A 144,179-nucleotide genomic window follows, 5' to 3' on the forward strand; every position below is an offset into this window, starting at 1 on the left:
AAGCATGCTGTTAATATCGCTAAGAAATTTTGCCTGGCCTTACCGGCCTTGTCCGTTACCAAATTTGGATATATAGCCCGAAGGCAGTCCATTGTCTGTTAGTAAAATTTCTAGCATGCTTGTCATTAGTTTTAAAATTTATACCCCATAGGGTTCGTCTACTCGCTTAAAACCAAGTAAATAAATAAATAAATAAATAACTTAAAATGACTACCTTGTGTAGTAGTAGTCAAGGAATTGATTCGCCACTTCTATCGACGGCCGGAAGGCTATCAGTGAGGCTGTTAAGATGTCTTTAGGCCTAAGCCCCAGGAATTTCATACTCGCCACCGTTTAATTACCATTGGGACCACTTAAACTGTGAGTCCGTTTAACTTCATTTTAATATATTCGGCGGTGTCTTTGTATTTTCTTAGTTTTTCCTGGTACGCGTTGTGGAGATTTTCTTCATCTTCGTAACGTACAGTTACGTCTACTACAATGATCCTATCCTGGTCTTTGATAAACAGATCCGGTCTCCTCCACAATATTTACCTCAGGCTCTGCGCACATCGCACATCTACTTGAAACCTTATTTGCGATCATTTTGCATATATCGTTATATCTGTTAATCCTCACTGGTTTAGTATGGAAGCAGTTGCTCAATATGTGTCCCAGGGTCTCGGTCTGGATGTCACATCTTCTGCACAAATAATCTCTTTCATTATCGGCTCCTCGCATTGATACTCCCGTGCAAAATGTGTGGGTTTTTAATTTTATGGTGTTCAGTTACCTGGACGGTCTCAGTAAGTTAGGATTATACAATCACTTATTGCCAATCTTACCACCAAAGAATTCTAGTATCCGCTGACCATGAGAGACGAGTTGTCTCCATTTCTTCGTATCCTACTTCCGAAGGGCCTTCCTCGCCTCTTCGATGTCTTCTAATCGCGGCGGCCATTGAAGCCCTACAGACTCAGCACATGTTTTTACTGTTACCTTCTGCTCTATGTACGCTGAGCATACTGCTTCGTCAACGGAACAGCTCATCTGTAGACATTATCAAATTTTTTTTCTGCTAAAAAATGTTGCATTGACCGAAATAGATGGTAATCAGATAGAGCGATATCCAAAGAATATAATTGGTGTAATAAAATTTGCCAACCGAATTTATGTATTTTTTTGCACGTTCTGTGCGTGCGACATGTGATATTGTATTATCGCGATGAAAAAACATCCTTTTTGGATTTGCCACTTTAAGTGTCTGAATTAAGCATCTGGTTGACTGGAAGACGCTCAAAGTACAAAATTCCTTGATAATTCCATCATACAGAGAGGAGAACTTTGCGAGTGTGCAGAATGGGTTGTATTGGGCCTCCTCTTCTGACTCAAGTTCGTTTTCTTTGGAGATCGTCGTACGAAATTCACTTTTCATCACCAGTAACTAAATGTTTTAAAAACGGATCTTTATCATTGCGTGCAAGCAAAGATACGCACGCTGGCACGTGTCTATGGACAGATGATTTGGGAATACTTACCCTGTAGGTACTTTGAAACGACTCTCGCTCTGAAAAGAACTTTCAGCATCTTTGGTAGAGTGCTATTGAGAGAGATCGTGATAGAGCGTTTCCCATGCTGGACGGAATTCCAGCGTGTGTTGGAGCCTTCTCCATCATTGCAATGATGATATTTAGCTGTGGCTTCTTTTCTGATCTTGTACAGGTATTGACAGAAGCAACCGTGTGGAATTGCTCGTTTGTTTTCTACTCATTTATATAAAATGGATAGAATTGCTCCAAGGATTGTATGGTTCGTCATAGGTGCGAGCTTGTCCTTCCATTTTGCAAAGGTAGATCTTCTGGCTTCCCTTCTGATTTCCTCCCGCTGGATGGAGCAGGGCCGCCTATTTCTTCTATAATACAGGTATTCTAACTGTAAAAAAGGTCCACCAGCAATGTTACCGCGTCGTAAGATATTGTACGGTATCCTCTTAGGACACGGATTGCTGTACTTCTCCACCTACTCCGCAGAAGTTGCATCTTCCTGCCTCCAATATTGAGTACGTCGCTCCATATCGGGGCTTCGTGAAGCGCGATTATTCTTATTCGCGTGATGTGGCTTAAATAATTCGTTGTAGCATCCAACTGATCTTGTACAGTGTCGTTCCATTTGTCGTCGAGGAACAGTTCGAAGTAATTCATCTCGCTCTGCACTGTAATTTTGGCTGGTTCGATGTTAACCACTTCGTTTTCTCCTCTCAGATTTCTTCTTCTTTCCTCAAAACAGAAGATTTCCTCGGTGCCATTTGGAGGCCCATTTTCTCGATGGCGTTTGCCATGGTCACGATTATAATCTCCGTCCGGCAGATAGCTCTTTGGTAGACCGTGTTCATCGCTAATATTAGTGTGTCATCTTTTTTTTTTTTTTAACCGCGGCGAAGGTGGCGAAGTCCCGCTCCCCGAAGGGTTCTTAGGAGTGAATTCCACCCGAAGGTGGAAACCCTCCCCCCCGTGAGGCGGAACGGGGCAAACGTCCACGACGCCGACCCCGCAGGCGGCGTCGAGCTGGCAGGGATTGCTCCCTAATCCGCTCGGCGCCCTCCTTCGCGACCATAACCTCCTCGCAAATGAGATCATGGCCTGCCAGACGCTCCCGCGACCAAGCATCCCCGAAAGGATGCTCGGCAACGAGAGCTCCGGGATCACCTCCGCCGCTATCACCCGACGCGGCACTTTCCAGGCTGGACACTCCTGAAGAGTGTGCCGCGCCGAGTCCTCCGCGGCGCCACAATGGTGGCACCGCGCGGTCGCCTTGCACCCGATTCGGCACAGGTACTGACCGAAACAACCATGAGACAAATCGTCTCGCCACTTTAACATGATGGACCACCGGGCCTGGAGCCTAAGCTCGTCCCGACTTAACGTCTCTCCTGGCGGGCTGGAGACCTGACGCTCGATGCGAAGACGACCGTAAACATAGGCGTTTTCGAGCGCCAGGTACTCCAAGGGTAGTCAATCCGCCAGGGTGGTGGCCGCCTCATAGGACACCGTACGGTACCCCCTTACGACGCGTATGGCCGCGCGTCTCCACTCCCGTCGGAGGAGAGTGCGACTCCTCCGTCTCGCTAACAATGCATCACCCCATACAGGGGCACCGTACAGTGCCACGCTCTTCAAAACACCACAATAGAGGCGGCGCACCCGCTCCTCCGGAGCGCCAAGGTTGGTCATGATGCGACTCAAATGAGTTATGAATTTGCCCAACCTGACAGCCAGACGAGCGAAGTGCGGTACGAAACTCCAGGAGCCGTCTAGGTAGACACCAAGATATTTAATATTCTGGGCCGCCTGGACGTCGGACGACCCGATCCTCACCAGACATGGAGCCGGAGTGCCCCTCTTACGACGATGGAAACAGCCTATTTCCGTCTTCTGAGGGGACAAGTCCAACCCCATGCCCCGAATCCGCGAGGCGACTTCCGCAGGGACTTGGGGAGGACCATCCGTCGAGCGGAGGTCGCTGTTGCGGCCAAAGTCCCTGCCGGTGGCTAAGACCATGGTGTCGTCGACGTAGCACGTTAGGTGCACGCCGGCCGGCAGGGAGACGCGCAGAGCTGCGTCGTACCCCAGATTCCACAACAAGGGGCTCAATACGGACCCCTGGGGTACGCCACGGCTTATATCTCGCCGTACAAACCCATCGCGGCCACCGTAAACGATGGCCCTGCCCCGGAGGTAATCTCCGACCACCATCCGCAGGTAAAGGGGCACCTCGTGACGTTCGAGGGCCCCGCGGATGGTCGCCCAGGAGAGGGAGTTAAATGCGTTCTGAATATCCAAAGATATAGCAAGAGCAACCCCTCCCCTAGACGTGACCGAGTCCGAGAGGGACTTGACGCGCGAAATCGCGTCGATGGTCGATCGTCCCTCCCGGAAGCCGAACTGGCACTCGGCCAGGTCGGGTCCTACGCGAGACAGGTGCCGGACGAGGCGACGTTGAACGATGCGTTCGAAGAGTTTGCCAACCTCGTCCAGCAACACGATGGGCCTGTAGGCGGAGGGCGACTCCGCGGGCCTGTTGTCCTTCTTGAGGAGAACCATCCGTCCGCTCTTCCACCGAAGTGGAATCGACCCCGTCTGGAGGCAGGCGTTAAATAGCCTGCACAGACGGGGACCGAGGACGCTTAGTGCCATGACCCAGGCGCGGCCAGGTATGCCGTCAAGACCGGGGGCGGTGTTACGCTCCCCCATGCGTCTGACGGCATAGGCCAGCTCCTCCCCGGACACCTCCAGCTCCTGTGACCATAAGACATGGTCGATGGTGTAAGCGGGGGCCGACACCTCCCCAGAAGGGAACAGGGTGCCGACCACCCGCTCCAGGAGCGGAGGGTCCATCGTCTCCGTGAGTGGAGGCGCCCATGGACGTAACTTGTCCACCACAAGTTTATACGGGCGCACCCATGGATTTTCATTTAACTTCGAGAGGAGTCCGTCCCAGGCCTGAGCCTTGGCACTCCTGATGGCCAGCTGCAGCTGTTTCGTAAGCGTACGATAGTCAGCGTACAGTTGTGGCGTTCTCACCGCGTCGGTTGTGCGTCGACGCCTCGCCCGGGTGTACTGGCGGCGAGCGACTCCACAATCAATGCGGAGATGCTGTATTGCGTCACTCCACCAGTACACCCGGCGGCGGGGCGAATTGGCGCGGACACGTGGCATCGCCACGTCGCAAACAGATGACATGATGTCCGCGAACCAATGCGCCTCCGCGATCACATCCACTGGCCCCGCCGGAACGCCCGACCAGGCCACTGGGAGAACGACCGCCATCAGGGTGTCCTCATCCATGCCCCTCAGGGCCCACCTCTTCTGGTGATGGGCTGACGGGAGGGTCGGGGGAGGCGTGGAGACCTCTATGCGTATGTACTTGTGATCAGACAGAGTCTCCACGTCGTCGACCCTCCACCACGAAACACGACGCTCGGCCAGGGCATTGGCGAAAGAAAGATCGACGATGATTTCGCCCTGGAACCACACGCACGTACTGACCGAGCCCCGGTTTAATAACCGGAGACCCAGGCCAGCCGCCCAGTCCAACACCGAGTGACCCCTCTGGTCCGTCCTCGGGGAGTGTCATGCAGTTGCGTGAGCATAAAAGTCCCCGAGGACGAACACTGGACGAGCTGCGTGGGAAGAGACTAAGCTCTGCATGTCGTCCAGAAAGATGTCGAAACGACTGAGGGGCCATCTCGATGGCGCGTACACGCCCACCATCAGACAATCGGCCCAGTCGACCGCCACGAACCCGTGGCCGCGCGCAACGAGCGCTATCGGCCGGATCCGTGATGGGACCGACTAGGCGACCACCACGGAGTCGTCCAGATCCCCAGCCCAGGACGGGCGCTGGAGAACCCGGTACGGCTCCGCGGCGACGACCAACTCAACCATGTCACCGCAGAGACCCTGAACCATTAGGTCCTGTGCTGCGATGGCATGGTTGAGATTGGTCTGGATGATGTGACCGTGAGGAGGCGTGAACGTTAGGCCGTGTCCATGGCCTCCCCCCAGGCCAACATCATCCGTGTGAGCGGGATTATGGTCCCGCTCAAACTCATCCCCAGTGTCCATATTGCTGGAATATCCCACGTTGGAGGATGATGCGGCCGCACCACGCCCGCTGGATCTTCCCACGTTGGAGGGTGATGCGGTCGCACCACCCCCGCCGGAACATCCCGCGATGGAAGGTGATGCTGATGCACCAACCCCGCTGGAACGTCCCACGTTGGAGGGTGTTGCAACTACACCACCCCCTTTATGGACACTGGGGATCTTCTTTTTCTTCTCCGTAGTCCTCTCTCCCTTCTGCGCAGCCGACGACGGCTGTGCCCCCTTGCCGCTTCGGCGGGCCTTAGGTCTTAGGGACGCAAACCTTGCTCCTCGTTCTGTGGTCCGCGGACCGCCCTGCCTCCTTGCACACGAGGCAAACAGGGGCGTGAGACCGATCCACCTTCGCAATGCACCGCTGCTGGACCCCACCCGGATATGGCCGGCAGCGACCACCTCTCTGGCCGCTGCCAGGGGGCACTGCACCCAAAGGGTGTCGAGCCCTCTTGGTGAAGACCGTATAAGGCCTGTCCTCACCTCCTCTATCCGGCACTCTCCGGTGCCGGCTATTGCTTCGGCCACCTCAACTGAGGTGACCGACTCGTCCAGGCCGAGCACGCGGAGATCAGCTCGCTTACTCGGCCTGGACACCATAACGCCGTCGCCGGCAAGCCTCTGCCTCAGCATGTCAGCCAAGGCCGTAGCCTTGGCATCCTTCTCCGGACCGACGATTTCTAAAATTAATCCGCCGGTCCTAGACTTTTTGGGGCGGACACTGTCCACCCCTACATCCGCCAACTTCACCCTCTGCCTGGCAGCTACCATGACGTCTCTGTACGTCGACTTGCTGCCAGGCAGGAGGGTTAATGCAACGGCCGCTGTTCGCGGCAGCCGCCCCAACTTCGGCCTCTCTTCCACCTTTTTCAGCTTCTGGGCCTTTGGTGGTGGGACTGGGGCCGACTGGGCCTTTTTGGTCGCTCTTGCGGCCTTTCTGCCCACCACCTGGGCCCAGGTACTTTCCTTTGCGGCACCCGATGCTGAAGTGGATGGCGCGGGTGCCGCTACTGCCAGACTCTTGACTGCCTGACGCGCCATTTCCAGCCTTCTAGGTGCCCCGGTTGAGGCACTTTTGGCTGATGAAGTACTTTTTTGGGGCTGAACTCGGGAAGTCGCAGCCCCCTTGTCTTCCTCCATCTTCTTCTGCTTTTTCTTCTTCCCGCCCTCGGTAGCCTGTGTAGAAGAGGCAATCGAGTGTCCAGGATCCTTCCTCATGGCCGGAAGGAGCTCCCTGCGGAGCTCTTCCATTTTCCTGTTGATGAGCTCCGCCACCTGATTAATTATGGCGGGCTCGTTATTCGTCTCCAGTGCCGAGGCACCATTGTGTGGGTGTTTATTCACCCCTTTCTTCACTGGCGAGGCAGGTGCTTGCCCCGCGCGGCTCTCGATCTCCAGTTCCGCCGTTAATGTTGCTGGCGGACCAGGAGATCGTCTCTCCAGCGCACTTAGTCTGCCTTGCAGGCGATCGTTCTCCGCCTGCAAAGCCTCCACTTGCGCTTTAAGCGCCATAATTTCATGACCCGGCGGTTGAGATGCCGGGTTTCCCACCCTGTGCGCGAGCTCCATGGCTGTCGCCCTCAAGACTCTCGCGCCTATCCTGAGATCGCGCTGGATCATGCCCTTTAAGTTCTTTGCTTTGGCAGCGGCCAGTTCGATCCGGTCTGCCTCTTCGAGGGTCCACGCTCCAAGGTCTGCCAGGGGCTTATTTTTAGCCTCCTGGAGGAAATCCTCCATCTTTCTGGCAGAGGCTTCGCCGACTTACTGGGAGGTGGTGGCATGCTGGTGCCGGCGTGGATCTCTTGCTCGAGATCCACGAGCTCTGCCTGACGTTTGGCCTCCACATAGGCCCGCTTCGCCTCCGCGAGGCCCACGTATTCCCCTGTGGTAGGGGGTCTCCCCCTCTTTTTTGATCATGGGCATGGCCTATCAATGTCAAAAATAGACCTAACCGATCCTATCGAGGTGTCGGAGTCATAGGATGCGTCCCCCTTCTAGTTAAATTCTATTCTCATTCTTAAATTTATTTACGATATCTGCCATTGTGCTTTTTTTTAAATTAAGCATAGCAGCGATTCGTCGGTACAATTATCCTTTTTCATGATTAAAATATACTAATTGATAAAGATATCATAAGATAAGATGACGTATCTATTAAGATTTTCCACGATTGGAAGCCAGACAAAAAGCCAAAATGGCTTTCCACACGCAGGTCAACGTTATTTTCAGGGAAAAAGCTTCCACCTAAAATTCCAGCCATTTGAAGGACAAAAAGTTTTCTATCGGGAAGGAAACTCACTTGCTTCAACAAATTACAATATATAAAATTGAGAAATTCGTGCAAAAATTCTTTGCTCGTTCAATATCTTTTTTAAATAGGCGAACAGTTTCATTTTGAAACGCTTGTCAATGTCTTCGACATTGACAATCATTCTCCATATAATACGAATAGGCTCTTGGCCTTGAGTAATAGCGTGAATTTATGACACGGACACCCGATACCACTTTTCAAGATTTTCAACATTTCTATAGTTCACTGTTCTTTAGTATCCTTCTTTGCAAGCCAGAAGTCACATGTACACTCTAACCTTCGCTTCTGAACTCAATGGTAAGTGACGTGTCATAAATCCGACCCTGCAGTGAGCGAGTGCAGTATCACTTTTGGCCTTGAACTCCCAACCCGTCAAACCTTATGAGGATTTTGGGTGGACATTTCGTCTTTGGGCCGGTCAGTTATACATGGGGGATAAAACATTCCTCATTCGCCAGCTTGGTTACTTTAGTTTTAAAATAGTCTATTTAATGCATATGCTCACTAGTTTTAACATATTCGCTTAGAAGTCTCTTAGGCACCTAGACACATAGAATAAAAAATTGTTATCGTATAGAATAAACTGTTGCTGAGCAAAAACTGAAAGTAAATAGTTTCGTCTGAAATACACTAGTTTCTCATTTCTAAGGTGGTCCGTCAAACGAATTACTAAAGCCATCAATAGCTTAACATGCGGCAAATATTTGTCCGATCGGCTCATTTTCTATTGTGGAAATAGAAACTTACTGATCGTTACATATGTACAAGCGCTATTGTTCCGATAGGGCATTAACATCTTTCGAAAAATCAGTTTTATAAAAATCTTTGAACAGTCCTTCCGAGACGACTATCACAAACAGGTGCTGTAGGGCATAATATATATACGGAAGGATATTGTCAGTTGAGTCGGTTGGGTTCAGACATTCGGGGAAAGGCACTACAAAGATAGTGTTACATAGTCTTCTATTAATGATAAATGCTATATTCCTAACTCTACTCTAGAGTTCTACTCTACTCTCTTCAATACCTTTTCTGAATCTAACCAATAAGCGTTGTCTTCCTGAGCAATTATGTACTTCCAAAAATTTCGACGTCTAGTCACTTCTCCCCGTCCGAGGTGCTCTCATCCCTCGACGGAAATTTCCCGGCTCTTTGACGATGATCAGGTTTCATGGTACACTCGAACGGTACGGCTTCACTCGAACCCCGTTTTGGTCCCTTTCCGGCAGGTTGTGTAGTGTAGCGGTTAGCAGCAGTAATAATAAAGCAATATTCGCTGTAGGAATAACTAGCGCGGTTTATGGTATGCAGGAAAATTTTAGCCTATCTTTGACGAGGCGTTTTAGCCTTTAATATTTTTAAGAAGTGTAGGCAAATTTCGCGATCCCAGAAGGGTTCTCAAAATTTATAAGAAAATCTTCATTGCTGTTAATAAATAAGTGTGTACGTTATTAACTAACGATCCTAGTCACTAAACGTTCTGTACTTCGTAACGCTAAGCTTGCTCTTTACTCAGTAGCTGTTCACTATTCTCCTCCATCTTTACTCTGTCGCTGCTCGCTAAGCACTGACTGTTTCGCTCCTCGGATTCACACTATTCCCCATTTTTCAGAAGCTCGCGGTCAGGTCCACACCACCACCCAGGGCACCCAGTCCGTCCAGGTCACGCCTGGCCCGAGGCGTCGACGACGCCCGTGCGGGGAGGACCACTTCGGTGGTCGTGCCCCACGTCTTTGCACGGGTGTCGTGCGGGGGGCGCGGTCAGTGCGATTAGGGAATCGTACCGACCATTGCACGGGTCCCCTCGGCACGGTAGCGGTGGCTGCGTGACCCAGCCATCTCTCATTCCTCGGATAGGGGAATGTATCTCGTCGACCACACTCCCCCTCGGGAAGGCGGTCCGCCCAGTCACCATGATGGACCCTGCCGCGAGGAGGGGTGGGGGGGTCTGACATGTTCGTCTAGAGTTCCCGGTCCCCTCCCAACAGCGCCGAGGACGGTCACCGTGGGGTTTTAGCCGCTAAGAGTCCGGCATACCCCCGGAATTTCCCAGCTCCGGGGAATCCATGAGGATTTCTCCACGTTAAAAAAAAAAAACAAAAAGGTCCACACCATCCTTATTATTCTCAGCACTTTTCTCTCGCACCTCGGCCTCTCAAACCTAGTCGCACGCAGTCACTTTATTTATTGCATTCGCACACACTCAGAATCAGTCACACTCTATAGAAGCAATAGCCCAGACAACCAGCGATTGTAGCGCCAATAGCACCGGATGGAACCACAGTATACAGTAGCGCAACTTGCCCGATTTTATGTGTTACAAAATTTAATGCGCAGGCGCGAAACAGCGCACCGAATCGCAGTGCCATCTGAACTTCTACCTCACTTGCTCTTTAGTTTTTCTTTCTCTCTCTTTCTTAGCAAACAAAAAGACGATTGAATATCTAACCAAACCTGAAGCTGAATTTGGAGGGAATTCAATATCTGTTGAAAGCTGCTTGAAAGCGTTGAAGCACGTTCAAGCTATTTCGAAGATTTTAAAAATATGATATCTTCGTTTTTTTCATTAATGAAACCTTTACTTTTAAGATATTATATGTTTGTTACCGATATATTTGTATACATAGGTATTAAGTATATATAAAATAACTTTAAAATAAATTTTAAAATAAAATATACAATATATAATATATTTTTTGTATTTTTCATTATATTTTTTCTTGTTTATCTTGTATAATATTTATGTTCTTACATTTTTATAGTTATAGTAACATGTGTATTTTATATTTTTTCGATTTTTGCTTTCTTTCTTTGTTTTTCAGTGTATTAGAAATAATACATTTATTATTTTTATTAAATTTTGATTAACTAAACGTAAAAATAAGTTGGGCAGATAGAGTGAGATTGAAATCCAGGTGGCACTACGATTAGGTTGCTTCTGTCGCGCATGCGCACTCAATTTTATGGTACACCGACATCAAAGATGCCGACAGAGAGTTTCGCTACTGTATACTGTGGTGCCGGTATGGTGTCGCCACCATCTTATCTTGTGTTGTCTGGGTATACATAGACGAAGCGATAACAAGAATTCATGAATAATTTATAAAAATTATTCAATGTTTATTATTCTAATCATCCTCAAATATGGATGACTGGCATTAATGGGTTAATATTCAGACATTTTATGAAAAGTAAATATTTTGTAAATAAAGTTTATGAAAGATTGTGATTTTAATATTTTATTGTGTATCTATAGTGTTTAACCCCATGACATCATATTTTTTCTTTTAGTTTCTTGTAAAATCTGATTTAAATCTTTTAGTAAGAGGGATAGTAGCATAGCAATATTAAAGCAATATTAAAAAAAATATTTTTATCTAAAATTTTGCATATGTAGTAATGAAAGCATGAAATCTTGATCACTGACGGTCTCTAACACAATTGTAATGCATGGCAATGCTAAACTTCGCTCAGAACCATTTCATTGGTTCCTTACAGTATAAAGGAATGAAATTATTTTTCTGTGAAAAAACCTTGTCACAGACAAAGAAAAAATGATTTTGAATAGACTTTACATTCTGAGACTTTACATTATGAGTAGACTCTACATTGTTGCAGGATACATTTAAAAGCCATTTGTATACAATGCATACAGCAATGTATACAGCTACATGCATTTGTATATATTGCATATGATTTACATGCTGTAGGAACAGTTGCGAGTACAGCTAATTATATGACGCGAATGGATTAATAATCTCATATCGTTTAGGCGTATTAAGAATAGTTTGTATTAATATTTTGAACAAATATTGCTGAAGTCATACTCTTCTTTTGATTTGAAGTTGTGAAAATGAAGCAGTAGTATTCTTTTAGTTTTGTTTGTAATTCAATTTTGGAATTTATTTGCATTTGTCTAATTTATCCTACAAGTTTTTTATGGGATTTAAAAACAGAGATTATGAAAATGGATGTAAAACTTTTAAACAATTATAGAACAAATATTCCTATACAATTCTTGTCTTTTGCTTAGGATCGTTATGTTGAACAAATTTGAATACATTTTGGATTCCTATCTTATTTACATATTATTAGCATTTATACTTATATTATTTTTAGTAAATTATTGTTGGTTATTTTGAGTCTTTTAATTATATATTTATGATAACATGTTGTAATAAATAAAAAAACGACTACACTTATGCATGGTAGAGACAAAACAACACTTATTTCAGTGAGAACAAAGACGTATACATTCAGCAAAGATACATAGATAGTTGTTAGATAGAGATTACAAGATGATGGAAGATATGACAACTTATACGCTGACATCGCAAACTAAACATTTCCATCAATTATTTTCTAGAAGGTTCAGATACCTAGTCTCTTCTGAAATGTCTGATAACTACAAATACCCTGACTGTGTTGTTCATTTTGTATCAGCTAATTTATAATTATATAATTGTATATCACATATTTAAAACTCCTTTTTATGAATCTGACAGATTTGAATATTACAGAGGCTAAGGAGCCTGAAATGTGCCTGGTGACGATCCGTACAAGGAAATTGTTAGATGATAGTCTCAGAAAAAAAAATTATGCGAACAAGTTAAAAAATTAACATCGCAAAATAGAGCATTGCATGAACAAATTCGGCGATTGCACGTGAAGGAAAAGAAGGTAAAACCAGTCATCACGAGTAGACAAGATGAATATAACAATTTGAGGGAACCAAGTTATAAGTTATTAGCAGAAGATTTCAATAACTAGACAAATAGGCGCACAATGTAGAAGTAAACGTGGCAAAAGATATTTTTTACAGTCTAAAAAATTTGCCTTGTCATTATTTTTTTCAAGCCCACGAACTTACAAGGAATTACAAAAATCAATGGCATTACTTACATCGGGTAGCTGAAATATGGAATGAGTTGGAAAAAATAAAAAATAGGTTGCAATATACATATATATATATATATATATATATATATATATATATATATATATATATATATTAATTTATGCAATATTTGTATATATATAAATATTAATTTATGCAAGTATATTTTTATTAAAAATATGATATCTTCGTTTATTCATTAACGAGACTTTTACTTTTAAGATATTATGTTTGTTACCGATATATTTGTATATGTAGGTATTAGTATATATAAAATAACTTTAAAATAAATTTTAAAATAAAATATACAATGTATAATATATTTTTTGTATTTTTCATTATGTTTTCTCTTGTTTACCTTGTATAATATTTATGTTCTTACATTTTTATAGTCATAGTAACATGTTTATTTTATATTTTTTCGATTTTTGCTTTCTTTCCTTATTTTACAGTGTATTAGAAATAATACATTTATTATTTTTATTAAATTTTGATTAACTAAACGTAAAAATAAGTTGGGCAGATAGAGAGTAAAAAAATGCAAGTGAGATTGAAATCCAGATGGATCTGCAAACAGGATTTTTATGACGCGCATGCGCACTCAATTTTTTAGAACACCGACATCAAAGTCGCCGACAGGAGGTTTCGCTACTGTATACTGTGATAGAGCTCTCTACAAGCTTCGTAGAAGAAAGGACACCAGAATAGGAGACACCGTCATCCAGAGTGGACTGGAAGACGGCGTAACTTGTGTAAAGGAGCAAGCGATAAGTGTGTGGCAAACCTTCTGGAAAAATTCCCGCAAACGGAATCTACCATTTACCTCCCAGTTATACCCACCTCACTTAAACGGACGATGGAGAAATCCAGATGTGCCGCGGCGCCTTTCCCGCGGGTGAGTCCTTCAGTTACTGCGTCGAATACAATTTCCTGTTGCAACTACAGAAACCCACAGTAGTACATCCCACGTGTGCCGGGTGTTCTCTGGGGCATGTTTTGATGGAAGACCCTGTCCACCTGATGTACCGTGCCGCCTTCCCTCGCGTTGGTGAAGCAATACTGGAAAGGCTTAAGAACTGGGAGCTAGGGAAGGAGCTGGGAGCTAGGAGAGGAGGAATGAAGGCTTAGGCTGACCACCTCCAATTAGGGCCGTGTCACGGGTAGTACGACTTTGTGTCTGGTGAGTAGTGCCACCACACGTACAGCTGTCGCCAAACGGCACGTCGGAAAATCCCCTGACAGAAAACAAGAAATATCGGGGAACTCTGTAGGGGCGCTGCAAAGGAGGTAAAGGGGAGTCTCGTTGGGGCAGCCATAACGTGCGGATGTGTTCTTAAGCGCTCCGTGTGTAGTGATTGTGCGACGTGGCTTTTTTGGAGAATAGGGTTAAAACTGGTTTAAGAGACAAGTGCAGGAGTTCATTAATCCAGGCACGAGACGAAAGGCTGTAAGGGTTCGAAAGAGTTCCCGGCTTTCTGCTGTCTGTTTCTGAAAATGGCAGCGGCGGCTCCAGTCGCAATATTTCTTGAAAGGATTAGGATAATAGGGGAATTACCAATAACAATAACATCGACACCCCTAAATAAGAAGAGAAGTGGCCACACCTCGGATGTGATGCTGGATATTATATGTGGAGATGCGGCAAAACTTATGGCGTATTCCAAAACACTAATAGGAAACATTAGACATATAAGAAAGACCGATATTGAACATTTGATCGAATTAGTAGCGACCGTGCTAAGGAAAACGAAACAATTAAAAGAGCAAAGGGCATTTGAGGAAGAGCAAAGAGAAGAGGAAAAACAAGAAGACCCGCAAAAACAAGAAAAGATGACGCGAACGTCCATAAAAATTCATGAAGAAGAACCCAATAATAACAGGAAAACCATAACACCGATCAAAGAAAATAAGTATAAGAAGAAAAAACAGCAGGAAGGATACAAGTGGAAAGAAGAAGGAAACCATCGAAATATAGAGAAGACTTGGAAAAAGAGAAGGAAATACCTATGCGCTGGGTAGTGAAAAAGAAACCCACGAACAACAAAAAGATAAAGGAAATTGTAAGAAGAAATAGAACGGGACGTAGTTAGAAGAGCGAAAAAGGACCTAGAGGATGTAAATAAAATGAGAAAATCAAGAACAGGAGATATAATCTTGGAATTTAATAAAAAGGCAGGAATCGAAAATAAAATCAAAGAAATAAAAGGAACACTGGAAAAGAAATTCCAAATAAAACATATGAGTACAAGTGTAACGTTCAAAATAAGAGAGATAGACCCGCTAATGACAAGAGAAGAAATGAAAGAGGATATAAAAAGAACGCTAAATAAAACCGAGGGTAATGATAGTGGTATTAACATCAAACTAATAAAATAAACGCGGAGAGGGAATCAAATCGCGATTGTCGAATTTGGACAAGAATACATGAAGGAACTAGAAAAAGTTAATCGACTAAGAATAGGACTGACGTCTTGTCCCTATAAAATACTACCAAAAATAGAGAGATGTTATAAATGCCACAGATTGGGACACATAGGAAGAAATTGTAAAGAAATTAAAGACGGCAAGGAAATCTGCAGAAGATGCGGTTCCTACAACCACACAATGATTGAGTGCATTGCAGATAAACCAAGGTGCATTATTTGCAGCGATGCAGGAAGGAAAGACCCACAAACGAAACACGTCATTGGAACCTATAATTGCCCAATTTATAGGAATGCTTTGATGGAGAAAAGTGACAAACAAATATCGAACTAAAAATTCTACAAATTAACCTAAGTAGATGCCGAATTGCACAGGAAATTATGCAACAAACGGCAATAATGTAAGCGATAGACGCGGTAATTATATCAGAACCGCATAAAATAGAAGAATACTGGCTGCAGGACGAAGTGGGGGATGCCGCAATATGGATAACCGGCTTTAACGGGTAATGTTTTGAGTATGGTACTGTATATTCAGCGTCTGGAATCGGGCAAGGAACAGTAGAAGGTATAAAAATTATTAGTCGCTATCTCTTACCGAGTAAAAGCGAAAAGGAATTCGAAGAATATATGAACGAGTTAGAAGAGAGTATAGAAAACAAGAGTAGAGAAAAACGAATAAAATAATAATCGCGGGTGACTTGAATTTAAAGTCAGTGATATGGGGAAGCAAGAAGAATGATAGCAGAGGTGAAATGATCATGAAAATGGCTATAAGAAATAACTTAATTGCGACAAATCCAAAAGGGGACTACGCATATTTTAAAACCAGAAAAAATCTAAAATAGATATAATGTTAGTTGGAGGCTGCATATACGATCTTTTATGCAAAGCAGAGGTACTGGAAATATTTTCAGCATCGGATCACCAATATGGGTTACACACCTTCCAAAGGGAGAGATATAGACATAACAAAGGATACACGAGCCTCGACGGCAAGAAAGCGAACTGGGAAAATGCATCCAAATGGTATGAAGAAGAAGTAAGAGAACTTAATTTAAGAACAGCAAACGAAGACGTATGGATTGACAATATGATCAAGTTGTAAATAAGGTAGCTCTAAAGGTATTTCCGATAAAAAAGCAATACAAAGGTAATAAAGTAGTAAAATACTGGTGGAACAAAGATATCACGAACAAGATTAAAGAATCTAATGGGATCAGAAGAAAGTTGGTTAGAAGTAGAAAAGGAGACAAGCAAGGAGAAATTAAGACATTGCACGAATCGTTGAAAGAGAAGAAAAGAGAACTCAAAAACTGATAAAAGTCCGTAAGACAAAGTGTTTCAAGAGTTACATCCAAACGTTGGATAAAGATCCGTGGGGAAAACCGTACAAAACGGTAATGAATAAAATAAAAGGAAATAACATAAACAAAGGAGAAATAAAGAATGAGGAAGTTAAAGAAATGATAGATACACTATTTATAACAAAAGAATCCGGAACAACACCCAAGAGTAGAGATAATAAATGCGAATGAGATAGAAGACAAAATAGAAGAATTTAGTGAGGAAGAAATCAAAGAAACGGCGAGAGGAATGGATTTTAATAAGGCCCCAGGTACAGATGGCGTTCCACAGGTGTTTACTAAGTGGCTAGTGGATAACAAGATCGAAGACTTGTTAAAGATATTCAATGCGACGTAAAAACAAGAAAGATACCACGGAACTGAAAGATTGCAAAACTAGTACTCCCAAAGAAACCCGGGAAAGAAGGAAATAAAGCCAATGATTATAGACCGCTTTGCATAATCGGAGGAATTGGTAAAATCTGGAAAGCTATGGTGAAAAACCGAATTAAGAGACAGTTAGGAGCAACGGGAATACACCCCAATCAATATGGGTTCAGAAAATACTACTCAACAATCGATGCAGTTAAAAGAATCCAAGAAGAAACGGAGCTCGCAAGGAAAAGAGGACAATGGTGTGCATTAATGACTATTGATATTAAAAACGCATTTAATACCATCAGATGGAAGAATATACTGACAGCATTAACACGTTCAGTGCTACGTGGTTTTATAGCGACTTCCCCGTCAGACCGCACGCACAGGTATCTTGGTACAGCAATGCGAAGACAATACTGGCAAATTAAAATTTACTCGGTGGAAATTATAAAACGTATTAGGGCCATCATTTTTTATCATAGTGGATGGTATTTCTGTTCGAAATGGAATGTTTATATAGGCATTCATTCAACACGTTAAGCCCCTCGCCTGTTTTGTTTTATTTATAGTTTGGCCCGCTAGAGATAAGATTACATTGAACTCCACTTCGGGCCAGGGCTCTGCTCAGGCTACAGCAAAGTAACATAAATACGTTAGAAATGTCCTACGTCATACATTTTAGAAATGTTGTACTATTTCATTCAGTCCTTTATGGTTCTTGGTCCAGTGCACACAAAAGTTTTTCCTTAGCCCTCAGAATGTCAGTTCAAGATTCAGAAAGTGACAATAGCGAAGTTATTTTTGCAAGAAGGTGGCATAGAGTGTCCATTGTTTCTTCATCAGAGGAAGAAGAAGAAAGGGTTGAAGAGTGGAGTGATCCGAAGGGAAATCAACCAAATATTTTACCTTCTGTCTCTCCTTCTGGATTTGTGATGGATGACATAAGTCTAAGTTCGGATGTAGGAGTAGAAAATTGCTACGAACTATTTGTGCCGGATGCATTAGTCGGAGAAATTGTGGAGCAAACGAACCAATATGCGTCACAACAATTGGAAAATGCCTGCTCGAAACGCTTGCAAAAGTGGACACCAACAAATAAGTGTGAAATAAAGCGATTTTTGGGGCTAATTTTATGGATGAAATTGTGAGATTACCGGCCATACATTTGTATTGATCCCATGATCCTGTTTATATGCAAACATTCCCAAAAACTGTCATGTCCAGAAACAGGTTCGAACTATTACTAAGAGTGTTGCACTTTGCCGACGATACAAATGATAATGGATCCAACCGTTTGTTCAAAATCAAACCACTTGTAGACTCACTGGAAACAAATTTAAAAAAATATTATAACCCGACGAAGGACATATGCATCGATGAATCGTTGATTCCGTTCCGTGGCCGTATTATATTTAGGCAATACTTAAAACAGAAGCGCCATAAATACGGAGTAAAAATATATAAATTATGCTGCGAATCCGGCTACACATGCCTTTCGTGTGTACACGGGAAAATCTTTTGAAGAAGAAAATACGCCCACTAAAATAGTGATGTTCCTTTGAAGGGACTTATTCCATAAGGGATACACGTTATACACCGATAACTGGTATACAAGTTTGGAATTGGCAGAAAAACTAATTGACAAAAACATGCATTTAGTAGGAACGTTACGTTCGAACCGGCGAGGGAATCCGCCGCAGGTGATTTCGAAAAAGTTAAAACGAGGAGAGGCAATTGCGAAAGAAAACAAAAAAGGAATAACCATTTTAAAATGGAAGGACAAACGAGATATATTAGTTCTGTCAACGAAACATTCGTCGGAAATGGTGAATGTTCAGAGCCGATCAGGGAACAAGTTGAAACCCAAAATTATGGTGGACTACAATACAGGAAAGGCAGCTGTTGACTTATCTGATCAGATGACTGGTTATAATAGTCCACTAAGAAGATCTCTGAAGTGGTATAGGAAACTGGCTATTGAACTTTTACTAAATTCTGCAGTCCTAAATAGTTTTATTTTATACAAAAATATAACGAAGAAGAAAATCAGCATTACAGAATTCCGGAAGAAATTGGCGGTTTACTTAACAAATTGCAAAGGAAGCCGATGTTCCATCCAGCAGCATTCCACCCAGCAAAAAACGACACAATCTGCAGACAAAACCTGGCCGAATTTCAGCAGTGCGAAAATATTGCAAATCGTGCTACGAAGAAAATGCGGCACAGAATGGCACAAAAATAGCACGAAATTTGACCAAACATGGCATGGTTAATGCCAAACTTAAGAGGACCGGGACAACTTCCCAGGAAATTGTATTTACAAAATATGGGAATCTATCGTATTATATGCAGTGCCAATATGGGTTAAAGCATGCGGAATACAAGGGAATAAGAAACAAACTAAGAAGATCTCAGCGTACCGTATTACTCCGCACAATATGCGCGTATAAAACAATCTCCGCGGAAGCTGCTAATGTAATCTCGAGACAACCACCTATTGAATATGCAATACAAGGAAGAGAAAGAATTTATGAGATAAGAAGAAAATTGAGGGACAAACTGATAGCAAAAGAAATAACTGCAAAAGAAACGAAGAAAGAAATAGAAGATAAAAAAAAGATAATAAAGGAGGAAATAATTGAAAAATGGCAGAAGGAATGGGCGGACACGAGGAAGGCTGAATGGACGAGAGCGCTGATTCCATCGATAAGAATATGGCTCGAAAGAGGTAATATAGCAACGGTAAATCACTGCACAACACAATTACTAACAGGCCATGGATGTTATAACTCATACAGGAAAAGAATAAAAAAAATAAACCATAAAAATTGCGGACATTGCGAGAGGGAAATAGATGATCCGGAACACAATATTTGATTGTGCGGCATGGAATAAGGAAAGAGTAAAATTGAAAAGATCGATAATGCCTAATAGGGTAGTGAGAGAAGGGTAGAAAATAAGGAAGCATGGGAAGCATTTAGCAGATTCGCGAAACTAGTAATAGAAGAGAAAATGAAGAAAGAAAGAGAAGAGGAGAGACACAGGGATGAAGAAAATAGGATAAGAAGAACCGAATGAAGAGGAAAACGAATCGATAATGGAAAAACAATAATAAATGGATTTTAAAGTACTAAACTATAGTACGCACTCGAACAAGCGGCGGATTTAACGAATGTATGCAGAAGATGCACCTGAAACAGGAGAATATAATATAACTAACTGAACGCAATAGAATAATAAAACGACAAAGGGAATAAACATAGATTAAATAAATAATACATACTAAGCACCAAATGCGATCTCATGATCCGGACAATATGCAACCATAATATAACTAATCTAAGAACTATATTCATAAATAAACGAACTTAACTAATGATAAAAGATTAAAATATATAATAATATTAACAGTCAGGAAACAAGTGCAATACATACCTGGATAATCATAGGAATAAAATGAAGCCATATGTATAGCAAGTAATAGCAAAACCGTTCTGTTCGTGCGCGTAGTCTAAAATAAGCATGGTAGAATGATAAATCCACAGTCGAGAGATGAATATCCAACCTATTGAAAAACTTAAAATACCTGTAAAACGAAATAATAGTAGCAATTAACATTAAAACTCATAAATAATACAAAGTAAAATGATAGGTTAAGATACACAGGAGGAAAGCATGAACTAAAACACTGAAATTACTCGCTAAATTAAAGCTATACCATTCTCACCTGGATGAGTAGCTTAAAATATATTATCTGAAAGAAATTATGATAAATAAGAAGTCAGGACTAACTAAGAATAGGAAACTAACAATTAATATTAATCTTAAACACCAATTGGCGTAAATAAAAATAGTAATAGGAAATAAAAATAAAGAACGTTATACTCACGAGAAATAACGATAAACCCACACTTGAGAGATGGTATCCAATATAACGAAGAGCCTGAATACCTGTAAATAAAATAGCATCTGTTGATATTAAAACTTATAAATAGTATAAAACGAAATGATAGGTTAGGATACACATGTAAGAAGAAATCACAAACCAAAACACTGAAATCGCACGTCAAATCTAAAGTAAAACCGCTTAACACTAATAGTATGATTTACAAAAGTGCGAAACGTATAAACAAAACTATGGATATTATACGATAATTAAACTATAAGCAAATTATACGAACGTCACAGGTAACATTATACGCAGCGACGCCTACCGCTGCGTCGAGAAACTACGAAGGTAAGTGCGATAGAAGGACGACAGGTCAAAGGAGTAGCAGAGAGAGGACATTATAGCCTGAGCATATGGCAATGGGTGGGAAAGCGACACCAGTAGGCAGTGGGAACGTGAGGAAGGAGGACACGATATAACAGCGAAAAGAAGGAAGCGAGATATACGACCTAGGAGTGTGAATCGAAAAGAAAGACACATACATGTTTTGCATGCTTAATGTAGCTAAAAACGCGAATGCGTATAACTTAAACTACAACGCTTCGGAAACAATTGTATAAATAATGATTAACGTAATATAAAATAAGAAATACCGATACAATGCAGTAAAATTAAATATTGAATAACTAATAGGATCATAAAACGGCAAGCGTAATAGAAATATAATAAGAGAGTAACGCTATGCGAATATGCAATAAAGCAAGGGTCAAGGGGAAAGACACCGTTGCAAATTATAGTTTCGAATATAGATAGGCGGTTCAAACAAAATATGAAGTTATTAAAAAGAGACGTATATATAAGCGCAAATGGAAATAGATATAGATATATAGAGTGTCTGGAAAACAAGTAATAGAATTTTAACTCGTATAATAAACCGGCGTAACCCAGAAAACAACTGGTAAAAGGAAAACCAGGAATTAAGAGAATCGAATTCCACAGATAGGGTATTGAGAAAGTATTCAGGATATAACGGTAGAATTTTGAAACTCGATACGAGTCGTTAAATGAAGCAATTAGGAGGGAAACTAGTGGAAATTCTATAGGGGGCACGGAAAATAGACATTTTGAACCAAATTAAATACAGTTTACTTCTAATTTCGGATAGTAGAACCTGGTATTCCGTTATGAGATAAAGGGTACCGTAGAAATACGTAGTAATGATAATATATAAGAAGGAAATCATGATAGAGATAAAGTAAATGACTAACAAGAATAGAGATCATGTACTCCTCCACATATTCGGATCTATATGCCATGATACAATCGAAAACACCAGTATAAACACGCCTTCGTGACTTCTCATGGGGGATGCTATCCTATAAGCATCCTCCTGTTACGGAGGCGAAAAAATCTGCCCCAATTGAATCAAAGTAACGTGTATACGCGTTACTCAACGAAATGCTCGGCGGTTTCAATCGGGGCGAATCACCACTAAATACAGGAACGCGTTGTGGCAATGTGGATTAGAGTGAGGGGAGAGTGCATTAATAATTAATAGAATATAATAAAAAAAAAATAATAGAATTAATTAAATTAATAGTATATATTATGAGTTAAAAATACATATCAAAACTAAATCTGGCATACCGACGCATAACAGAAATACTCACAACTTATACGGTATCTACCATACAACTAGATCGGCAATATAAAATAGTTGGCATTAAAAACTAATAGAATGTATTAAAACTATTAGAATTAATCAAAACTAATAGAATATATTATAAGCTAATAGGAGCCATACGGAAACCTGGCATATCAACACTTATATGATAACTGATGCACAATCGAATCGGTAGCATAAATTAGTTTGTATTAAAATTGATAGAATCCCAGACAACACAAGATAAGATGGTGGCGACACCATATCGGCACTGTAGCGACACTTCCGAGGAGTGTCAGCAGATCCGTAGTCATCTACGTCCGCACTTGTTAGTTCAAATGCCGGCACGCAGTGGCAGCACGTTCTAGTCACCAGCGTAGCACGCGTGCGAATGACACTGCGCCAGCACCAGCGTGACACGTGTGTCATCGTTCCATTCAAAAATTTTTTCTGCATTGGCGTAGGCGTCACATTTGTTAATGGGGAACCACCTGTTATTCCGTACAAATTAAATACGTCAGAGTTTAGATATCCGCATACGAGTACTGACAGACGTTTTGGTAGTTCTTTGCCAACATTTATAGTTACTGAGAGAGCCATATATATTTTTTCAATTCGTCAGGAAAATTCATGCCAATAGAGAGTATTAAATACGATGGCAGCATATTGTTTAAGGAAATGTAACAAATGATACATTTACTTATAAAATGTTGAACTAATTAAGTTACGTTTACTTTACTAGCGTATCACAATTTTCAGGTGAAAATATTGAACGTAATTATTTGTTTTCCTTTGGTACATATATATTCTTGTGGTAAATGGTTTTATCGTTTGTAAGGATTATTAAATATAAAATATACCTTTGTTACATGAATTTTTAACGATGAGTTGAAAAAAATATTTATAAAATAAGTGTATGTATTTTTACGATAAAGTAATTAACGACTTTTCTGAAAAAATCGCTGTATTAAGTTATAGTTTATAGAAAATAATAAAAAGAAGTTTTTCTATCTTTCTTTCGTGTCACTGTATCTATTTTCGAATCGAAATAAATAAATTGCTTAGTTTAGTCATTTTTAATATTCGTTTATAATTTTTATGCAAACAGCTTCTTCATTGGTATATATTAGCCCACGCCACTGGCACGCGTGTCACTATGGTGAGCTGATAGTGTCATTGGCACGCTGTGTCGCCCCTGTGCTATATCGCCGTGCCTTGATAGTGCCATGACACGCAGTGTCACTCCAGTACTAGCCTTGTGCTGTTACGAGAACTGAGAGGCAGCACCGTGCTAGTACAGTGCTTAGAGTTCCATCCGGTGCTATTGGCGCTACAATCGTTGGTTGTCTGGGAATATAGTAAAACTAATAGAATTAATTAGAAACAAATAGAATACACCATCAAGCAACAGAATATATTATATATTAAAAACTAGTGGAATATAGATAATATAAATCATAATTATTGATGATTAAATATAAATAAAATTTTAATAAATTATATTTTATTATTATTATTATCTTATAGTTTTATAATAATAAATTTATTATATTTTTATTTATTATTTGAAATTGGTGTAATTATAATATTTTATATAATTATTTTATGAGGTAGAATTCCAAATCGAATTTTAGCAAAATTTTATTTATTATTTTATACTATAATTTTTTCTTTACCAATATTATTTATTATATTTACATTACTTAATGATATAGGTAGATTATCTTTTATTATATTAGATTTAATTAATTTGAAAATAAATTATTTTATTATTATATATATAATATTAACATTTTTAGTTAAAGTTCCTATATATATATATATATTTCATCAATGATTATGAAAAGCTCATATTGAAGCACCATATTTTGTTTCAATAATTTTAACATCTATTATATTAAAATTAGGAACTTATGGTTTATTACGAATTATACAATTTTGTTTTTTTAGGTTGGTAGAATTTATCATTTATTATATTATATTAAGAATTATAGGAATATTTATATTAAGATTATTATGTCTGATTTCACTTGATATAAAAGTTTTAATTGCTATTTCATCAGTTGTTCATATGGGTTTATTATTAATAGGAATATTTATAAATGTAAAATTGAATTATATTGATAGTTATTTATTAATAATTTCTCATAGATTTAGGTCGTTAGGATTATTTTATATAGTAAATATTGTTTATAAAGAAACTAATAGTCGTTTATTTTTAATTAATAAACGATTATTTATATTTATACCTTCGATATGTTTAATATGATTTATATTATATATATTTAATGATAATCAGAATATATTATATATTAAAAACTAGTGGAAAATATAAATACTAATAAAAATCACGCGGAATTTTGACATATCGACACTCATATGATAAGTAATATACAATTAAATCGGAAACATAAAGTAGTTAGTATTAAAAAGAATATAGAATTAAATAATAGAATATATTAAAAACTAATGGGATATATTAAAACCAATAAAAATCATATGGAATCCTGACATACCGACACTCATATGATAACAAATATACAACTGAATTGGTAATATAAATTAGTTAGAATTCAAGACTAATGGAATATATGAAAAACTAATTGAATTATGTAAAATTAATAGAATGTAGTAATAATTAATAGAATTTGTTAAAACTAATGGTAATCACCCGGAATTCCGACATACCGACACGCAACTTAAATATTACAACATATGGTAACTAATAAACGACCAACCGGTAATATGAAGTAGTTAGTGCTAATAATTAATACATTAAAAACTAATAGAATTAATCTAAACAGATAAAATATATTAAAGACTAACAGTACAGGTTAAAACCAATAAAAGTCATGCAGAAACTGGATATATTAACATGTAACCGAAATACTCGATATTCACAATTCATATGATGACCCATATACAATCAAATCGATAATAGAAATACAAAGACAAGAGGGTATTTCCCCTAATATATAATACGGGAAATAATAAATGCAAAAAGTTCACTGGACTCCCGGGGAAGCGTGTCCGGGGCGTCACCTCGAAGTAATGGCACACCGCCGGTTCCGTGATGACGAAGAGGGGTAAGGTAGGGTAAGGTAACCCGCTCCCAGGACAATACGGTGGACAGACAATTAGATTGCTGTCCTCCAATCCTGTGTGCGGAGAGTTGCCCCGCGCTCATGGCGTTCGCCCGCCGGCCTATTGCTGCCCTGCTGCGCCCACGCCCAACGGCTAATGACCAATCGGCGAGGACGGCGCGTGCGGCGTAATGGCGTGCGGTGGCGTGAGCGCGGGACAACACAATGCTAAATGAGAAGAAAAGAAAAAAAAAGAGTATAAAGTATAAGTTAAATACTAGGAGCAATTGTGGAATTGTTAGGCCATACTGCTGCAATATCGGAGAAATAGAAAAAATAATAAAAATATGAATAGACAATAGAGTTGCCATGGAGAGTAATTTGATGAGCAAATTACCGCACCTTTATTACAAAATGTACTATTTTTGCATATCTATTGGTTTTATTTTATTGATCACAACAATTAATATTTAGAGCCAGATCCCCCCTGAATACAATATTGAAAAAAAAAAGAAAAATCGTTTATACAGTTAAAGATCGCAATAGAAAACTTCGTAACTTATATATCGCGTGTACGCTAAATTGGCGGCCGTTTCCTTGGACTATCATATTATTTATATCCCAAAATGTCGGAATTAGACTTATTAATAAAGAATTATTGCTCGTGTAAAAATAGAAACAGTAGGACTATTCAATAAGTTAAAATAAAATAGACAATGTCTAGAAACTAAAGCTGTCAACTAACTTTCGACAATTATAATAACGGCCATAACTTTTAAACAACTGAATTAAAAAATAAAAAAATAATACCGATATGGAGTGTCATTCCTCTACAATGCAATACTATGTGAAAAATATGGCTAAAAAAATCGATCTAGCCCCTGTAGGGCTTACGTTAAGTGTACATGTCGGCAATTTTTCCGTTGTCCCGCTCAATCAAAACCCGATTCCTGGCGGTTTTATAATAATAATATGATAGTACGATAACAAAACCAATTGGTAGAGCACTATTGATTGGAAAATGAAAAATAAAGAATAATTAGAAAAGGGGAAAATGATAATAAGCCAGCAAGAACAGATTTAGATAAGACACCGCTTACGTAACGCAGCGATCTTCACCTCGTTTGATATCTATTTTATTCTATTATACCACTTTATATATATTTCACTAGATCATAATCGTTTATATGTTATTCTTATATAACTATACCACTATTTATTGCTGTTTTTTAATAATACATTAAATTAAATTGAATTAAACTAAATAAATTTTCTGATTGGGACGCATAATTTTATTATATTTATACCATTATCCATTACTGATATAAGCAGTTCTGATAATAAAAGACACGCATAACAATTGAAAATAGCTGGATGGATATAGAATAGGATTGTTTTGTTTTTGCTAGCCACGCTGCGTTATACAACGCTCACATAACGTAGCGATTTCTTCGCGTTTTATCATATTAACTGTAATTTACTATATTATTCTACACATACATATAGTTTAACTTATTACACCATAGCATACTTTATCCCATTGTTCTTATTCTGTTAAGCTATTGCTGGCTTAATAATAAAACAAACTAAGTTGCTTGTGTGGTAAAGGTACGAAAGTTATTATTATATCTGCTCGATTATCTATTGCTGATAAGTCAAGCTAACTAACCTTAGTAATTAAAAACACGCATGATAACTTATCATCCGAACGTGAACGCATTGATAATAATGCGGGTAAATACGAAGTAGATGGTGCAGTTCTAGCCGTCCATTTTACACTAACAATGCTCACGTATGACTTCGTGGCGTTTTATCGTATCTAGTACGTTTTATTACATTATTCTGCATAAGTTTACGTTATATATTGCATCTCATTATATTTTATCTTAGTACATGAACACTATATGATTTTATCTTTTTACTCGTGACTCAATTTTATTAAATTATACACAGAGTACATTTAATGACAAGGTGGTACACAATTACCACTGTCAATAAAGTATTACAAACACATGGACGCGTGAATATAACAAGATAATAGTAAATACTTATCGATGGAGCTTGCTCAGTTGAACACTAGCTGGTTTTTTCTCTTAAATCGGCCTGTCTTAATGTGTAATATGTTTTCTTTTAGTTGCCTAAACTAGTTATATATTTTATTTTATATACGTTATTTATTTATTTATTTCGAACTAAAATTTGTAATGGAGCGCTCGCGTTAATCCTAAGGTTGAGTGGCCAGGACGAATAAATTACGACCATGGACGCCCCCGTTGACGGAAATTATGAAGACTTCGTTCCTGGAAGGAGTCGTCGACACGCTCTTCCCGTCGGAAGATCCAACGTCGGCGACGAATATCCAAGATTCATCCAATATTTTAAACATTTCGAAAATAAACGACCCAAACACCTGGTCACAGGAATACGAAGTTTCCGCCCGGACCAGATGGAATCCCAGGACGTGCGTGGTCCATGACATGCAGTATTCTCGGTTCTAGACTGAGAAAATTATTTTCAACGTGCTTGAAGACCGGGATGCTACCCACAAGATGGAAAACCGACAGATTAGTTCTCCTCAAGAAGCCGGGAAAACCTGAAGATTCTCCGTCCACATACAGACCGATAGTCTTGCTCGACGAGGTCGGAAAATTATTCGAAAGAATAGTTCACGATCGTCTCGTCGAGCATCTATCGCGGGTCGGACCGGATCTCGATGACAACCAATTTGGCTTCAGATAGGGAAGATCGACGATCGACGCGATACGGAAAGTTAAATCCCTCGCGGAGAACACGATCGAAGAAGGGGGAGTTGCAGTTGCGCTTTCTTTAGATATAAAGAGGCCATTCAACTCTCTCGAGTGGAAAGCGATCCGAAGAGCACTGGAAGAACACAGGTTTTCACGATACCTGCGAAGGGTCGTGGAAAACTACCTGAGCGATCGAGGGATTATCTTCGAGAATTGCGACGGCAGCGTTAAGAAGAATATAAACCGCGGGGTTCTACAGGGATCAGTCCTCGGGCCTCTTCTGTGGAATCTGGGTTATAACACGGTATTAAAATCACCAATGCCATTACGAGTTCATCTCACGTGTTACGCGGATGATACTCTGATGTTGGCGAGCAAGACGAGCCGTCAACGAGGCAACGAAATGGTCAGCATTGGTCCAGCGAAAGTCAAAGTCGGAAGCGGAGATGTGTTATCTCGGCGTACTCCTCGACGACAAATGGAACATTGATCGCCATTTCGCACGCCCTCGTTCGTCTGGATGCTGCGGCAAATTATTTAAGCTGCATCATGCCGAATATGAACGGTCCTGACGAGAAAGTCAGAAGACTTTAAGCCGGCGTCGTTAAAAGTATCGCACTTTACGGAGCCCCAGTGTGGACCGACGCATTTAGCAGGGGGAGATGAAGCCTGCAACTCATGCGAAGTGCGTGAAGAAGAATTGCGATCCGCGTCGTGAGAGGATATCACACGATATTCTACGAGACGCGGCAACGCTGCTGGCGGGCTTTGTGCCCCTGGAATACCTGGCACAAAAAGACAGGGTGGTGTACGATTCCCTTCGTACAATGCGCCAGGTAGGAGAAGAAGGAGAGTCTGCACCTGCTCGAGAAGAATTGAGAAAGGAAGCGAGACGCTTCACTTTTTCAAAATGGAGAGAAAAGCTCGCCCCAGCGTCCGTGCACAGGACCGTAGGGGCCATTTTACCCATTCTAGAAAAATGGGTAGAAGAAAGGAGAGGGTAACTCACCTTCAGAGCCACACAGGTATTGATGGGGCATGGATGCTTCGCTCAATATCTGCAGAAGATTGGAAAGGAGGCCATGGCCACGTATTTCCACTGTGGTGAGCAAGAAGATACGGCGCAACATACGCTGAAATTTTGTCCCGCGTGGGAAACGTCGCGTCATGCCTTTGTGCCACAGATCGGATCGGATCTATCGTTGAACGGTATTTTGCCAAAAATACTGGAAAACGAGAGATATTGGCAGGTCGTAATTCTGTTTTGCGACAGAGTTATGGCCGCGAAGGAAGCTGCCGAGCGCGAAAGGAAGCGTACGCTCGCTGCTCGACGAGTCTTGCGTGGTCGGCGTCGTGGACGTTTGCCACGTTTCGCTCCAAGGTAGGGGACTCTCATTTCTTCGGAGGTAAGAGTCGCTTCAAAGTACCCACCGAGGAGCGAAACATCGCCGCTGCCGTCCATCTCCGCACCACAGGCGAGAAGATGACTGAGGACGGCGAAGTAAGAAAAGAAGACAACGCACGCGAATTCGAAACGATTACGAATTAACACGTTCACGCCGGGGCGAATATCTACGTTTTTTCGCGTGAGGCGGGACTTCTTATCTCGTGACGTTTCGTCGGGCGGGGGGTGACATTATTGCTCGTTCAAGGCTTCGAACGCGCTAAATGCGACAGCGCAACAGTTCTGACGTAGAGTTTTCTGAGCGCACATGTCTTGCATCAAGTGTAAAGGTAGATAAAATTATCTTTTCTTCTACAAAGGCGGTTAGCACTTTTCCTTTTTGAATTTTTGCCTTTATAAATAATGGATGGAATGGATATAGAAGAAAGTGGTTCGTCTGAAAAATCTACCATTGGAGTCAGTGTAAATATGCGAAGATTTAGAATAGTTTCAAGCTCTTCAGATGAGGCAAGCAATGATAGTTATCCATTAGCTAACGAATTGAATGACGATTCCTTGAAGGAAAAAGATTCCGAATCCAATTCCGAGGGTGACGATGGTGATAATGAATGGAAGAAAATAACAGAAAGACATCTAGAAATGAATGAGTATGTGGAAGAAGAAGAGTTTTTAATTCACAACACGAACCGCAGCAATCCTGTTTCGTTATATAAATTATTCGTCACGGATCACATACTACAAATAATCGTTGAAGAAACAAATAAATACGCGACACAGTGCATCAATAATTCTGCATGTAGCAGCAAACGTCACCAACGGACCTGGGAGCCTATTACAAAAGCTGAAATAAATACTTTTATTGGTATCTTGCTAATTGTGGGTATAGTACAGATACCAGAAATTAGATTATATTGGTCTCAAAATGACATATATGCAAACTCTGGTATAAAAAATGCGATGAAGCGTGATCGATTTATATCTATTCTCAAATATTTACACTTTTCCGGCAATACCACGGCTAAAGCAGAAGATCGGTTACATAAAATAAGAAATATAGTTGAAGTAATTGTGCATACATTTAAAAGCACTATTAAATCTGCAAGAAACATTGTTATTGACGAAAGTATGATTCCGTGGAGGGGACGCCTTAGTTTTCGCTAATAGATTCCAGGCAAGCGTCATAAGTATGGCATAAAGGCATACAAACAGTGCCTCCCTGAAGGTTACACATATAATATCGATATTTATGCAGGCATAAATGCAGAACCAATCGTCAAGACACATTCTCCTGATGTAGTTATGAAATTGATAAGAGATTTATTATTTGGGGGCCGCATACTATTCACCAATAGTTTTTATACTAGTATCCCTTTGACCGAGGAACTGATGCAAAAAAAAAACATTTATTTATGGAACAATAAAAAAGAATAAAAAATTTCTACCACTACAAACAAAACAAAAGCAACAACGGGGTAGCATTATAAGTTTTGAAAATCGCAATGGAGTAAAATTTATGAAATGGACCGACAAAAAGCCCGTATGTATGATAACTACTTCTCAGAACCATAAATGTGTACTTATTCAGGGGCCAAATAATAAATCTAAACCGGATGCTGTTTTTTCTTATAATAATGCGAAAAAGGGTGTCGATCTGTCTGATCAGATGTCATGTTATTACAGTTGTCTGCGGAGAACGCTAAACTGGTATAGGAAAATTATGATAGAAATAATATGCGGAATTTTCCTGGTAAATGCAGACTCGAGACGAGTGCATCGACCGTGGTGGTTGCGGCCGGTGCCTGTTAAAGGGACGAGCTCGAAAAAGAGTTATTTCGAGTATGAAGATCTTCGATCTGAGTACAGGTGGATAGCTGGAAGTGTTCTATTTGGACAACCATTTTGGACAAAGGACCCTATTCAAAAACCATATGTTTTCGCCCCCAATCGATTTTGTTTAAACTTTGCATATTTGTAGATCTATATGTGTCTCATCAATTGCCAGAGTCTCTATCTGTCGGGTCTTTTAATAAGGGAGGGGGAGGGGGTCAAAGTACGCATTTGGCGAAAGCTTTCGGAGGCTATAACTTTTGATTAAAAAAAGATATCGACTTGAGTTTGGCGTCAAAAAATCACAAAAAAATTAAGCTTTCGAATGCTATATAATTTTTTCTTTTTTCGGAATTTTTAAGTCACATTTTATGCTTTTTTCTAGTTTTCGGGTTAGTGAAAAATTGCGAAAAATTGCTATTCCCAAAATAGGTATCCCTAGATTTTAACAAAAAACTCAGTATAGGAAGCTCATTTTATGCTCTTTAAGTGGTATAAATCTTACCCTGGGGAAACTTTTTGTTTAAAAGTTATAACATAATATTCGTGTCGATGCGCAAGCTGTGGACGCGAAATTCGAGCAAAACAGATGCTTTTCTTAACATATTGTGACTTATTATTAAAATTATTATCATCGGAGATTGAGATTATTATTGTACTAGGAAGAATTTGTTTTTAAAAATACTTTTTAATTTAATGTTACTTACATTATTCCTCTTTTTCTAGATGTCCTTTTTCTTTTGTATGTTATTCATCTTCATCTTCTGTATCTTCCGATGTTGGTCTTATATGAAGAAAATGTATGTTTAAAAAATTAGCTGGTGCTGATAGATCACTGTATCGTCCAAATCCCAGGTACCATATTATTGCTAACACATGAGCACAGCAACCAACAGTCCTCGCTCCGTTTCTACACTGGCAGTAATAACTTCTGACAGACGTAATTGTGGGCTGTGCGATATCAATTAAAGTGAATATCGAATAAAGCTTCTGATCACAGTGTCGTAATTGCAATTTAGCTTTTATGAACAATGGTGTCTGAATATCCAATCCATATTTGCTGAAGTCTGGAAGATAGCTTACCTTGCTGATAAAAAATTGGTACTTTCCAGAAAGCAAGTGATCCGCTATATACGACTTTGCAAGTGATAATTGATATGATTCCGTGAACGATTTTAAGCACTTTAATGTCCAGGCTGGGAAGTTTTCATAATGTTCTAATGTCATGTTTTCAAAGTTTTTTATTTTTTTTACAAGACCTTCGCATTCTACAATTTGCTGCATTATATTTGGTTTATTTAGGTCTTTTAATAAAGTTGAAGCCACTTCTGGATCATCATTATCACTATATATTCGTTTAAAGTATGCGTTGTGAAGAGCACTTGCAATTTTAAAATCGTCAAACAATTTTGGGACACATTCTGAAGCTATAGCTGTTTTGAAATATTTAAATCTTTTAAGTGAGCTATTTACACTTTCTACTACCCATCTTTGTTTGGTGCATACTCGACTTTCGTTTGCTTCAGAGGTTGATAGTTGTTTAACTCCTTTTTTTAGCAGGGCAGGATGACGACTTTGTAATTATTTTGTAGTATTTCATTTTTTACGTAGGAAAAGCCTCTGTCAAGAATGAAGATATCACCAGGTTTGAAAAAGTTCTTAAACCAATCGGTATTCATAATAAATCTAAAGATATCTGCATCAGATACTGTTGCTGCCCACAATTTATTTGGACCAAAAACATCCAATATATAACCATTCGTAGTTACTGCCAGCATCGGTTTTAAAAAGTTCTTTTTTTTTTTTACCACTATACGTCACTCTTTGGAAGCGATAATTCGTACTTTTATGCAAATAAACATAAGTACCATCCCATATGGTGATTATTGCATCATCATCTTCATTAATATTATTTATGCGACGAGAAATTGCCGAAGTTTGTCTTTTAATTTTGTCCCGTGTAATATTATTTAAAAAATGTAAGTAACATTAAATTAAAAAGTATTTTTAAAAACGAATTCTTTCTAGTACAATAATAATCTCAATCTCCGATGATAATAATTTTAATAATAAGTCACAATATGTTAAGAAAAGCATCTGTTTTGCTCGAATTTCGCGTCCACAGCTTGCGCATCGACACGAATATTATGTTATAACTTTTAAACAAAAAGTTTCCCCAGGGTAAGATTTATACCACTTAAAGAGCATAAAATGAGCTTCCTATACTGAGTTTTTTGTTAAAATCTAGGGATACCTATTTTGGGAATAGCAATTTTTCGCAATTTTTCACTAACCCGAAAACTAGAAAAAAGCATAAAATGTGACTTAAAAATTCCGAAAAAAGAAAAAATTATATAGCATTCGAAAGCTTAACTTTTTTGTGATTTTTTGACGCCAAACTCAAGTCGATATCTTTTTTTAATCAAAAGTTATAGCCTCCGAAAGCTTTCGCCAAATGCGTACTTTGACCCCCTCCCCCTCCCTTATTAAAAGACCCGACAGATAGAGACTCTGGCAATTGATGAGACACATATAGATCTACAAATATGCAAAGTTTAAACAAAATCGATTGGGGGCGAAAACATATGGTTTTTGAATAGGGTCCTTTCATTGGATTTGACCAAGTCCGGTAAGAGCCCGACATAACCATGGATTTCCCAAAGAATCCATGGTATAACATGAGGATTTCCCTGCGTTAAAAAAAAGGGTTAGGTTAGGTTAGGTTGGGAACCCTTAGGTTCTGAAGTTGTTGCACTTTTGCAACAACATGTGCCATTCCCACCTCCTCGTGATGGAACCTGATAACACCGGAATTTTCCGATGGCTAACGGGGCTCTGGCTTTTTGAGAACCGTGGAAGCTGAAGTAGCCTCTTCGATGCTCTGAGGCGATGCCGGCGAGATCTTCGGATCCCTTGCCGGTAAGGCTCAGAGCGGAGGGATGAAAAGGCTGAAGCAATTCTCATCCCAGGGGGCCACGGCCAGTTAGAGCGTGATACGGGGGGTTGCGTCCACGAGATCTCCATAGCACGACAGGGGTGGTGTGACCCCTGTCGTAATTACCGTAAACCAGTGGTCATGTTTCGCCGGAACGGAGGGCTTGCTTTCATTGGCTGGCCCGCGAGGGGATAAACCTCTATAAAGTCCCTTGCCTCAAGCTACGGTCCGCGGTGGGGGAGTACGCCCAGTCCATGCGGTCTTTAGCGGACCAATTCCGGGATACCTGGCGCTCCCCGGGGTATTAAGCCTTCCCCCGGTATGGCGGCTCTGCTGGGGGCGACATTTTTTCCGACCCCAATCGTGAGTCGATTCATGGAATTCTTTAATGTAAAACCGGGTAGGAGGGGGGGGGGAGAGGAGGGGAAGGAGAGGGAAAGAGGGGGACGGAGCCCCAAAGGCACTTCCGGAAGTAGTACGGAGTGAGGAGGTTTCTATACCGCAGCCCCGGTTTACCGCCGAGAGGCGCAAGCGATTAGAGGCCCTGTCCCGGAGGAGGAAGCGTCTTGCTGCTGTCAGTAACATAGGCCCATCGTCCAGGGCAGAGGAAATAGCGCCTTTGGACGCTGGAGAGGAGGACATTGGCAACCCCAGCCGATCTCGGGCCTCGTCGATGTCTGTTAGATCACCCTCAGTATTGTCGGAATGGGAGGGAGAAGATAATGACTCCGCGGAGACCTATCCCCCCCCCCCCCCTTCTCCGGCGACACGCTCGACAGCATCAAGCAAGGGGGGTCGCTCCCCTACTACGGAGGACTATATAGCCCTCACTCAAGCGAAGGAGCATCTCCTTCCGGTCAAAAAGCCTTTGAAAATACATTCCGCATGTAATAAAAAAAACCAATATTTTCTGATAGCAAAATTGCTGCGTATAGGTCTCATGAAATTTTGTTATTATCTTGGAAGAATAAGAGAATTGTTACACAGCTGAGTGCTTGGGATACAAGTGCAACAAGACAAATAAACAGAAGAATGCGCGGTGGTGGATTTCTCTAATTGGAAAAATCCGTTGCAATGATAAATTATAATAACTACATGGAAAGGGGTAGATAGGAGGGGTAGCTGACCAATATATTTCCACTTACTGTTTTATGAGAAAATCAAATAAGTGATGGAAAAAATTGTTTTTTTTGGGGTCTCGAAATGTGTGTTGTAAATGCATATATAATGTACAAATGTATACAAACGAAAAACAATCGAAAGCCAATTTCACATCTGAAGTTTGTGCGACGCCTCGTCGATCAACTCATTGACGATTTTCATGATGGATTTCAAAGGAATACAGAACCGTCTACCTCTGGTGAGCCAAAAAGACTAAATGATAGCTTACACACCATTCCCCATGACGATAATGGAAACTGCAGGGACTGCATTCTGTGCTCAAATCGAAAAATAAAAGGAAGAAGGAAACAAACACATTTCTACTGTGACACATGTCCGAGAAAACCACTTATGTGTATAGGCAACTGTTTTCAAAAATATCATACTCTAGAAGATTTTAAAAAATAAAATTGAAATTATCAATAAAAAGTCCAATAGACATGTTGTAAATCATTTAGCAACCATTTGTTTATAAGGTATGAACTATATAATTGTTGCAAACGCAACTTCATGCGTATACTAGTGTCGCACGAAATGCTCCCAAGCCTACCCGTCCAGACGAACACTCGCGCATTGGAGTGTCTTGCCCGCAATGGGTTAAAATCGCCAATGCCACTTCCACATGAATTGACCATAACGTACGCGCTATGCTCGATGCAATGCAAAAGCAAAACGAAAAACACAACGTCAGAGGATGAAGAAGACGAATTACCAGCACCAGTCACTATGCTAAGAGCAAAAGACGCAGTGCGATACATTCCAACTCTTAACGGAGGCGATGATGTTGGAGTTGAAGACTTTATCCAAGAGGTTCGAGACATGAGAAACAGATGCAACGAAAATGATCTCTTACTAAAAGCAATCAAAGTAGAGAAGATAATAGGAAAAACAACACAAGGTATACGCAACAATCCGATTTCTATTTACGGTTATTACTGTTTATGACGCTCTACGGACAAACGTCGCCACTCAGATCACCTCGGATGAATACCAGGAACAGCTGCGCGATTTAAAACAAGGTAGGGACGAGAGTCTCCATTCATTTAACATCAGATTCAGACGCATATACAACAAACTGACATATGCGATTGGTAACGATATCCACAACCATTAACAAGACATATAATGCTTGAAACATTGAACGGCAAGGTTCCAAGAATCTACATCCGTAATTTGGACTGAAACATTGGCAGAATATTACTGTCAACTAAGCCAACCATACTGTTGGAAGCCGAAAAAGAGGCGATAAACATAGAACGCTATCTTCGAGAAGAAAGAAGAGAATGGCAACGCCCTTCCAACCGAGTACCTATACCGAGACAACCAGTGAAAACCAGTTTTCAAGACAACGCTTCGCGACCAATTACAATTAACAACTCACTGAAGCTGTTTCATCAAGCAGAAAAGGCACCATTAGCACAAAGAGCTCAATTAATATTGTCCAACATGTACAATATCAGCCTGCAGTGCATATTGGGGTTTGTTTCAAACGTTATCGTACTTTAGAAAATTCTAAAAAATAGACAAAGTGGTACTGAGTAACTAGTGTTCGGAGTACAAAGGGTTAATCATAGTTCCTAAATTCCAATTCTTCTATCAACTTGTATCCCCTTACTAATCCTGTCCTCTGTCCTTTACTTGTTCGCTGATCTTTGTACCTTGACTCACTCATCCTCAACCATATACCAGCTAGTTTTCGCCATAGCTCAGATATTCTGTAGTCATTACTTGCATCTAAATAAACCTCTGATGCCTCCCGATAAGTGTCGTACTCTATTCTCCAGGAACTGTCCAAACTAGAGTCCTACAATTGGGTTCCTCCGACTAATTTCTCCTTATAATAATAAAGTAAAGTTCTTCAAACAAAAAGTAGTTAACATAGCAGAAATTATAAGTTGTTAAAGTAAACAGTTACCAATGGTAGATACAACCTTAATCGCTAGCATGCTCAACTGATATTAAATATATCATCGCATGATGATAATGATTTAGTACTAAACTTTGATATACAGAGTATCCCATAATATTAATATAATTCTTTATGAGAATGTCACTGTGGAAGAAAAATCTTTACGTTCAATATTTTAAGGTTATACTCGTGTTTCTTAAATGCAATATTTCCATCTTTGTATTAGCAAATTTAATATATGTACTTGAGATGATAAAAAATCGCAAGAACGAAAAAAGCTTTAAAATAGATAACAATCGATTTGTTTATCAAACGTGTAATTCCAAATATTCATTTTCAGTTCCGAAGTATCGCTCTAGGTTATTGTGAAACGAACGGTTGGACGCAAGTGCAATTGTTTCTGTTCTCATATATAATAACCTGTACATCAACTGCTTTTATTAATATATTTGTTCATGATATTTTAAACAAAAGGTTATGTCGTATCTCGAACTCGATAGGAGGGTTACTACGCGATGCGCGATGCTTCTTTCTTTCTTTTATCTTCAGCAATACTTCTACTTGGTAAGAAGGTTAATACGCAAGCGCTCCTCTTCTTTCTTGTTCTCACCTTCAACAGTTCTTATAGTCGATAGACAGCTTACTACGCATGCGCTCCTCTTCTTTCTCTCTTTCACCTCCAGCGTTTCGTATCACTGTCCTCCTTCAGTCGAAGTCGGACGAAGCCAATCGAAGTACAAGCTGCCCACGAAATAATGGCGGGAATTTTCAAAACTGTATTGCACATTAGAATTTCTTTTCGCCTTTTCATTCATAATAAAATTATGGCAAATCTGATTTGCACAATTGTCTCTTTCATGTATTTTAGAGGGTACCATTGGTCCACGTTCAATCAATCGAATTGGAAATATTGTTTATACATCTTCTCATTTTTACATTGTTTAAACATCCTCTTACTGTTAATAAAATAATGAGTATATCCATAATAGGATGAAGCTGTGGCGGCTACGATTCCGTGATTTTTAGAGTCGTAAATTTTCGGTTTAAATCACAATGCGTTCCCAAGACTAAGCGCAGGTCTGGACACCACGGGTTAACTATTTGGCAACATCACTACGGCCAACATCCGTCTTTTTTGTGTCGATACTTCAGGCCAAGCAATTGTTTTCCTCAAGAATTTGCCGCGACTGAGCATTGCCCAGTCGTGTACAGTAGATCCTTAACTTTGGTTTATTTATGCCCAATTTCCGTTTCTTGCGTTTTCGTGGAAGCGTTCGCTTTTCCTGTCCGCGCATCCATCCTTTTCGTTCTTGGTTTTTCCATCCTTTGCTGTACGCATTTTTAAGGGGCGACATTTTCGCCCTCCCGGCACTTCGATTAGAACATTCAGTTTGTTCAGAGCAGTTCGGTTAGAACATTCATTTCATTCGTTTAGAATCGTAAATTCGTTCAGAGTTTGGAGTTTGTCGAGAGTTCTGTGTTCGTTTAGAGCTTTCAGTACAGTCGCGTAGTGACGCGAAAGAATTGTATTCACAGCACCGCTCCCGCCATAAGAAATATTTTATCCAATTATTACTATTGTTATTGTTGATTTATATATTAAAATTGAGAGCGAGAAGTTGCTCTTCCTCCCATACGCCTCAAAACACTATTAAGTTGTAACCATTCATTCTAAAAATGGCCTAAATTAACGTTTTTCAATATATGGTAGCTCATTCCACAGAAAATATAACTCGAAGAAATATGGACCAATAGTTTGATCGCCAAAAATTCCAAATAGTAAGAATTAAGACTTCAAACTACTTTCTTCATCCACTTTTCTCATCCAATGAGGATTATTCTGTATTGTGTATGTGGATTATTCAGTAACCCTTCGTTCGAAAACAAAAACTTTTTAAAAAACAACAGATCTTCGGTAGTTTTGTTGAAAATTCCGCACCAAGTATCAAGACTTCAACCACCCACTATTCTCATGCGACGTGGATTATTCTCAGGTCAGTAGTTCTTCCTTAAAGAACAAAGATTTGTTTAAAAACCGCAATCTTCTTCTTCGTCCACTTACAATATTGCATTCCTGTTGTCTTTCTTCTTTTTTTTCTACTTTACATTTCACCTTATTATTCTTCTTTACTTTACTTCTTTACTTCACACTTCACTTTCTTCTTCTTGTTCACTTCTTTACTTCCTCAGACTATGCAATAATTTACACGATAGCAATGAAAATGTGATTGCAAGATTCTGTATTTTTCAGTGAACTCTTGCTGCTAATACAATTCTTCTATCAATTTAGGAACTGGTTATTATTACTTCTAACACAGCTTCAATAATCCATAAAAGAGGAAGGACTTCTTCCTACAGAAACTTCCAGTATCACGTGCTCTTGATACAATTCTTTCAATTATTCTTGCTGAGTGCATGGTTCAGAATGCAGCATTAGATGTTCGAGGATTAGAATCGTATCGATGCCTTTTTTTATACTAATAGTCATCATTTAATAACAGCAGTCGAGCAATTACGGACAAATAGAAAAGTAGCCATAGTTCTAGGTTATTTTTATGTAAAACGATTTTCGTTATTTGCAAACAATTGTTTTTCCGATCAAGCGTTCATTTTGTAATCGTTAGATCAGAATTTCTTAAACTGTAGGTTACGATCTCAATTGGGGTGGCTAAAAATGATTTTTATTAAAAATTTTCACAGTATCTAATGGCTAAAATTGCAAAAAATATTTTCGAGCAATGTTTATGGAGTCCCAGAACAAATTTTCGTGCATATTATGGTCTCCTCATATACTTAGCGCACCAATATGTAACGTATGAAACACCAATTTTCGTTCCTGCAATTTTGTTAAGTAGTTTGCGTCATAAGTTCATATTTGCGCGGAATTTTTTGAGGTATTTCTCTGGGTAAAAGCAAAAACTATCGATAAAAATAGAGAGTTTCGATTGTAATGGTAATAAAGATGTAGTTAGATGTAGTTATTGCGATATTAAATGCTGGCGATCTGAGTTAGTTTTCCACTTTTTTGAATAAAGCAAATCAGCTAAAAAATATAATAATTTGTTTAAAAGAAGAAACAGAGATAAACCTAATTTTTTAAAGCACTTGTCAGAGTTAACTCTTTGGGGCACAGTGGGGTTAAAAATGTCCGAGCTTTTGATGTACGATGAGACATTTTTAGAGCTTGAAATGTAATAATAAGTATATTTTTTAATCCATATGACACGATGGGATTATTTGAGTCTTTATAGATCTTATAATAATTAAAATATTGTTATTTTATATATAATAGCAATAATTTAGCAATAATTTCTATTTTCTAATTTTGTATTTTTTAATTTTCTGTTATTAAAATATTACTATTTTAATAATAGTTCAGTAATAGTTTATATTTCCAAATTTTAGTTTCTATTACCTAATTTTAGCAATAGCTTTTAGTTTCTAATTTTTTATTATTAAAACATTGCTATTTTAGCAATAGTTTCTATTGCTAACACATTTCAGTAATAGAAAATTAGAAAATAGAGGCTATTGCTAATTTAGAAACTATTGCAATAGGTTTCTACTTTCTAATTTTAACAATAGATTCTATTTTATAATTTCCTATCAAAATATTGCTATTTTAGCAATAGTTTCTATTGCCAACGTCACCCAGTAATAGAAAAATAGAAAACTGAAGCTATTCCTGAAATAGCAATATTCTCTAGTAGTAATAGTTTAGCAACATTTTCTATTTTCTAATTTTAGCAACAGATTCTATTTTCTAACTTTCTATCATTAAAACGTGCTACTTGAGCCGTAGTTTCTACTACCAACGTGTCCCAGTAATGAAAAATTATAAAATAGAAGCCATTACTAAAATAGTGCTATTTTAACAATAGTTTCTATTGTTAACGTCCGAAAGGAAGTTGAGTGCGAAGCATTACTTTAATGATTGGATCTAAATGATACTCATATCATGGCACATTCTATATATCTTAAAATCAATGTCAGTTTTTAGAAAAACATCCAGTTCAAACAGAAAATGTACTATTTCATCGAGAAACAAATTAAAATATTACAGAAAACTTTCAAATATAATGTCCAAGATTTAATTCATATCGCTCATGTTTATGTTTATATAAATTAGGAGAACAAGAGTCGGTTGAACCGCAATATAGCTCAAAACTCAATTAATTAGGCTCTGGCAATATACCACTTAACAAAGCACTTGAAAACCTGTTGGAATTCAACGATGGCGGACAAAAAACCACATTCAAAGGAAGATTGTCCAGGGATTAGACTAGAATTTTTTAAACTGTGGGTCGCGGGACCCACACCATGGTGTGGCCAAAAATTATTTTTATTACCGTATTCTATTTTTTAAGGCTGTTACTTATTGAAAACTTTCACATTCTCATACGTCTTGAAATCAAAAATTAAAGTTAATTGCCTAAAACTGCTTGCGATGCTTATGGGGTCCCACAACAAACTTTCGCAAATATTATTACATTAAAGTTGAAGAAATCCTGGATTAGACAATAGCTTTTTTTTTCTAAACCTTGTCTAGGAAAAAGAGACACAGAGGTCAATTACTCGAGAAGCACCAGGCACCAAGAAAAACCTACACCTTATTGTTATATATCTTCTTTATTGTAAACAATAAAGTTTTATTAAGATATTTGTAAGAAATATCGAGTAACAGTGTGACATGAGCAGTCGAAAAGGACCATGTACGTTTCCTTGCAGTCTCTCTGGGACCTTGCCTAAATGGATTCGGATGGGCCATAACGTTGGAAGTATCCTCGAAACCTAAGAAGGCATTCTTTGGTTGTAAAGGAAGGAGTTAACATAGCAACGGCAGTATTGGATGTAATTACCTTGATCTAAATTAAAGACGAACGCGACTATGGAATAGCCCAACTGAAGAAGACAAAGCTGAACACTTCAACGAGATCCACTTTGATCTAACTTTGATATCATACATCTGCCTAACATTGCAGATTCAGATCCTCATAGAGAAATACTCAGGTCTAATAGCATCTTATCTATATCACCCCACATGACAGCATTTAACTTAGATTCAGACAACTGAGCATTGGAGGGAATTCACCTCTTAATGGTTCCTTTATCCTTCCTAGCCCTAACTCTATACCAGAGCGCGACAAGAAACAAGATACAAAACAAAGTACAAATGAGAACAGCTCGAGAACGGCTGGAGATGATCAAGAAAGAATCCTTGAAAAGAAAGAAAGCAAGGAGGACGGACCATCCTTTCTACGGGAAGATCTCCAGGAGATAAGCACGATAGAAGCACTGCACAATAATAAGGAAGCTTTGAAAGAGAAACACCAGAAACTCGCATGATTGATAACCCACAGGGGGCAATCAACACAATCCCAATGACTTTGGCAACGTCAAGCCTAGGCCACAGAATGCAGAAGGGCAGTCATTGAGGAAGGCTGACCTAACGAGGAGATCCTTAAGGTGGCCAGTGAAAATGTGGCGTAGAAAGCAACAACCGCATCTTTCAGGAAGATTTAAGTGTCGCCAGTCGTCGCAGGAGAGAACTAGCTACTGACCAATATCGAAACGCACGGTCCAGCCATTAAGAACACTCAGATCTTATTACATACAGTCAGAATATCTTGGAAAAAGAGGATCCGACATCCAAACACTTTCACAGCACAAGTGCGGGCAACAAAACGAATGCTTAATCCCTATATATATATCTTCCAATGTATTATATATCCTATATAATATATCCCTATATATTCAAGCACTATACATTCCCTGTACTTAATGTTATGTATAAGTAGAAATAGTTTAACTACTATATTGCTTATTTTATAAGAATATAAATCATTTATTGTAAATTGAAAATACGAAGTAAATTTATTTCTAACAGTAATATTTTATGGTACAATACTAAAAACAGAATTATTATCTTTCATTTTGATGTCATTTTAATGTAACACTAATATTCTAACACTTTTGTACTTTTTTTTGCACTTTTTGTAATTCTATTACTTATTAATTCTAAACGACTACTTTAAGAGCAAAATAGTTTTGTTCTACGTATAAACTATTAAAGTATAAATTTCCCTTAGTAGAAAGTTGTATTTCAGAGTCTTAACATCTAAAATTTAATACAAGAAGGAGAGAATTGTTTTTATAAAATACAATTTGCAATTTATCATAGAGATAGTAATGAATGAGATAACGGTTATAAATATTACTAAAATGTATAAAAAAGGCCAGATTGAATTTAAAAAATCATCTCTAAGTCTGAATGAAAGGGGAAAAGGAATAATAATGTAGAAAATTACAAAACAGCTGCATGTAAATGCTTCGCACAATTAGTTTCAGAAATTCATCATGAAAATGAGGAAAAAACAGGGCTTAAAACAGTGCATAGAGCAATAAGAAAAATGGATTCAATAAATTTAATGATGCAAGATTAAATGACAAAAAGAAAGTTATAAGTTGTAACGTGGTCACAAGTCTCGCTTCACCCCCCTCCTTTGCTTCGGTTAGCTTAGCTCGCTGATCACCACCCATACGAGAAGTGCGACACGGATCATCGCTATAGCTGTATTTGTGAGAAGCATGAAATACACGATGGCAGAACCTCTCCCCCGCTCCCTCTTTCTCTTCTCTCTCCATCTTAAGGATTAGACTGTTGAGCTGATGGAAGAAACGACCCAGAAGACGTCCCTTCATCGGATAAGCAGACCGCGGGTTCGCGGAAGGGCTGTGCGCCAAGGTAGCGTGACGGGCTCGATGGTGGAGGAGTCGGAAAGTGGGTAAACGAAGAAGACCCTTCAATCCAAGGGACATTATCCAAGGCCCTGCGACGATATGACCGCTGTCATCGTCCATGGAGACGCATAGGATGGTTTTTGGGTGTGAGAAGGACCTCCACCCCCCCCCCCCCCCCCTGAACCCACTAAAAGAGAAACCCTCTTGGGTTACTCTTGGCTACTCTTGTACAGCGGACCTGCAGGTGAGCTGTGGAAAGGGCGGCGCAGGATACGCGCCGCAGTTCGAATGATCAGGAGGACCCCCCTCAGAGACACCCGAGGTGGCGAAAAGAGAAGATCCCCGAAATCCACCGATCGATGCCACGAACAATACCGAAGCGTACAGCCTACCCCACCAAGGAGCCCTAAAGAAGATCTAGAAGATCCGAGGACCACCAGTAGATTCATTGAGCGAGCGAATTAGCGAGCGATCAGACGTGTATTTATTTTTGAGTGATTTTGAGAAGAGCGAAGGAAAGAGGGAAAGAGAGCATATAGAAGCACGAGAGTCCATACGAATTGGAAAGGAGAGCGTGAATCCTTATACGCTAAAGCGTCTTATTTTCCTGCCGCATTTTTGATATTGTATATTCGCGGCGTATCGCGTAACATTCAGTAGCCCTTATTAGTAATTCCGCGTTGAGGCAATATAAAAAGAAGCCGTGAGTTCAGTATCCCGCGACCCGAATTTGCGCATTCGGCTAGACGTAGTCGAAAGAAGGAGCATTTCGAAGTTTCGAGAGTTATTCTCTGCCCTGGTTTTCCCCGGGTTGCGTAGTCCATTAACTTTTGCTACTTTCTGAGTAATTGACGCCCAAAAGGCCCCAGCCTCGCAGCTTCAAAATACCCCCTGGTTAGGCGATTATCTTGTTCTTTTATTTTGCGTCGGCGAATCCGCGGAAAGTGTAAGTACCCGGATATTTTGTACCCCTACCTAAAATCAGATTAAAAATGTTCTATACCCATTATCACCGGTATAATTAATCCGTTTTTGGCGGATTGCAACGGGAACCCCCTTACAAAATAAACGAAATAAATAGCAGAAAAGGGTCGTTTTTTGCCAAAGAGTTCGTTAAAAAATCTCAAGATTGATGGAAAGATATTATTTTGCTAACAAAAGTAGATTTTTGGTTCATAAAGAAAAAGTATAGTAGTATAGAGGCAAATAGATGAAAGTCTATAGTTAACAAATGTAAAATCTACTTTAAGATATAAAGGAGGTTGTGCAATTGTATGGATATTCGTTTAGCCTATAAAAATTGGGAAATTTGTGTTTATCAAAGACATTTGAAAACAAACTAGGTATCTGAGCCTTCTAGAAAATAATTGTTGGAAATATTTAATTTATTATACCATGGGATATAAGTAGTCATGTCCTCTACTGGGTCATAATTCCACCCAAGAACTGTATATACATCTCTGCCAGGTATGTGTCTTTGTACTTCTTAACACGTTCACGCCGGGGTGACCCACCGGTGGGTCACACTTGACTATTCCGTGGGGCGGCGTCACCCACCGGTGGGTCACACTTGACTGTTCCGTGGGGTGGCGTGACCCACTCGTGGGTCACGCGTTTTCAGAAAATTAGTCGTTAAAAAAAATAAGTGCTTGATGCAAGAAATGTGCGCTTAAAAAAACGTAGATTTTCGCCCCGGCGTGAACGTGTTAAAATAAATTTTGTTCTGTTTCTAAGCACAAGTGAAGTCGATTCTTTATTTATCCCAATGTGTTAACAGAAATAACAGTGAAAACACTCAAAATAATCAATAATAATTTACTAAAAGTCTTACATCCATTTCCAAACTTAAATTCTATAGAAAACACATAGGTCAAATTAGAAAAATGGAAATAAATTCCAAAATTGAATTGCAAATAAAGCTGAAAGAAGACTGCAGCTCTATCTCTTCAAAATATTAAAAAAAAATTATTTTTAATGCGCGTAAATGATGTAAGATTATTAATCCATTCACATTATATGAGTACCTGTAATTGCACATGTTCTATATAAATTATATGATGAGTCAACTGGTAAGCTTGCACTGATGTATTCAAATGTATGTAATTTTTTGTATTAAGCTCATAAATAGCTCGTAAATGTATTCTATAGCAATGTACATAAGCCTTAGGACATAAAGCCTTCTCAAAACTATTTTTTTTTTTTTTGCTTCTTAAATGGTTTGCTTTACGGACAAATGATTTCATTTTCTTCATACCTTAAAAACCAGCCGTAAGGAAATCTTTCTTTTGTCATATAATACAATCATATTATAATATTTCTGGTGAAGAGTTGCTTCTAGTACTACACATTCAAAGTTTCAGACAAAAATATTTATACAGTGAATGAGTGGAAGCGGTGACCTGGCTATGTCAGCAACGACCGGGTCGCCCGCATTCAGCATCCTGTACGCGTACGACACCCACGCCACATCAGCCAGATTTTTCTTTTTTCTCTGTTTGAACTGAACTGCGTTCTGTATTACTACGTGTATGGTAATCGAAGGTCGCTTGTGCCGTTTGTTACATAATCCCCGTAGCCCTTTTGGCCAAATTCGCGTTGCGTTATCCCGTTCTTTGCACAAGTTTTGTGACCCTTTTGGGCTAATACGCATCGAGGCAATAGATAAAGAACCCTCGAAGCTACAAGAGTCGTTCATTCCAGTACTTTTCAGATTCGCGTAATCCCTTTTGAGTGCTACACTCCGTGTAGCTGGTGCCATAGCGTTTTGGGTTACCTAGCAGCTTTGAAGTCCTTCCATTGAACCAGTTATTTTGCGCCTGCGAACACACCCAAACTTGTACGTAGGCGAATATCTCATAGCGAGAGATCGAGTTATATTAAAATCCATTTTAACCGATACTGTGTTCGCGTAGTTAATCCCTCCCCCCAGCTCGCCGATACGCCGGAACCTCGTCACAATACATATTTAGGCTATGTTAAAAAGAACAGTACAAAGCTTCTGATATACAGTTTTATACAGAATTTTGAGCATCGTAAGCCAAGGTTGGTGTATTCTGCATAAAGAAAACCTTCATCCCTATTATCTAACAAGTATTTAGCGACTAGAAGAGGGCGATTAAAATCGCCGCATGGAATTTTGCCGTTGGTTACTGTCTTCCGATAGAGAGCGGGATTACTTCTTTCATTTCATTCTGTGGATTGATAAACCTAACTTTACGCGAGATGGTATAATGAATTTACATAATATGCACCATTAGATGCCAGAAAATGCTCGTGCAATACGTCAACAGCATAGCTAAGAAAAGTTTAATGTAAACGTTTGTGCAGGCATATCTGGTGACTTACTAATACGTTCAAAAATGTAATACAAAAAATATAATTGAATTCACTGCGAAGGAGAATGTTATAGAGAATTTTTGAGAAGAAGAATTTTAACTGTACCATCTGCATAACAGTACATCTGCAACCATCTGCATAGATGGTACGTGACTTTTTCACGTTTTCTAATTTAATAGGTTTAGTCATTCCTTAAAGTTTCAAATAGCAATTACCCTGCAATAAAAAAGATATTCAGCGAATATCGGGCCGTCAAATGTTTGAAACCAGCAAGCGGTCGCCTGCATAACGGTGACTGAACAGTTGTCACCACCCTTAGAACCAAGAGCTTCGTCATCCTTTCTCTACGAATATACCAGCAGTACTGGGAGAGATGACGAAGTGGCTTCTAGGGAAATATTAGAATTTGAAGGCAGAAAGTACAAAACCATTGTTGGGATCAGTCAAGTAGTAGACAGAAAGCAGACAGCTAGTTGAAATAAAGAGTGTTAGTTAACAGCAAACCCACCGAGTTATTCAGTCCCACAAGTTGAGGAAGAGCAAAGCAAATAAATTGAACGTTTCACTAGAACTTGAGTGTTATTCCTCATCGCCGGTTGCAGCTGCATAATATTGCAGCGGAGGCAGCAGTTGTTTGTATCTTGTACATTTTTAAATACCATTATATTTTGCATGGATGACATTTATATGATTTTTAACAAAAAATTAAATACGATTAGAATTACTTTATTCTTTCTTTATTTCGTAATATATTGCTTTCTGAATTTTGTAAGTATCATTTGTAATTTGATTTTTATTAGCTTCTTCTCAAACCTTGGAAAATTCGTCAAATTGACCCGGTATTCTTCGCATAAGAACGATACTTTTTTGTAATACAGTACTAAATGTATTATTAGCTATTAATTTATTATCGAATATTAATTGCGCGTGCCTGCCACTGAACGTCTCATCCTTTCCACATTACTCATCTTATAAAATTACTTTTAAAATGAAAATTCATAGATAAGAAATTTCAAAGAGAATCCAAAGAGTAGAAAAGTAATTACAAAATATGAAAAACTATTCATCTATACTCTTATGCATTGACAACACAATTACAGGATACATAAGAAATAATTTGTACTAATACAGTTGCTACCCAAACTTGTTGATTTATTGACTTTCGATTTTCATTAACTTGACCATTCTAGATTTCCGCCAATATCATTGATGACTGGAAAACAACTCGTCGTGGTTCGAGCAGAATATAAAGTGGTTTAATAGAACAGTTACCATGTAGTACCATCTCACAGTTCATAAAATGAATAAAACAGAAAAGAAGCAACACATTCATTGGGCATGGTCGATATTCCTGAGAAAATTCAATTTATTGAATCTCGCACGCTGTGCATCACTTATCTTAGTTTCATTTTGAGATTAGCAACCAATGGTAACGAGCACATCTATTCACATAGAAGTTTTAGAAATTTCAATAACATATAATACATTCAATTTTAAGTATTCTATGTCTATTTAGAATTAAATAATTTATAAAATGACGACTTATAATCATCCTTATCATATAAATACATTTATACATTGACCAATGATTCTTTATCTTTTAACAAATTGCATGGGGGCGAAATTTTCAGTGTTTTATAACGTGCAGCGATGTGAAGAAACTGCACTAGTACTCTACTATTGTCTATCCCGTAACTAAGACTACAGTTCCTCGATTTTCAATGATTGCTTTCCTGGTCTGTAATCTCAGTCTACCGTCTACAATGCCATGTAATGAAATTACACAGGTCCCTGGTTTCAACGTTCGTTCTTTCCAAATTGTGATCATCACAGTTTCCTACATACAATACCACGTAACTAAGATTACAGTTTCCGTTGCCAAGACTTGTCTTTTACGGGCTGTGATTACAGTCCCCGACTGCAATGTGTTAAATTTAATAAATAAACAAATTAACAAGAGAATCAACTAGTAGCAGCGTACTAACTATACACAATAAAGGCTTTGTGTGATCTTTGCTGGTTATATTTTTCGTCGATAGGTGGCACGACCTTTCGTTTTAGATTTGAGATTTAGTTCGTAACGCAGTAATTCGAGTCTTACGCTTAAGCGAGTCATCAAGGCCAATTATTATTGGCATTTATAGAGATAGTCGAAAGCTTCACAGTCTTGTTAGTTTCTTTGAAAAATTAATTTCCGACATCAAAGAAATCGTATCCGATGGAAGGATCAATCATCGGGGCACTACATTTTCAATATCACTAAGATGTTTTATTGCTGATACTCCAGCCCGAGCCTTTATTTTAAATCATCGAGGACATAAGTTTCCACGACCATGTTCAAAGTGCAAAGTAAGTGGTGTACGTGAAAAAGGTCGATATGTTTTCAGTGGTATAAACCATCTCCTAAGAAGTGACGAGATATATGTTTGATATGTTGACGAGGACCATCGCGAAGAAGGTCAAAGATCATTATCTTTAATACCATTTGGGATGGTGTCACAAGTACCTTTTGAATATATATGCATATCGTATGCCTAGGTATTACGAAAAAATTATTATCTGCTTGAGTAGATGATAAGTATTCACGTTATTCTAAATTATCGAGTAGAAATATTCATATAATATCCAATAGAATGATAAGATTAAAGGAACGCGCCACAATGATGGGGATCGAGAAGACCCGAGAGACATCCGTCGGCAAGGGAAAAGATAATCGCCGAAATCCACCAATCAATGCCCCGAACGATGCCGAAACGTAGAGCCCACCCCACCAAGGAGACCCGGGAAGATCGTGAAAGTCGAAGGACAGCACGAGAAATTGCAATTAGCGAGCGACCCAGCTTCGAGTATATATGCTTTTCGGATTGAGGAATGCAACGACGACATTCCAACGGTTTATCGCTACAGTTTTACGAGGACTGGACTTATGCTATGCCTATTTAGATGTCATATTAGTCGCGTCTAAGGACGAGGCCGAGCATAAGGACCACCTACGACAGCTGTTCGCGCGGCTAGAGCGGTACGGCATGGTCGTAAATCCGTCGAAATGCGTATTTGCGGAAACCGAAGAAAACTTCTTAGGATACTGCGTGAACGAACATGGCACCAAGCCACTGCCGGATAAAGTTCGCGCCATCAACAATTTCCCGAAAGCGAAGACGATCGGGGAACTCTGGAGATTTTTGGGGATGCTAAATTTCTATAGACGATTTATTCCCGACGCCGCGAAATTGCAAGCCCCGGTTAACGCACTTTTAAAAGGAAAAATGCTGAAGAAAAACGCGCCGTTGAAATGGTCACCCGAGTCCGAGTCGGCATTGGACGAATTAAAGAACGCATTAGCAAGCGCCGCGTTATTAGCGCATCCGTCCAATTCCGCTCAGCTCGCGAACTTTGTAGACGCATCCGATCATGCGTTAGGTGCAACGTTGCAGCAACGAGTAGGCAATGCATGGCAGCTATTGGCATTCTGCACTAAAGTCCTCTCGTCTGCTCAACGTAAGTACAGCGCATACGACCGCGAATTGGTAGCCATATACGCAACAATTAAACTGTTTCGGCACGCAGTGGAAGGTCGCACGTTTTCAGTCTATACAGACCACAAACCGTTAATATACGCATTTCAACAGAAACCGAAAAGATGTACCCCGAGACAATTCAGGTACTTAGACTTTATAGGACAATTCACGACTGACATTCGACATATTAGTGGAAAGGACAATGAAGCAGCAGACGCACTCTCGAGAATAGAGCTTATCTCGAACGCGATTCGATATAAGGACCTCGCAGAGTCCTAAGCGGGCGACGAAGAGTTGAAAACATTACTCACAGCGTCTGGAATCTAATTGAACCTGAAGCGTATTAAGTACAACAATACAGACGTTTACTGCGACATTTCCATAGATAGAGTCAGACCATTTGTAACGCACCTTTTCCGACGACAAGCTTTTGAATCAATTCACAGACTATCACACCCAGGAATCAAAACGACTGCCAAACTAGTTAAGGAACGACTCGTGTGGCCGTCCATTGACAAAGATTGTCGCGCATGGACAGGAAGCTGTATCGAATGTCAAAAAGCGAAACTAACCAAATATGTCAACAGCCTCACCGGTAATTTTAAGCTACCGTCCTCTAGGTTTAAGTATGTACATCTCGACCTAGTGGGCCCGCTACCAATATCAATGCTACAAACCATATTCGCACCACAGCTTACCATTCAGCCGCAAATGGCATAGTAGAACGCCTTCATAGCCAGCTAAAAGCCGTGATCAAATGCCATGCGGACGAATCATGGACTGACGCATTACCAATAGTGCTCTTAGATGTACGAGCAGCCTATCGTCCAGATTTAACCGCATCCACCGCCAAATTAGTCTACGGCGAAAACTTTCGCCTACCGGGGGAATTCTTTGACAATACTACACGACTGATCGCTGAATCAGTGGATGTCGTCAGACAACTACGGACACACTTCCACGCACTACGGCTAGTTCCCGGCTCGCGTCACGGGGACAAGAAAATATTCATTTTCAAAGTCCTAGCATCAGCATCGCACGTTTTCGTACGGGTTGATTCAGTGAAAAGCCACTGCAGCTCCCGTACGAAGGATCATTCCCCGTAATATCGCGATCCAATAAGCCTTATATAGTACAGATTCGAGGCAAAAATAGTACTATATCAATAGACAGATTAAAACCGGCCTATCTATTCGAAGTTAATGAAATTCCAGACAATAGAAATCAATCGATACCCGTAGTCATACCCAAGGACGTACAATCTAAAAATCCGACTTGCTCGCGAAAATCGACTCAAACGCGATCAGGCAGGCGTGCAAGATTTCCATATCGCTTGCAAGTTAGTCATTAGTGGTTTAATGTAAATAGATAAGTAGTTTATAATTTGTACATAGTAGTTTAAAATTAATCATAAGCGCAGCAACCACTAAGCAATAGTAAATATAACGTTTACACTGAAAGGGGGGTGATGTAGCGGCTAGCAGCAGTAAAAATAAAAAAATAATCGCAGAGCTAGCTCCAAAAGTTAGAAGGTACTAAGTACGCCACGAATGAAACAAAAGAAGTAACGACGTATTGCAATTATTGTAAGGACAAGCCGGAACTTTGTTTAGCCTGTTTTAAAAAATTGCATAGAAAAAATTGATAACTATATTTTATTATACTTAATGTATCTGGTTGTTTTGTATTGAATGTTTGATTATAATATTGAAATATTACTATATAATGTTAAATCAATAAAACAATATTTTGTACTATATTTTGTATTTTTTGATATAAAAGCAATCGAGCATGATTAACTATTCACGATAGTTAATTAAAAAGAAATTTCTTATCAAGTATCTTACAGAGACGTCACACGTAGCTCCATCTACCGACCAAAAATTTCCCCGCCAAAAAGTTTCATTTCAGGAGGCGCATAGAAGAAATCTCCTCTAAGAAAGAGAACAGTCGAATCTCTACGAAAAATCTTTGTTCTAAAGAGAAGCATTCGATCAGTAAGAGTAAGAGTAGAAAACAAGACACGCGAGCGACTGATCGATCTGGTACATAGTGTAATCGATAACACGTACCAACAGTAATAGTGCCTGGAATAAAATACATTTAAAATTGAAGAACGTGGTTGAATAACCGTGTGATAAATCCTTTACATTTTTCTAATTGTGAGGGTAAAATTGCGAGGTGTCTTACCGACACACGTGCACACACCCCACAAAAGCGAATAAACTTGCGACATCTGAAAGCAGAAATGACTGTAGAATGGCTGAGTGTGGAGTATTAGTGATATTATATTGCAACTGGATACGTGTATAAATAAAAGATGTAATTGTGAATACTCTAGAATATTGAATGTTCGAGATATTCCAAAATTTATGCAAAAGAGTACATGTGTGCCTGTATATGAGTGCCTGGAAAAACGAGAGAATGCATGGAAATCCGAGGAAAATAATCGCGACTGTACGATAAGTAAACGTATAAAGGGATGTGTGTACGAAGAACGAGTCAGAGTCAATTCTGAATTTGAGTTGGAAATAAGCTGTTAGATTATTTCAATATGTCAATGTAGAAACAAAAATGAATATTGTATTAAGAAATATAATCCTGTATATAAACAGGAGAAGAAATTTATCGGTTCGGGAGGTCCCCAATCAGTTTAGACTGAAGGGTATGAGAGAAAAACACATACAAATTTTGTGTGGTCATTTTTTCTTAAGAGGAAGGAACCCAGATTTTCTATCGAGTGTTCTCCCAATTCATATAGTTCTCGAAGCGTAAAGCCGATCTCTAAAGCGTAGTAATAAAAATATTTAGTTAAATAGCATATCGGACTTTAAATTTATTTCTATCACCTATATCCAGTAGAAGCAGTACTGTGTTCAATAAAGTTTCCACTCAATTACAATTACGCTTGTTTTCGCGAAACTCTATAATTCTACGTATACACATATTGACAGTTACTTTTCATCATACACTTTGCTTCTAAAACCGAAGGAAATAAACATTTATGTCACTGGTACCATTAGAATCAAAAGGTTTGCCAAACCATCAGTGGTATCTGATACTGAACTTAAAAAGAAAAAAAAGGTTGGTCTGATGAACAGCGAAGACAATACAGTCGTACCGGAATAGCATGATAACAATTTAATGTGTTTCACATCGAATTTTATAGAGATAAGAGATGACTACAAAGTACTCAGATTGGACAAAGGAATTTAAATATATTTCTGTAAGACGATCCGAAATAGTAAAAATGCGCAATAATCATAATATGGGAGGTGTAGATTTATTAAATGAAATGATAAGTATACATAGAGGATATATATTAAGAGAGACTATGTACAGTTCAACATATCAAAAATATACTTTATATTTGTTAGAATATAGAGTTAATATAGAGTCATGACCAAATATAAAATCATTTCGAAAATCAGAGAAACAGCCTTTCGAAGAAATTTAAAAGGATCGTGCAGAAAACATGCCCTAGATAGGTGACAATGGTAATTATGTTTTGTAAAAAGTAGAAATTACTTCTCAAAGTTTCATAGGGATTGGAATTGAAAATAGTAAATTTTTGTAACTATTATAAAAAACATAAAAAAAATTTATGTATCGTATACTGCTACTTATTTCATATTTAGTTCCTTAAATTTCGTTATCAATTGCTGTAAAATATAATATATTGTTTTGATGCTATCGCAAACCTTTTTAAGTAAATTATTTTATTTTTATATGCAGCATATCGGTTAGTGTGTACATGCTTATAAAATATGCTTATAAACAATGATACTTTGTATATTGAAAAATTATGTTCCAAATTATCCAATGATTCCAAAATATATTCTTGCTTTTGAAAAAGAAATCAGACCTGTATGAATCCATTTGTGGCCATCAAAAACATATTATTTTTTATATAATTTTAATAATGCTGTTGGAATGCGTGTAAATGGTATAATCTTGCTCCATGCGCCATCTATCCATATAGAGGAGAGATGAAAGTGGTAGATATAAGATTGCGAAAAAGAGAAAAACATTTTGTTCCGAGAATATGTGTAGCGAGAAAGAGTATATTATAAGAAAGTTTTGGTTTCTTTTTCTACAATATATATTAATTTCTTACTGAAGAGAAGAATTATTCATTAGCCACATATCCCAATATAACAACAAATGCTAATTGTGTGGATAAATTATGTATCTTTAGAGACACAAAAACATTCTATTACCATGTTATTAGTTACCAATATTTTTAAATATCTTACTTTTAACATAAATGAACTTGTACCACTTTCAGAATAAACGGTTAAGTGTCGGGACTAAAAGCTGATTAATAGACAATCGGTTGTGTAAGCGTCGACAAAAAACCAATTAGTAAGCTACTCTTCCGGTAAAAGCATTGGAGACAAAAACCGATTACTAATAGGTAAAATATACTTACAATTTATACCACAAATATCTAAACGATATCCAAAATAAATTTCTGGTCGTAACACCTGGAAATTACTGACCTCGCTCGTGACATGAGTCGATACGTGAGAAAGTTCCTGATCGTGTTCACGTAACGGATGAATAATTTCTCCAGTTTGTACATCATGAAAATTTGCAGTTCCATCCCATGCCGCTGTAACTACCTGTTCCAGATGAGGTAGTCTGTCTGCAGCCACTACACATTTGCATGGCCTAGCAATTCTCGTACCAGAGTCCTGAAACATTTCAGATTATAATTAGCTATCAATTTTTACGAATTTCTATATCCTTTATCTATGAAATCGGAACTTATGTATCACAAACGAATGCACAATGTATATATAAATTTTTCTTAATAAGTTTTTTACAAAAGATCAAACTCAGTACCCACTATTGTCGTTTAACACATTGCAAGCGGTAAACAAGTGCAAGTGATCACAGTCTAAAAAAAACAATAGCTGAAAGCAACGAACTGTAATTTCAGTTACCTGACACTGCAGGTAGGAAACTTATTATCACAGTTCGAAAAAAAATTAATGTTGGAATCAGGGGAATTCAATTTCAGTTACGCGATAAGCAACAGTGCGTTTTTTATTTACAAAGTTCAGTTTTTTCACATCAATAACATTCGTAAATTATCAAGTTAGCTAGAGCAAGCAAAAAAACTGAATTTAATTAGAATAAATAGAATTTTAATTAGAACAAATGTCAATACTAATAAATTTTTCAAAACTACTATCGTTATTACAATGGCGCAAAGAAATGAATGTAGTGTAAAACATAGAAATCGCATAATAAAAAATTCGTGCTAGCGGCACGGACAATCAATGTAAAATTAACGTAGCGTTCAACGTATTAATAATACGTATAGTTAGTAAGAACTCTGAGTCATTATCGAATTTCACTATACACAGGCGATTAACAGTATTATAAGTGATACTGGAATTTATATTTTCGACATATATTGCTAAAGTCTCAGCTAACAGTATATAAAAGAATTCCAATGTACTTCTTTTATTATTTATATTAATTAATTATTATATTACATATATTCTCTGTCTGCCCATTAAAGATTTAAAAAATGGACATGAATGACAAAAACAAGAAAATTCGACCAAGAGGACATCAGATTGACCTCTCCTTTATCGATTCTTTTCATATCAACAAACATAAACATTTGAAACTGATAATGAGATACATAATCTACAAGTCAAGAAAGCAATGCTATACTCACTTTATAGAATACCTTGTATGTTTAACATATAAGTTGCTCTTATAGTGAAATACTTAAAGCTTTGTATGTCTTCTAATACCCGCTTCAGAAGACGATCTTCTATGAAATATTGTATGCAGTTCTAGCAATTTGGAAAATAAAATACATTTATAAAAAAAACTTTAATTATTAATAGCGATAAAATTATACCAACGTAAATAACATTTCTTGTTAAAAAATTAATGCAGAATTCATTTTTATTTTAAATAAAAAATTGAATAATTCTTTTAAAATAAAATATATGTATAGATCACATGTTCTTGTATTCACATGTACATAAGAAAAAAAGTAACTAGACACATCCAGTAATTGCTTTCTAAAAACGGTCAAAAGAATATGTCTTTCACACTCGCTCAACAGACATTGAGGAAATGACTCGCTCATGAATTAACAGATACCCAATATTGAATTATGCGCACTTTGAAAATTTCTCTATGTTTAAAATAAGAAATTAAATTTTTTGTTTAAATGTTTCCATGTGTAATTTAATTATCTATTTTGTTTGGAAAGCACTTTCTCGTTGTTTCGTAAATCTTTGAAATATTTTCTACGTGAAACTTTTTTTTTTATATGGTTCCTCTCCATCGCATAAGAAAAATTTCTTCAATATGTTGCAAAAAATTATTTGTTATAGATATTTATGAAGTTTTGGAATATTTTGTTTGTGCGGTTTCTTTTATTTGGTCCCTATTTATCGTACAAAAGCAGGTTCGACTGTACACGCAAAAACACCGTAAAACAGGAATAAATAGAAATAAAAGATGACGAATAATATTCCAATATTACTATTGACAGCTATTATTAATATAATTGTACCATCAATTGTGTTTTCATCGTAATAAAAGAGCCTATATATTTCGTTAAAGCATATTCGTTCATTTCGTTCATTATAGCATGCGAATTGTAAAGAAATTATTCGTTATAATACTCGTTTGTCGTAACAAACCCTACTATAGTTTAAAATATTGTTTACGTGTATGAAAAAGTAATTACCAGTATGTTATAAATTGAATAATTAAGCTATATTATATGTAGATGATGTAATACATAAGCATGTGGAATTCCTACAACATTGTTGACACGCGGATACCCTCCATATTAAATTTATTGAATTGTTGTATCATGCATCTTAAACTGTACACACTTTCCCTATTAATTATGATCTTTCTAATATTGTAAAAATTGCAAAGTATATGCCAGAAGCAAAACTATCTAACTGTAAAACGTGGAAAGTATTGTATCTAAAAATCCATCCGGCACAAAACACGTTAATGTAACGTTATATAAGTACAATATCATAACGTTTAAATTACTTTTGCAACGTATTTATTCGGCAGAGGCGTACACCTGAGATGTTTACAGAAAACGGGCAAAGACAAGAGTCACGTATCAGCGTAATACCGTTACACAGATCGTTACCATGAATATTACGAATGTTCTCAAATTCGACATTTTCTTGGTATATTCCGACGATATGATTTATCCATACCTGTCAGGAATCACGTATTAACGTAATACCGTTACCATGAATATTATGAATGTTTTCGAATTTGACAACATTCGGATTAATATCGCGCGCTGCATATAAAATATATCAAGATATATTTCTTTGTACATTAATACGAACGTAAAATGATGAAATAAGAAGTAGACGCTAACAAATTACCAAGCCGGTTTTTTCACACGGCGTAAGTTATTACGTGATAGACCGGTACACGTGGTCGTGAAATCGATAAATTATGAATTATCGCTACTTGCACAAAAACTTAACGCTCTAGATTATAAACCAAAGATCGGAAGAGAGAACAGAAGAAGGAAGAAAAACAGAATCGCAAAAAGTACTCACTCAGAGTTTCCTACTTGCAAAGCACTTAACACTCACAGCTTCGCAAAATGTACTTATCAACAGCCTGCCTCGAAATGAAGAACGACGCACGGTACCTTCTTCGGTGGATAGATTTATCCGTTGGGAACATGTGGTGGATAGTCCTCATTGATTGGCCCTCGAAATGGACTCAGCCGACAGCTTATCGATTCTAATTGGGTGTTCATTTCTCTATGGAAAGGGGATCGTAAAATCCTTACTGAGCGTTTTAATAATACAGTGGGCGCTCCAATCTTCACTAACGTTGTAAGATATCGCGCACGTTGATTTTCTTATAAATTATTCACACCTGGGTTTGTCTCGTATAAATTCATTTTTATGAATGTGTCTGTAGCATTTTTACAAGTTAAAGTTATTTTTCAATTATTTTCACGCTCACTTTACATTTTCAGTATTTTTCTATGAGTGATCTAATTATCGCTGTACTTTGTTTGAAAATAAAGAAATATTGACTATTTTTATTGAGGGCAGTTCTAGTGTTAAGTAATATATAATTCAGAGTAAATTTTCAAAGCCGTTTTCAGGATTCTGAAGCTTTAAATTGAATTTATAAGCAGTGTAATAAGTTAAGATATAAGTTAACGCAAGACAATCATCGTTGGATCATCAAGAATTTTATTTTTCTCCTCTTTGGTTTAATTTTTACTCCTACAAGTATTTCAATTTGTTTGGTCTTTGGTTTAATGTAATGTTGGAAGGATTTTAATAATTAATAATGACATCAATGGGTAATACAGTAATTAGTTCTGAATCTAAATTGGTGAAAAGGGGCGTACTGATTTGTGAGGTTCTCGTAATATCGTTGCTTTCGGTATGACGGAGGTTTTTTAATTCATGAAGATTGAACTTTCAAATTTTTGTTTTGCATTAGCCAGAGTGGGCACTGCGTTCTCCAATTGGCAAGCGTAACGATTTAAGGTTACGCAATTCGAAGAAAAAGCCGCGATATTCGCATCAATGAATTCTTTTAACAAATTTCGTTTATAGACGGGGAAGTATAAACATGATGCCTCATAATTTAACCAACTAAAAGTTAATAAAACTGTATTTAAATGTTTGAAGCTATGCAAAACATTTATTACAATTTTTTTGCAAATAAAATATTACCAAAATAGTTTACCGGGCTTGGAGAAAAAATTTTGCTCTACACTCGTGCTTAACGTATTACTAATAAATTTTGTTTACTACTGTTAACATACAATCGTGAACACATGAAATGTACCAATTAGCAACGCTGTTTGAAGCAATGTGAAACATTTGTCATAAATTTTTTGCAAGTGAAATACTACGAAGATAATTTTAATGATTTCAATGCACACGTAAGTATCAAACAATCACGAAAGTTTAACAACGGGACGTAACAAGTTGTATTTCGAAGCGTTAATAACTGAGATTTAATACAGAAAGGGAAGAATCGTTTTGACAAAATGAACTTGTAATTTTGTCGTAGAGAAGAAGGTAAAAGTCGTCACAAATTTTTACAATTATTAGTAACGATAGAGGTTACAGTTATGAATATTATTAAAAAGAAAGTCGGATTAAATTTAATAAATGAAACCGACTCTAATTTCGAATGAAAGGGGGAAAAAATAATAAGACAGAAAATCAAAAAAGATCTGAATGTAAATACTTCAAAATTAGCTTCAGAAATTCATCGTGAAAATGAGGAAGAAACTGTGCTGAAACTGTGCATAGGGCAATTAGTAAAATCGATTGAATAACCCAAGGTAAACGAAATAAATGGAAGATAAAGATTGACTTTTGTCAATGAGTTTATTATAAATCTCAGGATTGATGGAAAGATATTATTTTGGGTGACAAAAGCAGATTTTTCGTTCATAAATGAAGATTTGTAATCAGCAAATTTAAAAACTATAGGGTAAAATGCAAAGGTTTTGTAATTACACGAGCATGCATATAGTTTATTTGAGTTGAGAAATTCTTATCTATCAAAGACATTTGAAATAAAACTAGATACCTAAATTTGTTAGAAAATAATTGTGAGCAACATTTAATTTATCATGCTCTCCACTATCTTGTAATCTCTGCTGAACAGCTGTCTATGTATGTCTGCCAAGTATATGCGTTTTTCTTCTTCTTAATGTAAAAGTTGTTGCATTTTTATCAAGCTCGACTGAAGTCGTTTCTTTACTTATCGCAACATGTTATTATAAATTACTATTGGAAAAAACTGTTGGAAATGCGTTTTATAAACAACTAATAGCGATTTATTTTCTATAAAACTACTCTTTATTTCCACGCACTGAAAGTGACCTTTGCTTTGCAATCAATGTCTAGAGAACTGTTCACTAAAGTTAAAACATATAGAGTCGACTAATTAAAGCACTGGTTATCGCCTTTTATATATATATATATATATATATATATATATATATATATATATATATATATATATATAAACAGACTTTAGAAGAGCTCAAAATTTCTCGCTCATCAGTATCCTATTCGTGCATTCGGTTAATCGATTGTTGAGTCTAATGAGCGACTTGCACTTGGAAAGGAATCCGTACTCCTTTGGCCGTAGAAGGGAGATGCATGTCGAGAATGTAGCTAACGAAAGAGATAGAATTGCTTATTCCGAAAGGATAGACGACGACAATGAATTGTACATTGCTCCAATTTCATCGTTTCAATGTACCGCGACAAATATTAAAACCCTAGACATTCGTTCTTATCGCGACACTATTTATAAATTAACCGATCATTTATTATAGACTAGCGAAAACGATAATGCTAACATCAGAAAGCTAAATGGAAAATCCATATATATATAAAACCAATGGAAAATCTGATCAAGCTTCGGGTTCTTTCTCAGTTATTAAAAAGCATGAAATATATACTTGCGCCCAAATCACAAGACGTTAACCAGTTGCTGTAGAAAGCAGTTAATAAATTATTCTATTGGACAATTTGAAAATTTGCTTTTCACTTCATTTTTATGGATATCTGTCCAAACAGTCCAATAATAATCGATGAATACGTTCTTCGTTTTATAAACTATAACCGATCTTTAATATTAAGAAATCTTCCGGATAGGCTGCCAATGTTTTTACAATCGAATAGTTGCAAAAATATGTAAAACGTTGGTTAATGTTTTGCATATTGAGAATAAGAACAAAATGCTTCTAACTTTCTCTAAAAAAATAATAGAAAGTGCCATATACTCTAGCATTTATAGGAAAAATCCTAGCACTGGACCACTCTGATCATTTAGATTTTGCTCGATCCTATTCTGAAAGTGAGGACGATGAGAAGATCGATTGTGAGAAATGACATTGAGAAATTTTTAGTAACATCATCCACGAAATGTAGACCACTTTTAACGCTTTGCGTTTACTTTAGAGCTGTATCGGCTGCTATTTTGCTTTCCTTTCCGATAAATTTCTTTAAACCATAGATTTCGTTTATCGATATCTCTTTTGCTATTGCAAACATTATTCATGGCATTGATTAACACATTCACGGCTAACTACGAGATGTCTCGTAGTAAGCGTATCTAGCAAAACTGCCGGCTACGAAATATCTCTTAGTGTGTGCTGCAATTTTAATAACTAGTAAGCGGCACTCATACATAAAAATTACTGTAAATGCCATTGCAATATTATATCTGTAACTTAATATTATTATATTTTAAATGTAAAATTGGTGGTTATTTTAAATGTAATGTGGTAATTACAGCTAAGAAAGACAGCAACCTAGCCTTATTTCAGTAGTTTACTGTAGATTGTTATATAGTGATGGATTATATTATTATACGTACATATTTATTTGTAATAATTATATATCTCATACAATAAAAAATATAATTTTTATGCTTACTTTACTATGTATATTTATATTTAAAAATTAACATTTTTAGTTGAATATAGTCCTCTTAAAATCGATTATATGTTTCATTAATTCTCCTCTTTGCGTCCATTAAGTTCTTCAATGTTAACATTATCGTTTTCGCTAGTCTCTAATAAATCATCAGTCATTTATCAGAAACAATAAATTCAAAGAACTAAGAAAAACGTGCAATTTCATTTTGATCGATAAAATCAACCTTCGCTCCAAGTTGTTCCCCCACATTACACCACTATTTTTATACTACCGCAGGATGACACCCGCGCATGCGCATCGTTACCCCTACTCTACTTGCGCATATGCGCTCAGCAAAGTAATTATTATTTACAATTATTAATAATTGGATTATATATATATATTTTTTATTCATTTTTATTCATTTTACATAGTATGGGAGCGTCACAATAGCCGGTACAATCCCTGTGCTATATTATACATTACTTTTAGAAAATGATTAAAACCTATGTACTTAATTGATATATAGCTCATGCTCCGGCGAATTACGCAATCAGTGCAACGCTTTCAAATAAGCGACGTCGAACTAAGTAGAGCCTATAACTATGGGTCTAACAAATGGCTTTTTTATCGTGAAAAACTTCGAACATGGACTGTACAATAAGTATGCGGATAAGTACAATATCTACGTGGACGGAGGATCGATGAGGGACAAAGGATTCGGACACTTTACACTGTCACTCTGTTGAAAAAACAATCGCCGATAAATCCACATTGTGCTTATTGGAAATTATACGTGCGATCCAGAAACAATTGGATCATGAATCACAGTCGGTCGTAGTCTTTTTCGGGACACAAGTTCCCAATAAAATACCCACAAATCGAAGATATAAATTCAATGGAGCTTTAATTAGATCCGAGTTTATCAAGAATTGTGAAAAGAACCGCTTGCAGATACAATCGAATAACGGCGAATCCGAGTTGCAAATGTATCTTCAAAGGGACAGAGATGTGCATTTGATCGTGTTTGTAACTAATGATATCGACTTACTGACTATGTGGTATGGCCATAGACCTACCATAGACCCTGAAATTGTGGACACTTTAGAACGATCACGTAATGACGAATCCGTGATGAGAATACTGGCAGCATTAATAAGATTAGTTGTGTAAGAGATTCGTGTTTGTGGATAAAATTCACTAAGAAAATAACAGCAATTGGTATGGATAATTGTGCGGATCATATTGGTTTTAGTCCGTTTAATTTCCGAACGTTCCTCGCTTTATGTGGCACGGACTTTACTCCTTTACTGTTCACTAGCAGCATGCTACGTGGAATACTCGCAGCCAGTGAGGATGATAAATCGTTTGTAAACTCTTTAGAGGACATCAACGAGATCGCTGCTACGTTATTACTGATTGGGATACGCGATAATGGAAAATTAAAAAAAAAGGAAAAGCATGATGAACCATTTGATAAGAATAGCGTTGCAACTATGGTTAAAATGTATTTTGATTATATTACAACCGGTGTTATATTTTCGGAACCTTTGCCGAGACCGCAAATGTCTATGGTTTGCAGAAAATATTTGTACTATATGAAGAACCAAATGGATTCGAGATTCACTCCAAGGGCGTTGCAACTGTGATCGCATCAGGTAGGTGTTTTTTTTTAATTTAGAAAGACACTCGAAAAGACAGCTCGAACCAACTATCACTATCATTGACGATAACTGCGAAACTCATGAATCATTAATTAGCATACTAACAAAAATAAGATATTTATTAAGTAGCACTGCCGCGGTCATCATTGCTGCGCTTCTAATGATTGACTTGTCTGGCTATACAGATTAAAGGACAATGAAAGAGAATATTATAACGGTGTTCCATACTTAAATTATACATGTGCATATACATTCTATTTGCACCAGTATACATGTGTACTCATATAAACTTTCCTCTTTTTCAGATAAATCTGCTATAAGCGACAAAAAACAAAACTGGCTCTAGGGGCAAAAAATATTATATACATAATAAAAATATATATTTTTATTCACCAGCAAATTGCTCGTTGTTTAATAGAACTTGCTGCGTCTCAATCAATTCCGCCAATTGATCATTTAAGAATCTATACAATTCACGGCATTTAACGGACGAACAATCGTTTTCTAAAAATGTGGAAATGTCTATCGGTTCGATAAAGGAATTTAATTTTTTGCATTCGAATGTCCCTTCCAAATAAACGTTGCAAGTTTAGCAAGATTCGGACGTCTCCTCTGAGGGAGCTGGCTAGTGATTACGAAGGTTAAACTTATTCCACCGCAACATTTTGAGAAATGAATGTTTGTCAGAAACTTTCTATTGAAATGAAAATAATGCAAACTATTGCTAACGTTTGCCAGCAATAGAAAATTACTGGGAAAGCGCCAAGTGCAAAGACGTAAACGATCTGTTGCAGCCCGGCCGACCCCGAGAAATTTCGTAGTGGAAGGCTCTAGTAGACGGCTCGCGAGCGACAAGCGCGTTTCCACCACTTTTCGCCGGTGTCGAGTTTCGAAGCGTTATATAATCGAACCCCGTCACTGGTCGAAAAGACAGATTAGAATCGAAGCACCATGGTTGTTCGATTCTGGAAACCATTGACTTCAAAGCTCACCCCATACTTCATCACAAGATATATGCCATAGTCAGGGTGACTGCTATTTTTGAGAACCGCCTTTAGTTTTTCTACCATCTAGATGATAAACTTAGATGGTATGTGACTTAACATATATTTTTCAGTCCCTAGCTTTCACTTTTGTCTCAATAGCACGCAGCGTGTCATAAATCTCATCACCTTCGACAATCCTTGAGACCAACCGGACAGACTGCGACGCATTTTTTTCTCTCGTTCACTTTCCTGCGCTTCTCAGCATTCTCCTGCTTTTCCCACTTTCTACCCTTACATTGATCCATTTCACTGTCTCGACATATCACAATTTCCACTCCCAGCAGCCCAACCATCCTCGATAGCTCCTACCGAATACATATAGTCAGGTACATCTTCGCCTTCAAATTCATTCTAAAAACCTATTCAGTCAACGCATCATCCACACCTTGAACCATTGAAGGTTGTATTTCGAGTAAAATAAATTTTAGAACTAGATAGTTGATCTTAATTGGTAACTGTCGAATACCCAAAACGATCAGTTTCGGTACAACGGTTCATCAACGAGTTTTTCTATTGGATATGGGTAAAAGAAAATGAAATTTGTGTTCTACACTTTTAACTGTATACTTTATTCGAAGGTTTTGAGGAACGTCTGAGAAAAGAAAGGACACTGAATTGAAAATACGGGGCCCTCCCGTTTAAGAAAAAATGACCACACAAAATTCGCACGTGTTTTTCTTTCAGGTCTTTAGGTGTAAATAGTTGGAGTCCTACGTGAACCGATAATTTTTATTCACTGCTTATGAACAGGATTCTTTTTCTTAACAAAAGATTCATTATTGTTTCTACGTTGAAACGTTGAAATAATCCAAAATTAAGTAATCAGTAAACCACGTTATTGTTAATACGTTTGCATGTTCACCCTATTTCCATTCCTCTCACTATTCTTAACATCCATTGTAGTCCTGTAGATGTAATATCGTGCATTTGGCATGCACGTATTATTAACGTCCATATTGTCTCGATCAAATCATGGCTTCAAACGCTTTCGTGCCATATGATAAATGATACATTAAATAAAAAAAAGTATATCAGAGAGAAGAAGACACTACGTATTTCTTCAAAGCTAACTATACAGCAACTGATCCCTTCGCTGCGATCGGTATGTCCAATCAGAAGTAAACAAACGCCAATCGACCTCGCGACAACGCAGTTACATCACAGTATACAGTAGCGCAACTGGCACAATTTTATGCTGCACAAAATTTAATGCGCATGCGCGTCAATAAATTCCGAATCGCAGAGCCATCTGAACTTCTGCCTCACTTGCTCTTTAGTGTTTCTTTCTCTCTTTTTCTTAGCAGACAAAAATACATGTGCAGAAGATGCTGAAAAGTTGAATATATATATATTACTTATTCTCGTCTTCAACTTTTACAGCATCTTACTTATAATCATATATATATATATATATATATATATATATATATATATATATATATATATATATATATATACATATTATAGAAAATTACAAAAAAATATAAAATATAATTTTAATTATTCTATTAATAGTTATATATATATTTGTTGTTGTTGTTGTTGTTGTTGTCGTAATATATGTGTGGAAGAGGTTGTAAAACTTTCAGAAGGGAGTAAGTAATATATATTAATGGAATAATTAATTTTTGTATTTTTAATTATTAAATTTATAAATTATACCTAAATTGTTTTCAGTAATGCAGAAACCTCTAAAATAATTCTGCTAAACTGCCATTCTGCTACCAGTAATTTTGAGATAGAAATAACGAAACCATAAGTTTATACTTTTACTGTATTTTATTTTATTTTATTTCATATTATGTTGTTGTTCATTTTGTGTCCGCTAATTTATAATTAAATAATTGTATATCATATATTTGAAAATCCTTTTTATGAATCTGACAGATTTGAATATTACAGAGCCTGAGGAGCCTGAAATGAGCCTGGTGACGACCCGTACAAAGAAATTGTTAGATGATAGTCTTAGAATAAAAAAATTATGCGAACAAGTTAAAAAATTAACAGCGCAAAATAGAACATTGCATGAACTAATTCGGCGATTGCATGTGAAGGAAAAGAATATAACAATTTGAGGGAATTAGGTCGTAAGTTATTACCAGATTTTAATGGCTAGACAAATAGACGCACAATGTAAAAGTAAACGTGGCAGAAGATATGATTCACAGTCTCAAAACTTTACCTTGTCATTATTTTTTTCAAACCCACGAACTTACAAGGAATTACAAAAAGAAGAAATAAAAAACAGGCTGCATTTTTTTCATTAATGAAATCTTTAATTTTAAGATATATGTTTGTTACTGATATATTTGTATATATAGGTACTAAGTATATATAAAATAACTTTAAAATAAATTTTGAAATAAAATATATGGTGTATAATATATTTTTTGTATTTTTCATTATATTTTCTCCTGTTTATCTAGATTAATATTAATGTTCTTATCTTTTTATAGTCATAGTAACATGTATATTTTATATTTTTTCGACTTTTGCTTTCTTTCCTTATTTTTCAGTGTATTAGAAATAGTACATTTATTATTTTTATTAAATTTTGATTAACTAAATGTAAAAATAAGTTGGGCAGATAGAGAGTGAAAAAATGCAAGTGAGATTAAAATCCAGATGGCTCTGTGTACTGGATATTTATGACGCGCATGCGCACTCAATTTTTTGGAACACCGACATCAAAATTGCCGACAGAAGGTTTCGCTACTGTATACTGTGGTTACATTACAGTACACTGCAGCGGCAACTCTCCTGATTTTAAATTGCCTAGAATTTAACGCTCATGCGTATAATCGGGATTTCATCGCAACGCCATCTGAACTATTACCTCACCTGCTTTTTATTTTTTTTCTCCTTTTTTCTTAGCAGTTTTGTTTTTATAATATGTTGTGTAATAACGTATGCTGTAACATGGACGAGCTTTGAGCGTATGGGTATGCGTTTATGCGAAATAATTAAATCTTTAATAAGTTCAATTGTACTTATTATTTATTTGTCTCCTCTTTTTAAGCTTCTAGGGCAATAACCGCTTAAAAGAAGTTGAAATGGAGCTTAACATTACGTTTCCTTTTTTTTAAATTCCTTTATGTTTTATACTATTCTATAAAAATGATTTTTTACACTTTCATTGACTTTCTTTTCTTTGATTTGTATCGAGGTGCATCGAGTAGCCCTTTGATAGATAAATCGATCAAAAGATTGTAAAATGAAACATCGCGCTATGCTCCAAGTAAAATGGGAGATTCAAAAACGGATGGTCTTCCTTTGACGCAATTATTTGCGAACGTTTATGCGATAAAATGGTAAACGCGGAATTGAAATTAATATTGAACATTTTGTTATCGGCCTTCGCGTGACAAATTCTCTTCAAATCAGTCTCCGAACGCGAGATTAAGATGCCCAAGCAAAACGAGGTCCAAACATATAAACTCGGATAGCACTCGTACAGCTTAAAGTATTTCTCTTTATACATGTTCCTCAGCAAGTTGAACAGATATTTTCGATTATCGAACGAAGGATGTTTCATGTACAACGTAAACAATGTGTCCTCATTGTCCAACAATGTCATCTGTTCAATTTTTTCAAAATCCCGTTTTAATGTATCCGTAATAGCACTGTCGATGTTTATCCGCTCACTTTGGCTGGACTGATCCATCTATGAAACAAATAAAATTGCGATAAATACAGAATTTTACGTATGTAATTCATAATAATTAAGCTAAGTCTATCACAAGATCATGCCCTATTTATAGGACAACGGTAGTATGGCTGAGCAATGTAGCACTTTATAAAAATTGTTAAACAATGTCTTCGTCTTTGAGCCAGTGTTGGATCAATTTGATATATTAGAGTGAGCTAACTAAATTATAACGATACATTTATGAAATCTACGTATAAACGTTGCACGTTTGTTAAACAGACTTGTGGAGTCCAGTTTATTGAAAGTATGACATTACTTTTCAACAAAATTTTTTTATTTATTACTACTGGACTTGTTCCATTATCAAAAATAACATTTTACAGCGAGGATTTTTTTGACTAATTTATGAAGAAATCGTGTTCCGTTCAATGTGCGATTATAAATAGATAGAAAGGAGATCTATATATCACTAGAACTGCCATTAATTCATTGTTTTCAAAAGTGGACATATACCATTTTCAAAAAAACCTCAAGCTTAATGTCAATTTATAAAAATTGTGTCACTGTGCAGCACCACCGCTAATTGTAACCAGAAACCGTCATTGATCTATATGATGGCTTACTGTTACAAATCAACGATAATTTTGCCAAGGGAAATGTATCCGTCAATGGTGCTGTACATGAATTTTACACATCTTTCCCTCGATTAGTTGAAAAACTAGCAAATTTATTGCCTGCAAACAGAAAAAGCGTACTCTTGCAAATGATGACATTCTACAGTCACTCAATAAAGCAATTATCTGAGATGCTGACAAATAAATCCCACTATAATGAAAATTAATAAGATTAGTACGAATTTAAATACGTCGCTTTCTATTACTATACGCCTCTACACTATCGTGATTATTCATTTTCGTGATTATGGTCGGAGGTAATGTCGTTGATCATTTTTCGTTATCTGGAAATTGCTTTGGTATTTGTTGTTGGTATGTATTTGAATTAATGTGTATATGTGTGCTTTTTTTGCTAAAGTGAGTCCTAGAGGTTCGCTGAAGGTTCGACTGTCGTTTGTCCTTTATCTTTTCTATCGTTGTGTGATATTCAATTTGTTTTCAAGGTTTATGCAGTGTCTTTTTCTTAATGTGTACATTAGCGAGTACCAGAGTGTTCATATATCATATAGACACACAGATCAGCTCATATGGCTTGACTTCTGGCTTGCAAAAAAACGGAACTAAAGAAAGCAATGTGCTATAGAGGTGATGAAAATTGTCAAAAGTGGTGCGACACAAATGATGGTTATTAAAAGTAAAAGTTTCATATTACCTAATGCCATAACATCTAATTCTGTTAACGGTACTCAATATTGCGTAGAATTTATTGCAACGTATTATCGATACAACTTTTCGAATGCATCAAACAGAAGATCGTGTTGCAATGATAAATATGTACATAAAACAAAATACTATTATAAGAAACATGCTAGATGCTGTCAGTAATTCACATTCAAAGTAATACTCTGATTTATTGAGCAATTACGTCAGTTTTGGTTGGGTCTCGTATCATTTTCAAATACATTGTTTCCCATTATGGACGCCATACGTTGTCTAAGCGACAACTCTCAAGAGAAAACAGGTTGTCAGAAGGTAAACATTTATAAACATCGCAACCATTGAAAACCAGCCTACGACCGGACCACACTTTAGCTGAGATGCATAAACACTTGCGCGTAACACGAGAAATGTTGCTCGCGAAATACGATCATGTAACTGCCAAAAGAAACCGAGAAAATGTCTCATTTGTTCTTTCGAGCAACGAAATATTCGAATTATTCAAACCAATAGGTGGTTAACGGCTGAAACAGAAGTTACTCCGTTGTTGCAGAAACCAGTTAAGAATTTATCATATTGGACAATTAGAAAATTAGCTTCTTCTATCCCAATAGTCTGATAGTAACCGCTGAACATGTTGCTGGTTTTATAAACTATGATCCATCACTAATGTAAATAAAAAATTCTTCTGGATATGCCATCAATGTTTAACGATCGAATAGTTGTAAAAATTAATAATACAAATTTATTTAAAAAATAATAGAAAGCGCTATATAAATTCTGAAAGTATGTGCATGCGTACATTTTTAGGCTTTACTTTTGTAGCGTAGACAGCAGAATTGAGTGTTGTGTGTCGTGCACAAAAAGTATAAATGAGCCAATACACACTAAATAACGTTTCGTAGTTTTGTTAACCACTATGACACTAACTTGCGTCGCAGTTACAATCAACTGATGTTCACAATTATGTACTAAAGATAACTATCTAATCTAATCCAAGTATATAATCTTATCATTGATGCGTCACTTTTGATTTCCAGTATATGAATGATAATGTTTTATTATCAACTGCACTCAAATTAGGGTTTAGATTTTCATATGAGCCTTCTATTGCTCTGGTTACCGAGAATTTGCATCCATCAATCGTGAAGGTCTTCTTTGCGACTTTCAACTTGGAAGCGCAATGTAGCTGAATAGTTGACACTGTTGGATGCTTATGATATGATGTTGGATGCACCAATAAAACCAGGTTCAAAGTGCAATATCTTCAATAATTTCTATATACCTTATCTTACATGCATCAATGTTTATTATTGGATTTTTAAAGTTTATAGAGCATTCGATTTCGTTTAAAGTCACCAAATACTCGTAAATAGTCGTGTCCTCGCAATAAATCTTGAATATCGACGATCATCGAGTCGTCTTTAATTTCCTTCTAAACCACAAATACATTTTTTGTTTGATTCACTTCAAATTTGCATGGTTTTCGGTGTCAAAAGTGATTCCATAAAGTTTCAAGGCGCGTCACCATAGCGTAGTTATCTGATCAAACAATTAGCGTTGTGTATGTGATGAAAGCGATGGTGACGCTTGATATTGCACACCTGTTATTCCGATGGATAACACCGGACTAACGCTCCCACTGATAAAGAATAGCGTTCCACCGTACAATGATTCATTTTTCGAAACAGGCAACGACGACGATTCATCGGAGTCACTGACTCCAGTTACAAACTTTTTGTCCGTTGCTACGATAATCGTTAAGGCGATAGTTACGAAATACATCCCTCCTAACCACGAACCGATCGCTGAAATTCAGTACCAAATAGTGTAAATTCATAAAGGACTGTTGGAACACAGAGACAAACAAGCAAGTTCGTTAGCTAGTAGCTTAACAAAACTATAAAAAAAAATATAAGTGTGAAATAACGCAAAGTACATAAAAAGTGAAAAGCACCGCGCAATACAAGTGATAGCAAATACACGGAACACTCATGGGGACCCGTCCGCAAGCTATGGTCACCCGCAGCAAATGAAAGCGGAAACAGATCAATTAACAAGAAATACAGGAGCAACAACAACAGCAGACATGGATAGCAAAAAAGTGAACAAATTACTATCCATCTTAAAAGAAAAGAACACTCCACATACAGATAAACTCAACTTAGAGAAAATAGTGGAAAGTTGTAAAAAAAAAGCGGAAGTCCAAAACAAAAAATCAATCCAGCACCAAATCTAATAAACAGGAGAGAAGGAATAAGAACAATAAATACACAGGACAAAGACGAATATGAAGAAAAAGAAAATGCGCCCAGCCAAAAACAAACAAACGCACCACAGCAAAACCTCATGACAGCAAACAGCTGATGGAAACTATCGAGAAACTACAACAAAATATCGACAAACTAAAAAACGAATTAGAAGCAGACAAAAGGAAAAATATAATGCGCGTAAACGCACAAGCAAACCAGAAACAAATAGATAAGAGCCACGAAGTTTTAAAAGAAAAGGCCAAAAAAATAGAAACTATGGAGGGCATTGAAATGGACGCACCAGCACCTCAACATAAAGAGGACCAAGTATGGTCGAAAGTAACGCGCAAAAGGAAAAACACAGAATACAACGACCAGGAAGAGAAAGCACAGCCCAGCAGACAAACATCCAAAATAACCGCCCCCTAAAGGAGTCAGGTAATGGCAATGAAAAGGCCCAGGATCGAAGCTGAAGATCCACTAGTGGAAAACAAAAACCATGCTAAACCACCACCAATAATTGTGTACAACTCCGAGTGTAAGTCCACAATTAACATATAGCAAAAAACACGTGAAAGACTTTTACATAAAAAGAATAAACAACCAAAAACACATCATTGAAACAAACAAAATAGACACAAATAAAATCGCTACAAACATCCTATAGATCAACAGGTTGAATTCTTCACGTATACCCCTAAGCAAACAAAAAGAATAACAATCTTATTAAAAAATCTGGAAGGAGGATTTGAACCTGAAACAGTTCTCGAAGAACTATAGAAAACAAATCTCGAGCACACGAAATTAATACCAGTAAAAAAATTCACGACGCATAAAGCATTAAAAGAAAATAGGTCCCTACCCATGTACATAGTACAACTAACCCCAGACAGCAAGGTAGAAGAATTAAAAAAAATTAATATCCTCCTTCACTCCCTCGTTAAATGGGAAAAAAATAATAAAAAAACGATAGACTACAGCGCCGATGGTGTCAATGCATCGGACATGCGGCGGTCATCTATAATCTCGACTACAGATGCGTAAAATGCAACACACCCTAAATGCCGGGCGAATGCCCAGTAAACCCACCCACCACAGGCAATACAACAAATGTAGAGATACAACTATATTGTGTCCTCTGCAAAAACTACGGGCACCCTGCATCGTACAGAGGTTGCCCAAAAATCAAGGAAACGAAGCAAAAAATAGTTGAAAAAATCCAGCAATCTAAACAAGAAAAAGAAAAAAAAATTACAAATAGTGAGCAAACTAGTAAACCTGAACATTTCGTACAGTGCAATCACCGCAAATAGCACAAAGATACTGTGCTATCAACACTGATCCCACACAAATAATTCTCGAAATTAGAAAAACCATAGAAAACACGATGCAACACCAACTCACAAACATCGAACAAAATAAATATAATTGCGGTAGCCCTAGGGTTAGACTTCCTCACCTAGAGAAATGACCCAAGTAGCAAAAAGCAAACAGAAACAATTAAACTTAATAAACACATTAAAAATACTCCAAATCAACGTAAACTCCATCATCACAAACGAAAGAAGAACATCACTACAGGAATATCTAAACAAATACAGCCCCGACATTGCGCTACTCTCAGAAACAAAATTAAGTCAAAAAACACATATTTAAACTCAAAGACTATAATATAATTAGAACTGACAGGCCAAACTCAATACAAGGTGGCGGAACTGCAATAATTATCAGGAAACCCTTCAAATACAAAAACATTCAAATAAAAAGCGCAACACCAATCTTTCACCTGAAATCAACGCAAATACAAATAACATTACAAAAAAACTACAAACTCTACATAATCTCAACATACGTCACAAGCACGGGAAACAAAGAATTCACAGAGGAACTAGAAAATCTGTTCGAAAGCCTAAAACTAGAAAACCCACAAAACGTCTACCTCCTGACGGGAGCGACCACCGGGCTGTAAACAACCTACACATTGAAATCGAAGAACACACACCTAGACTAAACCTCAATAGAACAGATTGGAACAAATACAGAAAACTCCTCACAGACAACGACAACATGAACATCGAAAACAATAGAAACCTAACAAACAATGAAATAGACACACAACTGACACAGATAAACAAAAACATACTACAAGTATACCTACTAGAGCAAGCAACCCCCAAAATAAACACAAACACGAACTCGACCGACAAGTACATCACAGACGAAATTAAATACGTACGGAAACTAAAGAGCCGAACGATCACAAAAATTAACAATTTAACCAAAATTTAAAACTTCACATCAACCAAAGCACCAATAATCACCATTCTCAAACAATACCTCAAAGAAATCAAAAAACAAATCCGGATAGCTTTTTACTACGCAGTCAACACATACTGGAAAAACAAAATAAGAAATATGTCTCTAAAAAACAACAAAGGTATAAACCTCTTCACAGAAATAAACTGCATATTCAGAAATAAAAACACAATCACTATAGAACACCTAAATTTAACCCAATGCAACACTGATTTACTCAAAAAAGCAAACATAAATTACATTACACAAAACAACAACACTGTTACCGACGCAACGACAAAACCAGATATAATAGGTACACATTTCGAAGCAGTGCACACGCAGAACAAGGACCTAAGGCTTGAACAACTAACAAACATCATAACGTTAAAAATTAACAATCTGAAAAAAGAAATAAACATAGACGCGAACAATAAAAACACAATTTGCACATTCACAGACAACAACACAGCAGACAATCCAGATGAAAAATGAACACCATCAAACTACTTTACATCACACGTTAAACTACAACAGAAACTCAAGAAACTAAACAATAAAAAATCAACTAGCTGCGATGAAATCCCAAACATTGCTGGAAAACCTACCACCAGAATACATCAAACACTACGCAATACTGTTCAACAATTGTGTGAATAACACATACTTCCCCAATGAATGGAAAACTGCAAGAACAATACCTATAAAAAAAGCGACAAGGAGGGTAGCAACTCAACAAACTATAGGCCAAACAGTCTCCTACCGAATATAAGTAAAGTCTTCGAAATAGTAATCAACAAAGCAATATAGAACCACTGCAACAAACATAACATTATCCCGGAACAACAATTCGGATTCAGACATCAGCAGTCGGTACAGTATACGCAACAACAAAATCTGTCGACGATATACGCTGGCCAAGAAACAAAAACGATTGCATAGGGGCAGTCCTAATAAACCTGGAAAAGGCGTTCGATACCGTCTGGCTGGAGGGCCTATTCTATAAACTAATAAAAAAGGACTTCCCGACGCACCTAACAAAGATGCTCTGGAAAATGACGTACGATAAAAAATTCGTAACCACTGACGGAAGGAATACATCGACAAGAACATTCATAGTAAATAACGGACTACAGCAAGGCACGATCAACTCTCCAATTCTATTTAACATATTGTGGCGGCTACGATTCCGAGTATTTTTTACTCGTAAATTTTCTAAAGAGATAACAATGCGTTCCCACGACACAGCGCAGGTCTGGTCACCGCGGGTTAGCACTTGGCGACCAGGCCCGCGCGGCTTCCTAAACCCGATACCCGTCTGGTTCGTGTCCATCATCCGGGCCAAGCAATTGTTTCCTTTAAGATTTCGTCGCGACTGAGCGTTTCCCAGTCGCGTACGGCAGATCCTTAAACTTGGTTTATTTATGACCAATTTCCGTCCGTTGCGTTTCGTGGAAGCGTTCACTCTCCCCGTCCGCGCATCCATCCTTTTCATTCTTGGCTTTCCCATCCTTTTCTGTACGCATTTTTAAGCGACGACGTTTTCGTCCTCGCGACAGTTCAGTCAGAACAACTCAAGCAGAACAGTTCGGATAGAACAGTTCAGTCAGACAGTTCGGTTAGAACGATTCGGTTAGAACGATTCGGTTAGAATAGTTCGGTTAGTACAGTTCGTCTAGAACACCCAGTTCGTCTAGAACAGTTCGTTTAGAACAACCTTCACATTCGTTAAGAATTGTGAATTCGACTAGAGTTTTAGTAGAGTCGCGTAGCGACGTGAAGGAATCGTGGCCACAGCACCGCCCCCACACTAAAGAACTTTTTACACCATTGTTATTGTTGTTTGTTATATTAAAATTGAGAGCAAAAGGTCAAGTATCATTCCTTACTCCCGGTACATCGATATGATATGAGACCAACCGATATGTTAAACATACAAGGTGTTCTATAAAGTGACTTGTAGCATTTCTTTCATATCTTGTAGATTATGTATCTCATTATTAGTTTCAAATGTTTATGTTTGTTGGTATAAAAGGAACAGATAAAGAAGAGATTAATCTGATGTTCTCTTGGTCGAATTTTGTTGTTATTTTGTCATTCATGTCCGTTTCTTAAATCTTTAATGGGCAAATTGAGAATACATGTAATTTAATAATTAATTAATATAAATAATAACAGATGTACATTGGAATCCTTTTATATACTGTTAGCTGAGACTCTAGCAATATATGTCATAAATATAAATTCCAGAATCACATATAATACTGTTAATCGCCTAATAGAGGAATTTGATAATTACTCAGAGTTCTTACTAACTATACGAATCATTACTACGTTGAACGCTACGTTAATTTTACATTGATTGTCCGTGCCGCTAGCACGAATTTTTTATTATGCGATTTCTATGTTTTACACTACATTCATTTCTTTGCGCCATTGTAATAACGATAGTAGTTTTGAAAAATTTATTAGTATTGACATTTGTTCTAATTAAAATTCTATTTATTCTAATTAAATTCAGTTTTTTCGCGTGCTCCAGCTAACTTGATAATTTCCGAAAGTTATTGATGCGGAAAAGCTGAACTTTGTAAATAACACTATTGCTTATAGCGTAACTGAAATTGAATTCCCCTGATTCCAACGTTTATTTCTTTTCGAACTGCGATTATAAGTCTCCTATCTGCAGTGTCATGTAACAGAGATTACAGTTCGTTGCTTTCAGCTATTGTTTTTCTTAGACTGTGATCTCTTTTTACCGCTTGCAATGTGTTAAATGGCAATAGTGCGTGCTGAATTTGGTTTTTAGTAAAAAACTTATTAAGAGAAATTTATATATACATTGTGCATTCATTTGTGATACATAATTGTTTCAGATTTCCAAGTTCCCACTTCATAGATAAAGGATATAGAAATTCGAAAAAATTGATAGCTAATTATAATCTGAAATGTTTCAGGACTCTAGTACGTGAATTGCTAGGACATGCAAATGTGTAGTGGCTGCAGACAGACTACCTCATCTGGAACAGATAGTTATAGCGTCTTGGGATGGAACTGTACATTTTCATGATGTAGAAACTGGAGAAATTATTCATACGTTACGCGAACACGATCAGGAATTTTCTCATGTATCGACACGTCATGAGCACAAGGTCACGAGGTCAGTAATTTTCAGGTGTGGCATTCTCGGGAGCCCATTCATTCAATTTCCATTTTCCAAGCACATACTGAATAAGTACATTCACTATTATATTTCAATTGTTTACGGTACATATGATGAAAGTGCAGTAGTATACTTATTCGGCGCTTACAAGTTTGTAATTTGAGTTGGTCTCGAATTACTTGTGTTACGCGCTTCAAGCTGCAACCTAATGGCGCCTGAATATTTAAGGTTGATGCAATGGTGTGGTTTTTAACAATATATTATATATTATATTTTACCTATTAGTAATCAGTTTTTGTCTCCAATGCTTTTACCGGAAGGGTAGCTTACTAATTGGTTTCTTGTCGACTCTTACCCAACCGATTGTCTATTAATCAGCTTTTAGTCCCGACACCTAACCGTTTATTCTGAAAGTGGTACAAGTTCATTTATGTTAAAAGTAAGATATTTAAAAATATTGGTAACTAATAACATGGTAATAGAATGTTTTTGTGTCTCTAAAGATATATAATTTATCCACACAATTAGCATTTGTTGTTATATTGAGATATGTGGCTAATGAATAATTCTTCTCTTCAGTAGGATATGAATAGATATTGTAGAAAAAGAAACCAAAACTTTCTTATAATATACTCTTTCTTGCTATACATATTCTCGGAACAAAATGTTTTTTTCTTTCTTGCAATCTTATATTTACTATATATATATAATATTATGATCCCATATTATGATTATCGCACATTTTTACTATTTCGGATCGTCTTACGGAAATATATTTAAATTCCTTTGTTCAATCTGCGTACTTCATCGTCATCTCCTGTTCCTATAAGATTCGATGTGAAACACATTAAATTGTTATTATGCTACTGGGGTACGACTATATTGTCTTCGCTGTTCATCAGACCAACCTTTTTTTTTTCTTTTTGAGTTCAGTATCAGATACCACTGGTGGTTTGGAAAATCTTTTGGATCTAATGGTACCAGCGGCATGAATGTTTATTTGCTACAGTTTTTAAATATAAATCGTATGATGGAAAGTAATTGTCAATATATATATATATATATATGTGGGATTGTAGAGTTTCGCGAAAACAAGCGTAATTGTAATTGAGTGGAAGTTTTATTGGACACAATATTGCTTCTATTGGATATGGGTGATAGAAATAAATTTGAGGTTCGATATTCTACTTAACTAAATACTTTTATTATTAGGCTTTAGAGATCGTCTTATCGCTTTGAGAGCTAAACGAATTGTGAGAACACTCGACAGAAAATCTGGGCTCCTCCCTCTTAAGAAAAAATGGTCACGCAAAGTCTGTATGTATTTTTCTTTCAGACCGTTCAGTCTAGACAGATTGGGGACCTCTCGAACCGATAAATTTCTTCTCTTGTTTTTATACAGGATTCTATTTATTAATACAATATTCATTTTTGTTTCTACATTGACATGTTGAAATAATCCGAAAGCTTCTCTCCAACTCAAATTCAAAATTAACTCTGACTCGTTTTCCATATACACATCCTTTTATCTGTAAGATGTTGAGGAAAATGGAGTAATAACTCAATGGCTCAACGTTTACTGGACGTATTTATTCGATGTCTCACCCGAAGGTTCGTATAAGAATGCCTTCTTAGGCCATTCGTACTAGCCTCGAGGACACCCTCAACATCATGGCCCATTCGTATGTTTAGGCAAGGCCCCGGAGAGGGGCGATGCCGCAGAGAAATGCACACGGCCCTCGTTGACCGCCCGTGCACCCTGTTACCCGATATTTCTTACATATTGTACATTTGCGATTATTTTCCTCGGATTTCCATGCATTTCCTCGTTTTTCCAAGCACTCACATATACGCACACGTGTACTCTTTTGCATAAATTTTGGAATATCTCGAACATTCAATCTTCTAGAGTATTCACAATTACATCTTTTGTTTATACACGTATCCAGTTGCAATATAATATCACTAATACTCCACACTCAGCCATCCTACAGTCATTTCTGCTTTCAGATGTCGCAAGTTTATTCGCCTTTGTGGGGTGTGTGCACGTGTGTCGGTAAGACACCTCGCAATTTTACCCTCACAATTAGAAAAATGAAAAGGATTTATCACACGGTTATTCAACCACGTTCTTCAATTTTAAATGTATTTTATTCCAGGCACTATTACTGTTGGTACGTGTTATCGATTACACTATGTACCAGATCGACCAGTCGCTCGCGTGTCTTGTTTTCTACTCTTACTCTTACTGATCGAATGCTTCTCTTTAGAACAAGGGATTTTTCGTAGAGATTCGACTGTTCTCTTTCTTAGAGGAGATTTCTTCTATGCGCCTCCTGAAATGAAACTTTTTGGCGGGAAAATTTTTGGTCGGTAGATGGAGCTACGTGTGACGTCTCTGTAAGATACTTGATAAGAAATTTCTTTTTAATTAACTATCGTGAATAGTTAATCATGCTCGATTGCTTTTATATCAAAAAATACAAAATATAGTACAAAATATTGTTTTATTGATTTAACATTATATAGTAATATTTCAATATTATAATCAAACATTCAATACAAAACAACCAGATACATTAAGTATAATAAAATATAGTTATCAATTTTTTCTATGCAATTTTTTAAAACAGGCTAAACAAAGTTCCGGCTTGTCCTTACAATAATTGCAATACGTCGTTACTTTTTTTGTTTCATTCGTGGCGTACTTAGTACCTTCTAACTTTTGGAGCTAGATCTGCGATTATTTTTTTATTTTTACTGCTGCTAGCCGCTACATCACCCCCCTTTCAGTGTAAACGTTATATTTACTATTGCTTAGTGGTTGCTGCGCTTATGATTAATCTTAAACTACTATGTACAAATTATAAACTACTTATCTATTTACATTAAACCACTAATGACTAACTTGCAAGCGATATGGAAATCTTGCACGCCTGCCTGATCGCGTTTGAGTCGATTTTCGCGAGCAAGTCGGATTTTTAGATTGTACGTCCTTGGGTATGACTACGGGTATCGATTGATTTCTATTGTCTGGAATTTCATTAACTTCGAATAGATAGGCCGGTTTTAATCTGTCTATTGATATAGTACTATTTTTGCCTCGAATCTGTACTATATAAGTCTTATTGGATCGCGATATTACGGGGAATGATCCTTCGTACGGGAGCTGCAGTGGCTTTTCACTGAATCAACCCGTACGAAAACGTGCGATGCTGATGCTAGGACTTTGAAAATGAATATTTTCTTGTCCCCGTGACGCGAGCCGGGAACTAGCCGTAGTGCGTGGAAGTGTGTCCGTAGTTGTCTGACGACATCCACTGATTCAGCGATCAGTCGTGTAGTATTGTCAAAGAATTCCCCCGGTAGGCGAAAGTTTTCGCCGTAGACTAATTTGGCGGTGGATGCGGTTAAATCTGGACGATAGGCTGCTCGTACATCTAAGAGCACTATTGGTAATGCGTCAGTCCATGATTCGTCCGCATGGCATTTGATCACGGCTTTTAGCTGGCTATGAAGGCGTTCTACTATGCCATTTGCGGCTGGATGGTAAGCTGTGGTGCGAATATGGTTTGTAGCATTGATATTGGTAGCGGGCCCACTAGGTCGAGATGTACATACTTAAACCTAGAGGACGGTAGCTTAAAATTACCGGTGAGGCTGTTGACATATTTGGTTATATGTCATAATCATATGTTATAATCGTTTTGATTCCTGGGTGTGATAGTCTGTGAATTGATTCAAAAGCTTGTCGTCGGAAAAGGTGCGTTACAAATGGTCTGACTCTATCTATGGAAATGTCGCAGTAAACGTCTGTATTGTTGTACTTAATACGCTTCAGGTTCAATTAGATTCCAGACGCTGTGAGTAATGTTTTCAACTCTTCGTCGCCCGCTTAGGACTCTGCGAGGTCCTTATATCGAATCGCGTTCGAGATAAGCTCTATTCTCGAGAGTGCGTCTGCTGCTTCATTGTCCTTTCCACTAATATGTCGAATGTCAGTCGTGAATTGTCCTATAAAGTCTAAGTACCTGAATTGTCTCGGGGTACATTTTTTCGGTTTCTGTTGAAATGCGTATATTAACGGTTTGTGGTCTGTATAGACTGAAAACGTGCGACCTTCCACTGCGTGCCGAAACTGTTTAATTGCTGCGTATATGGCTACCAATTCGCGGTCGCATGCGCTGTACTTACGTTGAGCAGACGAGAGGACTTTAGTGCAGAATGCCAATAGCTGCCATGCATTGCCTACTCGTTGCTGCAACGTTGCACCTAACGCATGATCGGATGCGTCTACAACGTTCGCGAGCTGAGCGGAATTGGACGGATGCGCTAATAACGCGGCGCTTGCTAATGCGTTCTTTAATTCGTCCAATGCCGACTCGGACTCGGGTGACCATTTCAACGGCGCGTTTTTCTTCAGCATTTTTCCTTTTAAAAGTGCGTTAACCGGGGCTTGCAATTTCGCGGCGTCGGGAATAAATCGTCTATAGAAATTTAGCATCCCCAAAAATCTCCAGAGTTCCCCGATCGTCTTCGCTTTCGGGAAATTGTTGATGGCGCGAACTTTATCCGGCAGTGGCTTGGTGCCATGTTCGTTCACGCAGTATCCTAAGAAGTTTACTTCGGTTTCCGCAAATACGCATTTCGACGGATTTACGACCATACCGTACCGCTCTAGCCGCGCGAACAGCTGTCGTAGGTGGTCCTTATGCTCGGCCTCGTCCTTAGACGCGACTAATATGACATCTAAATAGGCATAGCATAAGTCCAGTCCTCGTAAAACTGTAGCGATAAACCGTTGGAATGTCTTCGTTGCATTCCTCAATCCGAAAAGCATATATACTCGAAGCTGGGTCGCTCGCTAATTGCAATTTCTCGTGCTGTCCTTCGACTTTCACGATCTTCCCGGGTCTCCTTGGTGGGGTGGGCTCTACGTTTCGGCATCGTTCGGGGCATTGATTGGTGGATTTCGGCGATTATCTTTTCCCTTGCCGGCGGATGTCTCTCGGGTCTTCTCGATCCCCATCATTGTGGCGCGTTCCTTTAATCTTATCATTCTATTGGATATTATATGAATATTTCTACTCGATAATTTAGAATAACGTGAATACTTACCATCTACTCAAGCAGATAATAATTTTTTCGTAATACCTAGGCATACGATATGCATATATATTCAAAAGATACTTGTGACACCATCCCAAATGGTATTAAAGATAATGATCTTTGACCTTCTTCGCGATGGTCCTCGTCAACATATCAAACATATATCTCGTCACTTCTTAGGAGATGGTTTATACCACTGAAAACATATCGACCTTTTTCACGTACACCACTTACTTTGCACTTTGAACATGGTCGTGGAAACTTATGTCCCTGATGACTTAAAATGAAGGCTCGAGCTAGTGTATCAGCTATAAAACATTTTAATGATATTGAAAATGTAGTGCCCTGATGATTGATTCCTCTATCGGATATGGTTTCTTTGATATCAGAAATTAATTTTTCAAAAAAATGAATAGGACTGTGAGGCTTTTGACTATCCCTACGAATGCCAATAATTATTAGCTTTGTATTTCGAATATTGACAATTCTGCATTGAATAGGCCGAAGATGGATACCCCTAGATTTATCGTTATCAATGTCTAAGTTCAATTGTCTAATATTACTCACGGATTGAGATTGAAGCAGTCTCTTAATAATTTCTGCTTTTGTGCAGAACTGAAAATATTCTCCTGGTGGAACTACCGACACAACTCAACTATCGCTTGGCACATTGAGAAATGTTCTAACGTCTTTTGGCGAATCAGAGAAACGTGAATGGAAATGCAACAGGGAGAATATATTATTTCTTTGTTTATGCGTTAAATTGTTATCCACAAAAAAGATGCTGAACGCTCACGAAATGATTGCCCAGTAGTATTAATGGAATCAGAAGAAGTAGTTATTCCAATACTAACATATTCTTATTTTTTGCATTTTTTTTTCGTCCTTGTTCAATATTAGTCTTTCCTCTTTCCATCTCAACTGTTTTTTGCAGTTTTAATTAATTTTAGAGTTTTCAAATATAATCTGCTTTTGCAATGCATTGACAACCTTTAGTTTATTCATTTAACTATGGAACTAGTGGAGTCAGGTATACTTTTGTTTGAACATGTTCACCGCGACTACCAGGTATATAAACATATATACCTTAATACGCGTAACATTTTTAGTAGCTCATTTTTTTTTTGTTTCATAAAACACTTCGGAAATATTCAAACATATTGCTTAATTTTTTCTATGTCAGTCGATAACGTGCATCTTTCTAACTTTTGGTCAACTTTGAGACCAATAATCCTTGTGACTATAGTTGATTTTGGAAAGCATATAAATTATGTCAGAAACATCAACAAAAAACCAATATAAGAATGAGACTTTCTTCTCGACAGATGCCTTCATGACCGCAATATCATGATCTTAACTTCACCTTTGAATGGAGGATGTACCAACTCGCTTAAGCGTCAGATTCGAATTACTGCGTTACAAACTAAATCTTCAATCAAAAACAAAGGTCGTGCCATTTATCGATAAAAAATATAACCAGCAAAGATCACACAAAGTCTTGATTATGATTAGTTAGTACGCTGCTGGTAATTGATTCTCTTGTTAATTAGTTTATTCATTAAATTAACATATTGCAGTCGGGGATTGTAATCACAGCCCGCAAAAGACAAGTTTTGACAACGGGGACTGTAATTTTAGTTACGTGGTATTACATGTGGGAGACTGTGATGATCGCAGTTCCGAAAAAACGAACAGTGAAAGCAGGGACCTGTAATTTCATTACGTGGCATTGCAGACGGTAGATTGAGATCACAATCCCGGTATACAACCGTTGAAAATCGATGAACTGTAATCCTAGTTATGGGATAGACAATAATGAAGTACTAGTATAATTCCGTCACATCGCTACACGTTCAAAAATATGGAAAATTACATCCCCATGTAATTTGTTAAAAGATAGAGAATATAGAAAAATGTATCAATGTGTCACAACTATATGATAAAGATGATTATAAGTCGTCATTTTATAAATTATTTAATGTCAAAGAATCATAGAATGTTTAAAATTGAATGTATTATATGCTACTGAAATTTTTACAGCCTTTATGCGAATAGACGTGCTCGTTACCACCGGTCGCTAATCTCAAGATGATACTAAGAAATGTGATGCACAGTATACGAGATTCAACGATTCTCTACAGAATACATTGAAACTATTAAATGTAGTAGGAAGCTAAGTAAGCTCGACTGCTTGATAATTGATACCATTGCAGGAATCAAGGCGTAAGACATTTACTATTAGCGACTTTCTATTTACTACTGGTGATAAATTGAATTTTCTCAGGAATATCAACCACCTCGAATGAATGCGTTGCTTCTTTTCAATTTTATTCATGTTGTGAACTGCGAGATGATATTACGTGACAACTGTTTCATTAAACTAGTTGATATTATGCTCCAACCAACGACGAAAACACGTGGTTATGCCGAAGTCATTTTTGGCGACTGAAGTGAAGAAGATAAGCCCCAAGTACCGAAGAGAAATTCTGCAGATCTCGGACGATTGCACTACCGACCTGCGATTGTTCATTTTCTGAAAACCATCTCCCATCTCTTGCCTCGTATTCCATGTAACATGGATTGTTATTCACTTCAATAAGGATAAATCTTCTTTAAAGGTGTCAAACATTGAATGATATGTAATTTGTTTTGTGACAGAATCGCTTTATTAAGGCTAATGGTGTATTTAATATTCTGGAAGATTTTGGAAGAGTGCCCACCACCATTGTCGGCTGAAATCAAAAGATTTAATCAAAGCAGCTATACAATAAAGTGCTATTCCTTACTCTATGCTTGTCAGCGATAAGAATATAGGAAAATGCCGCAGGAGAAGGGATTATTCATTAAGCTTGCCTAGTGGTCACTACAAGTGCAATATCGGCAATAAGAGACATCAGTTGTGTCTTATTACAGAAAGCAAAGGCCCCCTTAACAGTCACAAGCCATTTTGCTGAGTATTGTCTATCTGATATCAGATAACATAAGAAAGTAGTTAACGGACCCAAAAACTGAGCCACTGAGTCTCTCTTTTCTGGTGGAAAGCTAATACCGTCATAGACCATATGATGGTAACCATAAATTCCACATTGGGCCACATTAACCACTCTTTCTTGACTGCTGCGTCTAACTAATAACATCTGATGGTGTCCAAGACGAAGCTCTTTTCTCCTCATTGCGAATCCGGATAGGAAGTTGAGCAAGATACCTGCAATCCTATACCAATTGTCAGTGGAGTTCTGAGTATAGTGACCGAATGGTATCCCTTTAAAAAGAATAGCATCGCCAACGATCATAGGAAACAATACACGTTTGGAAAGTATTGTAATACTTCAGTGTTAATGACAAATGGTAATAAAAATGGAAGAAAAAGAAAATCGCATCAAACCTTATTTCTGCTGTGAAAATTAATCGAGCGACTCTTAATGCGTAACAAAGGATTCTGAAGCTGTCTAGCAGTTACATTTTAGCCACAAGCCAGCAAATGTCACGTACAATGCTATCTACACGTACTATGTTAGTTGAGAGAACAATTCTCGTACTAATTGGAACACGCTTGGAAGATTTATCATTGTCCCATTTGGAAATCTGAGACGCAAGATAGAATATCAGAAGATCGAAGAGGTTGTTCGCAGTAAATGAAGACTGTAACGAAAAACTGTTGAAGAACAAAATTTAAGGAAGAAATCATCCTAGGCAGCCATTTTTCTTTGATCCCGAAATTGTCTGACTGCAGTATATTGGTTGTAGCATTTGAATATGAGCCAATTAAATATGATCAATGATGAAATAAAACAATGCACACTGGCAACCACTTTATCAAGTCATTTCGATCACTGTCGGAATATTCTGTGTTTATTAAATGTAAATTGTTCCAGCTGGGGAACTGGTTAGATTATTTAATTTTGTAGGAAGTCGTTGGGACTCGTAAACACTGCTGTCGACACTAGAACTTGGTTTACGCATAACCGAAGATCGATCGATTCATTTTATTACTATTATTGCTTTCGCTTTTATTAGATAACGAAAGCTTTTCGGTGTGGTAACAAGTTTATCTTTTTACGATGAGCATGTCCTGTTTCTAAATAATTGCAATAACAGCGTTCTACCTTAACAAATGTGTTTCGTTCGGATGAAGAAAACGATTTTGTGATTCCAGTGTTGTTTTGGGAGAGTGCATATATGTAAATAATGCACTCTGTAATTACGAATCGCGAAATCGTGAAGCATAAACAGAGTTATTGATTTTAAATTGAACAATACTGGTTTAATTCTAATCATATTTATTATCATCGATGAATTTTAGACGGTGGATCTTTTGTTTATTTACGAACTGTATTGATCGAGTTTTACAGACACCATAGACATATGCGCCTAAAAAATACTATCATTTGAAAAGCATGTACCGTGATCTGTGATACGATATCCGACAGGAAATATTAATTAAACTTGTGAGTTTATTGTATTTTACAATTATTGCATTACATATTTTTTACTACAATTTATATTATTTTCTATTCACGGTACGTGTATATTCACTTTTGAATCATCAATGATATTGGCGAAAATCGAGAATGGTCAAGTTAATGAAAATCAAAAGTCAATGAATCAACAAGTTTGGGTAGTAATTGTATTAGTACAAGTTATTTCTTTTTTTTCTGTAATTCTGTTGTCAATGCATAAAAGTATAGATGAATAGTATTTAATGTTTTGGAATTACCTTTCTGGTCTTTGAATTCTCTTCGAAATTTCTTATCTATGAATTTTCAATTGAAAAGTAATTTTACAAGATGAGTAGTGCGGAATGGAAAGGATGGGACGTTCAGTGACAGGCACGCGCATCGGCCGAGTGTCAGGTTAGTTCTACAATTAATATTCGATAATAAATTAATAGTTAATAATACATTTAGTACAATATTACGAAAAAGTATCGTACCTATGCGAAGAATACCGGGTCAGTTTGTCGAATTTGCTAAGGTTCGAAAAAAAGCTCATAAAAATCAAATTACAAACGGTGTTTACAAAATTCAAAAAATAGTATATTACGAAATAAAGAAAGAATAAAGTAATGCTAATTGTACTTCATTGTTTGTTAAAAATCATATGAATGTGACTAGGTTCCGGCATATCCTCGCTCATGGAGCTCGGGGAGGAATTAACTACGCGAACACAGTATCGGTTCAAACGGAGTTTAATATAACTCAATCTCTCGCTACGAGATACTCGTCTACGTACAACTTTGGGTGTGTTCGCGGGCGCAAAAAATCCGGCTTATTGGGAGGACTTCGAAGCTACGAAGTAATTGAAAACACTAGGGCGCTAGCTGTACGGAGTGTAGCACTCAAAAGGGACTGCGCGAATCTGAAAATTACGAGAAGGGACGACTCTCGTAGCTTCGAAGGGCTCCTTATCTCGGCCAGGGCTAGCCAAGTATGCAATTACGGACCGCGGGATACTGACGTCACGGCTTCTTTAGCATAAAAGAAGGTGCCGAAGGTTGTCTCTTAGTCAACCTGAGAAAACACTCACGCTTCCACTCATTCAGTATCGCGTCGGGATAGTGGACCGAAAAGAAGGGACAACAAGGAAAGGGAACAAAAAAACGGTTAGATGTACTGCGTTTCATGGAGCATCGGCACGCGTGATGCTTTAAGCTCGTATTGCGTGTCGTACTCCAACTCAATAACTGTCTCGATACTGATCTTTGTTTTTTCAATTACCCAAATTATTCCTTGTGCGACGCGATAATAGGACCGGGAATAGGAAGTCGGATACTTACGGGTGCCAATCAGGAAAACGAGTTTTTAAGTCTATTGTAACTGTTTATTACATCAAACAAGACAAACAGGATATCCACTGGTTGAGGTGGGTTCATTGGGGATGAAGGCGGTCTTCCACCATATTGGAGCACTTCCGGGCCATGTGCCAGATACCGTCGCACGCCCAACAGCGGGATTTTGGGAAGGTTACATAGGGTGGGTCATTGTGGACTGACGGTGGACGGGATATTTCAAGGTACATTAATGAGGGTATTGGCAGGGAGGGACGGAAGGGGCTGGGTTTTCGTCTGGTCACAGGACGGAGCCTGGAGTAATAAGGAGGCTCTTGTGGGTGGCAGTGAAGCTTAGTCGTGGGGAACGGGTGGACGTATGGGCGGCTGGGAGAGCTTTATGTCGGCTTGTCGCCGACTCGACTGGGGTTTACTTTGAACCCGGCCCCGGAAGGCGGCGTGAGCATGCTTCATCGCCTCATAGGGCATACGCGTAAAGATAAAAATGCCCATCCTAGCCCCCTAGCTAGCCAAAGCTTCAGTCCGGGGCTAGGAAAAAATATAACACCACTATTATCGTCATTTGGGCATGCTTATCCTACCCATCCGTTTAGTAAAAACGTATCGTCAGCCTATCCATCTTCGTGAATAACGACTCGACCTTGTCGCTTAAGTACCTACAATGGGTTCTAGCACCCATTCCTGCGTTTAAGTAGACGCCAAGATATCGTACCGCGGGTTTTAATTTGATATTTTTCTCGCCTATACAAATGGTCGGCGGGCTACCGGCAAGGTCGTTCTTGAAAGACCAAACGGCCTTGCGTTTTCGATCGGGACGGGCACCTTCTCTTCGAACTAATACCACAGTATACAGTAGTGAAACTCTCTGTCGGCACCTTTGATGTCGGTGTACCATAAAATTGAATGCGCATGCGCGACAGAAGAATCCAAATCGCAGTGCCACCTGGATTTCAATCTCACTTGCATTTTTTTACTCTCTATCTGCCCAACTTATTTTTACGTTTAGTTAATCAAAATTTAATAAAAATAATAAATGTATTATTTCTAATACACTGAAAAACAAGGAAAGAAAGCAAAAATCGAAGAAATATAAATTCACATGTTACTATGACTATAAAAATGTAAGAACATAAATATTATACAAGATAAACAAGAGAAAATATAATGAAAAATACAAAAGATATATTATACATTGTATATTTTATTTTAAAATTTATTTTAAAGTTATTTTATATATACTTAATATACCTATGTACACAAATATATCGGTAACAAACATATAATATCTTAAAAGTAAAGGTTTCATTAATGAAAAAAACGAAGATATCATATTTTTAATAAAAATATACTTTTTATTAAAGTAGGGATATATATATATATATATATATATATATATATATATATATATATATATATACAATTATATATATAATATATTGTAACCTATTTTTCATTTCTTCCAACTCCTTTCTTGTTTCATATTTCAGCTACTCGATCCACCTCAATACAAACCAAAAAAGGAGACAAAAAACAAAAAATAAAATTGCTTTTTCTCCTAAAATCTTCGAAATAGCTTGAACGTGCTTCAACGCTTTCAAGCAGCTTTCAATAGATATTGAATTCCCTCCAAATTCAGCTTCAGGTTTGGTTAGATATTCAATCGTCTTTTTGTTTGCTAAGAAAGAGAGAGAGAAAGAAAAACTAAAGAGCAAGTGAGGCAGAAGTTCAGATGGCACTGCGATTCGGAGCCTTGTTTCGCGCATGCGCATTAAATTTTGTAACACATAAAATCGTGCCAGTTGCGCTACTGTATACTGTGCTAATACTGGCCTCTCGATCCAGCCACTCTTGAGTACGATTGCCTCAGTCTTTGTAGCCAAGAATTCGACTATGGCCGAACCTCACCATTGTAGAATCTGGTCAACTACTTGTTGACCTTGATTCTCAATTTCGCGTCTACAACTTCCGCCCTCGAAGATGAGGAGATCGTTCGCTTAGGCAACAAACTTATTCTCAACTGTGGTCTCCAGTGAGTGCAGGAGATCGTCGAACATAAGGTTCCAGCAATCAGAGCTGAGTACGGAGCCTTGCGGGTACCCCCTCGTCGCTCGCTTCGAGACCTGTTCGGAACCTATGGAGATCTTAACCCGTTGGTCGTCGAAGTAATTTTACATTATCTCGAAAACCTTCCAAGGGTAGTCTCGTTTCTTAAGTGACTCTAAAACTAAAGGTCACCAGACGTTGTCGAAAGCCCCGAAAAAATCGAAAAGGAACGCCACAACACGGCGCAGCTCCACGACCGCGTTCTCCGTCGACTTCCCGGGTGTGAACCCGTACTGCCGATCAGAAATCCCCTCCGGAACCAACGACTTCTGGTATAGACTCTTCTTCCGAAGTTTTTCGAAGAGTTTTCCTATAACCAGGAGGAGGCAAATCGGGCGGTAGGATTTTGTTGGGTCCTTCTCGTCCTTCCCGTCTCCTTTCAAGAGAACTCGAAGGGAGGCCTCTTTCTAGAAAGAGGGAAAGACGCCCCATCGAAGGCATCCGTTGAGAAGTTGTGTAACTTCGTCGGGAATAACTCGATGTGGTCCGGTCTTGATGCATTTTTATTTTTAAAAGTTTTAACTGCACTCGCGACTTCTTCCGTGAAGGGAGCAGCGACGGAAGTTTCGGGTGCGATGCTTGGACCCTCCCTAATTTCACGCTGCACCGGCGTGACTTCTACTTCCCGGTCGTCTGGAATGTGGGTCTTTAGGATCAAACTGGCAGTTTCGTGGCAATTATACGTTGTCTCACTACCACACCGGAGAGTACTGAGGACTCTCTCGACTCGGAGTTTGTTCGCCTGCAGTTTATATACGAAACCCCAGGGCCACGTCCTGTCCCGCCGCTTCGGCCCTCCGAGCTCTCAGCCCGATATCTATGGCGTTGCGATCGCTATTTACCCAGCTACATCTAACCCTCCAGCCCCGAACAAAGGGGAGCATGGATGACGACGCCCGAGTAACGTCAATAAAAGACGAAACTCTCGTCGACCAGTAAGTAGGCGACTGTTCAACGTCGTTCACAACTTCCATGCCGAACGCTCGAATGAACTCCTCGAATTGAACTCCTCTATCGTATGCTCTGTGGCCTACAGAGTGACGGCCAAGCGTTGGCATCTAATGAAACTAAGAGCCTCTTTCCCTTCAGGGAATCAAACATCACTTTGAGCTGCCTGAAGTGCTCCTGGACATCGTCGCTGTAGTGGAAGTAGCACGGCACAATATATACCGAGCAGCCGGGCGCCAGCACTTCCGCGCAAATACAGTGCACGCAAACATGGGGAAAACCACGTGTAGGTGTCGCCCCGGGTTCTTCATGCATAGAACTCGCTCCGCTCAGTATAAAGGCCCGAAACAAGCTAACATTAAAATTTTCAGCTGGCAGCTGCCTCGTCTATACGATATACTTAACCTTCCGTCCGCGACTTAAGCATGCTGGTAGTAGTTAAGAAATTTTGTCTGACCTTATTGGCTTGGTCCGTTACTAAATTTGGATATATAGCCCGAAGGCAGTCTATTGTAAAATTGTTGGCATTGTCTATTAGTAAAATTTCTAGCATGCCTATCATTAGTTGTAAAATTTATTTCCCGTAGGGTTCGTCCATTTGCTTAAAACCAAATAAATAAATAAATAACTCAAAACGACTACCTTGTGTAGTCGTAGTCAAGGAATTGATTCGCCATTTCTATCGACGACCGGAGGGCTATCAGTGAGGCGGTCAAAATGTCTTTAGGCCCGAGCCCCAGGGATTTCATACTCATCATCGTATATTTTGGCACTGCTCCTCTACAACCAGTTACTATTGATACCACTTGTGCTGTGAGTCCGTTTAACTTTAATTTAATATATTCGGCGGTGTCTTTGTATTTTCTTAGTTTTCCCTGTTATGCGTTGTGGAGAAAATCTTTATCTTCGTAATGTGCCGTCACATCTATCACAAAACTTATCCTGGTCTTTGGTAATCAAATCCGGTCTTCTGTGGTCCTCCACAACGTTTACCTCAGGCTCTGCGCACACTGCACATCTGTTTGAAACCTTATTTTCGATCATTTTGCATATATCGTTGTATCTTTTAATCCTCATTGGTTTAGTATAGAAGCAGTTACCCAATATGTATTCCAGGGTCTCGGCCTGGATGCCACATTTTCTGTATGAATAATTTCTTTCATTATCCGCTCGTCTCATCGCTACTCTAGTTCCGAACGTATTCATCCTTAATTCTGGCTTCTCTGGCTGCATTTACCAAGATCGTGGAGTTATGCACCCAGACAACCAGTGATTGGCACGCCAGTGACACAGGGTGGAACTAAGCACTGTGTTAGCACGGTGCTGCCACTCATTTTTCGTAACGGCACAGGGCTAGCATTGGGGCGACACGCGTGTCACGGCACTATCAAAGCACCGCGATATAGTACAGGGGCGAAACGGCAATGCCAATGACACTATCAGCTCACCATAGTGACACGCGTGGCAGTGGCGTAGGCTAATATATACCAATGAAGAAGCTGTTTCCATAAAAATTGTAAACGAATATTAAAAATGACTAAACTAAGCAATTTATTTATTTCGATTCGAAAATAGATACACTGACACGAAAGAAAGATATAAAAACTTCTTTTTATTATTTTCTATAAACTATAACTTAATACAGCGATTTTTTCAGAAAAGTCGTTAATTACTTTATCGTAAAAATACATACACTTATTTTATAAATATTTTTTTCAACTCATCGTTAAAAATTCATGTAACAAAGGTATATTTTATATTTAATAATCCTTACAAACGATAAAACCATTTACCACAAGAATATATGTACCAAAGGAAAACAAATAATTACGTTCAATATTTTCGCCTGAAAATTGTGATGCGCTAATAAAGTAAACGTAACTTAATTAATTCAACATTTTATAAGTAAATGTATCATTTATTACATTTCCTTAAACAATATGCTGCCATCGTATTTAATACTCTCTATTGGCATGAATTTTCCTGACGAATTGAAAAAATATATATGGCTTTCTCAATAACTATAAATGTTGGCAAAGAACTACCAAAACGTATGTCAGTACTCGTATGTGGATATCTAAACTCTGACGTATTCAATTTGTACGGAAAAGCAGCTTTCCCATTAACAAATGTGACGCCTAGGCCAATGCAGAAACAACTTTTGAATGAAACGATGACACGCGTGTCACGCTGGTGCTGGCGCAGTGTCATTCGCAAGCGTGTTACGCTGATGACTAGAACGTGCTGGCACTGCGTGCCGGTATTTTAGCTAATGAATACGGACACAGATGGCTACGGATCTGCTAACACTACTCGGAAGTGTCGCCACAATGCCGGTATGGTGTCGCTACCATCTTATTTTGTGTTGGCTGGGCATTAGTGCTGTGTACTATCAATTCATGGACATGCTTTTCCCTATAATCATACCATTGAAAAGTGTCAAGTTCAAGACTAATCTCGAACATGAGTGTTTCAAGGAGAAAAAAAGAACGACAGAAACGAAAATACTGAAACGGCAAGTTTTACGTTCGATAAGTTATTTCCAAACGACTTCGACTGATAGCAAATAATGTAAAACTAGTAGAAATTAATAAGCATAAAACTCATGTTGAACCGTACAGCATCAAAGTCCCTAGGGTAAATCCCTATAAAGTAAATAACTAATCCTGTAAAGTAGGTTACACTCTAGGTTAAGTATAGTTTAAGGTGGTGTTAATAAAACCAAAAGGAACAAGAGATTTTCTCACATTTCCCGCGAAAAACTTTTATCCGTATTAGAGCGAAAATTTATGAAAACATTCTTTTCAAGGTACTTCTTCCCCTTGTATTCTTCTATATCAAAGTATCTGTTACAGAGCTATCTGGAGTTGAGAGGTATCTAGTACAAAACCTGTTACGTTTATGATTATTACATCGAAGCATGTGAATTGGAAACTGCCGTATTCGTTTCGAGACGCTTAACGTGAGTTGATTGTTGTATTACTGCTGCTGGGGACACACACGAAGACATGCCGATTGTTTTAAGGTTAGTGAAACAGTTTATGTAGAACTGTAGTGTTATGTGTTGCACAAAAAGTGATTTAGAAAATGGTAAACGTTTCTGTACATACACATGTACCTACAGTCACTCCCATTAATTACAGACATTGTACATTGCCTGTATTTATTGCTATATGTAAGTAAGACTAATTTAAATACTAAGTTACTTATTTGATAAAAAAGTAGTAGTTTGAAATTTAGAACAAATTTTTCTAACAATAACATTTAGAGGTAGAATACATTTTAGACAAAAAGTTGTCTCAATAACCTACTAATACAGATAGAGAAGCTAACGAATGAAAATTGTGCAACTAAGCACAAAATACATATGTAACATACATATATAAAACACTAAAGTATTTCAACTAATACAAATTGAAGTAACACAGCACTTCATTTGTATATGTAGACCAAGCGATAACAGGAAGGATTCACAAAAAATTTATATAAATTCTTATATTGGGACGACTGGCATTAATAGGATAATATAGAGTTTTTTTTTGAAAAGTAAATATTTTGTACATAAATTTTATAAAAAATTATGATTTAAAAATTTTATTGCAAATCTCCTATTGAAATGTCTTAACAAGAAGAATAGTAGCATAGCAATACCTAAAACATCATATAAAAGCAACTAATAAATATTTTCGTCCGAAACATTGAATGTGTAGTACTAGAAGCAACTGTTTATCAGAAATGTTATAATATAATTGTATTATATGACATAAGGAAGATTTCCTTGCAGCTGCATTTTAAGGCATGAAAAAAATGAAATCATTTTTCCTTAAAGCAAACCATGTAAGATGCAAAGTAAAGATAGTTTTGAGAAGGCCTTGCATCCGTACATTGCTATAGAATACATTTGTGAGCTATTTATGAACTAGGAAAGAAATTACATTCATTTGAGTATACAGATGAACTCATCATACAATTTATATGATTTTTATGATTAATAATCTTACATCATTTACGCGCATTAAAAATAATTTTTTTTAATATTTTGAAGAAATAGAGCTGCAGTCTTCTTTCAGCTTTATTTGCAATTCAATTTTGGAATTTATTTCCATTTTTCTAATTTGAAAAATTAGAAAATTCCATTTTTCTAATTTGACATATGTGCTTTCTATAGGATTTAAGTTTGGAAATGAATGTAAGACTTACAAACAATCGTAGTTCAAATATTTCTACATAATTCTTGTTTCTTGTTTAGGATCATTATGTTGATAAAATTTGAATGTATTTTGGATTCTTATGTTATTCGCATTTATTCCTATAGAATTTTTAGTAAATTACTATTGGTTATTTTGGATGTTTTCACTGTAATTTCTGGTAACACATTAGGATAAATAAAGAAATGACTTCACTTGTGCTTAGAAACAGAACAAAATTTATTTTGAGAAGTACAAAGACTTTGCAGAGATGTATATACAGTTCTTGGGTGGAATTATATCTCAGTAGAGGACATAATTACTTATACTCTATGGCATAGTAAATTAAACATTTCCAACAATTGTTTTCTAGAAGTCTCAGATACCTAGTTTGATCTCAAATGTCTTTGATAAATACAAATTCCTCAATTTTGGTAGGCTAAACGGATACCCATACAATTGCACAACCTCTATCGTATCTTCAAGTAAATTTTACATTTGTTAACTACAAACCTTCATTTATTTGACTCTATACTACTATACTTTTCCTTTATGAACCCAAAATATACTCTTGTTAGCAAAATAATATCTTTCCATCAATCTTGAGATTTTTAAACAAACTCTTTGGTAAAAAACGACTCTTTTCTGTTATTTATTTCGTTTATTTATAACTTTCTTTTTGCCATTTGATCTTGCATCATTAAATCCATTTTTCTTATTACTCTGTGCACTGTTTTAAGCCCTATTTTTTCCTCATTTTCATGATGTATTTCTGAAGCTAATTGTGTGAAGCATTTACATGCAGATATTTTATAATTTTCTACATTATTATTCTTTTTTCCTTTTCATTTAGAATTTGAGATGGTTCTTTAAATTCAATCTGGTCTCCTTTTTTATACATTTTATTAATATTTATAATTGTTATCTCTTTCATTGCTATCTTTGTGATAAATTGCAAATTGTATTTTGTCAAAACAATTCTCTCTTTTCTGTATTAAATTTTAGATGTTAAGACTCTGAAATACAACTTTCTACTAAGGGAAATTTATACTTCAGTAGTTTATACATAGAGCAAAGCTATTTTGCTCTTAAAGTAATGGTTTAAAATTAATAACTAATAGAATGTACAAAAGTGTTAGAATATTAGTGTTACAAGAAAATGACATCAAAATGAAAGATAATAATTCTGTTTTTAGTATTGTATCATAAAATGTTACTGTTAGAAATAATTTTACTTTGTATTTTCAATCTACAATAAATGGTTTATATTCTTATAAAATAAGCAATATAGTAACTAAACTATTTCTACTTATACATAACATTAAATACATGGAATGTATAGTACTTGAATATATATATTAACCAGATTTATACTTGGTAACCATATTTACACTTGATATATTATTTATATTTATTTTATTATTTTGGTATATTATTTATATGTATTTTACTATTTAAACTAAGAAATAACAGCAACATAAAAAGTTATTTGAAAACTAAGAATGTGTTAAAAAAAATAAGCTATAAAAGGAATAAGGTAATATCCTAGTAATTATACTTTTAACGTGGTGATTACAATTATTAGAACTGTTTATAATTTAGGATAAGATGGAGTTTTTTTCAGTCATAATACATATTGTTATCTATAATTTTCTTAAAAAGAAGTATTAAAACTTGTGTGTGTCACCATGATAAATTGGTTGAGTGATTAAACAGAATAAAATTATATTTCTAAAGAATTCTAGTGGAAATGGTTAATAAAAATAATGAACAGTTTGTCACACTGTACAATCTTAAAACATTTGAAAACGGATATGAAATTAATATAAAAAATGTAAAGGCTTACTAAATAATCTAAAATATAATGTTGTATTGTAATAAAGCAGGGTTTCCTTCATTCTTCTGGAAACTTGCAATTCAATTCAATTCTGGAAACTTTTTCGCATAGTTTTTATTCTCTCTTCTTCCAAATTATTTCTAGCTTGTCTATTTCTTTGCCTCCCTTGTTCTTCTCTAATTTATGATTTTATCTTTCTAGCTTTTTCCTTCCTATATTAATATAAATTGAATACATTTTCCATTCTATTTGCAATGGATTGCAATAGATTTCAAATCCGTTAATTGATTTCTTATCATTTTATCATTTGAACTGTTCGTAATTTTACAATTACTTTTTAATCTTTATTATGTTCCTCTCTCTGCAGTGTTTTCTTATAGTTTTTTAAATGATTGTCAACGTAAAAAGTCAGCACAGATAATTATTTTATTTTTTCAGTTTCATGTATAGTTTTTCAAACTTTAATATTAACAAATATTATTGATAGTGTCCAATCATTAAGTCGGGTCTAATAGCTAGGATTTTTACCTTATATGACTAGGCAGGTATGTTATAAATATTGATTTCACTGAAACAATTTGAAAGACTGAAGAATAATTAGTAGCTTAACGTGCTTCATATGTTTGTAATAAATGGAGGTTACATGGTACAAATCACACACAATTTATACTTACTGTTTGTTTCTTTTTAAAGAAAATATAAAGATATATCAATTCATGAGAAAAGACAGTTATGTTAGAAGAGCTAAGATGATTTTAGTTCTGTATTAAATAGAGACTTTTTGTATTGTAATTCTTTTGTATGTAATTTGTTGATATATGATTATTAACTAACTCTTTGTTTGGTAAAAACATTTTTATCAATTTATTGAAAATGCATGCAAATGCAAAATTGAAACGACTGTTGAGTATGTGGCATTTAAAGCTGAAGGATAAAAATATTTACATTTGTTTGAAACTTTTTAAAAATATATTTTGTTAATTAATTATATGTTACATGTATAATGCCTTAATTTAAATCATAACATGAATTGATGTTTGCCTTGGATATTTCAGAACCTGACTCATCTACTATTAAATATTGTTTTATGTTTCGTAAATTATATTTCTTATTTTTTCCATATATGTGTATTTATTTTGTAATGGAATATTGTTATTGTTGCCTTAAAATTTTTCAGCTATAGCGTTCTCTTATGCATTTAATATTTTTATGCTTTGCTCTCAAGGTGTTTTCTGATGACTTTCCCACAAGTACTATTGCATTTATCTTAGTACTATTGCATTATATCTGTTGAATGAAATAATAATTTCTGCAAGATTGCTGATCTGATGTCAACTGTATAACAATGAATATAACAATCTTATTTCATTAATTTTTGTAAACTCTATTATATTAATTTTGTGTTCACGTTAAATAACTTCTAAAATAGTAGCCAAACTAAAGATCAGTTTATCCTACTTTAAGCAGATCCTATTTTAAGTACATTAATTAATAGTCACATTTTTTTAATTGCTTCAAAATTCTTTTTGTTAAAGATTTATTTATTATGATTATCTTCCCTTACTTACCATATTTTAAAGGGCACAAACCACTTGTGATATAATGTCAGTTGTTAAAGCATTGAATCAGAGGTGGATAGACTACAACTGAAATTTATATTGTTGGACAGACAATAATTGAAATTTATATTGTTGGATTCTGCATAAATGGAATTATACTTACTGAATCTCGGTTTATAAATAGTTATTTAGAATAAAGAATACCTTGCGAGGGGTTGTTCTATTAACATGTTCTCAGCTAGATTGTTTTTTTGAGGACTTTGCATTCAGGCTGCGTGGGGTGTATGCGCGCCATGCTTTACAGTTATATTGTTTTGTTTCTAGCATGTGCCTTACAAGGTTTAAAATAGTGCAAAAGTCATAACTATCAAGGAAAGAGTGTAAAGTTTAAGATGCATAACATAACAAACCAATAAATTTATTTTTATAGAAATTAGTTCAACAAATACCTGGCTGAACATTACTCTACCAAGTAAGTTGCATCCTCACATATAATTTTTTTGTATCATGCCTATATTAGTTTAAAATAAAACCTTTTAATTGAAATCAAGTTCGTGTAGAATTACAAAGGATGTTACAGTGAACTTTGTTAAAACATATAACCGTATTATCAGCTAACCAATTTAATATTTCAAGAAGATCATCAAGATTAAAATTGCTTTCTGAAATATTAATTTTTGTAATTTGCTATCCCAACAAGAATGATACAGCAAATTTCTCTAATACGTGTTTATTCGTATATTAAATTAAATACATACGTTTAGTATGGTGAAGGACTTATTATGTTGTAAAGCGTATGAAAATATAATTTTATTAAAAAAAAATAGTTGGAAAAATTTGAACATAATAGTTCGAAGTTTATCTTTTACGCTAACTGAAATAAATAACCAGCAATATTTGTTCTGAAAATAATCGTTCTCTAAGTTCTTAACTTGTGACATTAACGCGTCGCAATGTATTATAAAAAAAAAGAATAACGGTTGAAAGGAAAATTTATAAATGTAAAATAGTTAATAATTTTCTATCGTTTCTGTTACTATTTTATGCGTTATTATGTCTCGTTGATACTTAATATATGCGCATGTGGAGATATAATTTTATTAAAAAAATCATTGGGAAATTTGGGCCTAATTGTTCAAAGTTTATCTGTTACGCTAAATGAAATAAATAACCAAGTAATATTTTTGTGAGAACACTTGCTCTGAAAATTTTTAACGAATATTTCCTCTAATTTTTTCAATGTGTTTCATTAGTTAGGAAGGAATAATATAATGTAATCTTATAATTATAAATTGTACACGAGTGCATTTCTCGGTATTTTTTTTTTTAAATAACCGTGCACGTACTCGAATGCATTTGATTCTGGCAGATCCATTGCGCGATAATCATGCTTCTAAATATTTAAATTTGGATGATGCTACAGATTCTGTGAACTCTGTAGAATTTAACGCGTCGAAAACATTTAATATCTCGTCCAAATAATTTGTACAGTTCTGTGCTTCTAATGTTCCATAAATTTCATACTAAAAAATTGATTAAAGGCGCGCATAAATTGTATATGTGTTGGATTAACGCAATTACTGCCTTATTGTTTAATAGATCCAAAGAAATTTTCGACGCAATCTTGATTTAATCTCCTTTTAGTGATATGAAAAGAAGAAATAACTGGTTGAGGTCTTGTGGACTTAACACATTAACACTTTAACGACCGCACGTTTACACAGTCAAACGTCGCCAGGGGCCGGCAGTATTTTTGAAGAATTAATTTTAAAGAACTATATTAAATTCACGAAAGAGTTAACATTAAACAAAAAACAACAAAAATTTAATATTTTTCCTTTGTATGATAAGCATTGAAGCAATCACCTACATGTAATGGTATTTTACATGTCTTACACATAAAATAAGTGGGTTTTCTAATTTTATTTGCATAGCAAACATGGCAATCCCTTCGTACACTCTTTTTTATTTCCGATATTTTAACTAATTGATGTTTTATTCCCCCAGTTAATCTTTCCACTGGATTGGAACGAACGACGCGAGATGTAGTATGATCACTATCATTAGTAGTTTTAATCCAAGCGGTTCCTAATTTAATTAAAAAATCGTGGAAATTTAATTTCCGAATGTACTCCCTGTTCAAATGTCGATATATACAAAACGAGTTAAATATTGCGCAATTTATAAAATACAACGAAACTTTCTTGGTCCACTTTTTTGTTTTTCTATAAATGGGATAATAACTTAGGTATGGGTTCGCGCGGTCGACCCCTTTCATATACTGGTTGTAGTGAGTAATGCATTTTGGCTTCAAGATTGCATCACCATTTTTATCCTTCTTCCCGGTATCACAAATATCTGCATTATGAATAGTTGATATCATTCTAATGTTCCTTTTTTTATTAGTTTTATATAACTGCAGTAATATATTACCCTGACGAGCAAATATGCTTCCCATCACTTTCAATTTAACTTTTTTCAAGAATTCTGGTAAACCCCGATGTATCCTAATTGTACCGCATAACCTAATTTTATATAAAATTAATTTTTTGGCCAAATTTATACTATTATATAAATTGCCCATATATACATGATGCCACTTATTGAAGTAGTTTTTCAACAAATCCATTACAGTTTTCTCTATTTTTTGTCCCGCACCGGAATATAATTTGAAGCTCGATATGTAACCGGTAACAACATCACACGCCATTCTAACAAGTAAACCGTATTTAGTCATTTTGCTTGGATTGTCCTCCGCGCCACGGTATCATGCCCTCATCGACGGATATATTCTGTCCTGGATAAAAGTTCTCTTCAAATTTTTTGGAAAAGTAATCGAGAAGATATTGCACTTTGTATAGCCTGTCAGCGTTTGGAGGCATTTTTTCGTTATCGGAAAAATGTAAATATGTCAATTTTCTCGAAATCTATTACGGCTCATGGTTTTCGAAAAAATTGGTGTTTCAATAATGGGGTTAGTGGACCAATAGTCGCTAATTCTTGCTTTTTTAACTAGCCCCATAATTATTATTAATACAAAAAAAATTTTTAGTTGAGATATCGTAACATCACGCCACGCTCCGCATTTCTTCCCTCTTTTAAATTTCCTGTAATTCTGAGCATGATATTTATTCGTTTCCACCGCGATGAACTCTAGAAGATCATCTCCGACGAAACAATTTACGACCTCTTCAAGCGAATCACAGTGGTTGACGCTGATACGTGGTCCCGTGGCACCTTCGAAAGCTTCATTATCACGTGGTCTATCAATGTCAGACCAACCAATTGTATCCTCCTCGTTTTCGTCTTCGTCACTGCTGTTTGACGTGCGATGTGGACGAAAATTTCGAAAGTTCCGTTTCAATTTGTTTCCCTAAAAGATGCAAACTTTTCTATTTCTCCAAAATCCAGAAATTTAATTAGAATATCAAATAAATTATCCGCACATTCGTCTTATAAAAGCATACCTTTTCCTTCGTAGAAAGATCGTCGATATATCTGCCCCAAACTTGCCAAAAAAACTTGCTAATATTGCCGTACTGTATTTATTGTTGTCGTATTGTTGCTTGTTCTCGCCTAACGAAACACAAGTGAGCCTAGCGCTTATACGGCAGCTTAGCGTACTACACCAACATCGACCGCCGATATTTGCTTCACAATTTACATGGTACACCACCGATGTTTAATCAAAAATTAAAAATAGGCAATAATTACCTATAATCAAAGACGTGATAATGAAATATGAAGCCAATAGCAATATCCACACTTGTTTACATTCATAAATTATCACACAAAGAGTGTGGTACTGGCTAACAGCCTTCGGCGGCAGCATCACACACATGTTATGTGAGCGGTCGGTAATGGTTGTTTCGGCTATCACACACATGCTGTGTGAGCGGTCGTTAAAGTGTTAAAGGGGGGGGGGATCTTGACGAAAGTATGCTAGGTAACGCGGTGACCACCCCGCCTCGTTTTTCGTCCTAGAGCGGGCGATATTTTGTGTAATCATAAAAAAATTTAGACTTAAAAAAGTTTATTTAAACTCTTAAAACTACAAGAAATATTAAAAAAGAACTAAACACTAATTACAAAAGATGTTTTAATTTAAAGTCAGTTATAAGACAGCTTGATAATTCTAACAAATATTTTTTATATGGCAAGCTACTATTATTATGCATGTTATATACTAAATAGGAATTGAAAAATGCACAATTTAACAAATACATTACAGCCCGCTTGGTTCACTTTCTTGTTTTTCGCAATATTGAGTAATACGAAAAGTACTGGTCTGTCCTATCAACACCTTTCATATAGTTGTTGTATTCTATTACGCATTTTGGTTTCATTATTTTCGTCTTTGTGTGCCAATCTGTATTGGAGCTTTCTAATAGTTCACTCGAATGAATATTCGAAATCATCCTCACTTCTTTCTTTAACTGTCAAATTTGTAATAACACGTCTCCTTTTCTCCGGAAAATTGACTGTCCGCGTTGCAACTTATTATTTTTTAATTCATGTAGAAGTCCTCGGTTTATGGAATTTGGCCCATTAGAATTAATAATCCTAAAAATTTCTTGAATTCACTAATAGTGAGATCCGTCCATTTTATCGTTTTCTTCTTTTTAACGTATTTTTCGACGTTTTGGTGGTGATATCGGTTAGTTTCTGTTACCATCATTTCGTAGAAATTATCATCAAGGAACACATCCAGAGATCCTTCAATGCCGTTCTGTGGTAAAATATTTAACCCCGTTCAATCCAAAAATGGTTCTATGGTAGGTGGAATGTCGACTTCAGTCCATTGATGTATAATTTCTTCTTCATAATCATTTTCACTTTCATCATCGCTAATCAGTAGTGGAAAAACTCGGGTCCTTTTCATAGGTCGTATAGAACTATCACTATCATTATCGTCAATCACTATCAGTATTATCAATATCTAACTCTCCTTCATCACAATCAACGTCAGACAAATCGTCTGCATATATATCTTTATTTTCGCGTGAAATCATATTGAAGGATTTCAAAATTTACTGTAAGTAGAATTTGAACAACCAAACAGCTTCAAACCATAAAACATACTAAAGACAAATGTGAAGTGGCCCATGGATTGCGCAATGTGGTTGCAAACCGTACTAATTGTTGCACTAGCTTGATGAATCTGAAGATATTGTTTCTATAAACACCTTTTTAATGTTTAAAGCCTCCTTTACGTCTTTTGTTGACCCTGTCTCTTCGAATTTGACTACAAGTTACAATATTGTGTAGTTAGAAGGATCACATGGTATTGAAATATTGTCAGAGATTTCTCTGAGTAAAAACAATGCTTCCTCTGTTTCTCCACTGAGAAGTTACAATCTTTATTCTCTTTACAGATTGAGGTGTTAGATTAAGGCCTTTAACGCCTTGTCGTCGAATAGGTCCAAAGAACATTCTACGAATCACGAATACAACTCCCAAAGTGATTAACCGACGAATTCAGTATGAACTGGGCGGAAAAAATGCTCAAGCCGAGCGGTCACTCATTTTTAACCAAGTATACTTTCTATGATATTTTTTTTGTTTCTTTTTTTTCCTTTTTATAGCCATCAATATTTAGGGTATTTTACTGTTAGTTTATTAATATATTTTAGGTTGGGGTCGTCCAGTCTAATGTTTTTGTCATATGCTATTCTTTTGTTGAAATATTTTCTATTGTATAAGTCCAATGATTGATTGGATGGGTTTTGGATAAGGCCTTTTTAGTCTAGGTGTATGAAGGCTTCAGGTGGGTGTGACCTGTTTGGATGGTTTTCATATGGTACTGATGGTTTGGATAGGATTGAGTGTATATATGGCTGTTAGTTTCTCTTAGTTGTGTGTTAGCTCAGTGGTTTCTTATGGTTTTTATAATGAATAGGTCTAGTATTATTTTTGCTTTACTGTACAGTTTGATGTTGCTTATTGTTTTTGTGTACTTGGATTCGGGTGATTTGTACATGTTGATGCATATTCTAAGGCACTTTCTTTCGAATAATTGGAGTTATTCCATTTGGTTTGCGCTGATGTTGAACCATATTTGGCAGCCGTATGTAAGGATTGGTCGGATTAGGAACTTGTAAGAGAGTATCTTGACTTTTTTGTTTATGTATTTGGAGTGCAATAGGCGTTTGTTGATCAGGTATGCGCATTTTGCTTTTTGTAACTGTGTTGTGATGTGATAGTTGTAATTTAGATTGAAGTCTAAGTATACGCCTAAGTATCGTACTGCGTTTTTGTGGGGGATTTCTATGGCTGGGTTCTGGTTGTCTGTTATTCTGAATTTTGTGGCATATTCCTTTATGTTGTGACTTGTGTAGGAGATGCTTCAGATGCTTGATCTGAATAGGATAGTTTCGCACTTTTTTGTATTAATTTTGAGCCTCCAAGTAAGGAGGTATTCTTGGATTTGGCGAAAGTATCTTGGAGTTGCGATTGTTTTTTCACATTCGCCTGGGTTATGTTTTTGGTCGCATTTAACGCATCTACATTCTAAGTTAGTGCTGTATGATATTTCATACAACAATTGCCAAGATGCATGCCTGATTTTTTAGAATAATTACCCCAATACTATCTTGTTTAATGTCTTTTACCAGGTTCATTTCTTTGAGAGCAGATGTTGCAATCCTGCTATTCTTATCTGCCAGCAGTTAAAGCATTTCACTAAAACGTGTTTATTATTATTACTAATTACTTTTATACTATTTAAAAGTAGTAATGACTTACGCAAAAAATCTGTTTGGTTTTCACTTCCAACAAAGACTTTACACCATGTTCTTTAGAATTAGTTCTAGTTGACGAACTTAAAATATCAAATAATTTATCAAAATGACCAATGAATTCTACCGTTCAGCCGACCTCATTTGGAAGTAAACGGGTAAGTAGTAGTATGTACATACCTGCAGCTACATGATCATCAAATACTTGTACAGTGTATTTGACCTTAATTTTGAAAAAGTTATTCATTGTTTGCTATCCCGGTTATAAAATTGCACAATATGCGAGCACGAAGCAATTTTATGATTAATTTCAAAGTTATGTTTTAATCAATTGTTTCGTGCAGCTTTTATTAAGTGTAGCGTGTCAAACATATAAACCACATTCTGTTCATTAACCGAAAAAGTGGAATTTTGTATGGATCTTCCTAAATCACGGGACAACTGTACAAAATTAGAGACGACATGCACTGTAATTAGTAAATTACATATTTTGTAGTATAGAAGCTGGTAAGCAGTATTTCGGTGTATACAAATTTACAATGTATATACTTTGAAACATTGAACTGAGAAGCACCAACGCGTTGTGTACAACTTTAGAATCCAATTACTTCGACATGTAGACACTTAGAAGCGCCATTGTGCGCCATAAGCACCGTAACCGTTCAATTCAATTATTATATCATATATAAGATTCTTTAATATGTTATTAGGGTATGTAGACTCCACGAAACAAAAGTAAATTGGCATTTTCCAATTACTTGCAATACTATGCGTCATTATAACTAAAGCACTCTTTGCAGTTTTGGATGTCGGGTAATCTCTACAATTTTCGAAGCCAATTATTTCATCGTATGATACATTATAGAATAAGTGAGCCATGAAACTTATTTCATCTGCACATAATAAGCAGTGATGCTCTGTAAGTGGCAACGTTTTTATTTTTAATTCAAAAGCTGGAAACAATTTGTTATTAATTATGACTTCCACATGGAAGTTACTCGACAATTTCATGGGACAGACGACTACAACAGCAATAAAATTGTATCTCTTCGAACAAGAATTGCCGCGCGTTGCGCAAAATCTTAATATACAATTTACAATATTGAAGCTCTAAAGATGGAACAATAAAAATTGCACGCTTTAGGGATTAAGCATTCACGCTAGTTCTTTTTGGTTTGTTAGCTCGATTCAATATTCGTTTTATTGCTCGCACTCGTGCTGTGGAAGTGTTTGGATGTTGGGTCCTCTTCTTCCAAGATCTTTTGGGTATTCTTAATGGGCTGAACTGCGCGTTTCGATATTGGTCAGTAGCTAGTTCTCTCATGAGGGGACTGACGGCACTTAAATCTTGCTGAAAGATGCGATTGTTGCTTTCTACGCCACATTTTCACTGGTCTTGACGTTGCTAAAGTCATTGGGATTGTGTTGATTGGTTTCTGTGAGTCATCAATCATCCGAGCTTCTGGTGTTTCTCTTTCAAAGCTTCCTTGTCGTTGTGCAGTGCTTCTACCGTGCTTATCTCTTGGAGGTCTTCCTGTAGAAAGGATGGTGCGTTCTTCTTGCTTCCTCTCTTTTCAAGGATTTTTTTTTGATCATCTCCAGGTCGTTGCAGACCTCTTCAAGAGTGTCTTCTCAAGCTGTTCTCATTTGTACTTTTTTGGATCTTGCTTCTTGTCGCGTTTTGGTATAGAAGTAGGGCTAGGAAAGATGTTAGCATTAAGAGGCGGATTCCTTCCAATGTTCAGTTGTCTGAATCTAAGTTAAATACTGTCATGTGGAATGGTGTAGATAAGATGCCACTAGATTTGAGTATTTTTCCAGCTCTCAGTGTTTCTCTATGAGGACCTGGATCTGCATTGTCAGGCAGAGCCCTGATATCAAAGTTAGGCCAAGGTGAATCTCGTTGAAGTGTTCAGTTTTGTCTTCTTCAGTTGGGCTGCCCCATAGTCGTGTCTGTCCTTAATTTAGATCAAGGCTATTACATCCAACACTACCGCTACTACATTATCTCCTTCGTTTACAACCAAAGAATATTTTCTTAGGTCTCCATTACACCCCCAACGCCATGGCCCATCCAAATCCGTTTAGGCAAGGTTCAAGAGAGATTGCAAGGAAACGTGCGTGGCCCTTTTCGACCGCTCATGTCACACTGTTACTCGATATTTCTTACAAATATCTTAACAGAACTTTATTTTTTACAATAAAGAAGATATATAACAATAAGGGGTAGGTTTTTCTTGATGCCTGGAGCTTCTCGTGTAACTGATCTCTGTGTTTCTTCTTCTTAGGCGAGGTTTTGGAAAAAAAAGCTATTGCCTGATTCAGGATTTCTTCAACTTTAATGTAATAATATTTGCAAAAATTTGTTGTGGGACCGCATATGCATTGTAAGCAGTTTTAGGTCATTGACTTTAATTTTTGATTTCAAGACATATGAGAATGTGAAAGTTTTCAATAAATAACAGTTTTAAAAAATAGAATACGATAATAAAAATAACAGGACCTGGTGCAGGTCCCGCGACCCACAGTTTAAGAAACTTTGATCTAATCCATGGAAAATCCTTGAGTGTTAGAGAATTCCAACAGGTTTTCAAGTGCTACGTTAGGTGGTATATTACCCTAAATAATTGAGTTTTGAGCTACATTGAAGTTCAACCGACTCTTGTTCTCCTAATTTATATACACATAAACATGAACGATATGAATTGAATCTTGGAAATTATATTTGAATGTTTCTCGATGTAGTAGTACATTTTCTGTTTGAACTGGATGTCCTTCTAAAAACTGAAATTGATTTTAAGATATACAGGATGTGCCATGATATGTGTATCATTTGGATGCAATCATTGAAGTACTGCTTTGCACTCGACACCCTTTCGGACGTTAACAATAGAAACTATTGCTAAAATAGCAATATTTCAATAATGGCTTCTATTTTATAATTTTCTATTACTGGGACACGTTGGAAGTAGAAACTACGGCTCAAGTAGCACGTTTTAATGATAGAAAGTTAGACAATAGAATCTGTTGCTAAAATTAGAAAATAGAAAATGTTGCTAAACTATTGCTACTAGAGAATATTGCTATTTCAGGAATAGCTTCAGTTTTCTATTTTTCTTTTACTGGGTGACGTTTTCAATAGAAACTATTGCTAAAATAGCAATGTTTTAATAATAAAAATTTAGAAACTAGAAAATTAGAAAATAATAGCTATTGCTAAAATTAGATAGTAGAAACTAAAATTTGGAAATATAAACTATTACTGAACTATTGTTAAAATAGTAATATTTTAATAACAGAAAATTAAAAAATACAAAATTAGAAAATAGAAATTATTGCTAAATTATTGCTATTATATATAAAATAGCAATATTTTAATTATTATAAGATCTATAGAGACTCAAATAATATATTATTAATATATTATATTAATAATTTATCATATGGATTAAAAAATATACTTATTATTACATTTCGAGCTCTAACAATGTCTCACCATACATTGAAAGCTGGGACATTTTTAATCCCACTGTGCCCCAAAGAGTTAACTCTGACAAGTGCTCTAAAAAATTAGTTTATCTCCGTTTCTTCTTTCAAACAAATTATTATATTTTTTAACTGATTTGCTTTATTCAAAAAAGTGGAAAACTAACTCAGATCGCCAGCATTTCATATCGCAATAATACGTCTACGTTCTTGTAAATCTAATTACATCTTTATTACCATTACAATCGAAACTCTCTATTTTTATTGATATTTTTTGCCTTTACCCAGAGAAATATTTCAAAAAATTGCGCACAAATATGAACTTATGATGCAAACTACTTAAAAAAATTGCAGGAACGAAAATTGGTGTTTTATATGTTACATATTGGTGCGCTAAGTATATGAGGAGACCATAATATGCACGAAAATTTGTTCTGGGACTCCATAAACATTTCTGGCAAATATTTTTTGCAATTTTAGCCATTAGATGCTGTGAAAATTTTTAATAAAAATCATTTTTAGCCACCCCAATTGAGATCGTGACCCACAGTTTAAGAAACTCTGATCTAACGATTACAAAATGAAGGCTTAATCGGAAAAACAATTGTTTGCAAATAACGGAAATCGTTTTACATAAAAATAACCTAGAAAAATGGTTACATTTCTATTTGTTCGTAATTGCTCGACTGCTGTTATTAAATGATGACTATTAATATAAAAAAGGCGTGGACACGATTCTAATTCTCGAATATGTAATACAATAATAAAACTGTACTCTGAAGTATGCACCCTCAGCAAGAATAATTAAAGGAATTGTATCAAGAGCACGTGAAACTGGAACTTCCTGTAGGAAGAAGTGCTTCCTCTTCTATGGATTATTGAAGCTGTGTTAGAAGCTGTATAATAATAACCAGTCCCCAAATTGATATCAGAAGAATTTTATTAGCAGCAAGAGTTCACTGAAAAATACAGAATCTTGCAATCACATTTTCATTGCTATCGTGTAAATTATTGCATAGTCTGTGGAAGTAAAGAAGTAAAGAGGAAGAAAGTAATGAAAGAAGAAGAAGAAGAAGAAGAAGAAAGTCAAGTGTGAAGTAAAGAAGTAAAGTAAAGAAGAAAAGAAGAAAGACAACAGGAATACGATATTGCAATTGGACGAAGGAGAAGATTATTAAAGATCTGAGGTTTTTAAACAAATCTTTGTTCTCCAACGAAGAGCTACTGAATAATTCACATACAAAATACAGAATAATCCTCATTTGATGAGAATAGTCGATGAATAAAGTAGTTTGAAGTCTTCATACTTACCATTTGGAATTTTTAACGATCAATTTGTTGGTCCATATTTCTTCGAGTTATATTCAAGGTTTTTCTGTGGAATAAGCTACCATATATTGAAAAACGTTAATTTAAGCTGTTTCTAGAATGAATGGTTACAACTTAATGGTGCTTTGAGGTCTACGGAAGGAAGAACAACGCTTGATTTCTCGCTCTCAATTTTAATATATAAATCAACAGTAACAATAGTGATAATAAGACAAAATATTTCTTATCACGGGAGCGGTGCTGTGGCTACAATTCTTTCGCGTCACTACGCGACTGTACTGAAAGCTCTAAGCGAACACAGAGCTCTCGGCAAACTCCAAACTCTCAACGAATTTACGATTCTAAACGAATGAAATGAATCTTCTAACCGAACTGCTCTGAACGAACTGAGTATTCTAAATGAACTGTCGCGAGGGCGAAAATGTCATCCCTTAAAAATGCGTACAGCAAAGGATGGAAAAACCAAGAACGAAAAGAATGGAAGCGCGGACGGGAAAAGCGAACGCTTCCACGAAAACGCATGGAACGAAAATTGGTCATAAATAAACCAAAGTCAAGGATCTACCGTACACGACTGGGCAATGCTCAGTTGCGGCGAATTCTTGAGGAAAACAATTGCTTGGCCTGAAGTATCGACACAAACCAGACGGATATTGGGATTAGGATAGCGCGCGGGCCTGGTCGCCAAGTAGTAAACCCGCGGTGACCAGACTTGCGTTGAGTTTTGGAAACGCATTGTGATTTAGACCGAAAACTTACGACTCTAAAACTTGCGGAATCGTAGCCGCCACAGCTTCATCCTATTATGGATATATTCATTATTTTATTAACGGTAAGAGGGTGTTTAAACAATTTAACAATAAGATGATGTTTAACACGTTCATGCCGGGGCGAAAATCTACGTTTTTTTGAGCGCACATTTCTTGCATCAAGCACTTATTTGTTTTAACGACTAATTTTCTGAAAACGCGTTACCCACGAGTGGGTCCCGCCGCCCCACAGAACAGTCAAGTGTGACCCACCGTTGGGTCACGCCGCCTCACGGAACAGTCAAGTGTGACCCACCGGTGGGTCACCCCGGCGTGAACGTGTTAAACAATATTTCCAGTTCGATGGATTTGACGTGACATCTGAAATACATGGAAGAGAGAATTGTGTAAATTAGAATTGCTATAATTTTATTATGAATGAAAAGAAGAAAAGAAATTGTAACGTGCAATACAGTTTTGAGAATTCCCGCCATTATTTCGTGGGTTGCTTGTACTTCGACTGGCTTCGACTAACTTTGTCCGACTTCGATTGAAGGAGGACGGAGAAGCGCTGGAAGTGAAAGGGGAAGAAGAGGAGCGCATGCGTAGTAACCCTCCTATTGAGTAGAAGCATTGCTGAGGGCGAGAGAGAGAGAAAGAAAGAAGCAACGTACATGCGTAGTAACCTTCCTATCGAGTTCGAGATACGACATAACCTTTTGTTTAAAGTATCATGAACAAATATATTAATAAAAGCAGTTGATGTACAGGTCATATATAAGAACAGAAACAATTGCACTTGCGTTCAACCGTTCGTTTCACAATAACCTAGAGCGATACTTCGGATATTTCGAAATTACACGATTGATGATCAAATGGATCGTTATCTGTTTTAAAACTTTTTTTGTTCTTGCGATTTTTTATCATTTCAAGTACGTATGTTAAACTTGCTAATACAAAGATGGAAGTATTGCATTTAAGAAACACGAGTATAACTTAAAAATATTATAATAATAAATATAGAACGTAAAGATTTTTCTTTCACAGTGTCATTCTCATGAAGAATTATAATAATATCGTGGGTTACTCTATATATCAAAGCTTAGTACTAAATCATTATCATCTTGCCATGGTATATTTAATACCAGTTGAGCATGCTAGCGATTAAGGTTATGTCTACCACTGATAACTGTTTACCTTAACAACTTCTCATAATTTCTGCTATTTTTAGTACTTTTTGTTTGAAGAACTTTACTTTATTATTATTATAAGAAGAAATTAGTCGGAGGAACCCAATTGTATGAGATTTGATTTGTGAAGATTTGGTACTACTGATACAGACTATTACAATATATCTGCTAAGACTACTATGGGGTCTTTCTTTAGATTGGGAGCAGGTTGCTTATGTACAATACAAGTTGAATAGAATGGAGGAGTTTACTCTTACTTTACAATTATACTACAGTTTCTGTCATGTAAAGAAACTACTTTGAAGCAATGCAAATCTTAGTATTCCAGTTGAAGTCATTGGTTTCAATCCATCCAACAGCATTTTTATAACTTTCATAGAGCACGTGGTATTGATTGGACATTGTGGACTTAATTGTTGCACTAGCTTGATGAATCTGAAGATATTTTTCCAGAATGCGTTACAGTAATCTTCGTTTGATCCTTGACTGCAAAGAGTGTCTTGGTGTTGAAGTCCTTGCTGTTCTATAAACACATTTTTAATGCCCACAACCTCCTTTGCATCTTCTATTGACCCTGTCTCTTCGAGTTTAGCTACAAGTTACAAAATCGTGTAGTTAGATGGATCATATGATATTGAAATATCTTAGGAGATTTCTCTGAATAGAAACAATGCTTCCACTGTTTTTCAAATAAGAATTTACAATTATTATGCATTGTTATGCAGGTATGTATCGAAACTCCCAAGTCTTTATTTTAATCCTAGAGAGACAAACTCGATGGATATTAATACCAGAAAGCATAACTAAAACTGAAAGTCGCAAGGGTACAGTATTGGTGTTTTCTTCATTAAATCTTTGTTAAATCTTCATTTTTCATTCCCAAAGAAATAGTTCACGTTTGAATGCTTTAATTATGTCAAATATGTTCGTAATGATCTGATCTTTGCCTTGTAACAATAAATTTAAATCGGATAAGTGTTTGGTTATATCAACCATAAAAGATAAATCTTGCAACCACATTTGATCGGAGAACAAGCTTGTATCTTCATTTTTAGTTTGTAAAAACTTACACATATTTCTTCTTTCAAATCCCAGAATTGTTTGAGAACCTTGGAGCAATATAACCAAAAATTTATAACGTTTTTTATACATGACAAAACATTCTCTATTTTGATTACCTTCGTGCATAGTACTTCTTGATGTATAATGCAATGCTTATGATGAATTTTTGAACCGTTGTTTTTTCCGGTCATGGAAGGAGCGCCATCTGTAGCTACAGAATTTAACTTTGACAGAGGTAGATTGTATTTTTGCAGAAGTTCAAAAACACTATTAAATATATCATGTCCTGTAGTAGTACCATGCATCGGTATTAGCTCCAATAATTCCTAAAAAATGGTAAATCCTTGTCGCAAGCATGAATAAACACAGCTAATTGAGCTATGCCACCAATATCCATACAATGTCCGTACTCTCATCACAGGCGATGGAAAAACTTTCTAAACTAGATGATTTTGCTTTGATCTGATCACTTAAATTGGTGGCCAAGTCGGTAATTCTTTCCGCAACTATATTTTGAGACAAAGAAATTGTTTGAAAAGCCTTCGATTAGATCATTTCTTGATGAAATCACCTTCAGTAAAAGGCTTCGAGTGCTTAGCTATCAACTCGGACAAGACGTAACTTGTATCTACCGCTTTTTCATTTTCTTGCAATACTTTATTAAATATTGACTGTTGTTTTTTCATACCAAACTTATATATATTATATATTATATTATTACATATTATATATTATATTATTACATATTATATAACTTCGATACATTAATGACACTATTGCAAATCAAACATACTATTTTACCATTTACTTCACAGGAAAAATACTCCAATTCCCATTTTTCTTGGAATATTCGATGTTCGTCGGCGATTTTTCGTTTAGTTTTATTACCACTTGTCTTCGATATAGACATACTGAATACAAAGGGTTGAAATAAATAAGCAATTGCTAACAGAAAATAATAAAACATTTTAATTACAATATCAATGTTTTGTCTTGAATATTAACTTACCAAGCAGAGAATAACTGCACAAATCAATAAGCGTAATATAAGTTAAGCAATAATCATAACCACTTGTAAGATAACGTATGTTTACGTTGTAAGATTACGTTCTATTAGGTTAGGTATATCAGCTGATGCGTAGCATTTTGCCGTTAATAATTTAGTGTGAAACGGACACCCATTTCAGCCAATTAGAATTTTACATTTTCGCGCGTACAATTTAAAATGATCCGTATAGTTCATAAATAAAGTATATCATAGTTTTATATGCTGGTTTCGTTTCTAATTCACATTTCTATTTTATTTTTACTTTGCGTCGGATATATTGACTGGGCCACAAAAATGTTCATCTCGGGCCGCGAGTTTGACACCCGTGGTCTAGACGGAGGGTCGCCAAGGGTTATCCTCTTCTTTAAAAGTTTTTTATTCTTCCTACACGCGAATTCTGATTACGAATTTAATCACATTCGTCTTCTCTTCTTTCTTCGCCGTTAATGGCCATCTTCTCGCCCGTGGCGCCTCCATCCCAAGAGGGCCTCCATCTGGGCTTTCTCCTCCTCGGCGTCTGGGGAGGGGGGGTCCCATCGCTGCTGCATCTTTTAGATGCAGATGCTCTTTTAGATGCTCCCGCAAGCAGCTGGCGGGAATCCTCCCTTAACCGGCGCATAAGAACGCTCTTTATATTTATGGATTTCGCCAGAATCCACTCTATGTTCGCGGCAATATAGGCCCTTCAGTCTCATGCCGCCGAATCCTCTCCTTGGCACCTCCGGACATAGTCTTGGGCGACATGTCTGGGGGGGGGGGGGGGGGGGGGGGGAGATAGGTCTCAGCCGAATCGCTGTCCTCTGCCTCCATCGACAATGCGGTCGGTAATCTAGCGGACACCGACGAAGTCCGAGATCGGCTGGGCTCGCCGGTGTCCTTTGCCGCCCTAAAGGCAGCCTAACCTAACTTAACCTAACCTAACCTAACCTTTTTTTTAGGTTATGTCGGACTTGCACCGACTAAAACCCAACGTTTATCATCTCAGTGCTTTAGTGTATACATGTATTTATATGTATACAGAGAGGGAGGCTCGGGACTAAACATTGATTACATTAGGCCCCCTTGCGCTAAGGATCTCTCAGAGTTGGAGAGACCCTCTTCCCAGCGGTTAAATGCGCACTGTATGTCCCGGAGTGCCGGGGTAATCTGAAGGATAGATGTGATCACTCATCTACTTTCCCCAAACTCGCAACATACGTGCAAATGGTTTGAAGGATAATCCTCGTAGTTCTACGTACCTGCGTGTTTCGGACGAGTTGCTTCCTAATGAGCACTAAATGTTCACTCACTTTTCGAAGTCCGTGTCCTTCACTTAGTCTTTCTCTTCTTCTACATATTATTATATAAAAGTGTTATGCAGTAGTAGTAGCAGAGATTCCAGTGGATTAGGTAGATGTATACAGAAGTTTCTTCTTTATCCTCTTATCCCTGGTTGTTTATTCTGTTTCTATTCCATTTCCATTCTCGACTTTTTTGCCGTTATTGGTTCGTTTCTCTACTAGTCGAGGGAACGGCGTTGTCCTCCTATGTCACTGCGGCGGCACCAACTTTACTGAAGAATTTTGTAATCTTCTGCAGACTATTTTTCTGCGACTGTTCCTTCTTTTCACTCGTTGTCTTTGTCTTTTTGGCAGTTTCCATCATTTTAGACGGTGTGAGACATGCCTTACTTCCGGCTCGATGTCCGGCTAGACGTTCCGTAGCGCTGCAAAGCGCACAATTAGCCTTTGTAGCGCGGCACTCAACTGCGCGGGGCCACAGTATACAGTAGCGCAACTGGCACGATTTTATGTGTTACAAAATTTAATGCGCATGCGGAAACAAGGCACCGAATCGCAGTGCCATCTGAACTTCTGCCTCACTTGCTCTTTAGTTTTTCTTTCTCTCTCTCTTTTTTAGCAAACAAAAAGACGATTGAATATCTAACCAAACCTGAAGCTGAATTTGGAGGGAATTCAATATCTATTGAAAGCTGCTTGAAAGCGTTGAAGTACGTTCAAGTTATTTCGAAGATTTTAGGAGAAAAAGCAATTTTATTTTTTGTTTTTTGTCTCCTTTTTTGGTTTGCATTGAGGTGGATCGAGTAGCTGAAATATGAAACAAGAAAGGAGTTGGAAGAATATATATATGTAACCTATTTTTCATTTTTTCCAACTCCTTTATATAAAATAACTTTAAAATAAATTTTAAAATAAAATATACAATGTATAATATATCTTTTGTATTTTTCATTATATTTTCTCTTGTTTATCTTGTATAATATTTATGTTCTTACATTTTTATAGTCATAGTAACATGTGAATTTATATTTCTTCGATTTTTGCTTTCTTTCCTTGTTTTTCAGTGTATTAGAAATAATACATTTATTATTTTTATTAAATTTTGATTAACTAAACGTAAAAATAATTTGGGCAGATAGAGAGTAAAAAAATGCAAGTGAGATTGAAATCCAGGTGGCACTGCGATTTGGATTCTTATGTCGTGCATGCGCACTCAATTTTATGGTACACCGACATCAAAGGTGCCGACAGAGAGTTTCGCTACTGTATACTGTGGCGGGGCCCCGATTTGCTGCAACTGTAGCACAACTGTCTACGGTCGACCAGGACTGTGCACGTCTGAGCGCCGTGCCCTGTCCCCCAGCATTTGAAACACGTTTCAACCCTTACCTCCAGAATTTGTATTCCGATAGTAGTCTATCCCACTATCAACTCGCCTTTTTACGCAGTTTTCCTTACCGCAGCGATAGGGCATTGCACCCATACACGGTATTAATTCTAATGTGCGTTTGATGGGGTTGTTGTGAATGATAATGGGGGGGGGGGGGGGGGGGCTCATGTCTGTGTTTGTGCCAGAGTCCGCGATTTGGTTTGGCTGGGGAGCAGGCTGTATACCTTGACTTGTTATTGTATTATTAGAAGACTTCGGCTGTTGGGTTAACCCCTTGCCTTACGATTTAATTTCCAACTTTGCTGGCCAAAAGCGACACCTAGGTCGTTCGCGCGCAAGGACATAAACAGCTTGGATGAGCGTTCGAAACTGTACATATCGCAAACTTCCTATGATTTGTATATACACGTGCGCGGTACAATTAACTTTGCAAGATGTTTGATAAATAATTATGATTAGTTGATTATTAAAAAAAAAAGATTTACTGTTGCAAGTTAATAATAACATTTTTATTTTAATACAAAAATTTAGTAATCTTGGATGGTATGGTATCTCTCAAAACATGTTGATACATGTAATGCAACTTTGCATTTTTTGCATTCCCACATTGTCTCACTGCGTTGTTTATGCTTTGTGCAAACTATACATCTTCGTTTTGGGTGTTGGTTCGATGGCGTTGGTTTTATATGCTTGGGAAAATGACTCCAATGTTGAGCCTGTAATCTTTGTGGTAAATCTACATTTGTCAACTGTCTTTTACGGTTGTAGTTCGGTAATGGTGTATTTTTCAATAATAATTCGGCCATTTCAAGCCTATATTCTGCGTATCCATGTCTTTTTTCAATATTTATTTTGTTATGCAAAATGTAAGAGTTAAATAAAGCCATGTCAAACAGGTAGAAGAAAATTGTGCGATACCCCTTCATACACTTTCTCATCACAGGGAAGCATGCTAACATTTGATCTTGTCGATCAACTCCTATCATCCCTTTGAGTTATATTCGACGACACACTTTGGTTTCCAAGTACGATTGCGCTGATTTTTGATTTGCTCAGCCATTGTTACTGCTGCGTGTATTGTAGATAAAATAAAAACGCCTCGTTTATCTTTCCATTTTATTGCCAGCACTCCATTGCTGCTTCTCATTTCATATTCCCCTTTTTTTAATTTTGATTTCAAGAAATCTATCGGTATATTTTTTCTGCGCATTGTTCCAACGGCATTAGTTCTACTGTTGAGTAGAGTTAGAAAAAGATTTGGTGAAGTGTACCAATTATCCAAAAATAATGTGTCCTTTGTGTAAAATTGGTTTTGATAGTTCTTTGACCACAGTTTCAGATGCATTGTCTGTAGTATGTATTTTGTCAGTGCCAGTGTATATTTTGAAACTATAGCAGTAACCTGAACTTGACTCACATAATTTATAAACTTTTATACCAAATCTCGTTCTTTTTGACGAATTGTATTGTTTATAGGATAAGCGTCCTTTAAATTTGATTAATGATTCGTCAATTGCAATGTCCTCTTGCATTGTATATATTTCATGAAATTGTTGATTAAAAAAATTTATCACAGGTTTTATTTTGTATAATTTATCACTACTGTTAGCCATATTGTTATTTGCAAAGTGCAAAAATCTACTTATTTGTAAAAATCTTTTATACGGCATCGGTTCTCGAAATATTGGAGTTTCAATAATAGCCCTCTTAGACCAGTACCTTTGAATTGCAGGTTTCTTTAGCCGCAATTATACATAGTGCAATATATATTTTTATTTCATCACAATTAACAGGAGACCAAGCTTCATCAATTTTTCGTCTTTTATTTCCATTGTTTATTACTTGTTCCGCGTATAGATTTGTCACCGTCACAATATTTTCCCAAAATATGGTATTAAATATTACATTAACAACACCCATTTCCTTTTTATTTGTACTCAATTGATCTAATGTTGCCTCTTTTATTCCTAGAATTTCCATATATTGCCACATTTTTGGTTGGTTCTCGTTTTGTTTCCAGACCCATAACTCAGATTGTTGATGGCAATCTTCATTATCGGATTCTTCGTTAAATCACCAGTCGCGTAGTAGCTTTTCGTATGATACGTACACTGTCACTACTACTATCTAAACAGGTCGTGAAATCATTGGTAACGATGTTATCACTGTCCTCAATTCTCATTTTTCTTTTTGAATACATAATGGGTGATTTTATAATACCTCTTAAACGATGTAAAGTCGAATGCGAATGACAAATAACTGAATATCGCGAATCTGGAATGTCCTCTGTGACCTTTGTTTATATTTCAGAAGGCCGCTCTACCAAGTTTCTGAGATGTTTTGTTTACGTTTTGCCCGGGTAGGATTTACAACGACTCTGAGACGTCTTATTCATGTTTGGCCCGATAGCCTTACGTCGCCTCTGAGGCGTCATTGTAAGTTACAAGGTTAAAGGGCTTGGACTTGGGGCTTGCTGCGAAGGCGTGTCGCACTTTCTTTTTGGGGCTTGCTGAAGGGGGTTTGCTACCCGCGAACCCTGGTTTGGTGCATGTCCCATGGTTGACGAAGTTTGCTGGGGGTTGCTGTCCTTCCTCTTCATGCCTGTTGTTGTCTCTTGTCCTGCGTTTTTCCCTTATATTTTTCTTGCGCAAGTGACCTTTGTCCAGGTTGGGTCCGTTGGGTCTATTGAAGTGGAGGAGTCCAAATATTGAATTTCCATTTCCTCTGTTGACTTAGTGCGTTTCAGATTCGTTATTTCCGTGGCGTGGGAACTTTCTCTGGTTTGTTTTTTTTCGTCCATTAGGGCTTGAATTTGTTGCAAGAGTTCCTCGATCAGCTTAGTCAGTTTTTTATTTTGGATTAATAGTTCCTCGTAGGTTGAAGTTGCGGTTTTTCACCTTTTTTGTCGGTTTCTTGTAGATTTGTTCGCTTTTCCATGTTTGATGTTTCATTAACTTTAATAAGGTCCTTTGGTCTTTTTGCGATTAGGTTGGGTGCTGGGTTAAGTCTTTTTATTTGTTTTTTGCCTCATAGTTGTTGTTTATGGATGATGTTTTCCACTTCGAGTATTTTGGAATCCTTTATTAATTTGGACAGGTTTAAGTTTTTGATGCCTTCTTGTTTGTCTTTGTTAGCATTTCTTGTTGTTTTACTTGTTTTCATTGTTCCATTTTACTTATGGCTTTCCCCCTTCTGGTGGTGGTCTCTATTTAAGGAAGTCCCCCTTCTTTCCTTTTATTTTTTCTCTATTTTTTTTGAATATATTTTTCTTTTATTTTTACTTGTTAGTTTCACTGTGTTAACACTGAAGAGGCACTTAACGACACTGGTGAACTTTTGTTTCTTCCTTTTGGATGATTCTTTTTTCTTCCTTGCGCTCACTACTATTTGGTTACTTTGCCTTTGCTTTCTCTGGAAATCGCACTCACCTGGGAGACGTCTGCTTCGCTCGAGTGTCAAGGGAAAAGTGACCGGTGAGTTATGCGTGGTATAGTCGTTGACAAAAGTTAAGCAACAGATGTCGCCTTTGCTGTCTAATGGTACCCAACGAATTGTTTGTCGTGCGTTGTTACTCTTTGTTGCGCGCACTTGTAACGTTCTCCGGGATTCGAGTGGGGCACGGCAGGATTGCTCTCTTGTGCAGTCAGGTACAAAACGACGCGAGGATATAAAATTGCTTGGCCCTCGTTGGCGTCCTGTTTTATCGTGGACGCAGCGAACGTTTCTAACCCCTTTTCGTCCTTCGTTCGCGAAACCAGAGAAAAGTGGGCAGAATATGAGTAAGAAGCGGCAAGAAAAAAAGATGTAATCCAACAGCAAGTGGAGTTCCCAAGCGGTCACCCATCTAAGTACTATCCACGCCCAATGCATCATAATTTCTAGCGTATCTTATCTTCAGCGAACGTTACTATTCTCTTTTCACACTTCTATCGCAAAACCAGAAAAGAGCGGACAGAAAATGAAACGCAGAAGTGGAAAAATAAAAAGATGTAAGCGAACAGTACGTGAGTTCACAAGCGGTCTTCAATCCTTCTCTTTGAAACGTAGAACTGAGGAGCGCCATCGCCTTGCATGGACCTTTGGAAGTCAGTTAGATTGACAAGTTGACACTTAGAAGCGCTATACAGTTACATGGATCTGTAGAAATTCTATACTTCCAAATATAGAAGATGATAAGTACAGGGGAAAATGATAAGTTAGGACGAAATAAATAAAGTGACTGCATGCGACTAGGTTTGAGAGGCCGAGGTGCGAAAGAAGAGTGTTTGGAACCGATCTCTGAACGTGGTGACAGGATCGTGCGACTGAGAATGATAAGGTAGTTTGGCCGTAACCGCGAGCGTCTAATGGTTGCACGAGAAATGCGAGGGGAACAGGGTGAATCGGGGGAGCGAGAGAGTCAGTATTTAGCGAGCAGCAATAGCGTAAGATTAGTCAGTATTTAGCGAGCAGCGACAGAGTGAACATCAAGTAGAATAGCGAACAGCGATTGAGTAAAGATCAAGTTAGAGTTAGAAAGTACATTAGTGACTAAGACTGTTTGTTGATAATGTACACAGTTATTTATTAACAACAGTGAAGATTCATTTCTCCTCCTAATCCCAGTGAAAGATTTTCCTACATATTTTTCATCCGGGATTGTGAAATTTTTTCTACATTAATTACATACATTGGATCAGAACAGTATGATTATAAACCTGCTTACCATTATCATCAACAAAAAATAACTAAATGAAAACGAGATAGAAATTTTCCTAATTTCCGAAACTCATTTTGCTGGCAGGAGTTACTTTAATATTTACAACTACGAATATGCACCAATTATCCAGACGAAACTGCTCACGGAGGAATTGCTATTATTATTAACGAAAAAGTATCCCGAAACGAATACTAAATCATCCCAACGAATTCGTCAAGGGTCCTAATTACATACCGCAACACGGAAAACTAAAAAGGTACAAGCCAACCTGCAGAAGTAAAGAATAGGAATGCCTTGTACATATAAGGAGCGAGATAATCGCTACTGAGCGTTTACCGCATACAAGTCATTTAATCCATCAAATTTTCTGGTTAGCTCAATTAAGCTAGTTGTAGATGCACTATAGTAGAAAAAAAATTACGTACATACAAGCTGTGGAAAGCAAATCCACGTATAGTATAAGACATACTACATGTAACCCTGTGCTTTATATTTATTGCGATTCCATCTACTTTATAGAAGGAGTAGTCCGAACAGAACAAACGCATGCTTGAGACGAAGTCTATAAGGGATAAAATTGATAACTTTATCATGAACGAAGTCATGGACCAACGACCATCGACCAGTTCCGCTAACAGCAACGCAGCTGTTACCAATCACTAATGGGTAAACGGGTAAGCGTACCTATGACAAATGTAAAGAAACAGAAGACGGTCATGGACAGCGTTATTACGGATAAATTAAAATGGAATTTTGAGATAAATAGAAGAAATTACATTCTTATACATGAAACAATCGATATTATCTTTATAAAGAGAAATATTCCGAGCTGCCTGACCGTTATCCGAGTTTTGTACGTTTGGTCCTCGTTATGCTTGGCCAGATTAATCTCCCTATTTATTAAAGGATTTGCCCTACGAACAGTAGTATCAAAATACCCAATAGAGATTCTAATTCCGCGTTTAGTATTTTATCGTCCAAACGTTTACGTACGACCAGTGATAACAGTTACTCTAAACGGATCCCCTTTTACTGAGAACGCGGTGCGCCCAATTACACCAGATACTTATTTTCCTCTTGACACTCGTCGAAGAGCCAGTAGTGCCGAATAATACGCACGAAAGGGATGATAGTAACGACATAGAGATCGTTAATGAAATTACACAACGCAAGAACCTGCCACCGAGCAGTATCGCGCAACCAGCTCTGGAAATCGATGCTATTTGTATCAACAGATGAAAATTAGGAACCGCGTCTATAAATTTGTTGCAGTTTGTTCAAATAATATGGAGAGAGTTTGAAAAGACAATAGCTTACAGTCCAAATGTAAATTTTTGGACCATTTGAAATAGATACCAGGCGGCGAAGAACTACTGAACCGAAGCAAAAGACAACGAATCTTTAAAAATAACGAACTAAGGGACAAGAACAAAGAAAAAGTGATGTTACAACTAATTCTGAAGTACATGAACGAAATCGAAACTGCAAACATCATTGTTGAATTTTCAAAAGAAACGTTAAAGTGCTTCCTTGCCACATATTCCGGGTTTATCACATTTAACGATTCAATAGATCCAGACACGATTGGAACGAATGAAAAACGTAACAGAAATAATACCCCATTGCCGCCTGGTGGTACACTATTGGAATATACCAAAGATTTGAAATCGTTTCACAGCAAGATCAGTCGTGCCAACAAAACTAACATACAAGCTTTACGCTTTATCGTGCAACATGAAATTAAATTACTCTATGACTATTTACTACGAGCTGAAAAACATTAGATTTACGGACACCGTATACCAGACTGATAAAAAAAATGTTGACGATGTCAATTACGTCAAAATTTAAGTGTTGAATTTCAAACGAACGGCTGTACTCGTTACGCGTTGCGTTATACTGGTACACGATGATCGTTAATTCACTATCCCACCGTTGACCACCGAAAAGGATATACAAACGAGTCTGGTGCTTATCTTAAAAAAAAAACGAGTATCTGATATTCGATATGCTGTTATCCATGAAGAACAAAGTGCTGAACATTATAGATGCGAAAATAAACGGACTTGATACTATACCTGACAATTACTTGAAACGATTAAAATTAATTCGAAAAAATTTCCAGACATTAAATGCGTTTTCATAACCCGCGAATTAAATGATGCTAGTTATATTCGGAAAAAGATTAATGGCTCAGGGACCGCGTATACTTATAACAAACCAAATTTAACCGGGGCAATTGTAGCTTCATTCGGTAAACATGTTCATGTCGCGTTTAAAGAGAATGACGAAAAGTTGGTAATAAATACAAAGTGTAACGTATCTGGCGCAATGATGTATATGATTGCGTGTACTGCTGATCGAGCGGTGGAACGGTTGGATAAAATGGACGTGACTACCGCTACGATACCATGTAAAGGTAAACGATATCAACTGGTCTGCGATTTAAACTCCATTCGCGTCTTTACCGAGGCGATACCGATGGAAATTAAAGATAGTAACGAGTTAGGCAATTCAAGTGTCAACGATATTTCGAATGTTCACGAATATATGCTGAAACGTAAAGAGCAAAAGGTAATGGTGTATAGCAAACGTAAGTAGTATAGCTATAAGCTGAAAGCAGTTAACTTTTAAACCGTTATTGCTCAGATATTGAATCGGCCTGAAATTGCTAATAAGGCACACCTGTAATCGCGCGAAATTTGTTAACTTTATCGTCTTACTATATACACATCCGGATACAAATTTCATCGTATTCTCGAAACATGAGAAACAGTAGTGAAATCGAATAGAAAAAATAATTTATTATTCTCGAGTGAGAGGAGATAGGACTTTTTACGACGTATGTATTACTAAGCTCCATTTATATAAAAGACGATAGGGCTTCGCGATCCTCCAACACTAGTCTCCAATGCTTCAAGTCATCGGATCTCTGTCTTAAAGAAAATAAAGAATATCATAAACTATAAATCGATATTTGTTATTTCCTAAACCCATTTTCAACAATGTCGGTGTCTTCTATTTGCTTCTATTTATGTTGGAGTATCTTACTATTTGCGTTCATAGATTAATAGTGAACGCATATAACGATATTATATGTTATTAATTATATATATATACAATGTTACACTCGTATAGTGTAACACATTAAAGATGTGACCCTGTATTTTATATTTATCGCGATTTAAGGAGCAGCTTAACCAGAACCAACGTACGCCTCCGACATCGATGAATTCTATGCGAGAGGGTGAAGGTGTTAGGCCAGTGCCGCATATAACGAATATAAATATAATATTCAACCTTGATACAAACCAAGATATGGGGCAACATCCGACGAGCAGTTCCGCCAGTCACATCAGGATTATTGTTACCTTATTTGCGATAATAACGAATCACTAAAGGGTAAACGAATAACCATAATCATGACTATTGTGTCATGTCATCCATAGCGTCATTACAGATACATTGAAACGGGATTTTGAAAAAATTGAAGAAATTATTAGATTGATGCAAAAGGAATGTCTGTTTTCAATCTTCAATTTTAAACGACCATAACATTTTTCTAATAAGTTTTATTAATCAAAATAGGAACCATTAACCAGAAATAGAATCAATAGAACGTTGCCAATATACAAGATTATCTATGCCGCCAGCGTAAAATTCCTGGGTTCTAGAGGCACCGAAAGCTTTAAAAACGTTGAAGAATATCGTCTTGGTTTTCCAAGCATTTCTCGCGCCAGAAATTGTCGAGATGTTTGAAAAAGTGGTAGCGGATGGGCGAGAAGTCGGGTGGATGGTCCAGAGTTTCATAACCCAACTCGTGCAGCTCTTATCGCGTTATCATTGAAACATGTGATCAAGCGTTGTCATTGCTCTTAATTGCCTTTTGTCTAGCACTGCTAAAAATCTATCATATAATAATTGTAATCAAAGTAAAGAGCCGATTCTATGATTTAAATTGACAATAGTAGTTTTAAAATTTATAAAAATTTCAAAGATAAAGTTCAACCATATAAAAACTGGCATTCCTTTTGCATCAATCTAATAACTAACGAAAAAGGTAAAATTCCTTATTCCGAAAAGAAAGATGACGATAACGGATTGTTTAACACATTGCTCCAATTTCATCGTTTCAATGTACCGCCACAAATGTAAGGACCTTAAACATTCGTTTTTATCGCCAAAACGATAATGCTAACATCAAAAAACTTAATGGAAGCAAAGAGGAAGAACTAATGGAATATATAATCAATTTTAAGAAGACCACATTCAACTAAAAACGTTAATCTTTATGCACAAATATACACAATGCCTTGTATAAATATACCTAGTCAACACGTGGCAAGATGGTGTCGACACAATACCGACACTGTATTGCAACTTCCAAGGAGTGTCAACAGATTCGTAACCACCTGTGACCGGATTCGGCAGCTAAAATGTCAGCACGCGTTACCAGCACATTCTGGACGCCAGCGTAACACGCCGTGTGAATCGCACAATGCCAGCCCCATAGTGACATACGTGTCTACGTTCCATTCAGAAATTTTTTCTGTATAGGCGTAAGGTCTAAGATTCTAACACTAAAATTCTAACACCTCTGTAGATTCTATTACATAGTAAATCTAAAAAATTACTTAAAGAGAAAAATAGCTTCGTTTTGTATACAAGTTGCTGAAATATAAATTTACTTTAATAGAAAATTATATCTAAAATTGTTAACATATGAAATTTAATACATAAAAAAAAGAATTATTTTGAAAAAAAGGCAACTTGTAATTTATTATAGAGGAAAAGGTAAAAGTTATCATAGAATTGTACAATTGTTTGTATTAAAAGAGGTTATAGTCATGAATTATATTGTTAAACCATCCCAAATTTTTAATTGAGAAGGAAATACTGTAATAATGCGGACAATTAAAAAAATCTGCATGTAAATACTTCATATAATTGGCTTCAGAAATCCATCATAAAAATAAGGGAAAAAACTGCTGAAACGATGTATAGAGTATATAACAAGTAAAATGGACTTAATAGATTTAATAACTCAAAGTCGAATGGCAAGAAGAAAGTCATATTTAAATGAAATAAATAGAAGAAAAGGATTGACTTTTGCCTACTACTGGCTAGTAGAGAGTTAAAGCGTAGGCGAAAGAAGAATAAGGTAGATACGGAAAAGGTATTGAAGAGAGTAGAGTAGAACTGCAGAGTTAGGAATATAGCATTTATCATTAATAGAACACAGTGTAACACTAACTTTGAAGTGCCTTTCTTCGAATCCCTGAGCTCAACCGACTCACCTGACAATATCCTTTCTTGTTTATATTATCTTCTACAACATCTGTTTTATCAGGCATACGTAGTGGTCGTCTCGGAAGGACTGTTAAAAATTTTATACAAAACTGATTTTTCGAAAGATGTTAATGTCCTATTGGAACAATAGCGCTTATACATATCTAACGATCAGTAAATTTCTATTTCCGCAACAGAAAATGTTTTTGCTCAGCAACAATTTATTTTATACGATAACAATTTTTTATTGTATGTGTATATGTTTAGCTGCCTAAGAGACTTCTAAGCGAATATGTTAAAACTAGTGAGCATATGCATTAAATAGATTATTTTAAAACTAAGCGGTGACCAAGCTGGCAAATGAGTCTCATAGACGAAGCGCCCACCTAAAATCCTCGTAAGGCGAGAGAGGGGAGTTAGGATTCAAGTCCAAAGGTGATACTGCACTAGCTTACTGCGGGGTCACCGCTGTTTTGGATTTATGACATGTCAATTACCGTTGAATTCAGAAGCGAAGGCTAGAGTGTACATGTGGCCCGCAGACGTACAGGCTTGCAAAAAAGGAGACTAAAGAAAAGTGGTACAGTCGGGTGTCCGTGTCATAAATCCACGCTATTACTCAAGGCCAGGAGCCTAACCGTATTATATGGAGAATGATGCCGAGTAGATGCGAAAGATGTGATATCGTAGTCAATGTCAGATACGTTGACAAGCGTTTCAAAATGAAACTGTTCGCCTATCTAAAAAAATATCGAGCGAGCAAAGAACTTTTGTACGAATATCTAAATTTCATTTTCTACATCGTAATTTGTTGAAGCAATTGAGTTTTTTTTCGATAGAAAACAGTTTACCCTTCAGATGGCGGAAAGTTTAGGTGGTAGCTTTCTCCCTGAAAATAACGTTGACCTGCGTGTGGAAAGCCATTTTCGCTTTTTGTCTGCTTCCAATCGTAGAAAATCTCAACAGATGCGTCATTTTATCTTATGATATCTTCATTAATTAGTACATTTTAATCACGAGAAAGAATAATCGTACCGACGAATCGCTGCTATGCTTAATTTAAAAGAAAAGCACGGTGGCAGATATCGTTAATAGATTTAAGAATGAAAATAGAATTTAATCGTAAGATTATTTGTAAAATGGACAAAAAACCCAGACTAAGTACTCCTGCAGTAGCATTTGCGTTTCGAGATGAAAGCGGTAAATCTATAGATGCGCGATCAGTTCGACACTTGCTTAAAGAAAATAGTTATAATGACAAGTTGGCAACAAAGAAACCGTATATCATGGTGGAGCGACTTCATTTTCGTCGACGAATCAAAGTTGAACGTATCTAGTTCGGATGGACGACATATGGTGTGGCGTGAGCGAAACGAAACTTTGAAATCGATAAGTCAGCTACGAAAGGCACCAGCGTACCTTTATTTCAATGCTATATTTATTATATAATGTAGATTGTTACCATTATAGTGATGGATTATATTATTATACGGACGTTTGTACATACCACGTGTATGTGTATTAGCGTATGCTTGTTGGATTATTGCAACGTGTAAATGAAGAAACAAAAATGAACCTTGTGTTAAGAAATAGAATCCTATATATAAACAGGAGAAGAAATTTATCGGTTCGAGACGTCCTCAATCAGTTTAGACTGAAGAGCCTGAAAGAAAAACACGTACAGACTTTGCGTGGTAATTTTTTCTTAAAAGGGAGCAGCCCAGATTTTCTGCTGGGTGTTCTCACAATTGGTATAGCTCTCGAAGCGTGAAAACGTACGTTCCTACGGACGACAAAATCATGTATCGCGAGAATATATGTACCAAAGGAAAAGAAATAATTACGTTCAATATTTTCACTTAAAAATTGTGATAATTTACTACATTATTAAATTATTTATTATACATTTATTGTTCCTGTAACTTAATCAGTTCAATATTTTATAAGTAAATGTATCATTTATTACATTTCGTTAAACAATATGCTGCTATCGTATTTAATACCTCCTATTGCACGAACTTTTATGAGGTTGAAAATATATATATATGGCTCTCTCAGTAACTATAAATGTTGGCAAAGAACTACCAAAACGTCTGTCAGTACTCGTATGCGGACATCTGAACTTTGACGGATTTAATTTGTATGGAAAAACAGGTTCCCCATTAACAAATGTGACGCCAATGCAGAAAAAATTTCTGAATGGAACAATGACACGCGTGTCACGCTAGTGCTGGCGCAGTGCCATTCGCACGCGTATTACGCTGGTAACTAGAACGTGCTGGCACGGTGCCGACATCATCTTATCGTGTGTTGTCTGGGAAGATTTAAAACACGGACATGAATGAAAAAAAAACAAGAAATTTATATCAACAAACATAAATATTTGAAACTGATAATCAGATACATAACCCACAAGTCTAGAAAACAATGCTATAAGTCACTTTATAGAACAGCTTGTATGTTTAACATATAAGTTGGTCTTATATGTGGTGAGATACTTAATGCCTTCTATGTCTTTTAATACCAACTTCAGAAGAGGATCATCTATGAAACGTTGTCTGCAGTTCTAGTAATTATGTAAATAAAATACATTTATAAAAAAATTCGAATTATTAATATTAATATTATGATGCAATTATAATAAAGTGACACTTCTTATTAAAAAAACAACGCAGAACTCATTTTTATTTCAAACAAAAAAAATTAAGTAATCCTTTTAAAATAAAATATATGTATAAATCATATGTTCTTGTATTTACATGTATGTAAGAAAATAAGTAATTGGTCACATCCAGTAATTGCATTCTAAAAACGTTTGAAAAGTGTCTTCCACACTCACTCAACAGCCATTAAGGAACTGACTCGCTTATGAATTAACAGATACCTAACATTGAATTATACGCACTTTGAAAATACAACGAAATTAAATTAATAATATATTGTGCGATGAAATTATTGCTACTGAGTGCGTAAAATTATTAAAGAAACGATTCCAGAATGCATAAAAACGATTGTACGATCGATTTTTATTAAATATGTATTAGCTAATGTAAATTTAAAATAAATGATCGTTTATTTATTTATCAGCCTTATTTCCAATCAGTCCTTCGTAAATTCACTAACTTTTAATACATAATTAGTATTATTTCACTTGCTTTCACTTTATAAAGAACCAATTTAACGATATTATGAATTGTATTATTTATACTACTTTGTACCGCCCGAAAAAGTTTGTTAATTCTTTTTAACACATTCGCCACTGCTAACGTAAATTTACGTCATTTTAAATTCTATTCCTGACTGTCGTTCACGTGAATTCACGTCCTGCTTAGTTGGCTCACTGATAGTTAGCTGGTCTTATTTTAAACAACACTTAGTTGCAACATTGATATTTCAAAACGTATTTTATCATTTTTATCCTTGCTTTAACGATACAAATTTACGGCAACTAGTTTTAGAGTTCCATTATTTTCGCTGGTACTCAATATTTGCTATTCCTTACAGCCGAATACTATAATATACATATATTTTTTGTTGTAGTAATATATGTGTGGAAGAGGTTATAAAAGTTGCAGAAGAGAGTAGGTAATATATATTAATAGAATAATGAATTTCTGTATTTTTAATTACTAAATTTATAAATTATATATTATAATTATTATATATAATATTATATTTATAAATTTATAAAATAAATTTTGAAATAAAATATACAGTGTATAATATATTTTTTGTATTTTTCATTATATTTTCTCTTGTTTATCTTGTATAATATTTATGTTCTTACATTTTTATAGTCATAGTAACATGTATATTTTATATTTTTTCGACTTTTGCTTTCTTTTCTTATTTTTCGGTGTATTAGAAATAATACATTTATTATTTTTTTTTATTTTGATTAACTAAATGTAAAAAGAAGTGGGGCAGATAGAGAGTAAAAAAATGCAAGTGGGATTGCAAACTGGATTTTTATGACGCGCATGCGCACTCAATTTTTTGGAACACCGACATCAAAGTTGCCGATAGAAGCATTTCGCTATACTGTGGTCTTAACCACGCGGACGAGCCCATCCCCTCTTCTCTTAACCATACGAGTCGTTCTAGTGGAAAGCCGCCCTTCTACTGTTTGAATGCATTGATCTCTTTCGGTAGAGACGTTACACGTAAGAATAGATTAAATTAGATTTTTTGGTAACTGCGGTGTGATACCACACGGGTTCATAAACGCACCGCAGAATCGTGACGGATAAATCTTTCTCAATGAGGAATATAAAAGACAAATAAGTAGTCATGCTTAACGAGAATAACGTACGGTAGCATTAGAAGGGAACCGCTCCTTTATACTATAAATAAGTATTCGCGACGCGGCAGACATTGTACAACCATTTGACGGGCACAACATCTGTGTATACCAATTTATCAAAAACTGCTGTAATGCAAAGCATATGGTTAGTCCGCACGCAGAATACCGCTTAGTTCAATTAATTAAAAAGAAACTATATGGTCAAGCATCTCGCGTAATATATAGTGGAGTAATATTTGTTTTGGATATGGTTACAACACCAATACATGTACCAGCCAGTTGATGGGAGGACAAGTGTCGCATCTAGCTTGGCAAAACAAATACTGCCAATATTGCTAACGCAGAGAACATGGACAACAGGAACATGGCACAAGCAACCTGAATCAACCCAGGAGACCCTGGACTGAACAATCTCCTATAAATAGAATCCCAGTAAACCAAACTCCAACGTGTATTTTGAGAGAGAGAGAGAGAGAGAGAGAGAGAGAGAGAGAGAGAGAGAGAGAGAGAGAGAGAGAGAGAGAGAGAGAGAGAGAGAGAGAGAGAGAGAGAGAGAGAGAGAGAGAGAGAGAGAGAGAGAGAGAGAGAGAGAGAGAGAGAGAGAGAGAGAGAGAGAGAGAGAGAGAGAGAGAGAGAGAGAGAGAGAGAGAGAGAGAGAGAGAGAGAGGTCCGATGGTTGTGTACTTTGAGTAGTAATAATACCGTTCCATCAAACAGAAATAGTGATATGAGATATGGGAGCAATCGAAGTATACGTGAGAACGCGATAGAATGTGCCTAAAATCGAATTCGAAAATTAATTACAATTTAACAAAAAAAGAATGAAAAAAAAGAGATGATAATATTTCTAATGGAATATTTCTATTCTACGTAAAGTTATAACAATTCTTTTTTTTTTATTTATGAAATTTGTATTAAGATTGTTCGACGAGTTTTTCGTAGGTCTTGGAACTGACTCGTCGTATGTTGGTGAAGATTTTCAACGAGAGGTGGGTCAAGCTAGGACAAGCGGATTCGTTGACTGCCATTTTACGAAATCTGGTGGGGGAAGTGGCTGGTGGAGCTAATTGGTTGCCGAAATTCTAATAAAGTAGCCGTCTGAAACCATCGGTCACGTCGTTGTGTCGTCGATCTCGAAATTAACGCCTTTTTCAATATTATTACTGCTGTGTCGAAGCTGTCTACCAAATGTGACTAAATTCGGGAATCGGCAAAGGACGGGTCGATGGTTGGTTTCTAATAAATTAGCAGACTCCGTTGGTCCTTCCTTTGCTTTATGAATTTTTTGCTAATTTTTTGCTAAGCGATAAAAGTTTTTTAAGTAAAATCTACTTAAAAGTAACTGAATCGTCGTGCATTGCGCGACCTTCATCGGCATTTCGATGATCGTAATACTTGGAAGCCCTTGAATCTAATACTTGGATTATAAAGAGGAAAGACTACCACAGTAGTTATCATTATTTGTATGAAAATAATCAAATATTTTTACTAGGTGTAAAAACGCGGTGTTTAACGCGGCACTGGAACTTCAGAATTTTTTTTACTTTTTTAAGTTAGTTCCCTTTCTTAGTCAAATATTCTTCCGATTAATTGTTGACGGACCAGCAATAGTATTTGGAACGACGCAAACCGTTTTCATATATCGGACTTAAATTTTCTAAAGATCATTGCGTCGAAGGTTTTCAATATCACTTAAAAGTCAAACTGTACCTAATACTATCAATTCGTCTTCATCAAGAAAAAATAAATTTTAATTATTCTAATGCAGACGACTACTATTAAAATAGTATTTAAACGCGTTGTTCCTCGTCCGTCTGACCAACCATTGAATTTCCATTGAATTATTTGTGTTCCGTGGAGCTTGGTTCTTTATTTATTTTACTTACCTTCCATATTTAGTTTACAATTATAAAATAAAATTATAATTTATGTTTAAGAAATAGTTGTCAGCAAGTGATGACGATGTCGACGATGACGGTAAAGAGATAATTGGTCCGAAAAATTCGATATAGTCAAGTTTACCTTTCAATCTCAAATTCAAGACTCTTGCGAGCGCCATATTGGAAGCGATCGAAAAGTTGATTAAAAATCGACGAGAGGTCTTAAATCGTAGCACATAAAATGGTCGAGAACAAAACTCGATTACATACGCAGGATACGTGTGCAAATGATGTCTCACTCTACCCCGAATGGTGTACTTAAAAAATTAAAAACAGAACTTATTGTGCAAAAGTTGCGACTACTATAATCGATATCATATACAAAGGAGGTATTAAATTTCGTCATTCGTTTGCTAATTTGTGTTAAAAGTAATTTGTTACAGCTGATATGGTTCAGAACGACTCGACAGCGGTCAGGTAACGCTGAAAAAGACGAAGATATCATATTTTTAATAAAAATATATTTTTTATTGCAACCTATTTTTTATTTCTTCCAACTTCTTTCTTCTTTCATATCTCAGCTACCCAATGTAAATAACTACAAAGTACGGATTGAAAGTAATGCCATTGATTTTTATAATTCCTTGTAAGTTCATGGGCTTGAAAAAAATAATGACAAGGCAAATTTTTTAGACTGTGAATCGTATCTTCTGCCACGTTTACTTTTACATTGTGCGTCTATTTGTGCTGTTAATAATCTCTTAAAATCTTCTGGATAATAATTTACGACCTAATTTCCTCAAATTGTTATATTCATCTTGTCAACTCATGGTGATTGGTTTTTCCTTCTTTTCCTTTACATGCAATTGCCAATAATTTTTTAACTTGTTTGCACAATTTTTTTATTCTGAAACTATCATCTAACAATTTCTTTGTACGATTCGTCACCAAGTTCATTTCACGCTCCTCAGCCTTTGTAATATTCAAATCTGTCGGATTCATAAAAAGGATTTTGAAATATATGATATACAATTATATAATTATAAATTAGTTGACACAAAATGAACAACAAAATAATATGAAATAAAATAAAATAAAATACAATAAAAGTATAAGCTTATGGTTTCATTACTTCTATCTCAAAATTACTGGTAGCAGAATGGCAGGTTAGCAGAATTATTTTAGAGGTTTTTGCATCGGTGAAAATAATTTAGGTATAATTTATAAATTTAATAATTAAAAATACAGAAATTCATTATTCTATTAATATATATTACCTACTCTCTTCTGCAACTTTTATAACCTCTTCCACACATATATTACTACAACAAAAAATATATGTATATTATAGAAAATTAGAAAAAAATATAAAATATAGTTTTAATTATTCTACTAATATATTATTACTTATTCTCATCTTCAACTTTTACGGCATTTTCTGCATGTGTCTTTTTACCTGCTAAGAAAGAGAGAGAAAGAAAAACTAAAGAGCAAGTGAGGAAGAAGTTTAGATGGCTCTGCGATTCGGAATTTATTGACGCGCATACGCATTTTTGTTCTACATAAAATCGTGCTACTTGCACTACTATATATTGTGCTGCAAGGCTCTGCTCGTTACCCGACCGACGACTGCTTATCAGTAATAAAAGAATGGTATCTGGGAGGTGGAAAATGTAGGGCATGATCTGCATATATCGTAATATATATACGATATATGATCTTGTCAATGGTCACTAGGCTCCTGGTTTTTATAACCTTAGAGAGGCTATTTTTAGGCATTCAATTGTGGATTAAGTAGGATTTCGTCCGTTGAGGACAGAAACTCGAAATTAAACAATGTGCAGGACAATAAACGAACTGGCCGTGAACGGAGAATGATGAGTGATTCATGGGCCCCAAAGTGCTGGCAATCTGCACTAAAGATGGAAGAGTCTTGGGTAAAATTGGTTGACAATAGTGAAAATGATTATTGATGTATTACAAAATAGAAGTGGGATGAACAGGAAACGGGGGCCCACGAAATTGTTTTAGGACCCGTGGGTGTGTCACGGAACAAGGTTTAAACGAAGTAAAACAATTCTAGGCCTGCTTTAGTCAATCAAGTATTAACGCGCTTATTCAGTTTGAGTATGTATCGTTTATTTAGAAAGTGGCTCAAATCCATTTACGTTGAGATCGAGATGTTTAAGGGGATTGCGTTTAAATAAATTTAGAAACACTGATAACTAATAAAACAGACTAGCAGACTGTTTTTGTGCTTCAACAATTAATATTGCTATCGTTGTTTAAACTATTGTACAATCTGTTTTTGACGACTATAAGTGAACTTGAGTCATTTTCATAATAAATTAATGAAATAACGTTTCTCAATCTTGAAAAGACACAAGTGCATGGAAAAGATTAATTTCCCTTGAAATATGAACACATATGTAGAGTTCCATGTTATGTAATTAAATATTATTCAACTTTTATTCATTACTAAAGAAATGTTACATTAAAGTTAATAACATTTCGCAAATAATGATTTATTTTTCTTCAATTCGTGGGAGGAATTTAACATAATTATGACGTGGAGGTGCTATGTAGCGTATAATAAATTCATTAAATCATTGTAGAATATTATAACTCCATATTATTTAAAATTGGTTATCAGAAAATCGTTAAAACATAAGAAACGAAGGTCTTCAATTATTGTGTTATATATTACGTGTATTAAAACATTGTACCATCCCTTGTATCACCAAATAATCTAGAATTAAAGTGCATCTTTCCTACTGTGTTGCTAATAAGCACTCCCGTACTTCCAACTGTATAGGTCGTCCAACAGCTTATCAAACAAAGGGTTTCCACCTAAATGTTCAACTTCTTCCCTTGTCTTTTTATCCAATTCTTCGAGTACAGTTCTTGTATAAGCGTATGTTCCATACTTTTTCAATAAGCTAACGCAGTACCGCTTCAGCTCGATGTCTTTAGTTTTTTGTTTAATAATATCTTTATGCCAATAATTAAGAAATGATACTTCACGTAAAAATGTCCACTTTATTTACTTTTTTTACTAATTTGAATGAAGGATACTCATTATCTCTTTGCTTTCTGGACCTGTTTGAATGGCGTGTACAATGAGAAAGTTGAAATATCCTTCGGTAAGGTCATCGTAACCTTTACTTTCTGCATACTATAAAAATTGACACTGTAAGTATGATATTGATTTCACACAGATTTCTGTAAAAATCGCGTCGATGTATTCTATAGCTAAAAGATAATCATAAAATGTCGTACAACAAGAATTTATAAAAAAAAATGTACGAGTGAGGAATAAATAGAAATTTCATTCCTAGTTTTAACTAGCGAATGCACCGATAAGATTCATGTGGATCGTCGTCACGGATCGAACTTTAAGATTTACCTCCTCTACAAAAAAATTATAGTAATCGTTACGAATCTGAAAATACACCGTTAACATTCCAGTCAGGATTGTAATATCCTTTTTATAGTCAGAGAATAGTGGCATCAGTCTTGCAATCATACCATAAGCGCCGCATTCTATATCGAGAAATTGAAGTATAGAATCGATTAATTACGAAGTTAATTGAGGTTTCTTATTTAAAGACTTACTCTGTATTGCCATCACTTTAAACTCTGTGTCGTTTGGACAAATATAATTGTCCTTCCAATAAAGTTCTATACCCTGGCCTCTGGTGATCTGCATGAATTGTTCTGCGAATATTCGTACAGCCTGGTATATTCATTTTCATTGGTATTAATAAATTTGAAAAGTAATAAACTTAAAATGTAGTAAGTAATTAACGCTAGGATTAAGTTTACGGGCGAAATGCATCCAAATTGGCGCATTTCAAATTTCATTGAGTTAGAACTATAAAAATCGTCTCTACTGATATATATCTAAAATAAAATTTTCAAAAATAGTGAGCACTAGCTCTGAAGAGAATAAAAACGTATCAAATGAAAGTGAACAACAAGCAGCGACAAAAATTGACAGAATTCAAGACAGATTGCAGAAAAAGGAAATATAATATTTCCAGACCGTTCGAAAATTTCGGTCCGGTAATTGAAAATAAGCGGTCGTGGTGATCGATCATCTGTCATCAGAATCTTCAAAGATATCGCTGAGCCTGCTGGATATGCGAAAAGATACCTGATGACAGATAATACATATAAGCAGCGCTTCTTACAATATTTGATTCGAACCAAAAGCATGATAGAACCAGAGAACCACCTCGTGTTTTGAAAATAAAATATTATCGAGTAATACATATTTTCTACTATACGTATAAATGTATGTCCCATATTTTCATTTCCTTTTTTAAGTTTATAGTGTAAAATTAGATTGCTTTTTATAAGAAATGCCCGAAAACCTAGTGTTATTCGAACATTTTATTTTCACCTCTGGATGATTTAACTGGAGCACCCGTTTTAGAGCAATTGACAGGACATACAATGCAGAATTTGATGCACTTCCTATACCGTAAACATTATGCGCTACGGGTATACCGTCTCTCGTAATCGAACTATCTTGAATATCATCAATTCTGCAAACGACAGATTCAAATGATAAAATAAACCCTTCGTTTCTCATTTGATGCATCGAGAAATTCTGCCATTAACCCTTTACATTCCGAATTTTATTTCAATTTCAATTTCGAAACTCTGAGCAGGTTGACGCAAGTTACGCAAGTTTTCTCTCGCTTAATAATAATAATAACAATAAGCGGGTTCTGTAAGGGCGTCGGTGTGCACGATATCTATTTATTTGGACATGAAATAATGTTGAGTGGGACTCGACAATGGAGCTCCTGAGATAAAAATTAATGTCGAGTCACACTCGACATAGGAGTGTAAAGGGTTAAAATAAGTGTGCGGCGAACAGCGGAATCTGGAAAACTTACAAAAGGTATCCAATCCAAACTAGCCGTGCAATATCCTCGATAATAATTAGCTTATCTTGCGGTATTTTGAACCAATAATTAAGAACTTTTGGTAATTTAGCAGCCAACATCTTTTCAGATCCAGGTCCTCGAGCAATATGGTTGTATGCTTCCATTAAGATCTGTAAGAAGAGGTTTACACGCGTTTGAAATTTTCGAGATGGATTCATAATTAAGTATAATCTGACCTCTTCCTCCTCGTTATGCGCGTTTCTTGCTAGACGAATAATCTCAGATATAGTAGAGCGTTGAATCTGCAACATTTTTTTCATTTCAATTTGCGTCTTCGGGGAGGCGTTTGAGGTCCTTAAGATCGAAAGCCAGGGTCATTTTTCATAAAAATAAACGGTTTCGAAGATTCGTTCTTACGTTCTACATTTGGCTGCCAGATTCAGTTTTTAAAGCACAGTGACTGAAAATGTTACATAAATGAACAACATTTGTCCCGTTCAAATTCATACTATGGCAAGTGATCGATTTCCTTTGACTGAGAAATTTATCTAACCTGTACCAACACTCGTATTTTCTTTTTCAGGCTTAAATACGTTTAGAAGTTTTCGAGATATAATAAAAAAGTTTTGACGCTATATTTACAGGGAACTTTTACCTTTGTCAAAAAGTTTTGGTTGGGACTTTGTTTTCAAATTATTAACGGAACAATATAACCAGTTTAGTCGTTGTTCGAAGTAAACAGCGCAAAAAAAGAACTCTATTACTCTCTGCACTCTTTATACATATTACGAACTTTTCAACGGTAAAACGAAAGTAAAAATACTTGTTGAATTAAATTACTATTTAAAAATTAAGAAAATTCACTAAACACTGCACTTTTACTCGAATGGTAAATGAGTTGATAGGACTTTTGCCTAACATAATAATAACTTTGCCCGATTCAATAAATCGACTTACTTGTTCAAGCCTAACGATTTCTCTACATATACATTAGGAAATGAAAATTTTCGTACTTGCGCAGAGGTGTAAAAAAGGTCTACCGTAAGGAAAAAAAATGACCCTCCTATTCACTTTTAAGAATCTCTAAGCAGCCTCGTTTTAGTCAACAACATATTTTCTAGTTCGGATGCTGTACTAATTCAGCCTTATTCGTCTCCATAATGTGTTCCAGATACGATTAAAGTCGTCGATTCGGTTGTTTTATTGAACGCAAATAAAAATGGAACTAATGCACTCGATTCACTAGCAATCTAAAATGACACTTGGAAAGAAGGAATCATCATTTTATAGCACTCCGTCGCATTCGTTTCATTTTTATTTTTCATTTTTAGTGGAAGGGGAAGGCGGAAAAACGTAAACTCTTCAAATCAGACGAGGTGATTTTATTTATGTTTCGTTGACCAATTGAAAGAAGACCTTGTCACTTGCACGATACGCGGTATATTTCTTTGCAGAAGAAAAAGTTACTGTTTCGAACGTTGTACATAGTGAATTATTAATAAGTATATACGTATAATAACGTCGTAAATCAGCAATAGATTCATAACAGATCGATAATTATATTTTTTCACGATTGCAAATTAATTTCTTCGTAATATGTGTATAGCAGAATTACACATAGTACAAATAGAATTTTTATTCGCGAATTCTTTTGGTCTATAGTAAAAAATGATTTCATATTTTTTTAGCGTATAAAGGTACTTGATTAACGTAAACGTACCTTTAATTTAAAATGTCGATAAGTAATAGTAGATCCAACGTTCTTTCTACAATTCTGCAACATGACACAAGTAAACACTTGCGAATACAAATTGTACACAAATTACAAATTACATAAAAACAGAATAAAATAGTTCTATGTATGTAGATATTTACTGTTATGTAAGTTTTATGTAAAGATATTTGATATTTGAAATTATAGATATTTGATCGAGGTTGCTCGCAACGCTATCCGCCAACTTTAATATTTGAAAGCTTGTTCAAGCCAGCGACTGATGGTAAAGTACGTTCCTTCGTTATTGTTCACAAGCTGCTCTCAACTTGATCGTTTGTAGTCCGGTCCCAGTACGTGCACTGTTCACGGTTCGATATTTCACTGCATGAACATATTGGATCGACTCTTAACAACACACGCGTAAAACAACACGTGATAGCTATTGAGGATGTCGAAATTAATTGTTCTAAAGACAATCGACTGTCGAGCGTTGCGAGAGTTTATGAAATTACTTAAAACCCACATCTTAATTCGAAAAATAGCCTTTTCGTCGCGAATCTGTAATAAACGAGACCTTTATAGATCCCACGTTTTATTGTTCCGTCGGTCGGAACAATTACAACAATTTTTTTCGAGCCACGAAGATAAGGAAAAAGTAAATTTACTAATCTGATAAACGTTTTCACCATTATATTCTCTTTAAAGGATATTGTGTTATGTTGATAATGAGATTTCAAAGCTATCCTAAGCTTACCATTAATTAATTCCTTAGTTTCTAACCTATAAAGGCGAAATCGATTCGTGTCAGTTAAAGTGTTTTACAACTAACAATATTTTCCGTGGAGGGATGTTTGAATATACTTTGAGGACTAAAAAATAAATAAAAATGCGTTCATAAAATATATCTCCTTATCTTTCGTTTAGAGAATTATCCCAGCTTAAATTTTTTTCGTGCACATGTTTCTTTTTTTGCATTCGTCCTGCAGGACGTAGTCGTAAACCACACTATATAAATTACACTTCGGTTGCTTTTCATCAATCTTTTAATTCTATCTTCGTTGCAAGTTTAATTAATTAAAATCGGGGCCACGAAAAAACGCGATACGAGCATATCCATTATTGCACGTGCGTTAATATAAATTTGATACGCAGAGTCCTTCGTCAGAGATATTATAATAATACAGGAATGGCGTATGCATTATGAATTAATTTGCGATGTGTAAATAGTATCCAGTAGTAAAATATTATGGTATGAACTATTGAATAGTGAAGTGAAAACATAGATACTTATTTTTAGTTCGGCGTGGAACGAGTGAATATTCAAGGAAATCACGAAGCTGGTTACCGTCACCTTATATGACACAATAGCAACGCGCATAACTTTTGAAATCCAACTCAGAAATCCTTCGAAATCAATTTTCCTCGTTCGAAAAAAATGAGAATCCACAAATAAAGTTTGTTCCCGAGATTTTGCTCCCACTGAAAAAATGTGTGTGTGTGCGCGTGCGTGCGTGCGTGCGTGTGTGTGTGTGTGTGTGTGTGTGTGTGTGTGTGTGTGTGTGTGTGTGTGTGAGAGAGAGAGAGAGAGAGAGAGAGAGAAATCACTCGTAGAATTGCAACGGACTCACAAGAGACGGAATGTTGTCAGATATCCTCGCGAATTTTCACAAAAAACTGGTATTGTCTCGGCTGTGCTGAGAAGTTTCGCGGGAATTGATGCATATAATACTCGATCACCGGCTTTTCTTCAAATAAAACGATACATCTTTACACGAGAGTTATGCAGTAAAATATAAATTTTTGAATTTCCAGCTTGTTAAATATTTTAATAATTTTGTAAAAAAACTGAATTCTTTCTTTCTGATTTGAGTTAATTGCGGCAAGAACATTAAATTTTACAAGACTTTACTCTTCGAAATTTATCTGGCTTAGATTTTTCTCGCAGCCGAAAGTTTTGTACATTTAGTTTCGCTGTCAATTTTAATTTAAATTAAAATTAAACCTCAAAAGCGTACAGTATAAATTCAGTATGACGTACATATTTTTGCTTTTCTACTTTATTTATACAACTATAACATTGCTCGATTCTCTTTTCTTTGAATGCGGATCATTGAAATTGACGAAATTAAATATTTTAATTCGTTCTCGTTAAGCAGAACGAAAATAAATGTCGAGGATTGTCTGACCGTTTTTACCTTTTTTTGCCAGCAGCAATATAGCTCTTTAACAGATATTTTATGGCCTCGCGTCTCGAAATATTTCCACGCATTTTTCTCTAACTCTATCCAACTTATTTTCATCAGTACTTCCGCAATAGTTCGACGAATGATTAACTTTCCCTGGTAAACGTTCGCAATTTTTTCTACGTTGTTGTCTCATTAATTTTCTATCTTAACCACTTTTAAAGTAAAATGTTAATTGGAATTATTTGTACCAATTCCTTCAGCATCGTTCGATTTGAAAGCGTGATATTTTTTTGAAACTTTTGCACGTGATATTTATACGTCATGGTCTGTGAACGCGTTACGGCCTCACTAACGATACCACACTCGTAGTATTTTCTTTTACTCATTAATCAAAGTACAAAACCATTAGATTATAATGTTTCGAGCACAGTTGTATCGTTATGTGGTGCCCGTGTAATGTCTCGACAATTGAAGCGGGTTTTGGGATAACAAGTAAATCAAAGTAATTAAAGAGCAATGTTTCATGGAAACAATACTTTATTCCTTAAAACTCGGCAGTTTTAAGTCTGTGCGATGCGCGTGACAAGATGAAGTCTGACGAAAAATGGGAAAGTAGAGTCATTTAAAGGTTTAGGTGAACTGAACTTTTCGAGCTATGACGGTACAGGATGGTTAAGAAGAAAGTTGAGTAAAAGAAGTGAAAGTATGATGATTAATGGGTAATGGTGACACTAAGAATACTGGTGGGTATAATACACGGAATAATTAACAAGTGTAACACGAGTTTTCCTAAATTGTATCTTAACGACTTGCCACGTGCGATTTCATCGTTATTTCTTCGTATCTCCTTCTATCTTTAATTACTAGTAGTAGAAGTAGTAAGTAGCTGGAATTTGTTGAAGTCAGTTGGAAACCGTTTAGTTGTATTGCGTGAGCAACCACGACAGAATCGTTGCTATGAAAGCCATGCTATGAAAAATGATATATAATGGTATGTTCGGTGTTTCTCCTCTCTTTGATCATCCAAACAAATGCCGACGACATCAAAACACAATTAATAATTTTTATGTACTTTGATGTATTCAAAGATAGAAACGCAAGATAAAAACGACAAAAAATTGATTTAATTCCTTTTGGGAATGACAAGGTTTAATCTTCTCGATAACCATGTAACAACCTTCTTTTTTCTACAACAGGAACTGTCACGGGCAAAGGTTTCAACGGTTGAACGTTTTCCTGACACTAATAATATTTTATTCTTTTTTCACACTCGCGGCTGTGCATACCGTTCTTTTTTAAACTAATCGTCGGTTTTACTTATTTTTACTTTGCATAAGTACGTTGCTTTCCAATTTCGTGATTAACTTT

The 144,179-nt window shown here is 36.6% G+C and overlaps 1 protein-coding gene and 2 pseudogenes across 1 annotated transcript; 2 read left to right on the forward strand and 1 right to left on the reverse strand.

The window, feature by feature from the left end:
* The first annotated feature begins 24,011 nt into the window (after nucleotides 1–24,011).
* LOC143431803 (NADH-ubiquinone oxidoreductase chain 4 pseudogene) lies at nucleotides 24,012–110,100 on the forward strand (annotated as a pseudogene).
* Nucleotides 36,209–37,240, forward strand: LOC143431870 (uncharacterized; annotated as a pseudogene).
* Nucleotides 110,101–113,779: 3,679 nt separating the features above from the next.
* LOC143431804 (general transcription factor II-I repeat domain-containing protein 2-like) lies at nucleotides 113,780–115,367 on the reverse strand. The gene is made up of 9 exons (XM_076908741.1): nucleotides 115,328–115,367; nucleotides 115,219–115,255; nucleotides 115,134–115,147; nucleotides 114,918–115,069; nucleotides 114,696–114,816; nucleotides 114,512–114,630; nucleotides 114,213–114,450; nucleotides 113,959–114,171; nucleotides 113,780–113,904 (listed from the first exon to the last, which is right to left on the reverse strand). Exons 1-9 carry the CDS (start codon nucleotides 115,365–115,367, stop codon nucleotides 113,780–113,782), a joined length of 1,059 nt encoding a protein of 352 aa, XP_076764856.1.
* Between the last annotated feature and the right edge of the window lie 28,812 nt (nucleotides 115,368–144,179).

This window comes from Xylocopa sonorina, unplaced genomic scaffold (assembly GCF_050948175.1).
Source record: "Xylocopa sonorina isolate GNS202 unplaced genomic scaffold, iyXylSono1_principal scaffold0014, whole genome shotgun sequence".
Classification (NCBI taxonomy): domain Eukaryota; kingdom Metazoa; phylum Arthropoda; class Insecta; order Hymenoptera; family Apidae; genus Xylocopa; species Xylocopa sonorina.

Excerpts from the sequence above, each read along its gene's own strand:
- LOC143431804 (XM_076908741.1), bottom strand. The coding sequence starts at position 115,367 with ATGAACTATACGGATCATTTTAAATTGTACGCGCGAAAAT. Across the intron at positions 114,817-114,917 it reads GTGAAGTAAATGGTAAAATA|TTTGGTATGAAAAAACAACA; the intron begins GTATGTTTGATT and ends AATATATATAAG. Across the intron at positions 114,172-114,212 it reads AATAGAGAATGTTTTGTCAT|GTTCTCAAACAATTCTGGGA; the intron begins GTATAAAAAACG and ends TATTGCTCCAAG.